The sequence below is a fragment of the Heterodontus francisci genome, chromosome 20 (genome assembly GCF_036365525.1).
Source record: "Heterodontus francisci isolate sHetFra1 chromosome 20, sHetFra1.hap1, whole genome shotgun sequence".
Taxonomy (NCBI): domain Eukaryota; kingdom Metazoa; phylum Chordata; class Chondrichthyes; order Heterodontiformes; family Heterodontidae; genus Heterodontus; species Heterodontus francisci.
This window is the reverse complement of record NC_090390.1, coordinates 89,145,186-89,289,022: the sequence shown is the minus strand read 5'-3', so window position 1 is coordinate 89,289,022 and position 143,837 is coordinate 89,145,186. Positions and strand designations below refer to the sequence as shown.

Sequence of the window (143,837 nt, the reverse complement as noted above, 5' to 3'; positions counted from 1 at the left end):
GCTGCACTGTCAGAGGGTCAGTACTGAGGGAGTGCTGCACTGTCAGAGGGTCAGTACTGAGGGAGTGCTGCACTGTCAGAGGGTCAGTAGTGAGGGAGTGCTACACTGTCAGAAAGTCAGTACTAAGTGAGTGCCGCACTTTCGGACGGTCAATATTAAGGGAGTGCTGCACTGTGAGAGGGGCAGCACTGATGGAGTGCTGCATTGTCGGAGGGTCAGTACTGAGGGAGTGCTGCACTGTCAGAGGGCCAGTACTGAAGGAGTGCTGCACTTTCGGAGGGTCAGCCCTGAGGGAGTGCTGCACTGTCGGAGGGTCAGTACTGAGGGAATGCTGCACTGTCGGGGGGTCAATACTGATGGAATGCTGCACTGTTGGAGTTTCAGTACTGAGGGAGTGCTGCACCGTCTGATGATCAGCAGTGAAGGAGTGCTGCACTGTCGGACGGTCAGTACTGTGGGAGTGCTGCGCTGAGGGAGGGTCAGTCCCGAGGGACTGCCAACTGTCGGAGGGTCAGTAGTGAGGGAGTGCTGCACAGTCAGACGGTCAGTAGTGAGGGAGCGCTGCACTGTCAGAGGGTCAGTACTGAGGGAGTGCTGCAGGGTCAGAGGGTCAGTTCTGAGGGAGTGCTGCACTGTCGGACGGTCAGTACTGTGGGAGTGCTGCGCTGAGGGAGGGTCAGTCCTGAGGGACTGCCAACTGTCGGAGGGTCAGTAGTGAGGGAGTGCTGCACAGTCAGACGGTCAGTAGTGAGGGAGCGCTGCACTGTCAGAGGGTCAGTACTGAGGGAGTGCTGCAGGGTCAGAGGGTCAGTTCTGAGGGAGTGCTGCACATTCGGAGGATCAGTACTGAGACAGTGATGCACAGTTAGATTTTCAGTGATGAGGGAATGCTGCACTGTCAGAGGGTCAGTACTGAGGGAGTGCTGCATTTTCGGAGGGTCAGTACTGAGGGAGTGCTCCACTGTCAGAGAGTCAGTACTGAGGGAGTGCTGCATTTTCGGAGGGTCAGTCCTGAGGGTGTGCTGCACTGACAGACGTTCAGCACTGAGGTAGTGCTGCACTGTCGGAGGGTCAGTACTGTCGGAGTGCTGCACTGTCAGAGGGTCCATACTGAGGGAGCGCTGCACTGTCAGAGGGCCAGTACTGAGGGAGTGCCGTACTCTCAGAGTATCAGTACCGAGGCAGTGCTGCCCTGTCAGAGGGCCAGTACTGAGGGAGTGCGGCACTCTGAGTGTCAGTACTGAGGGAGTGCTGCAGTGTCAGAGGGTCAGTAGTGAGGGACCGCTGCTCTGTCGGAGGGTCATTATTGAGGGATTGCTGCACTGTCGGAGGGTAAGTACTGAGGGAAAGATGTTGTATATTTTGGAAAGATGTAAAGGTAACAGGGTTGGAGTGGTGGGTGATTTTAACTTCCCCAATATTGACTGGGACTCACTTAGTGCTAGGGTCTTGGATGGGGCAGAATTTGTAAAGATCATTCAGGAGGGCTTCTTGAAACAATATGTCGATAGTCCAACTAGGGAAGGGGCCGTACTGGACCTGGTATTGGGGAATGAGCCCGGTCAGGTGGTCGAAGTTTCAGTAGGGGAGCAATTCGGGAACAGTGACCATAATTCCATAAGTTTTAAGGTACTTGTGGATAAGGATAAGAGTAGTCCTCGGGTGAAGGTGCTCAATTGGGGGAAGGCTAATTATAACAATATTAGGCAGGAACTGAAGAATTTAGATTGGGGGCGGCTGTTTGAGGGTAAATCAACATCTGACATGTGGGAGTCTTTCAAACGTCAGCTGATTAGAATCCAGGACCAGTATCTTCCTGTGAGGAAGAAAGACAGTTTGGCAGGTTTCGGGAAGCTTGGATAACACGGGATATTGTGAGCCTCGTCAAAAAGAAAAAGGAAGCATTTGTAAGGACTGGAAGGCTAGGAACAGATGAAGCACTTGAGGAATATAAAGACAGTAGGAAGGAACTTAAGCAAGGAGTTAGGAGGGCTAAAAGGGGTCATGAAAAGTCATTGGCAAACAGGATTAAGGAAAATCCCAAGGCTTTTTATACATATATAAAGAGCAAGGAAAGGGTTGGCCCATTCAAGGACAGAGATGGGAATCTATGCGTGGAGCCAGAGGAAATGGGCGAGGTGCTAAATGAGTACTTTGCATCAGTATTCACCAAAGAGAAGGACTTGGTGGATGATGAGTCGAGGGAAGGGAGTGCAGATAGTCTCACTCATCTCATTATCAAAAAGGAGGAGGTGTTGGGTGTCTTGCAAAGCATTCAGGTAGATAAGTCCCCTGGGCCTGATGGGATCTACCCCAGAATACTGAGGGAGGCAAGGGAGGAAATTGCTGGGGCCTTGACAGAAATCTTTGCATCCTCATTGGCTACAGGTGAGGTCCCAGAGGACTGGAGAATAGCCAATGTTGTTCCTTTGTTTAAGAAGGGTGGCAAGGATAATCCCGGAAATTATAGGCCGGTGAGCCTTATGTCAGTGGTAGGGAAACTATTAGAGAGGATTCTTCGGGACAGGATTCACTCCCATTTGGAAACAAACGAACTTAGTGAGAGACAGCATGGTTTTGTGAAGGGGAGGTCGTGTCTTACTAATTTGATTGAGTTTTTTGAGGAAGTGACGAAGATGATTGATGAGGAAAGGGCGGTGGATGTTGTCTGCATGGACTTTAGTAAAGCCTTTGACAAGGTCCCTCATGGCAGACTGGTGCAAAAGGTGAAGTCACACGGGATCAGAGGTGAGCTGGCAAGATGGATACAGAACTGGCTCGGTCATAGAAGACAGAGGGTATCAGTGGATGGGTGTTTTTCTGAATGGAGGAATGTGACTAGTGGTGTTCCGCAGGGATCAGTGCTGGGACCTTTGCTCTTTGTAGTATATATAAATGATTTGGAGGAAAATGTAGCTGGTCTGATTAGTAAGTTTGCGGACGACACAAAGGTTGGTGGAGTTGCGGATAGTGATGAGGATTGTCAGAGGATACAGCAGGATATAGATTGGTTGGAGACTTGGGCAGAGAAATGGCAGATGGAGTTTAATCCGGACAAATGTGAGGTAATGCATTTTGGAAGGTCTAATGCAGGTGGGAGGTATACAGTAAATGGCAGAACCCTGAGGAGTATTGACAGGCAGAGAGATCTGGGCGTACAGGTCCACAGGTCACTGAAAGTGGTAACGCAGGTGGATAATGTAGTCAAGAAGGCATACGGCATGCTTGCCTTCATCGGTCGGGGCATAGAGTATAAAAATTGGCAAGTCATGTTGCAGCTGTACAGAACCTTAGTTAGGCCACACTTAGAATATTGCGTGCAATTCTGGTCGCCACACTACCAGGAGGACGTGGAGGCTTTGGAGAGGGTACAGAGGAGGTTTACCAGGATGTTGCCTGGTCTGGAGGGCATTAGCTATGAGGAGAGGTTGGATAAACTCGGATTGTTTTCACTGGAACGACGGAGGTGGAGGGGCGACCTGATAGAGGTTTACAAAGTTATGAGCGGCATGGACAGAGTGGATAGTCAGAAGCTTTTTCCCAGGGTGGAAGAGTCAGTTACTAGGGGACATAGGTTTAAGGTGCGAGGGGAAAAGTTTAGAGGGGATATGCGAGGCAAGTTTTTTACACAGAGGGTGGTGAGTGCCTGGAACTTGCTGCCAGGGGAGGTGGTGGAAGCAGATACGATAGCGACGTTTAAGAGGCATCTTGCAAATATATGAATAGGAAGGGAATAGAGGGGTATGGGCCCCGGAAGTGCAGAAGGTGTTAGTTTAGGCAGGCATCAAGATCGGCGCAGGCTTGGAGGGCCGAATGGCCTGTTCCTGTGCTGTACTGTTCTTTGTTCTTTGTTCTTTGAGTGCTGCACAGTCAGAGGGTCAGTACTGAGGGAGTGCTGAACTGTCGGAGGCTCAGTACTGAAGGAGTGCTGCACTGTCAGAGGTTCAGTACTGAGGGAGTGCTGCACTGTCAGAGGGTCAGTACTGAGGGAGTGCTGCACTGTCGCAGGATCAGTACTGAGAGAGTGCTGCACTGTCAGAGTGTCAGTACTGAGGGAGTGCTGCACTGTCGGAGGATCAGTACTGAGGGAGTGCTGCACTCTCGCAGGATCAGTACTGAGGAAGTGCTGCACTGTGGGAGGGTCAGTACTGAGAGAGTGCTGCACTGTCAGAGTGTCAGTACTGAGGAAGTGCTGCACTGTGGGAGGGTCAGTACTGAGAGAGTGCTGCACTGTCAGAGTGTCAGTACTGAGAGAGTGCTGCACTGTCAGAGTGTCAGTACTGAGGAAGTGCTGCACTGTGGGAGGGTCAGTACTGAGAGAGTGCTGCACTGTCAGAGTGTCAGTACTGAGGGAGTGCTGCACTGTCGGAGGGTCAGTACTGAGGGAGTGCTGCACTGTCGGAGGATCAGTACTGAGGGAGTGCTGCACTGTCGGAGGGTCAGTACTGAGGGAAACTGCACAATCAGATGTTCAGGACTGAGGGAGTGCTGAACTGTCAGAGGGTCAGTACTGAGGGAATGCTGCACTGTCAGAGGATCAGTATTGAGGGTGTGCTGCACTGTTTGATGGTCAGTAGTGAGGGAATGCTGAACTTTCAGAGGGTCAGTACTGAGGGAGTGCAGCAGGGTCAGAGGGTCAGTACTGAGGGAGTGCAGCAGGGTCAGAGGGTCAGTACTGAGGGAGTGCAGCAGGGTCAGAGGGTCAGTACTGAGGGAGTGCTGCACTGTCAGACAGTCAGTACTGAGGGAGTGCTGCACTGTCAGACAGTCAGTACTGAGGTAGTGCTGCACTGTCAGAGGGTCAGTACTGAGGGAGTGCTGCAGGGTCAGAGGGTCAGTTCTGAGGGAGTGCAGCAGGGTCAGAGGGTCAGTTCTGAGGGAGTGCTGCAATGTCAGATGTTCAATACTGAGGGAGTGCTGCACTGTCGGAGGATCAGTACTGAGGGAGTGCTGCACTGTTGGAGGGTCAATACTGAGGGAATGCTGCACTGTCGGAGGCTCAGTACTGAAGGAGTGCTGCACTGTCAGAGGTTCAGTACTGAGGGAGTGCTGCACTGTCAGAGGTTCAGTACTGAGGGAGTGCTGCACTGTTGCAAGATCAGTACTGAGGGAGTGCTGCACTGTGGGAGGGTCAGTACTGAGGGAGTGCTGAACTGTCAGAGTGTCAGTACTGAGGGAGTGCTGCACTGTCGGAGGATCAGTACTGAGGGAGTGCTGCACTGTCGGAGGGTCAGTACTGAGGGAGTGCTGAACTGTCAGAGGGTCAGTACTGAGGGAATGCTGCACTGTCAGAGGATCAGTATTGAGGGTGTGCTGCACTGTTTGATGGTCAGTAGTGAGGGAATGCTGAACTTTCAGAGGGTCAGTACTGAGGGAGTGCAGCAGGGTCAGAGGGTCAGTACTGAGGGAGTGCAGCAGGGTCAGAGGGTCAGTACTGAGGGAGTGCTGCACTGTCAGACAGTCAGTACTGAGGGAGTGCTGCACTGTCAGACAGTCAGTACTGAGGTAGTGCTGCACTGTCAGAGGGTCAGTACTGAGGGAGTGCTGCAGGGTCAGAGGGTCAGTTCTGAGGGAGTGCAGCAGGGTCAGAGGGTCAGTTCTGAGGGAGTGCTGCACTGTCAGATGTTCAGTACTGAGGGAGTGCTGCACTGTCGGAGGATCAGTACTGAGGGAGTGCTGCACTGCCGCAGGATCAGTACTGAGGGAGTGCTGCACTGTCGGAGGATCAGTACTGAGGGAGTGCTGCACTGCCGCAGGATCAGTACTGAGGGAGTGCTGCACTGTCGGAGGATCAGTACTGAGGGAGTGCTGCACTGTCAGAGGGTCAGTCCTGAGGGAATGCTGGACTGTCGGAGGGTCAGTACTGAGGGACTGCTGCACCTTCAGAGGGTCGTTACTGAGGGAGTGCTGCACTGTCAGAGGTTCGTTACTGAGGGAGTGCTGCGCTGTCAGAGGGTCATTACTGAGGGAGTGCTGCACTGTCAGAGGGTCATTACTGAGGGAGTGCTGCACTGTCAGAGGGTCAGTACTGAGGGAGTGCTGCACTGTCAGAGTTTCAGTACTGAGGGAGTGCTGCATTGTTAGAGGGTCGTTACTGAGGGAGTGCTGCACTGTCAGAGGGTCAGTACTGAGGGAGTGCTGCACTGTCAGAGTTTCAGTACTGAGGGAGTGCTGCAGTGTTAGAGGGTCGTTACTGAGAGAGTGCTGCACTTTCAGAAGGTCAGTACTGAGGGAGTGCTGCATTTTCAGAGGGTCAGTATTGAGGGAGTGCTGCACTTTCAGAGGGTATGTAGTGAGGGAGTGCTGCACTGTCAGACGGTCAGTCGTGAGGGAGAGCTGCACTGTCTGATGTTCATTACTGAGGGAGTGCTGCACAGTCAGAGGAGCAGTTCTGAGGGGATGCTGCACTTTCAGAGGGTCAGTACTGAGGGAATGCTGCACAGTTGGAGGATCAGTACTGAGGGAGTGCTGCACTGTCAGAGGATCAGTAGTGAGTGAGTGCTGCACTGTCGGATGTTCAGTACTGAGGGAATGCTGCACTGTTATGTGGTCAGTAGTGAGGGAGTGCTGCCCTGTCAGAGGGTCAGTATTGATTGAGTGCTGCACTGTCGGATGGTCAGTACTGAGGGAGTGCTGCACTGTCAGAGAGTCAGTATTGAGGGAGTGCTGCACTGTCAGAGGGTCAGTACTGAGGGAGTGCTGCACTGTCGGAGGGTCAGTCCTGAGGGAGTGCTGCACTGTCGGAGGGTCAGTAGTGAGGGAGTGCTGCACTGTCGGATGGTCAGTACTGAGGGAGTGCTGCACTGTTGGAGGATCAGTACTGAGGGAGTGCTGCACTGTCAGAGGGTCAGTACTGAGGGAGTGCTGCACTGTTGCAAGATCAGTACTGAGGGAGTGCTGCACTGTGGGAGGGTCAGTACTGAGGGAGTGCTGAACTGTCAGAGTGTCAGTACTGAGGGAGTGCTGCACTGTCGGAGGATCAGTACTGAGGGAGTGCTGCACTGTCGGAGGGTCAGTACTGAGGGAGTGCTGAACTGTCAGAGGGTCAGTACTGAGGGAATGCTGCACTGTCAGAGGATCAGTATTGAGGGTGTGCTGCACTGTTTGATGGTCAGTAGTGAGGGAATGCTGAACTTTCAGAGGGTCAGTACTGAGGGAGTGCAGCAGGGTCAGAGGGTCAGTACTGAGGGAGTGCTGCACTGTCAGACAGTCAGTACTGAGGGAGTGCTGCACTGTCAGACAGTCAGTACTGAGGTAGTGCTGCACTGTCAGAGGGTCAGTACTGAGGGAGTGCTGCAGGGTCAGAGGGTCAGTTCTGAGGGAGTGCAGCAGGGTCAGAGGGTCAGTTCTGAGGGAGTGCTGCACTGTCAGATGTTCAGTACTGAGGGAGTGCTGCACTGTCGGAGGATCAGTACTGAGGGAGTGCTGCACTGCCGCAGGATCAGTACTGAGGGAGTGCTGCACTGTCGGAGGATCAGTACTGAGGGAGTGCTGCACTGCCGCAGGATCAGTACTGAGGGAGTGCTGCACTGTCGGAGGATCAGTACTGAGGGAGTGCTGCACTGTTGGAGGATCAGTACTGAGGGAGTGCTGCACTGTCGGAGGGTCAGTACTGAGGGAGTGCTGCACTGTCAGAGGGTCAGTACTGAGGGAGTGCTGCACTGTCGGAGGGTCAGTCCTGAGGGAATGCTGGACTGTCGGAGGGTCAGTACTGAGGGACTGCTGCACTGTCAGAGGGTCGTTACTGAGGGAGTGCTGCACTGTCAGAGGTTCGTTACTGAGGGAGTGCTGCGCTGTCAGAGGGTCATTACTGAGGGAGTGCTGCACTGTCAGAGGGTCAGTACTGAGGGAGTGCTGCACTGTCAGAGTTTCAGTACTGAGGGAGTGCTGCACTGTCAGAGGGTCATTACTGAGGGAGTGCTGCACTGTCAGAGGGTCAGTACTGAGGGAGTGCTGCACTGTCAGAGTTTCAGTACTGACGGAGTGCTGCACTGTCAGAGGGTCAGTACTGAGGGAGTGCTGCACTGTCAGAGTTTCAGTACTGAGGGAGTGCTGCATTGTTAGAGGGTCGTTACTGAGGGAGTGCTGCACTGTCAGAGGGTCAGTACTGAGGGAGTGCTGCATTTTCAGAGGGTCAGTATTGAGGGAGTGCTGCACTTTCAGAGGGTATGTAGTGAGGGAGTGCTGCACTGTCAGACAGTCAGTCGTGAGGGAGAGCTGCACTGTCAGATGTTCATTACTGAGGGAGTGCTGCACAGTCAGAGGAGCAGTTCTGAGGGGATGCTGCACTTTCAGAGGGTCAGTACTGAGGGAATGCTGCACAGTTGGAGGATCAGTACTGAGGGAGTGCTGCACTGTCAGAGGATCAGTAGTGAGTGAGTGCTGCACTGTCGGATGTTCAGTACTGAGGGAATGCTGCACTGTTATGTGGTCAGTAGTGAGGGAGTGCTGCCCTGTCAGAGGGTCAGTATTGATTGAGTGCTGCACTGTCGGATGGTCAGTACTGAGGGAGTGCTGCACTGTCAGAGAGTCAGTATTGAGGGAGTGCTGCACTGTCAGAGGGTCAGTACTGAGGGAGCGCTGCACTGTCGGAGGGTCAGTCCTGAGGGAGTGCTGCACTGTCGGAGGATCAGTACTGAGGGAGTGCTGCACTGTCGGAGGGTCAGTAGTGAGGGAGTGCTGCACTGTCGGATGGTCAGTACTGAGGGAGTGCTGCACTGTTGGAGGATCAGTACTGAGGGAGTGCTGCACTGTCGGAGGGTCAGTACTGAGGGAGTGCTGAACTGTCAGAGGGTCAGTACTCAGGAAGTGCTGCACTGTGGGAGGGTCAGTACTGAGAGAGTGCTGCACTGTCAGAGTGTCAGTACTGAGGGAGTGCTGCACTGTCGGAGGATCAGTACTGAGGGAGTGCAGCACTGTCGGAGGGTCAGTACTGAGGGAGTGCTGAACTGTCAGAGGGTCAGTACTGAGGGAATGCTGCACTGTCAGAGTATCAGTATTGAGGGTGTGCTGCACTGTTTGATGGTCAGTAGTGAGGGAATGCTGAACTTTCAGAGGGTCAGTACTGAGGGAGTGCAGCAGGGTCAGAGGGTCAGTACTGAGGGAGTGCAGCAGGGTCAGAGGGTCAGTACTGAGGGAGTGCTGCACTGTCAGACAGTCAGTACTGAGGGAGTGCTGCACTGTCAGAGGGTCAGTACTGAGGGAGTGCTGCAGGGTCATATGGTCAGTTCTGAGGGAGTGCAGCAGGGTCAGAGGGTCAGTTCTGAGGGAGTGCTGCACTGTCAGATGTTCAGTACTGAGGGAGTGCTGCAGGGTCAGAGGGTCAGTTCTGAGGGAGTGCTGCAGGGTCAGAGGGTCAGTTCTGAGGGAGTGCAGCAGGGTCAGAGGGTCAGTTCTGAGGGAGTGCTGCACTGTCGGAGGATCAGTACTGAGGGAGTGCTGCACTGCCGCAGGATCAGTACTGAGGGAGTGCTGCACTGTCGGAGGATCAGTACTGAGGGAGTGCTGCACTGCCGCAGGATCAGTACTGAGGGAGTGCTGCACTGTCGGAGGATCAGTACTGAGGGAGTGCTGCACTGTCGGAGGATCAGTACTGAGGGAGTGCTGCACTATCAGAGGGTCAGTACTGAGGGAGTGCTGCATGGTCAGAGGATCAGTTCTGAGACGATGCTGCACTTTCAGAGGGTCAGTACTGAGGGAATGCTGCACAGTTGGAGGATCAGTACTGAGGGAGTGCTGCACTGTCAGAGGGTCAGTACTGAGGGAGTGCTGCATTGTTAGAGGGTCGTTACTGAGGGAGCGCTGCACTGTCAGAGGGTCAGTACTGAGGGAGTGCTGCATTGTTAGAGGGTCGTTACTGAGGGAGTGCTGCAGTGTTAGAGGGTCGTTACTGAGGGAGTGTTGCACTTTCAGAGGGTCAGTAATGATGGAATTCTGCACTTTCAGAGGGTCAGTATTGAGGGAGTGCTGCACTGTCAGACGGTCAGTCGTGAGGGAGAGCTGCACTGTCAGATGTTCATTACTGAGGGAGTGCTGCACAGTCAGAGGAGCAGTACTGAGGGAGTGCTGCATGGTCAGAGGATCAGTTCTGAGACGATGCTGCACTTTCAGAGGGTCAGTACTGAGGGAATGCTGCACAGTTGGAGGATCAGTACTGAGGGAGTGCTGCACTGTCAGAGGATCAGTAGTGAGTGAGTGCTGCACTGTCGGATGTTCAGTACTGAGGGAATGCTGCACTGTTATGTGGTCAGTAGTGAGGGAGTGCTGCCCTGTCAGAGGGTCAGTATTGATTGAGTGCTGCACTGTCGGATGGTCAGTACTGAGGGAGTGCTGCACTGTCAGAGAGTCAGTATTGAGGGAGTGCTGCACTGTCAGAGGGTCAGTACTGAGGGAGTGCTGCACTGTCGGAGGGTCAGTCCTGAGGGAGTGCTGCACTGTCGGAGGATCAGTACTGAGGGAGTGCTGCACTGTCGGAGGGTCAGTAGTGAGGGAGTGCTGCACTGTCGGATGGTCAGTACTGAGGGAATGCTGCACTGTTGGAGAATCAGTACTGAGGGAGTGCTGCACTGTCGGAGGGTCAGTACTGAGGGAGTGCTGAACTGTCAGAGGGTCAGTACTGAGGAAGTGCTGCACTGTGGGAGGGTAAGTACTGAGAGAGTGCTGCACTGTCAGAGTGTCAGTACTGAGGGAGTGCTGCACTGTCGGTGGATCAGTACTGAGGGAGTGCAGCACTGTCGGAGGGTCAGTACTGAGGGAGTGCTGAACTGTCAGAGGGTCAGTACTGAGGGAATGCTGCACTGTCAGAGTATCAGTATTGAGGGTGTGCTGCACTGTTTGATGGTCAGTAGTGAGGGAATGCTGAACTTTCAGAGGGTCAGTACTGAGGGAGTGCAGCAGGGTCAGAGGGTCAGTACTGAGGGAGTGCAGCAGGGTCAGAGGGTCAGTACTGAGGGAGTGCTGCACTGTCAGACAGTCAGTACTGAGGGAGTGCTGCACTGTCAGAGGGTCAGTACTGAGGGAGTGCTGCAGGGTCATATGGTCAGTTCTGAGGGAGTGCAGCAGGGTCAGAGGGTCAGTTCTGAGGGAGTGCTGCACTGTCAGATGTTCAGTACTGAGGGAGTGCTGCAGGGTCAGAGGGTCAGTTCTGAGGGAGTGCTGCAGGGTCAGAGGGTCAGTTCTGAGGGAGTGCAGCAGGGTCAGAGGGTCAGTTCTGAGGGAGTGCTGCACTGTCGGAGGATCAGTACTGAGGGAGTGCTGCACTGCCGCAGGATCAGTACTGAGGGAGTGCTGCACTGTCGGAGGATCAGTACTGAGGGAGTGCTGCACTGCCGCAGGATCAGTACTGAGGGAGTGCTGCACTGTCGGAGGATCAGTACTGAGGGAGTGCTGCACTGTCGGAGGATCAGTACTGAGGGAGTGCTGCACTGTCGGAGGGTCAGTACTGAGGGAGTGCTGCACTGTCGGAGGGTCAGTACTGAGGGAGTGCTGCACTGTCGGATGGTCAGTCCTGAGGGAGTGCTGCACTGTCGGAGGATCAGTACTGAGGGAGTGCTGCACTGTCGCAGGATCAGTACTGAGGGAGTGCTGCACTGTCGGAGGATCAGTACTGAGGGAGTGCTGCACTGTCGGAGGGTCAGTACTGAGGGAGTGCTGAACTGTCAGAGGGTCAGTACTGAGGGAATGCTGCACTGTCAGAGGATCGGTATTGAGGGTGTGCTGCACTGTTTGATGGTCAGTAGTGAGGGAATGCTGAACTTTCAGAGGGTCAGTACTGAGGGAGTGCAGCAGGGTCAGAGGGTCAGTACTGAGGGAGTGCAGCAGGGTCAGAGGGTCAGTACTGAGGGAGTGCTGCACTGTCAGACAGTCAGTACTGAGGGAGTGCTGCAGGGTCATATGGTCAGTTCTGAGGGAGTGCAGCAGGGTCAGAGGGTCAGTTCTGAGGGAGTGCTGCACTGTCAGATGTTCAGTACTGAGGGAGTGCTGCAGGGTCAGAGGGTCAGTTCTGAGGGAGTGCTGCAGGGTCAGAGGGTCAGTTCTGAGGGAGTGCAGCAGGGTCAGAGGGTCAGTTCTGAGGGAGTGCTGCACTGTCGGAGGATCAGTACTGAGGGAGTGCTGCACTGCCGCAGGATCAGTACTGAGGGAGTGCTGCACTGTCGGAGGATCAGTACTGAGGGAGTGCTGCACTGCCGCAGGATCAGTACTGAGGGAGTGCTGCACTGTCGGAGGATCAGTACTGAGGGAGTGCTGCACTGTCGGAGGATCAGTACTGAGGGAGTGCTGCACTGTCGGAGGGTCAGTACTGAGGGAGTGCTGCACTGTCGGAGGGTCAGTACTGAGGGAGTGCTGCACTGTCGGAGGGTCAGTCCTGAGGGAGTGCTGCACTGTCGCAGGATCAGTACTGAGGGAGTGCTGCACTGTCGGAGGATCAGTACTGAGGGAGTGCTGCACTGTCGGAGGGTCAGTACTGAGGGAGTGCTGAACTGTCAGAGGGTCAGTTCTGAGGGAATGCTGCACTGTCAGAGGATCAGTATTGAGGGTGTGCTGCACTGTTTGATGGTCAGTAGTGAGGGAATGCTGAACTTTCAGAGGGTCAGTACTGAGGGAGTGCAGCAGGGTCAGAGGGTCAGTACTGAGGGAGTGCAGCAGGGTCAGAGGGTCAGTACTGAGGGAGTGCTGCACTGTCAGACAGTCAGTACTGAGGGAGTGCTGCACTGTCAGACAGTCAGTACTGAGGTAGTGCTGCACTGTCAGAGGGTCAGTACTGAGGGAGTGCTGCAGGGTCAGAGGGTCAGTTCTGAGGGAGTGCAGCAGGGTCAGAGGGTCAGTTCTGAGGGAGTGCTGCACTGTCAGATGTTCAGTACTGAGGGAGTGCTGCACTGTCGGAGGATCAGTACTGAGGGAGTGCTGCACTGCCGCAGGATCAGTACTGAGGGAGTGCTGCACTGCCGGAGGATCAGTACTGAGGGAGTGCTGCACTGCCGCAGGATCAGTACTGAGGGAGTGCTGCACTGTCGGAGGATCAGTACTGAGGGAGTGCTGCACTGTCGGAGGATCAGTACTGAGGGAGTGCTGCACTGTCGGAGGGTCAGTACTGAGGGAGTGCTGCACTGTCAGAGGGTCAGTACTGAGGGAGTGCTGCACTGTCGGAGGGTCAGTCCTGAGGGAATGCTGGACTGTCGGAGGGTCAGTACTGAGGGACTGCTGCACTGTCAGAGGGTCGTTACTGAGGGAGTGCTGCACTGTCAGAGGTTCGTTACTGAGGGAGTGCTGCGCTGTCAGAGGGTCATTACTGAGGGAGTGCTGCACTGTCAGAGGGTCAGTACTGAGGGAGTGCTGCACTGTCAGAGTTTCAGTACTGAGGGAGTGCTGCACTGTCAGAGGGTCAGTACTGAGGGAGTGCTGCACTGTCAGAGTTTCAGTACTGAGGGAGTGCTGCATTGTTAGAGGGTCGTTACTGAGGGAGTGCTGCACAGTCAGAGGGTCAGTACTGAGGGAGTGCTGCACTGTCAGAGTTTCAGTACTGAGGGAGAGCTGCAGTGTTAGAGGGTCGTTACTGAGGGAGTGCTGCACTTTCAGAAGGTCAGTACTGAGGGAGTGCTGCATTTTCAGAGGGTCAGTATTGAGGGAGTGCTGCACTTTCAGAGGGTATGTAGTGAGGGAGTGCTGCACTGTCAGACGGTCAGTCGTGAGGGAGAGCTGCACTGTCAGATGTTCATTACTGAGGGAGTGCTGCACAGTCAGAGGAGCAGTTCTGAGGGGATGCTGCACTTTCAGAGGGTCAGTACTGAGGGAATGCTGCACAGTTGGAGGATCAGTACTGAGGGAGTGCTGCACTGTCAGAGGATCAGTAGTGAGTGAGTGCTGCACTGTCGGATGTTCAGTACTGAGGGAATGCTGCACTGTTATGTGGTCAGTAGTGAGGGAGTGCTGCCCTGTCAGAGGGTCAGTATTGATTGAGTGCTGCACTGTCGGATGGTCAGTACTGAGGGAGTGCTGCACTGTCAGAGAGTCAGTATTGAGGGAGTGCTGCACTGTCAGAGGGTCAGTACTGAGGGAGTGCTGCACTGTCGGAGGGTCAGTCCTGAGGGAGTGCTGCACTGTCGGAGGATCAGTACTGAGGGAGTGCTGCACTGTCGGAGGGTCAGTAGTGAGAGAGTGCTGCACTGTCGGATGGTCAGTACTGGGAGAGTGCTGCACTGTTGGAGGATCAGTACTGAGGGAGTGCTGCACTGTCGGAGGGTCAGTACTGAGGGAGTGCTGAACTGTCAGAGGGTCAGTACTGAGGAAGTGCTGCACTGTGGGAGGGTCAGTACTGAGAGAGTGCTGCACTGTCAGAGTGTCAGTACTGAGGGAGTGCTGCACTGTCGGAGGATCAGTACTGAGGGAGTGCTGCACTGTCGGAGGGTCAGTATTGAGGGAGTGCTGAACTGTCAGAGGGTCAGTACTGAGGGAATGCTGCACTGTCAGAGTATCAGTATTGAGGGTGTGCTGCACTGTTTGATGGTCAGTAGTGAGGGAATGCTGAACTTTCAGAGGGTCAGTACTGAGGGAGTGCAGCAGGGTCAGAGGGTCAGTACTGAGGGAGTGCAGCAGGGTCAGAGGGTCAGTACTGAGGGAGTGCTGCACTGTCAGACAGTCAGTACTGAGGGAGTGCTGCACTGTCAGAGGGTCAGTACTGAGGGAGTGCTGCAGGGTCATATGGTCAGTTCTGAGGGAGTGCAGCAGGGTCAGAGGGTCAGTTCTGAGGGAGTGCTGCACTGTCAGATGTTCAGTACTGAGGGAGTGCTGCAGGGTCAGAGGGTCAGTTCTGAGGGAGTGCAGCAGGGTCAGAGGGTCAGTTCTGAGGGAGTGCTGCACTGCCGCAGGATCAGTACTGAGGGAGTGCTGCACTGTCGGAGGATCAGTACTGAGGGAGTGCTGCACTGCCGCAGGATCAGTACTGAGGGAGTGCTGCACTGTCGGAGGATCAGTACTGAGGGAGTGCTGCACTGTCGGAGGATCAGTACTGAGGGAGTGCTGCAATGTCGGAGGGTCAGTACTGAGGGAGTGCTGCACTGTCAGAGGGTCAGTACTGAGGGAGTGCTGCACTGTCGGAGGGTCAGTCCTGAGGGAGTGCTGCACTGTCGCAGGATCAGAACTGAGGGAGTGCTGGACTGTCGGAGGGTCAGTACTGAGGGACTGCTGCACTGTCAGAGGGTCGTTACTGAGGGAGTGCTGCACTGTCAGAGGTTCGTTACTGAGGGAGTGCTGCGCTGTCAGAGGTTCAGTACTGAGGGAGTGCTGCACTGTCGGAGGATCAGTACTGAGGGAGTGCTGCACTGTCGGAGGGTCAGTACTGAGGGAGTGCTGCACTGTCAGAGGGTCAGTACTGAGGGAGTGCTGGACTGTCGGAGGGTCAGTCCTGAGGGAGTGCTGCACTGTGGCAGGATCAGTACTGAGGGAGTGCTGGACTGTCGGAGGGTCAGTACTGAGGGACTGCTGCACTGTCAGAGGGTCGTTACTGAGGGAGTGCTGCACTGTCAGAGGTTCGTTACTGAGGGAGTGCTGCGCTGTCAGAGGTTCAGTACTGAGGGAGTGCTGCACTGTCAGAGGGTCATTACTGAGGGAGTGCTGCACTGTCAGAGGGTCAGTACTGAGGGAGTGCTGCATTGTTAGAGGGTCGTTACTGAGGGAGCGCTGCACTGTCAGAGGTTCGTTACTGAGGGAGTGCTGCGCTGTCAGAGGTTCAGTACTGAGGGAGTGCTGCACTGTCAGAGGGTCATTACTGAGGGAGTGCTGCACTGTCAGAGGGTCAGTACTGAGGGAGTGCTGCATTGTTAGAGGGTCGTTACTGAGGGAGCGCTGCACTGTCAGAGGTTCAGTACTGAGGGAGTGCTGCACTGTCAGAGTTTCAGTTCTGAGGGAGTGCTGCAGTGTTAGACGGTCGTTACTGAGGGAGTGTTGCACTTTCAGAGGGTCAGTAATGAGGGAATTCTGCACTTTCAGAGGGTCAGTATTGAGGGAGTGCTGCACTGTCAGACGGTCAGTCGTGAGGGAGAGCTGCACTGTCAGATGTTCATTACTGAGGGAGTGCTGCACAGTCAGAGGAGCAGTACTGAGGGAGTGCTGCATGGTCAGAGGATCAGTTCTGAGACGATGCTGCACTTTCAGAGGGTCAGTACTAAGGGAATGCTGCACAGTTGGAGGATCAGTACTGAGGGAGTGCTGCACTGTCAGAGGATCAGTAGTGAGTGAGTGCTGCACTGTCGGATGATGAGTACTGAGGGAATGCTGCACTGTTATGTGGTCAGTAGTGAGGGAGAGCTGCCCTGTCAGAGGGTCAGTATTGATTGAGTGCTGCACTGTCGGATGGTCAGTACTGAGGGAGTGCTGCACTGTCAGAGAGTCAGTATTGAGGGAGTGCTGCACTGTCGGAGGATCAGTACTGAGGGAGTGCTGCACTGTCGGAGGGTCAGTAGTGAGGGAGTACTGCACTGTCGGATGGTCAGTACTGAGGGAGTGCTGCACTGTCAGAGGGTCAGTACTGAGGGAGTGCTGCACCGTCGGAGGGTCAGTCTTGAGGGAGTGCTGCACTGTCGGAGGGTCAGTACTGAGGGAGTGCTGCACTGTCAGAGGGTCGGTAGTGAAGGAGTGCTGCATTGTCAGAGGGTCAGTGTTGAGTGAGTGCTGCACTTTGGGAGGGTCAGTATTGAGGGAGTGCTGCACTGTCGGAGGATCAGTACTGAGGGAGTGCTGCACTGTCTGAGGATCAGTACTGAGGGAGTGCTGCACTGTCGGAGGGTCAGTCCTGAGGGAGTGCTGCACTGTCAGAGGGTCAGTACTGAGGGAGTGCTGCACTGTCGGATGGTCAGTACTGAGGGAGTGCTGCACTGTCAGAGGGTCAGTACTGAGGGAGTGCTGCACCGTCGGAGAGTTAGTACTGAGTTAGTGCTGCACAGCCAGATGGTCAGGAGTGAGGGAGTGCTGCACTGTCAGAGGGTCAGTCCTGAGGGTGTGCTGCACTGTCAGAGGGTCAGTAGTGAGGGAGTGCTGCACTGTCAGAAGGTCAGTAGTGAGGGAGTGCTGCACTGTCAGATGGTCAGTAGTGAGGGAATGCTGCACTGTCAGAGGGTCAGTAGTGAGGGAATGCTGCACTGTCAGAGGGTCAGTAGTGAGGGAATGCTGCACTGTCAGAGGGTCAGTAGTGAGGGAGTGCTGCACTGTCAGAAGGTCAGTAGTGAGGGAGTGCTGCACTGTCAGATGGTCAGTAGTGAGGGAGTGCTGCACTGTCAGAGTGTCAGTAGTGAGGGAGTGCTGCACTGTCAGAGGGTCAGTACTGAGGGAGTGCTGCATTGTTAGAGGGTCGTTACTGAGGGAGTGCTGCACTGTCAGAGTTTCAGTACTGAGGGAGTGCTGCAGTGTTAGAGGGTCGTTACTGAGGGAGTGCTGCACTTTCAGAGGGTCAGTAGTGAGGGAGTGCTGCACTGTCAGACGGTCAGTCGTGAGGGAATGCTGCACAGTCAGAGGAGCAGTTCTGAGGGGATGCTGCACTTTCAGAGGGTCAGTGCTCAGGGAATGCTGCACAGTTGGAGGATCAGTACTGAGGGAGTGCTGCACTGTCAGACGATCAGTAGTGAGTGAGTCATGCACTGTCGGATGTACAGTACTGAGGGAATGCTGCACTGTCGGATGTTCAGTACTGAGGGAATGCTGCACTGTTATGTGGTCAGTACTGAGGGAGTGCTGCACTGTCGGAGGGTCAGTCCTGAGGGAGTGCTGCACTGTCAGAGAGTCAGTATTGAGGGAGTGCTGCACTGTCGGAGGGTCAGTCCTGAGGGAGTGCTGCACTGTCAGAGAGTCAGTATTGAGGGAGTGCTGCACTGTCAGAGGGTCAGTACTGAGGGAGTGCTGCACTGTCGGAGGGTCAGTCCTGAGGGAGTGCTGCACTGTCGGAGGATCAGTACTGAGGGAGTGCTGCACTGTTATGTGGTCAGTACTGAGGGAGTGCTGCACTGTCGGAGGGTCAGTCCTGAGGGAGTGCTGCACTGTCAGAGAGTCAGTATTGAGGGAGTGCTGCACTGTCGGAGGGTCAGTCCTGAGGGAGTGCTGCACTGTCAGAGAGTCAGTATTGAGGGAGTGCTGCACTGTCAGAGGGTCAGTACTGAGGGAGTGCTGCACTGTCGGAGGGTCAGTCCTGAGGGAGTGCTGCACTGTCGGAGGGTCAGTAGTGAGGGAGTGCTGCAATGTCGGATGGTCAGTACTGAGGGAGTGCTGCACTGTTGGAGGATCAGTACTGAGGGAGTGCTGCACTGTCGGAGGGTCAGTACTGAGGGAGTGCTGAACTGTCAGAGGGTCAGTACTGATGAAGTGCTGCACTGTGGGAGGGTCAGTACTGAGAGAGTGCTGCACTGTCAGAGTGTCAGTACTGAGGGAGTGCTGCACTGTCGGAGGATCAGTACTGAGGGAGTGCAGCACTGTCGGAGGGTCAGTACTGAGGGAGTGCTGAACTGTCAGAGGGTCAGTACTGAGGGAATGCTGCACTGTCAGAGTATCAGTATTGAGGGTGTGCTGCACTGTTTGATGGTCAGTAGTGAGGGAATGCTGAACTTTCAGAGGGTCAGTACTGAGGGAGTGCAGCAGGGTCAGAGGGTCAGTACTGAGGGAGTGCAGCAGGGTCAGAGGGTCAGTACTGAGGGAGTGCTGCACGGTCAGACAGTCAGTACTGAGGGAGTGCTGCACTGTCAGACAGTCAGTACTGAGGGAGTGCTGCACTGTCAGACAGTCAGTACTGAGGTAGTGCTGCACTGTCAGAGGGTCAGTACTGAGGGAATGCTGCACAGTTGGAGGATCAGTACTGAGGGAGTGCTGCACTGTCAGACGATCAGTAGTGAGTGAGTCATGCACTGTCGGATGTACAGTACTGAGGGAATGCTGCACTGTCGGATGTTCAGTACTGAGGGAATGCTGCACTGTTATGTGGTCAGTACTGAGGGAGTGCTGCACTGTCGGAGGGTCAGTCCTGAGGGAGTGCTGCACTGTAGGAGGGTCAGTACTGAGGGAGTGCTGCACTGTCAGAGGGTCAGTACTGAGGGAGTGCTGCACTGTCAGAGGGTCAGTACTGAGGGAGTGCTGCACTGTAGGAGGGTCAGTACTGAGGGAGTGCTGCACTGTCAGAGGGTCAGTACTGAGGGAGTGCTGCACTGTCAGAGAGTCAGTATTGAGGGAGTGCTGCACTGTTAGAGGGTCAGTACTGAGGGAGTGCTGCACTGTCGGAGGGTCAGTCCTGAGGGAGTGCTGCACTGTCGGAGGATCAGTACTGAGGGAGTGCTGCACTGTTATGTGGTCAGTACTGAGGGAGTGCTGCACTGTCGGAGGGTCAGTCCTAAGGGAGTGCTGCACTGTCAGAGAGTCAGTATTGAGGGAGTGCTGCACTGTCGGAGGGTCAGTCCTGAGGGAGTGCTGCACTGTCAGAGAGTCAGTATTGAGGGAGTGCTGCACTGTCAGAGGGTCAGTCCTGAGGGAGTGCTGCACTGTCGGAGGGTCAGTCGTGAGGGAGTGCTGTACTGTCGGATGGTCAGTACTGAGGGAGTGCTGCACTGTTGGAGGATCAGTACTGAGGGAGTGCTGCACTGTCGGAGGGTCAGTACTGAGGGAGTGCTGAACTGTCAGAGGGTCAGTACTGAGGAAGTGCTGCACTGTAGGAGGGTCAGTACTGAGAGAGTGCTGCACTGTCAGAGTGTCAGTACTGAGGGAGTGCTGCACTGTCGGAGGATCAGTACTGAGGGAGTGCTGCACTGTCGGAGGGTCAGTACTGAGGGAGTGCTGAACTGTCAGAGGGTCAGTACTGAGGGAATGCTGCACTGTCAGAGTATCAGTATTGAGGGTGTGCTGCACTGTTTGATGGTCAGTAGTGAGGGAATGCTGAACTTTCAGAGGGTCAGTACTGAGGGAGTGCAGCAGGGTCAGAGGGTCAGTACTGAGGGAGTGCTGCACGGTCAGACAGTCAGTACTGAGGGAGTGCTGCACTGTCAGAGGGTCAGTACTGAGGGAGTGCTGCAGGGTCAGAGGATCAGTTCTGAGGGAGTGCTGCACTGTCAGATGTTCAGTACTGAGGGAGTGCTGCAGGGTCAGAGGGTCAGTACTGAGGGAGTGCTGCACTGTCGGAGGATTAGTACTGAGGGAGTGCTGCACTGTTTGAAGGGTCAGTACTGAGGGAGTGCTGCACTGTCAGAGGGTCAGTACTGAGGGAGTGCTGCACTGTCGGAGGGTCAGTCCTGAGGGAGTGCTGCACTGTCGCAGGATCAGTACTGATGGAGTGCTGGACTGTCGGAGGGTCAGTACTGAGGGACTGCTGCACTGTCAGAGGGTCGTTACTGAGGGAGTGCTGCACTGTCAGAGGTTCGTTACTGAGGGAGTGCTACGCTGTCAGAGGTTCAGTACTGAGGGAGTGCTGCATTGTTAGAGGGTCGTTACTGAGGGAGTGCTGCACTGTCAGAGGTTCAGTACTGAGGGAGTGCTGCACTGTCAGAGTTTCAGTTCTGAGGGAGTACTGCAGTGTTAGAGGGTCGTTACTGAGGGAGTGTTGCACTTTCAGAGGGTCAGTAATGAGGGAATTCTGCACTTTCAGAGGGTCAGTACTGAGGGAGTGCTGCAGGGTCATAGCGTCAGTTCTGAGGGAGTGCAGCAGGGTCAGAGGGTCAGTTCTGAGGGAGTGCTGCACTGTCAGATGTTCAGTACTGAGGGAGTGCTGCAGGGTCAGAGGGTCAGTTCTGAGGGAGTGCTGCAGGGTCAGAGGGTCAGTTCTGAGGGAGTGCAGCAGGGTCAGAGGGTCAGTTCTGAGGGAGTGCTGCACTGTCGGAGGATCAGTACTGAGGGAGTGCTGCACTGCCGCAGGATCAGTACTGAGGGAGTGCTGCACTGTCAGAGGATCAGTACTGAGGGAGTGCTGCACTGCCGCAGGATCAGTACTGAGGGAGTGCTGCACTGTCGGAGGATCAGTACTGAGGGAGTGCTGCACTGTCGGAGGATCAGTACTGAGGGAGTGCTGCACTGTCGGAGGGTCAGTACTGAGGGAGTGCTGCACTGTCAGAGGGTCAGTACTGAGGGAGTGCTGCACTGTCGGAGGGTCAGTCCTGAGGGAGTGCTGCACTGTCGCAGGATCAGTACTGAGGGAGTGCTGGACTGTCGGAGGGTCAGTACTGAGGGACTGCTGCACTGTCAGAGGGTCGTTACTGAGGGAGTGCTGCACTGTCAGAGGTTCGTTACTGAGGGAGTGCTGCGCTGTCAGAGGGTCAGTACTGAGGGAGTGCTGCACTGTCGGAGGGTCAGTCCTGAGGGAGTGCTGCACTGTCGCAGGATCAGTACTGAGGGAGTGCTGGACTGTCGGAGGGTCAGTACTGAGGGACTGCTGCACTGTCAGAGGGTCGTTACTGAGGGAGTGCTGCACTGTCAGAGGTTCGTTACTGAGGGAGTGCTGCGCTGTCAGAGGTTCAGTACTGAGGGAGTGCTGCACTGTCAGAGGGTCAGTACTGAGGGAGTGCTGCATTGTTCGAGGGTCGTTACTGAGGGAGCGCTGCACTGTCAGAGGTTCAGTACTGAGGGAGTGCTGCACTGTCAGAGTTTCAGTTCTGAGGGAGTGCTGCAGTGTTAGAGGGTCGTTACTGAGGGAGTGTTGCACTTTCAGAGGGTCAGTAATGAGGGAATTCTGCACTTTCAGAGGGTCAGTATTGAGGGAGTGCTGCACTTTCAGAGGGTCAGTAGTGAGGGAGTGCTGCACTGTCAGACGGTCAGTCGTGAGGGAGAGCTGCACTGTCAGATGTTCATTACTGAGGGAGTGCTGCACAGTCAGAGGAGCAGTACTGAGGGAGTGCTGCATGGTCAGAGGATCAGTTCTGAGACGATGCTGCACTTTCAGAGGGTCAGTACTGAGGGAATGCTGCACAGTTGGAGGATCAGTACTGAGGGTGTGCTGCACTGTCAGAGGATCAGCAGTGAGTGAGTGCTGCACTGTCGGATGTTCAGTACTGAGGGAATGCTGCACTGTTATGTGGTCAGTAGTGAGGGAGTGCTGCCCTGTCAGAGGGTCAGTATTGATTGAGTGCTGCACTGTCGGATGGTCAGTACTGAGGGAGTGCTGCACTGTCAGAGAGTCAGTATTGAGGGAGTGCTGCACTGTCGGAGGATCAGTACTGAGGGAGTGCTGCACTGTCGGAGGGTCAGTAGTGAGGGAGTGCTGCACTGTCGGATGGTCAGTACTGAGGGAGTGCTGCACTGTCAGAGGGTCAGTACTGAGGGAGTGCTGCACCGTCGGAGGGTCAGTCCTGAGGGAGTGCTGCACTGTCGGAGGGTCAGTACTGAGGGAGTGCTGCACTGTCAGAGGGTCGGTAGTGAAGGAGTGCTGCATTGTCAGAGGGTCAGTGTTGAGTGAGTGCTGCACTTTTGGAGGGTCAGTATTCAGGGAGTGCTGCACTGTCGGAGGATCAGTACTGAGGGAGTGCTGCACTGTCTGAGGATCAGTACTGAGGGAGTGCTGCACTGTCGGAGGGTCAGTCCTGAGGGAGTGCTGCACTGTCAGAGGGTCAGTACTGAGGGAGTGCTGCACTGTCGGATGGTCAGTACTGAGGGAGTGCTGCACTGTCAGAGGGTCAGTACTGAGGGAGTGCTGCACCGTCGGAGAGTTAGTACTGAGTTAGTGCTGCACAGCCAGATGGTCAGTAGTGAGGGAGTGCTGCACTGTCAGAGGGTCAGTCCTGAGGGGGTGCTGCACTGTCAGAGGGTCAGTAGTGAGGGAGTGCTGCACTGTCAGAAGGTCAGTAGTGAGGGAGTGCTGCACTGTCAGATGGTCAGTAGTGAGGGAATGCTGCACTGTCAGAGGGTCAGTAGTGAGGGAATGCTGCACTGTCAGAGGGTCAGTAGTGAGGGAATGCTGCACTGTCAGAGGGTCAGTAGTGAGGGAGTGCTGCACTGTCAGAAGGTCAGTAGTGAGGGAGTGCTGCACTGTCAGATGGTCAGTAGTGAGGGAGTGCTGCACTGTCAGAAGGTCAGTACTGAGGGAGTGCTGCACTGTCAGAGGGTCAGTACTGAGGGAGTGCTGCATTGTTAGAGGGTCGTTACTGAGGGAGTGCTGCACTGTCAGAGTTTCAGTACTGAGGGAGTGCTGCATTGTTAGAGGGTCGTTACTGAGGGAGTGCTGCAGTGTTAGAGGGTCGTTACTGAGGGAGTGCTGCACTTTCAGAAGGTCAGAACTGAGGGAGTGCTGCACTTTCAGAGGGTCAGTAGTGAGGGAGTGCTGCACTGTCAGACGGTCAGTCGTGAGGGAGAGCTGCACTGTCAGATGTTCATTACTGAGGGAGTGCGGCACAGTCAGAGGAGCAGTTCTGAGGGGATGCTGCACTTTCAGAGGGTCAGTACTGAGGGAATGCTGCACAGTTGGAGGATCAGTACTGAGGGAGTGCTGCACTCTCAGAGGATCAGTAGTGAGTGAGTCATGCACTGTCGGATGTACAGTACTGAGGGAATGCTGCACTGTCGGATGTTCAGTACTGAGGGAATGCTGCACTGTTATGTGGTCAGTACTGAGGGAGTGCTGCACTGTCGGAGGGTCAGTCCTGAGGGAGTGCTGCACTGTCAGTCAGTATTGAGGGAGTGCTGCACTGTCGGAGGGTCAGTCCTGAGGGAGTGCTGCACTGTCAGAGAGTCAGTATTGAGGGAGTGCTGCACTGTCAGAGGGTCAGTACTGAGGGAGTGCTGCACTGTCGGAGGGTCAGTCCTGAGGGAGTGCTGCACTGTCGGAGGATCAGTACTGAGGGAGTGCTGCACTGTTATGTGGTCAGTACTGAGGGAGTGCTGCACTGTCAGAGGATCAGTAGTGAGTGAGTGCTGCACTGTCGGATGTTCAGTACTGAGGGAATGCTGCACTGTTATGTGGTCAGTAGTGAGGGAGTGCTGCCCTGTCAGAGGGTCAGTATTGATTGAGTGCTGCACTGTCGGATGGTCAGTACTGAGGGAGTGCTGCACTGTCAGAGAGTCAGTATTGAGGGAGTGCTGCACTGTCGGAGGATCAGTACTGAGGGAGTGCTGCACTGTCGGAGGTTCAGTCCTGAGGGAGTGCTGCACTGTCGGAGGATCAGTACTGAGGGAGTGCTGCACTGTCGGAGGGTCAGTAGTGAGGGAGTGCTGCACTGTCGGATGGTCAGTACTGAGGGAGTGCTGCACTGTCAGAGGGTCAGTACTGAGGGAGTGCTGCACCGTCGGAGGGTCAGTCCTGAGGGAGTGCTGCACTGTCGGAGGGTCAGTACTGAGGGAGTGCTGCACTGTCAGAGGGTCGGTAGTGAAGGAGTGCTGCATTGTCAGAGGGTCAGTGTTGAGTGAGTGCTGCACTTTTGGGGGGTCAGTATTGAGGGAGTGCTGCACTGTCGGAGGATCAGTACTGAGGGAATGCTGCACTGTCAGAGGGTCAGTAGTGAGGGAATGCTGCACTGTCAGAGGGTCAGTAGTGAGGGAGTGCTGCACTGTCGGAGGGTCAGTAGTGAGGGAGTGCTGCACTGTCAGATGGTCAGTAGTGAGGGAATGCTGCACTGTCAGAGGGTCAGTAGTGAGGGAATGCTGCACTGTCAGAGGGTCAGTAGTGAGGGAATGCTGCACTGTCAGAGGGTCAGTAGTGAGGGAGTGCTGCACTGTCAGAAGGTCAGTAGTGAGGGAGTGCTGCACTGTCAGATGGTCAGTAGTGAGGGAGTGCTGCACTGTCAGAAGGTCAGTACTGAGGGAGTGCTGCACTGTCAGAGGGTCAGTACTGAGGGAGTGCTGCATTGTTTGAGGGTCGTTACTGAGGGAGTGCTGCACTGTCAGAGTTTCAGTACTGAGGGAGTGCTGCATTGTTAGAGGGTCGTTACTGAGGGAGTGCTGCAGTGTTAGAGGGTCGTTACTGAGGGAGTGCTGCACTTTCAGAAGGTCAGAACTGAGGGAGTGCTGCACTTTCAGAGGGTCAGTAGTGAGGGAGTGCTGCACTGTCAGACGGTCAGTCGTGAGGGAGAGCTGCACTGTCAGATGTTCATTACTGAGGGAGTGCTGCACAGTCAGAGGAGCAGTTCTGAGGGGATGCTGCACTTTCAGAGGGTCAGTACTGAGGGAATGCTGCACAGTTGGAGGATCAGTACTGAGGGAGTGCTGCACTCTCAGAGGATCAGTAGTGAGTGAGTCATGCACTGTCGGATGTACAGTACTGAGGGAATGCTGCACTGTCGGATGTTCAGTACTGAGGGAATGCTGCACTGTTATGTGGTCAGTACTGAGGGAGTGCTGCACTGTCGGAGGGTCAGTCCTGAGGGAGTGCTGCACTGTCAGAGAGTCAGTATTGAGGGAGTGCTGCACTGTCGGAGGGTCAGTCCTGAGGGAGTGCTGCACTGTCAGAGAGTCAGTATTGAGGGAGTGCTGCACTGTCAGAGGGTCAGTACTGAGGGAGTGCTGCACTGTCGGAGGGTCAGTCCTGAGGGAGTGCTGCACTGTCGGAGGATCAGTACTGAGGGAGTGCTGCACTGTTATGTGGTCAGTACTGAGGGAGTGCTGCACTGTCAGAGGATCAGTAGTGAGTGAGTGCTGCACTGTCGGATGTTCAGTACTGAGGGAATGCTGCACTGTTATGTGGTCAGTAGTGAGGGAGTGCTGCCCTGTCAGAGGGTCAGTATTGATTGAGTGCTGCACTGTCGGATGGTCAGTACTGAGGGAGTGCTGCACTGTCAGAGAGTCAGTATTGAGGGAGTGCTGCACTGTCGGAGGATCAGTACTGAGGGAGTGCTGCACTGTCGGAGGTTCAGTCCTGAGGGAGTGCTGCACTGTCGGAGGATCAGTACTGAGGGAGTGCTGCACTGTCGGAGGGTCAGTAGTGAGGGAGTGCTGCACTGTCGGATGGTCAGTACTGAGGGAGTGCTGCACTGTCAGAGGGTCAGTACTGAGGGAGTGCTGCACCGTCGGAGGGTCAGTCCTGAGGGAGTGCTGCACTGTCGGAGGGTCAGTACTGAGGGAGTGCTGCACTGTCAGAGGGTCGGTAGTGAAGGAGTGCTGCATTGTCAGAGGGTCAGTGTTGAGTGAGTGCTGCACTTTTGGAGGGTCAGTATTGAGGGAGTGCTGCACTGTCGGAGGATCAGTACTGAGGGAGTGCTGCACTGTCTGAGGATCAGTACTGAGGGAGTGCTGCACTGTCGGAGGGTCAGTCCTGAGGGAGTGCTGCACTGTCAGAGGGTCAGTGCTGAGGGAGTGCTGCACTGTCGGATGGTCAGTACTGAGGGAGTGCTGCACTGTCAGAGGGTCAGTACTGAGGAACGCTGTACTGTCAGACGGTCAGTACTGAGGGAGTGCTGCACCGTCGGAGAGTTAGTACTGAGTTAGTGCTGCACAGCCGGATGGTCAGTAGTGAGGGAGTGCTGCACTGTCAGAGGGTCAGTAGTGAGGGAATGCTGCACTGTCAGAGGGTCAGTAGTGAGGGAGTGCTGCACTGTTGCAAGATCAGTACTGAGGGAGTGCTGCACTGTCAGAGGGTCAGTAGTGAGGGAATGCTGCACTGTCAGAGGGTCAGTAGTGAGGGAATGCTGCACTGTCAGAGGGTCAGTACTGAGGGAGTGCTGCACTGTCAGATGGTCAGTATTGAGGGAATGCTGCACTGTCAGAGGGTCAGTCGTGAGGGAGTGCTGCACTGTCAGATGGTCAGTAGTGAGGGAATGCTGCACTGTCAGAGGGTCAGTAGTGAGGGAATGCTGCACTGTCAGAGGGTCAGTAGTGAGGGAATGCTGCACTGTCAGAGGGTCAGTACTGAGGGAGTGCTGCACTGTCAGATGGTCAGTATTGAGGGAATGCTGCACTGTCAGAGGGTCAGTAGTGAGGGAGTGCTGCACTGTCAGATGGTCAGTAGTGAGGGAATGCTGCACTGTCAGAGGGTCAGTAGTGAGGGAGTGCTGCACTGTCAGAAGGTCAGTAGTGAGGGAGTGCTGCACTGTCAGATGGTCAGTAGTGAGGGAATGCTGCACTGTCAGATGGTCAGTAGTGAGGGAGTGCTGCACTGTCAGAGGGTCAGTAGTGAGGGAATGCTGCACTGTCAGAGGGTCAGTAGTGAGGGAGTTCTGCACTGTCGGAGGGTCAATATTGAGGGAGTTCAGCACTGTCAGAGGGTCAGTAGTGAGGGAATGCTGCACTGTCAGAGGGTCAGTCGTGAGGGAGTTCTGCACTGTCGGAGGGTCAGTAGTGAGGGAGTTCAGCACTGTCAGAGGGTCAGTAGTGAGGGAATGCTGCACTGTCAGAGGGTCAGTCGTGAGGGAATTCTGCACTGTCAGAGGGTCAGTAGTGAGGGAATGCTGCACTTTCAGAGGGTCAGTAGTGAGGGAATGCTACACTTTCAGAGGGTCAGTACTGAGGGAGTGCTGCACTGTCAGAGGGTCAGTACTGAGGGTGTGCTGCACTGTCAGATGGTCAGTAGTGAGGGAATGCTGCACTGTCAGAGGTTCAGTAGTGAGGGAATGCTGCTCTTTCAGAGAGTCAGTAGTGAGGGAGTGCTGCACTGTCAGAGGGTCAGTAGTGAGGGAGTGCTGCACTGTCAGAGGGTCAGTACTGAGGCAGTGCTGCACTGTCAGAGGGTCAGTAGTGAGGGAGTGCTGCACTGTCTGATGTTCAGTAGTGAGGGAATGCTGCACTGTCAGATGGTTAGTAGTGAGGGAATGCTGCACTTTCAGAGGGTCAGTAGTGAGGGAGTGCTGCACTGTCGGAGGGTCAGTACTGAGGGAATGCTGCACTGTCAGCGGGTCAGTACTGAGGGAGTGCTGCACTGTCAGATGGTCAGTAATGAGGGAATGCTGCACTTTCAGAGGGTCAGTAGTGAGGGAGTGCTGCACTGTCAGAGGGTCAGTACTGAGGGAGTGCTGCACTGTCAGAGGGTCAATACTGAGTGAGTGCTGCGCTTTCGGAGGGTCAGTACTGAGGGAGTGCTGCACTGTCAGAGGGTTGTTAGTGAGGGAATGCTGCTCTTTCAGAGGGTCAGTAGTGAGGGAGTGCTGCACTGTCAGAGGGTCAGTACTGAGGGAGTGCTGCACTGTCAGAGGGTCAGTACTGAGGGAGTGCTGCACTGTCAGATGGTCAGTAGTGAGGGAGTGCTGCACTGTCAGAGGGTCAGTAGTGAGGGAATGCTGCACTGTCAGAGGGTCAGTAGTGAGGGAGTGCTGCACTGTCAGAGGGTCAGTAGTGAGTGAGTGCTGCGCTGTCGAAGGAGCTGTGCGGAGGGAGCTGATTGAACTGCAGTGCTGAGTGCAGTGTGTTTTTGCCGTGCAGTGCTGCACTGTCAGAGGGTCAGTAGTGAGGGAGTGCTGCACTGTCTGATGTTCAGTAGTGAGGGAATGCTGCACTTTCAGAGGGTCAGTAGTGAGGGAGTGTTGCACTGTCAGATGGTCAGTAGTGAGGGAGTGCTGCACTGTCAGAGGGTCTGTAGTGAGGGAGTGCTGCACTGTCTGATGTTCAGTAGTGAGGGAATGCTGCACTGTCAGATGGTCTGTAGTGAGGGAATGCTGCACTTTCAGAGGGTCAGTCGTGAGGGAGTGCTGCACTGTCGGAGGGTCAGTACTGAGGGAGTGCTGCACTGTCAGCGGGTCAGTACTGAGGGAGTGCTGCACTGTCAGATGGTCAGTAATGAGGGAATGCTGCACTTTCAGAGGGTCAGTAGTGAGGGAGTGCTGCACTGTCAGAGGGTCAGTACTTAGGGAGTGCTGCACTGTCAGAAAGTTGTTAGTGAGGGAATGCTGCTCTTTCAGAGGGTCAGTAGTGAGGGAGTGCTGCACTGTCAGAGGGTCAGTACTGAGGGAGTGCTGCACTGTCAGAGGGTCAATACTGAGTGAGCGCTGCGCTGTCGGAGGGTCAGTACTGAGGGAGTGCTGCACTGTCAGATGGTCAGTAGTGAGGGAATGCTGCACTTTCAGAGGGTCAGTACTGAGTGAGCGCTGCGCTGTCGGAGGGTCAGTACTGAGGGAGTGCTGCACTGTCAGATGGTCAGTAGTGAGGGAATGCTGCACTTTCAGAGGGTCAGTACTGAGTGAGCGCTGCGCTGTCGAAGGAGCTGTGTGGAGGGAGCTGATTGAACTGCAGTGCTGAGTGCAGTGTGTTTTTGCCGTGCAGTGTCTGCACTGTATGGGTGTTTGCTCACTGCTGCTGTTCTCTTACTAACTGCCAATAACCTGCTGGCTTCAATGAGTATCTTTTCTTGCTCTGAAAGAGCTTTTCAGTAACTGCTTTCCGTGACTGTTAACAGCAACATACAGAACCTCTTCCGGTTTCAGTGCTATTTCTGATCAGTTCTTTTTGAACAGCTCTGGTTTTGTGGTGATGTCACGTTAACGTCTGTCCTATTGCCTTTTATGGTGAAGTCAGATTGATGAAGCCAAACCCTGACACCTTCATACCTCCTCATTGCTTGCTCCCAGCTGAAGTGTGAGACGTGTTGCCTGTCACGGTCAGATTTACTGATGGGTGTTCTGCCTTTCTCTACACCACTGTTTCAATCAGCAGCTCACTAATTTTAGAGATGTGGGTGTCACTCACAATGCTGACATTTTTTGGCTATCCTAATTGGTCTGAGACACTGGTGGTGAGCAATCACCTTAATCTCCTATCACAAACTCAGTGTCTTGCTAGGACATTTCAGAGGGCATGTAAGAGTTAACCACATTGCTGTGGGTCTGGAGTCACATGTAGGCCAGACCAGGTAAGGACAGCAGATTTCCTTCCCTAAAGGACATTAATGAACCAGATGGGTTTGAAGACAATCCAGTAGTTTCATGGTACCATCATAGAAAGCAAACTCTCATTCCTTGATATTTAAAACCGAGTTCAAATTCACAAACTGCCGCACCGGGATTTGAACTCTCGTCCACTGGATTATTAGTCTAGAAACACAGAAAGACTCTGAAGGAATATTATAAAACCCTGCTTCCTCTGGCTGCCTGTGTTAAATCCTCAGTTACTCATCCTGCAGCTGATTTTTTCCGATATTTAAAATGTGACCGTTTCCTGAATGAAACTGCCTGTTTATACTCCCAGCTCGGCATTGAGTAACTAATAGTACAGGGAAACACAGTGACAGGGGCAGAGAAACACACCGACAGAGAAACACACCGACTAGGACTGAAAGATACACATCAGGGACTGAGAGACACACTGACAGGGACAGAGAGACACTGATCAGGGACTGAGAGTCACACCAACAGGGACTGAGAGACACACTGACAGGGACTGGGAGACACTGATCAGGGACTGAGAGTCACACCAACAGGGACTGAGAGACACACTGACAGGGACAGAGAGACACTGATCAGGGACTGAGAGTCACACCAACAGGGACTGAGAGACACACTGACAGGGACAGAGAGACACTGATCAGGGACTGAGAGTCACACCAACAGGGACTGAGAGACACACTGAAAGGGACTGAGAAACACATCGACAGGGACTTGGAGACTCACGGACAGGGACTGGGAGACTCACTGACAGGGCCTGAGAGAAACACTTCAGGCACTGAGAGAGACACTGACAGTGACCGAGTAACACACTGACCGGGACTGAGAAACACACTGACAGGTACTCAGAGATATACCGACAGGGAATTAGAGACACACTGACAGGGACCAAGAGAGACACCGATAGGGACTGAGAAACAGACCGACCGGGACTGAGAGGCATACTGACAGGGACTGAGAAACAAACATCATGGACTGAGAAACACACATCAGGGACTGAGAGGCACACATCAGGGACTGAGAGAGACAGATCAGGGACTGAGAGACACAGATCAGGGACTGAGAAACACACATCAGGGACTGAGAGACACAAATCAGGGACTGAGAAACAAACATCAGGGACGGAGAGACACAGATCAGGGACTGAGAAACACACATCAGGGACTGAGAAACACACATCAGGGACTGAGAAACAAACATCAGGGACTGAGAGACACAGATCAGGGACTGAGAGACACACATCAGGGACTGAGAGACACAGATCAGGGACTGAGAAACACACATCAGGGACTGAGAGACACACATTAGGGACTGAGAGACACAGATCAGGGACTGAGAGACACACATTAGGGACTGAGAGACACAGATCAGGGACTGAGAGACACACATCAGGGACTGAGAGACACAGATCAGGGACTGAGAAACACACATCAGGGACTGAGAGACACACATTAGGGACTGAGAGACACAGATCAGGGACTGAGAGACACACATCAGGGACTGAGAGACACAGATCAGGGACTGAGAAACACACATCAGGGACTGAGAAACACACATCAGGGACTGAGAGACACAGATCAGGGACTGAGAAACAAACATCAGGGACTGAGAGACACAGATCAGGGACTGAGAAACACATATCAGGGACTGAGAGACACAGATCAGAATCTGAGAAACACACATCAGGGACTGAGAAACAAACATCAGGGACTGAGAGACACAGATCAGGGACTGAGAGACACAGATCAGGGACTGAGAAACACACATCAGGGACTGAGAAACACACATCAGGGACTGAAAGGCACACATCAGGGACTGAGAAACACAGATCAGGGACGGAGAAACACACATCAGGGACTGAGAGACACACATCAGGGACTGAGAAACAGACATCAGGGACTGAGAGACACAGATCAGGGACTGAGAGACACAGATCAGGGACTGAGAAACACACATCAGGGACTGAGAAACACAGATCAGGGACGGAGAAACACACATCAGGGACTGAGAGACACACATCAGGGACTGAGAAACAGACATCAGGGACTGAGAGACACAGATCAGGGACTGAGAAACACACATCAGGGACTGAGAAACAAACATCAGGGACTGAGAGACACACATCAGGGACTGAGAGACACAGATCAGGGACTGAGAAACACACATCAGGGACTGAGAAACACACATCAGGGACTGAAAGACACACATCAGGGACTGAGAAACACAGATCAGGGACGGAGAAACACACATCAGGGACTGAGAGACACACATCAGGGACTGAGAAACAGACATCAGGGACTGAGAGACACAGATCAGGGACTGAGAAACATACATCAGGGACTGAGAAACAAACATCAGGGACTGAGACACACAGATCAGGGACTGAGAAACACACATCAGGGACTGAGAGACACACTGACAGGGACTGAGAGACACACTGACAGGTTCTGAGAGACACAATAACAGGGACTGTGAAACCCACTGACAGGAACTGTGAGACACACCAACTGGGACTGAGAGACACACTGACACGGAGTGAGAGATACACATCAGGGACTGTGAGACACACCAACAGGGACTGAGAGACACACTGACACGGAGTGAGAGATACACATCAGGGACTGTGAGACACACCGACAGGGACTGTGAGACACACCAACAGGGACTGAGAGACACATTGACAGGTACTGTGAGACACACCGACAGGGATTGAGAGACACACTGACAGGGACTGAGAGACACATCGACAGGGTCTGAGAGACACAATAACAGGGACTGAGAGACATACCGACTGGGACTGAGAGACACAATAACAGGGACTGAGAGACACTCCGATCGGGACTGAGAGAAACACCGGCGGACTGTGAGACACACCGATAGGGACTGAGAGACACACCGACAGGGACTGTGAGACACACCGACAGGGTCTGAGAGACACACTGACAGGGACTGAGAGACACACCGAGAGGGACTGAGAGACACAATAACAGGGTCTGAGAGACACACCGAGAAGGACTGAGAGACACAATAACAGGGACTGAGAGACACACCGATAGGGACTGAGAGACACACCGACTGGGACTGAGAGACACACCGACAGGGTCTGAGAGACACACTGACAGGGACTGAGAGACACACCGAGAGGGACTGAGAGACACAATAACTGGGACTGAGAGACACACCGAGAGGGACTGAGAGACACAATAACTGGGACTGAGAGACACACCGACAGGGACTGAGAGACACAATAACAGGGACTGAGAGACACACCGACAGGGACTGAGAGACACACATCAGGGACTGTGAGACACACCGATAGGGACTGAGAGACACACATCAGGGACTGTGAGACACACCGATAGGGACTGAGAGACACAATAACAGGGACTGAGAGACACACCGACAGGGTCTGAGAGACACAATAACAGGGACTGTGAGACACACCGATAGGGACTGAGAGACACACCGACAGGGTCTGAGAGACACACCGACAGGGACTGAGAGACACAATAACAGGGACTGAAAGACACACCGACAGGGACTGAGAGACACAATAACAGGGACTGAGAGACACACCGATAGGGACTGAGAGACACACCGACAGGGTCTGAGAGACACACCGACAGGGACTGAGAGACACAATAACAGGGACTGAAAGACACACTGACAGGGTCTGAGAGACACAATAACTGGGACTGAGAGACAGAATGACAGGGTCTGAGAGACACAATAACTGGGACTGAGAGACAGAATGACAGGGTCTGAGAGACACACTGACAGGGTCTGAGAGACACAATAACTGGGACTGAGAGACAGAATGACAGGGTCTGAGAGACACACTGACAGGGTCTGAGAGACATACCGACTGGGATTGAGAGACAGAATGACAGGGTCTGAGAGACACAATGACAGGGACTGAGAGACACACATCAGGGACTGAGAGACACACTGACAGGGTCTGAGAGACACAATAACTGGGACTGAGAGACAGAATGACAGGGTCTGAGAGACACACTGACAGGGTCTGAGAGACATACCGACTGGGATTGAGAGACAGAATGACAGGGTCTGAGAGACACAATAACTGGGACTGAGAGACAGAATGACAGGGACTGAGAGACACACTGACAGGTTCTGAGAGACATACCGACTGGGATTGAGAGACAGAATGACAGGGTCTGAGAGACACAATGACAGGGACTGAGAGACACACTGACAGGGTCTGAGAGACACAATAACTGGGACTGAGAGACAGAATGACAGGGTCTGAGAGACACACTGACAGGGTCTGAGAGACATACCGACTGGGATTGAGAGACAGAATGACAGGGTTTGAGAGACACAATAACTGGGACTGAGAGACAGAATGACAGGGACTGAGAGACACACTGACAGGTTCTGAGAGACATACCGACTGGGATTGAGAGACAGAATGACAGGGTCTGAGAGACACAATGACAGGGACTGAGAGACACACATCAGGGACTGAGAGACACAATAACTGGGATTGAGAGACAGAATGACAGGGTCTGAGAGACATACCGACTGGGATTGAGAGACAGAATGACAGGGTCTGAGAGACATACCGACTGGGATTGAGAGACAGAATGACAGGGTCTGAGAGACACAATGACAGGGACTGAGAGACATACCGACAGGGTCTGAGAGAAACACTGACAGGAACTGGGAATCCTGCTGAAAGCGACTGACAGACACACCGACAGGGACTGAGAGTCACATTGACAGGGATTGAGAGACTCACTGACAGGGACTGTGAGACCCACTGACAGGGACTGAGAGACACACATCAGGGACTGTGAGACCCACTGACAGGGACTGAGAGACACACATCAGGGACTGTGAGACACACTGACAGGGACTGAGAGACACACATCAGGGACTGTGAGACCCACTGACAGGGACTGAGAGACACACATCAGGGTCTGTGAGACACACTGACAGGGACTGAGAGAAACAATGACTGGGACTGAGAAACACACCGACAGGGTCTGGGAGACATACCGACAGGGACTGAGAGACACACCGAGAGGGACTGAGAGACACACCGATAGGGACTGAGATACATACCGAGAGGGACTGAGAGACACACCGATAGGGACTGAGAGACACACCGAGAGGGACTGAGAGACACACCGAGAGGGACTGAGAGACACACCGAGAGGGACTGAGAGACATACCAAGAGGGACTGAGAGACACACCGATAGGGACTGAGATACATACCGAGAGGGACTGAGAGACACACCGAGAGGGACTGAGAGACATACCAAGAGGGACTGAGAGACACACCGAGAGGGACTGAGAGACACACCGAGAGGGACTGAGAGACACACCGATAGGGACTGAGAGACACACCGAGAGGGACTGAGAGACACACCGATAGGGACTGAGAGACATACCGAGAGGGACTGAGAGACACACCGAGAGGGACTGAGAGACACACCGAGAAGGACTGAGAGACATACCGAGAGGGACTGAGAGACACACCGAGAGGGACTGAGAGACACACCGATAGGGACTGAGAGACATACCGAGAGGGACTGAGAGACACACCGAGAGGGACTGAGAGACACACCGATAGGGACTGAGAGACATACCGATAGGGACTGAGAGACAGACCGAGAGGGACTGAGAGACACATCGATAGGGACTGAGAGACAGACCGAGAGGGACTGAGAGACACACCGATAGGGACTGAGAGACATACCGAGAGGGACTGAGAGACACACCGAGAGGGACTGAGAGACACACCGATAGGGACTGAGAGACAGACCGAGAGGGACTGAGAGACACATCGATAGGGACTGAGAGACACACCGATAGGGACTGAGAGACAGACCGAGAGGGACTGAGAGACACATCGATAGGGACTGAGAGACACACCGAGAGGGACTGAGAGTCATACCGATAGGGACTGAGATACACACCGAGAGGGACTGAGAGACACATCGATAGGGACTGAGAGACACACCGATAGGGACTGAGAGACAGACCGAGAGGGACTGAGAGACACATCGATAGGGACTGAGAGACACACTGAGAGGGACTGAGAGACACACCGATAGGGACTGAGAGTCATACCGAGAGGGACTGAGAGACACACCGATAGGGACTGAGAGACCCACCGAGAGGGACTGAGAGACACACCGAGAGGGACTGAGAGACACACCGATAGGGACTGAGAGACACACCGATAGGGACTGAGAGTCATACCGAGAGGGACTGAGAGACACACCGAGAGGGACTGAGAGACACACCGAGAGGGACTGAGAGACACACCGATAGGGACTGAGAGACATACCGAGAGGGACTGAGAGACACACCGAGAGGGACTGAGAGACACACCGAGAGGGACTGAGAGACATACCGAGAGGGACTGAGAGACACACCGAGAGGGACTGAGAGACACACCGATAGGGACTGAGAGACATACCGAGAGGGACTGAGAGACACACCGAGAGGGACTGAGATACATACCGAGAGGGACTGAGAGACACACCGATAGGGACTGAGAGTCATACCGATAGGGACTGAGATACATACCGAGAGGGACTGAGAGACACACCGAGAGGGACTGAGAGACACACCGAGAGGGACTGAGAGACACACCGAGAGGGACTGAGAGACATACCGAGAGGGACTGAGAGACACACCGAGAGGGACTGAGAGACACACCGATAGGGACTGAGAGACATACCGAGAGGGACTGAGAGACACACCGAGAGGGACTGAGATACATACCGAGAGGGACTGAGAGACACACCGATAGGGACTGAGAGTCATACCGATAGGGACTGAGATACATACCGAGAGGGACTGAGAGACACACCGAGAGGGACTGAGAGACATACCGAGAGGGACTGAGAGACACACCGAGAGGGACTGAGAGACACACCGATAGGGACTGAGAGTCATACCGATAGGGACTGAGATACATACCGAGAGGGACTGAGAGACACACCGAGAGGGACTGAGAGACACACAGATAGGGACTGAGAGACACACCGAGAGGGACTGAGAGACATACCGATAGGGACTGAGAGACATACCGAGAGGGACTGAGAGACACACCGATAGGGACTGAGAGTCACACCGAGAGGGACTGAGAGACACACCGAGAGGGACTGAGAGACACACCGAGAGGGACTGAGAGACATACCGAGAGGGACTGAGAGACACACCGAGAGGGACTGAGAGACACACCGAGAGGGACTGAGAGACACACCGATAGGGACTGAGAGACATACCGAGAGGGACTGAGAGACACACCGAGAGGGACTGAGAGACACACCGAGAGGGACTGAGAGACACACCGATAGGGACTGAGAGACACACCGATAGGGACTGAGAGACATACCGAGAGGGACTGAGAGACACACCGAGAGGGACTGAGAGACACACCGAGAGGGACTGAGAGACATACCGAGAGGGACTGAGAGACACACCGAGAGGGACTGAGAGACACACCGATAGGGACTGAGAGACATACCGAGAGGGACTGAGAGACACACCGAGAGGGACTGAGAGACATACCGATAGGGACTGAGAGACACACAGATAGGGACTGAGAGACACACCGATAGGGACTGAGAGACACACCGATAGGGACTGAGAGACACACCGAGAGGGACTGAGAGACATACCGATAGGGACTGAGAGACACACCGAGAGGGACTGAGAGACACACCGAGAGGGACTGAGAGACACACCGATAGGGACTGAGAGACACACCGATAGGGACTGAGAGACATACCGAGAGGGACTGAGAGACACACCGAGAGGGACTGAGAGACACACCGATAGGGACTGAGAGACATACCGATAGGGACTGAGAGACATACCGAGAGGGACTGAGAGACACACCGAGAGGGACTGAGAGACATACCGATAGGGACTGAGAGACACACAGATAGGGACTGAGAGACACACCGAGAGGGACTGAGAGACACACCGAGAGGGACTGAGAGACACACCGATAGGGACTGAGAGACACACCGATAGGGACTGAGATACATACCGAGAGGGACTGAGAGACATACCGAGAGGGACTGAGAGACACACCGAGAGGGACTGAGAGACACACCGAGAGGGACTGAGATACATAGCGAGAGGGACTGAGAGACACACCGATAGGGACTGAGAGACACACCGATAGGGACTGAGAGACATAGCGAGAGGGACTGAGAGACACACAGATAGGGACTGAGAGACATAGCGAGAGGGACTGAGAGACATACCGAGAGGGACTGAGAGTCATACCGAGAGGGACTGAGAGACACACCGATAGGGACTGAGAGACACACCGATAGGGACTGAGAGACATAGCGAGAGGGACTGAGAGACACACCGATAGGGACTGAGAGACATAGCGAGAGGGACTGAGAGACACACAGATAGGGACTGAGAGACATACCGAGAGGGACTGAGAGACACACCGAGAGGGACTGAGAGACATACCGATAGGGACTGAGAGACATACCGAGAGGGACTGAGAGACACACCGAGAGGGACTGAGAGACATACCGATAGGGACTGAGAGACACACAGATAGGGACTGAGAGACACACCGAGAGGGACTGAGAGACACACCGAGAGGGACTGAGAGACACACCGAGAGGGACTGAGAGACATACCGAGAGGGACTGAGAGACACACCGAGAGGGACTGAGAGACACACCGAGAGGGACTGAGAGACATAGCGAGAGGGACTGAGAGACACACCGATAGGGACTGAGAGACACACCGATAGGGACTGAGAGACATAGCGAGAGGGACTGAGAGACACACAGAGAGGGACTGAGAGACATAGCGAGAGGGACTGAGAGACATACCGAGAGGGACTGAGAGTCATACCGATAGGGACTGAGATACATACCGAGAGGGACTGAGAGACACACCGATAGGGACTGAGAGACACACCGAGAGGGACTGAGATACATACCGATAGGGACTGAGAGACACACCGATAGGGACTGAGATACATACCGAGAGGGACTGAGAGACACACCGATAGGGACTGAGATACATACCGAGAGGGACTGAGAGACACACCGAGAGGGACTGAGAGACATACCGATAGGGACTGAGAGACACACCGATAGGGACTGAGATACATACCGAGAGGGACTGAGAGACACACCGAGAGGGACTGAGAGACATACCGAGAGGGACTGAGAGACATACCGAGAGGGACTGAGAGACATAGCGAGAGGGACTGAGAGACACACCGATAGGGACTGAGAGACATAGCGAGAGGGACTGAGAGACACACCGAGAGGGACTGAGAGACACACAGATAGGGACTGAGAGACACACCGATAGGGACTGAGAGACATACCGAGAGGGACTGAGAGACACACCGAGAGGGACTGAGAGACACACCGAGAGGGACTGAGAGACACACCGATAGGGACTGAGAGACATACCGAGAGGGACTGAGAGTCATACCGAGAGGGACTGAGAGACATACCGATAGGGACTGAGAGTCATACCGATAGGGACTGAGAGACATACCGATAGGGACTGAGAGACACACCGAGAGGGACTGAGAGACATACCGAGAGGGACTGAGAGTCATACCGATAGGGACTGAGAGACATACCGATAGGGACTGAGAGACATACCGATAGGGACTGAGAGACACACCGATAGGGACTGAGAGACACACCGATAGGGACTGAGATACACACCGAGAGGGACTGAGAGACATACCGAGAGGGACTGAGAGACCCACCGAGAGGGACTGAGAGACACACCGAGAGGGACTGAGAGACACACCGAGAGGGACTGAGAGACATACCGAGAGGGACTGAGAGTCATACCGATAGGGACTGAGAGACATACCGATAGGGACTGAGAGACATACCGATAGGGACTGAGAGACACACCGATAGGGACTGAGAGACACACCGATAGGGACTGAGATACACACCGAGAGGGACTGAGAGACATACCGAGAGGGACTGAGAGACCCACCGAGAGGGACTGAGAGACACACCGAGAGGGACTGAGAGACCCACCGAGAGGGACTGAGAGACACACCGAGAGGGACTGAGAGACACACCGATAGGGACTGAGAGACACACCGATAGGGACTGAGAGACATACCGAGAGGGACTGAGAGTCATACCGAGAGGGACTGAGAGACATACCGATAGGGACTGAGAGACATACCGATAGGGACTGAGAGACACACCGAGAGGGACTGAGAGACACACCGAGAGGGACTGAGAGACATACCGAGAGGGACTGAGAGTCATACCGATAGGGACTGAGAGACATACCGATAGGGACTGAGAGACATACCGATAGGGACTGAGAGACACACCGATAGGGACTGAGAGACATACCGATAGGGACTGAGAGACACACCGATAGGGACTGAGAGACACACCGATAGGGACTGAGATACACACCGAGAGGGACTGAGAGACATACCGAGAGGGACTGAGAGACCCACCGAGAGGGACTGAGAGACACACCGAGAGGGACTGAGAGACACACCGAGAGGGACTGAGAGACCCACCGAGAGGGACTGAGAGACACACCGATAGGGACTGAGAGACACACCGATAGGGACTGAGAGACACACCGATAGGGACTGAGATACATACCGAGAGGGACTGAGAGACACACCGAGAGGGACTGAGAGACACACCGATAAGGACTGTGCGACACACTGACAGGGACTGAGAGACACAATGACAGGGACTGAGAGACACACCGAGAGGGACTGAGAGACACACCGATAGGGACTGAGAGTCATACCGAGAGGGACTGAGAGACACACCGATAGGGACTGAGAGTCATACCGAGAGGGACTGAGAGACACACCGAGAGGGACTGAGATACATACCGAGAGGGACTGAGAGTCATACCGAGAGGGACTGAGAGACATACCGATAGGGACTGAGAGACACACCGATAGGGACTGAGAGACACACCGATAGGGACTGAGAGTCATACCGAGAGGGACTGAGAGACAACACCGATAGGGACTGAGAGACACACCGAGAGGGACTGAGAGTCACACCGATAGGGACTGAGAGACACTGCGACAGGGACTGAGAGACACACTGACATGGACTGAGAGACACACTGACAGGGACTGAGAGATACACGGATAGGGACTGAGAAACACACCGACCAGGACTGAGAGACATACCGATAGGGATTGAGAGACACACCGAGAGGGACTGAGAGACACACCGACAGGTACTTTGAGACTCACTGACAGGGAATGAGAAACTCACTGACAGAGGCTGAGAGTCTCACTGACAGGGAATGAAAGACACACCAACAGGGACCGAGAGACACACTGACAGGGTCTGAGAGACACACTGACTGTGACTGTGAGACACACTGACATGGACTGAGAAACACACTGACAGGGACTGAGAGCCAGACATCAGGGACTGCCACACACACCGACAGGGAGTGAGACAAAAATCGCCACATTTATCTCTCGGACATTGGCTGATGACGGGCGTGTTCAGAAACTCACCCGTCATCAATTCTAATCTGGAATCTCCCAAATGACCTCAGTATGTGTGGTTGGTGAGTCATCCAGTCCTGGGCGGTTCCTGATTGTCACTTTGTGCTCACACCCACAGTTGTGCAGGTACAGGTGTATGATGTCAGAATTTAGGAACAGGAAGAGGTTATTTAGCCCTTCGAGCTTATTCCTGTCATTAATTAGAGCACGGCTGACACATCTCTATTTACCCACCTTGGTTCAAAACCCTTAGAAAACAAAAAATTATCAATCTTAGTTTTGAAATTCTTAATTGACCCCCAGCCTCAGCAGCTTTTTGGTGGAGTGAGTTCTAGATTCCCCACCCCACCCCTCCCACTTTGTGTGACGATGTGCTTCCTGAACGGTGTGTCTCTAATTTGAAGTTTCTACCCCTTTGTTCTCCACCTCCCCACTAGAAGAAATAGGCTCTCTCTATTGACCCTATCAAATCCTTTAATCATTTTAAACATCTCGATTAGATCACCATTTAGTCCAGGAATAGGAACATTGGAGCAGGAGTAGGCCATTCAGCCCATCGAACCTGCCCCACCATTCAATATGATCACCATGGTTCATCCACTTCAATGCCTTTTTCCCACACTATCCCCATATTGGGGTAACTTATTGACATGGATAGAAGATTGGCTAGCTAACAGGAAACAGAGAGTAGGCATAAATGGGTCATTTTCTGGTTGGCAAGATGTAACGAGTGGTGTGTCACAGGAATCAGTGCTGGGGCCTCAACTTTATACAAGTTATATAAATGACTTAGATGAAGGGACGGAAGGTACGGTTGCAAAATTTGCTGATGACAAAGATAGGTAGGAAAGTAACTTGTGAAGAGGACATAAGGAGGCTACAAAGGGATATAGATAGATTAAGTGAGTGGGCAAAGACCTGGCAAGTGGAGTAGAATGTGGGAAAGTGGGAAATTGTCCACTTTGGCAGGAAGAATAAAAAAGATTATCTAAATGGAGAGAGATTGCAGAGCTCTGAGATGCAGAGGGATCTGGGTGTCCCAGTGCATGAATCACAAAAGGTTAGTATGCAGGTACAGCATGTAATTAGGAAAGCTAATAGAATGTTATTGTTTATCACGAGGGGAATTGAATACAAAAGTAGGGAGGTTATGCTTCAGCTATACAGGGCATTGGTGAGAACACATCTGGAGTACTGTGTACAGTATTGGTCTCCTTATTTAAAGAAGGATGTAAATGCATTGGAGGCAGTACAGAGAAGGTTTACTAGACTAGGCTGAGTTGGATGATCAGCCATGATCATAATGAATGGCGGAGCAAGCTCCAAGAGCCGAATGGCCAACTCCTGCTCCTATTTTCTATGTTTCTAATACCTGGAATGGGCGGGCTGTCTTATGAGGAAAGAGCCGCTGGAATTTAGAAGAGTAAGAGGCGACATGATTGAAACATATAGGATCCTGAGGGGTGTTGACAGGGTGGATGTGGAAAGGATGTTTCCCCTTGTGGGAGAATCTAGAACTAGGGGTCACTGTTTAAAAATAAGGGGTCACCCATTTAAGACAGAGATGAGGAGAATTTCTTTCTCTCAGAGAGTCGTGAGTCTTTGGAACTCTCTTCCTCAAAAGGCAGTGGAAGCAGAGTCTTTGAATATTTTTAAGGCAGAGGTAGATAGATTCTTGATAAACAAGGGGTTGGAAGGTTATCGGGGGTAGGTGGAAATGTGGAGTAATTAGTTCAGCCATGAACTTATTGAATGGCGGAGCAGGCTCAAAGGGCCGAGTGGCCTACTCCTGCTCCTAATTCATATGCTCGGATCCCTTTCTGTCACTGGTATTTAGAAATCTGTCAATCTCTGCTTTAAACATACTCAATGACTGAGCTTCCACAGCCCTCTGGGTAGAGAATTCCAAAGATTCACAACCCTCTGAGTAAAGACATTTCTCCTCATCTCGGTCCTAAGTGGCTTCCCCCTTATTTTGAAATTATGTCCCCGGGTTCTAGACTCCCCAACCAGGGAGAGTCAATCCCATTTCCTGCCTTTCTGCTCTCACCCCTTTCCCTCCCTCCTAGAACCATGATGGAATTCCCCATGTCCTCTATTTCCATCCCTACCAGACTCCACATTCAACAACTCATTCTCCTCCATTTCAGCCATTTTATAAGTATATTAAGGGCAAGAGGATAACCAGGGAAAGAGTAAGGCCCATTAGGGACCAAAGTGGCAATGTGTGTGTGGAGCCGGAGGACATAGGTGAGGTTTTAAATGATTACTTTTCATCTGTGTTCACTATGGAGAAGGACGATGTAGGTGTAGAGATCAGGGAGGGGGATTGTGATCTACCTGAACATATTAGCATTGAAAGGGAGGAAGTATTAGCTGTTTTAGTGGGCTTAAAAGTAGATAAATCCCCAGGCCCAGATGAGATGTATCCCAGGCTGTTATGTGAGGTAAGGGAGTAGATAGCAGGGGCTCTGACACAAATTTTCAAATCCTCTCTGGCCACAGGAGAGGTACCAGCGGACTGGAGGACAGCGAATGTGGTACCATTGTTCAAGAAGGGTAGCAGGGATAAACCAGATAATTACAGGCCGGTGAGTCTAACATCAGTGGTTGGGAAACTATTGGAAAAAATTCTGAGGGACAGGTTTAATCTCCACTTGGAGAGGCAGGGATTAATCAAGGATAGTCAGCATGGCTTTGTCAGGGGGAGATCATATCTAACTAACTTGATTGAATTTTTTGAGGCTGTGACGAAATGTGTGGAAGAGGGTAAAGCAGTTGATAGTCTACATGGACTTCAGTAAGGCTTTTGTTAAGAACCCGCATGGGAGATTGGTTAAGAAGGTAAGAGCCCATGGGATCCAGGGCAATTTGGCAAATTGGATCCAAAATTGGCTTAGTGGCAGGAGGCAGAGGGTGATGGTCGAGGGTTGTTTTGGCGAGTGGAAGTCTGTGACCAGTGGTGTACCGCAGGGATCGGTGCTGGGACCCTTGCTGTTTGTAGTGTACATTAATGATTTCGACGTGAATATAGGAGGTATGATCAGTAAGTTCACAGATGACACCAAAATTGGTGGTGTCGTAAATAGTGAGTAAATAGTAAATAACGCCTTAGATTACAGGATGATATAGATGGGGTGGTAAGATGGGCAGAGCAGTGGAAAATGGTATTTAATCCTGAGAAGTGTGAAGTGATGCATTTTGGGAGGACTAACAAGGCAAGGGAGTACACAATGAATGGATGGTAGGACCCTAGGAAGTACAGAGGGTCGGAGGGACCTTGGTGTACTTGTCCATAGATCACTGAAGGCAGCAGCACAGGTAGATAAGGTGGTTAGGAAGGCATATGGGATACCTGCCTTTATCAGCCGATACATAGAATATAAGAGCAGGGAGGTTATGATGGAGCTGTATAAAATGCTGGTTAGGCCACAGCTGGAGTACTGTAAACAGTTCTGGGCACCACACTATAGGAAGGATGTGATTGCACTGGAGAGGGTGCAGAGGAGATTCACCAGGATGTTGTCTGGGCTGGAGTATTTCAGCTATGAAGAGAGACTGAAAAGGCTAGGGTTGTTTTCCTTAGAGCAGAGAAGGCTGAGAGGAGACATGATTGAGGTATACATAATTATGAGGGGCATTGATAGGGTAGATAGGAAGAATCTTTTTCCCTGAGCAGAGGGGTCAATAATCAGTGGGCATTGATTTAAGGTAAGGGGCAGGAGGTTTCGAGGGGATTTGAGGAAAAAAAATTTCACCCAGAGGGTGGTTGGAATCTGGAACGCACTGCCTGAAGAGGTGGTAGAGGCAGGAATCCTCACAACATTTAAGAAGTATTTAGATGAGCACTTGAAACGCCATAGCACACAAGGCTACCGGCCAAGTGCAGGAAAATGGGATTAGACTAGGTAGCTGCTTGATGGCTGGCATGGACACGGTGGGCTGAAGGGCCTGTTTCTGTGCTGTATAACTCTATGACTATCTGACTCTAGGGTGATGCCACTACCAAACACATCTTCCACTTCCCCCACCAACTTTCAGCATTCTGAAGGGATCGTTCCCTCCACACTACCCTGGCCCACTCCTCAATTATCCTCATCACCCCCTCTCCTTCCCATGGTATCTTCCTATGCAAGTACAGGTGAGACAACACCTGCCCTTTTACCTCCTCCTCCCTCTCACCATCCAGGGTCCCAAACACTCCTTCCAGGTGAAACAGCTATTTACTTGCACTCCTTTCAATTTAGTGTACTGTATTCGCTGCTCACAATGTGGTCTCCTATCTGCTTTGCAGACCCTCTCCGTTCAGTCCATGAGAATGACTCTGAACTACCTGTCATTTTAATTCTCTGCCCCATTCCCACTCTGTTCTCAGCCTCCTACACTGTTCCAGTGAAGCTCAACGTAAGCTTGAGGAACAGCACCTCATTTTTCAATTAGACACTTTATAGACTTTAATACAGACATAGAGTTTTTGCAGCACAGAAGGAGGACATTCAGCCTATCGAATTCATGCTAGCTCTCCGTGAAGCAATCCAGGCAGTTCCATTCCCCGGCTCTATCCCTGCAAGTTTATTTTCCTCAAATGCTCATCGATTGTCTCCGCTTCCACCATCCTCCTGAGCAGTGAGTTCCAGGTCATTACCACTCGTTGTGTAAAACAATTCTTCCTCACATTCCTCCTGAATCTCTTGCCCAAAACCTTCAATCTGTATCCCCTAGTCCTTGTACCATTTGTTAATGGGAACAGTTTTTCTTTGTCTACCTTCTTTAAACCTGTCTTAATCTTATACACCTCGATCAGATCACCTGGACTCAACATTCTGGTGTATTTCCTCTGCTCTCCCTCCAAGGCTAATGTATCCTTCGTGAGGGGCAGTGTCCAAAACTCAACACAATGTCGGGTGAGATCCCAGAGGAGAATGCCAGTCTCCACGTCCTCCAGGAAACATATTCCAGTTGGAAAACTGCGGCGTGGGTCTCTCTGCTGTCTGGTGCACAGAGGTTCTTACAGCAGTGGGCAGTGACACTGAAGCTGAGTGCAGGGTTAAATAACACAAAATCGAGTGAAATACAAAACCTTGCTGGCTCTCTGCAGACTGAGTCACTGTTTTGCTGGTGTGGTGTGGTTTCCCACATTCCTGGTTACAGAGACTCACATTCCTGGCAAGTGTCAAGTATCAAATCCAGTCACAAAGCCTTGTAAATTCCAGGCTCAGAACGATCATAGCTCCTGGCCTGGAATAAACTGCTTGTGAGTCAGATTGACCAGGTAAACTGCCAGCAGATTGACCAGGTAAACAGGCAGCAGATTGACCAGGTAAACTGCCAGCAGATTGACCAGGTAAACAGGCAGCAGATTGACCAGGTAAACTGCCAGCAGATTGACCAGGTAAACAGGCAGCAGATTGACCAGGTAAACAGGCAGCAGATTGACCAGGTAAACTGCCAGCAGATTGACCAGGTAAACAGGCAGCAGATTGACCAGGTAAACTGCCAGCAGATTGACCAGGTAAACAGGCAGCAGATTGACCAGGTAAACTGCCAGCAGATTGACCAGGTAAACAGGCAGCAGATTGACCAGGTAAACTGCCAGCAGATTGACCAGGTAAACAGGCAGCAGATGACCAGGTAAACAGGCAGCAGATTGACCAGGTAAACTGCCAGCAGATTGACCAGGTAAACAGGCAGCAGATTGACCAGGTAAACAGGCAGCAGATGACCAGGTAAACAGGCAGCAGATTGACCAGGTAAACAGCCAGCAGATGACCAGGTAAACAGCCAGCAGATGACCAGGTAAACAGGCAGCAGATTGACCAGGTAAACTGCCAGCAGATTGACCAGGTAAACAGGCAGCAGATGACCAGGTAAACAGGCAGCAGATTGACCAGGTAAACTGCCAGCAGATTGACCAGGTAAACAGGCAGCAGATTGACCAGGTAAACAGGCAGCAGATGACCAGGTAAACAGGCAGCAGATTGACCAGGTAAACAGCCAGCAGATGACCAGGTAAACAGCCAGCAGATGACCAGGTAAACAGGCAGCAGATTGACCAGGTAAACTGCCAGCAGATTGACCAGGTAAACTGCCAGCAGATGACCAGGTAAACAGCCAGCAGATGACCAGGTAAACAGGCAGCAGATTGACCAGGTAAACAGGCAGCAGATTGACCAGGTAAATAGCCAGCAGATTGACCAGGTAAACAGGCAGCAGATTGACCAGGTAAACTGCCAGCAGATTGACCATTCCAATGAAGGTTGCTGTGTGCTGCTCAGTTTCTTGATCTCATTCATTTACACAACAGCTCTGGAGTTCCCTGCTCTCAGCTGACTTTCTGTCATTTATCAAATCATTAGTCAAAATGAAAAGTAAGACTTGCATTTCTACAGCACTTCCCGGACCAGCAGACATCTCAAAGTGCTTACACAGTCAGTGAAATACTTTTGAAGTGTAGTCACTGTTGTTATGTAGGAAACACAGCAACCAATTTGCACAGCAAGCTCCCACAAACAGCAATGTGATAATGACCCAGATAATCTGTTTTTGTGATGTTGTTTGAGGGATAAATATTGCCCGGGACACTGGGGAGAACTCCCCTGCTCGTCTTTGAAATTGTGCCATGGGATCTTTTACATCCACCAGAGCAGGCCGACAGGAGCTCAGTTTAATCGCTCATCTGACAGACGGCACCTCCTGCTGATTACTGATACATTTTTATAGAATAGAAAATTTCCTCCCTGCTCCCTCCATCCCTGATCCCTCCTGTCCAACTGATTTTCACTTAGAATCAGGAATATTCACCACTCCCTTGGAGGGGTGCAGCTGTAAGAACACTCAAGAGGGTTGATACCATCCAGGACAGAGACCATCCCTTGATTGATGCCCCTACCTCTGGGCTCACTATCCCTCACCGGTGTCCCGTGACTGCAGTATGTACAGTCTGCAAGTGGCACTGGAGCAACTCACCAAGGTTACTTCAGCAGCACCTCTCAAATTCTGAAACCTCTGAGAGTACAGTGGTCTAACGGTTATGTTACTAATAATCCCAGAACTTGAGTTCAACTCCCACTTATTTAACTTTGAGAATTGGAAGACAGTTTTTAGAATCCGGAATACGCTGCCTGTTCGGACAGTGGGAGCAGATTCTATAGTGATTATTAAATGGAAAAGTTTGCAGGGCTTTGGGGAAGGAGGGATTAATTGGATAGCACTTACAAAGAGCCAACCTTGCAACATTGGGCCCAATGGCCTCTTTTATCAAACTGTAGGACTTAGAGCAAACATGGAAACTTTGTAAGTGTAATTAACAGCTGGGACTCCAGTGATACCCCCATCGCAGGATCCCAGAGCATGATTGATGGGGACTGGGATGTTATTTATTTATTTTTTATTTAGAGATACAGCACTGAAACAGGCCCTTCGGCCCACCGAGTCCATGCCGACCATCAACCACCCATTTATACTAATCCTACACTAATTCCATATTCCTACCACATCCCCACATTTCCCTACCACCTACCTATACTAGGGGCAATTTATAATGGCCAATTTACCTATCAACCTGCAAGTCTTTGGCATGTGGGAGGAAACCGGAGCACCCGGAGGAAACCCACGCAGACACAGGGAGAAGTTGCAAACTCCACACAGGCAGTACCCAGAATTGAACCCGGGTCGCTGGAGCTGTGAGGCTGCGGTGCTAACCACTGCGCCACTGTGCCGCCCAGGCACTCAGGCCCTTGTTTTACTTCTGAAGAAGGGTCACTGACCCGAAACGTTAACTCTGCTTCTCTCTCCACAGATGCTGCCAGACCTGCTGAGTGTTTCCAGCATTTCTTGTTTTTATTTCAGATTTCCAGCATCCGCAGTATTTTGCTTTTAATTGTTTTACTCTGCTGAGTAAATTTGAATTGTGGGTCAGAATTCGGTGAAATGTTTGAAATGGGCGTGGGGGTCGGGCTCACACATTTCCATCTCCACCAGCTGCAGGATAATCTGGGGGAGTGGATCATAGAACCATCGATATTTACAGCACAGGAGGCCGCCATTCGGCCCATCGTGTCTATGCTGGCTGACAAGTAGCCATCTAACCCAATCCCACTTTCCAGTTTTTGGTCCGTAGCCTTGTAGGCTATGGCACCTCAAGTGCAAATCTACATACTTTTTAAATGTTATGAGGGTTTCTGCCTCTACCATTGTTATGACCAGGTGAGAAAGGGACCTAGGGTTCCCTCTCAGCCTTCACCTGGTCATACCATAACAGGGTTTAATTTTTTAATACACCGTTTTTTTTTAGCTCTCCCTTAGTGAATCCTCGTTCACTAACTTCCAATTATTAGGCAAAGAAACTAGCCAAACAGGTTTTCTTAGGTTTAAAGAAAAAAGGTTGAACTTCATTAATCCTAAACTCTAATTTGGTTAATGCCTAATGATACACGACACACCCACACTGGCATACATACGTGATACACACATACTTCACATGCATACGTGATACACACACGTAGATAGAGACAGAAAAGAGCAGAGGAAATAAAGTGCTAAAGTTTGAGGCAATATCTGAAGTTGGTTTTGGTTACTGTTCTTCGAGTTCGCTGTAAAGTCCTTTTCTTTTTAAATCTTGTTCGATGTTGGAGACTTTTCTCTCTTGGGGTTCATGTGTCTTCAGTGGGTCCAGAGGCTTGTGAGAAAGGATGGGAGCAGACAGGAGAGATCTTCTCACACCAGGACCAAGCAGTCTTTGAGAGTTCAAACTCTTTGTGCAATTCAGGAAAAACCCAGGTTGCCAAGCAGGTTAGTCATGTGACCAACTGGTTTCCCCACTTCTGTGTTTGTGGGCTCTCTTGTCCTTATTGGTATGCAACTGTCCTCCAGCTAAATGTCTGGCAGTCCTTGCATCAGGCCTTCTCTTGTTCCCAGCAACAGTTAGAAATTTAGTGTCCATATGGTGAAATGACAGGTGGGAATCCAGCACAACAACTACCCTTTCAGGCAGTGAGTTCCAGATCCCCACCACCCTCTGGGTGAAACATTTCTCTTTGAATCCCCTCTAAACCTCCTACCTCTCACCCAATATCTATGCCCCCTGGTTATGGACCCCTCAACCAAGGGGGATAGGGCCTCCCTCTGCACTCTATCTAGACTCCTCAATTTTATACACTTCAATAAATCTCCCTTCAGCCTCCTCTGTTCCAAAGAAAACAACCCTAACCTATCCAATCTTACCTCATAACTAAAATTCTCCAGCCCTGGCAACATCCTGATAAATCTCCTTTGCACCCTCTCTAGTGCAATCACATCTTTCTTATAGTGCAGTGAACAGAACTGTACACAGTACTCCAGTTATGGCCTAACCAGTGTTTTATGCAGTTCCAGCATAACCTCCCTGCTCTTATATTCGGAAAATAAAGGCTGTATTCTGTACACCTTCTTGACCTTCTTATCTACCTGTCCTGCTACCTTCAGGAATCTGTGCACATGCACTCCAAGGACCCTCTGTTCCCCTACACTTTGCCCATCTGTCTCGTCCATTGATATCTTCCTGCAGTCCACAGCTTGCTTCTTCATTATCAACCACTTCTCTATCGTCTGCAAACTTCTTAATCATACCCGCTACATTCAAGTCCAAATCATTGATGTATACCACTATAAGCAAAGGACCAAGTACTGAGCCCTGCAAACCCCCACTGGAAACAGTCCTAGAGTCTCAAAAACACCCATCAACACTTTGCTTCCTGCATCTAAGCCAATTTTGGATCCAACTCGTCATTTTGCCTTGGATCCCATGGGCTTTTACTTTCGTGACCAGTCTGCCATGTGGGACAAAAACAAGAAATGCTGGATTCACTCAGCAGGTCTGGCAGCATCTGTGGAAAGAAAAGCAGAGTTAACGTTTCGGGTCAGTGACCCTTCTTCGGAACCCATGTGGGACCTTGGCTCAAGCCTTGCTAAAATCTATATAGACTACAGCAAATGCACTACCTTCATCGACCCTAAAATTCAATCCGCGCTGACTGTCTTTGATTAATCTGTGTCTTTCTCAGTGAAGATTTATCCTTTCATTTAGAATTTTTTCCAATAAATTTCCCACCACTGAAGTTAGGCTGATTGGCCTATAATTACTCGGTCTATCCCTTTCTCCCACTTTAAACAATGGTACAATGTTAGCTGTCCTCTAGTTCTTTGGCACCGCACCAGTAGCCAGACAGGATTGGAAAATGGTGGTCAGAGCCTCCACTATTTCTTCTCTTGCTTCCCTTAACAGCCCAGGATACATTTCGTCTGAGCCTGGGGATTTGTCCACTTACAAAGATGTCAAAACTCTCACTGTATTAATTTCATCGAACATTTCTCACTCCTCCCTGAGTGCAATGTCTGTATCATCCCTCTCTTTTGTGAAAACTGACGCAGAGTATTCATTGAAAAGCATACCCACATTCTGTACCTCCACACACAGGTTACCCTTATGGTCCCGAAGAGGACCTACTCTTTCTCTAGTTATCCTCTTAATCTTTATGTATTTATAAAAAATCTTTGCGTTTTCCTTGATTTTGCTTGCCAATATTTTTTCGTGTCCTCTCTTTGCTTTCCTAATTTTCTTATAAATTTCACCCCTACACTTTTTATGCTCCTCTAGGTTTTCTGTAGTATTGAGCCCTCAGTATCTGTCACAAGTGGAATGTGCCCCCTGCAGTATGTGGGAAGTCATGGATGCACCATGTATCCTTGACAAACACATCTGCAGGAAGTGCCACCGGCTTCAGAAGCTTGAGCTCCGGGTTTCGGAACTCGAGCAGCGGCCGGAATCACTGTTGTGCATCTGCGAGGCAGAGGATTACGTGAATAGCACGTTTCAGGAGGTAGTCACCCCAGAGCTTAAGAGAGCACAGGCAGAGAGGGACTGGGTGGCTGCCAGACAGACAAGAAGGTCAAGGCAGGTAGTGCAGGAGATCCCAGCGGGCATCCCACTTTCTAACCGGTATTCAGTTCTGAGTACCGATGGGAGAGAGGGTTCCTCTGGAGAGTGCAGTGTGAGTCATGACCAGAGCACCATGGGTGACTCAGCTGTGCAGGGAGGGAGGAGAAAGGACAAGAGAGCAATAGTGGTTGGGGAGTCTAGAGTTAGGGGAACAGATAGGCGTTTCTGTGGTCACAGAGGTGATTCCAGGATGGTATGTTGCCTCCCTGGTGCAAGGGTCATGGATATCACCGAGCGGCTACAGAGCATTCTAGAGGGTGAGGGTGCACAGCCGGAGGTCATGGTCCACGTTGGTACCAATGATATAGGAAGAAAGAGGAATGAGGTCCTGCAGGCTGAGTTGAAGGAGTTAGGAACAAGATTAGCGAGCAGGACCTCAAAGGTAGTAATCTCTGGATTACTCCAAGGCCACATACTAGTGAGTATAGAAATAGGGGAATACACCAGATGAATGTGTGGCTAGAGAAATGGTACAGGAGGGAGGGCTTCAGATTTCTGGGGCGTTGGGATTGGTTCTGGGGAAGGTGGGACCTGTACAAGCCGGACAGTCTGCACCTGAACAGGACTGGGACAAATATCCTTGCAGGAAGGTTTGCTAATGCTGTTGGGGATGGTTTAAACTAGATTGGCGGGGGGATGGGAACCTGTGTGCAGTTTCAGATCGGACAATTTCAGGACAGGGAACAGGACACAGAAAATTAGCAAGTGATTCTGAAAGGCAGAAGAAGCAAAGGTTAAAAAGTGTGCAGCACAGGAATTTGGCAGTGTTAAAAGGTATTTATTTCAATGCAAGGAGGATAGTAAATAAAGCCGATGAGCTGAGGGCACAGATAAACACATGGCAACACGATATCGTTACTATAACGGAAACTTGGCTTAAAGAGGGGCAAGAATGGCAACTCAACATCACTGGATATAGAGTTTTCAGGCGGGATAGAGAGGGAGATAAAAAAGGAGGGTGTGTAGTATTATTAGTTAAGGAATCAATAACAGCTTTGAGGAGGATGATATGCTAAATGAATCATCAAATGAGGCCATATGGGTGGAGCTCAGAAATAAAAAAGGGGCAGCCACACTACTAGGAGTGTACTATAGACCCCCAAATAGTGAGAGGGAGGTCGAGGAACAAATAGGTAGGCAAATTTCTGAGTGCAAAAACTATAGGGCAATAATAGTTGGAGATTTCAACTACCCCAATATCAACTGGGATACAAACAGTGTGAAGGGCACAGAGGGGACAAAATTCTTGAACTGCGTTCAAGAGAACTTTTTTACCCAGCACGTAACAAGCCCAACGAGAGGGGGCGCAATTCTAGATTTAGTCTTCGGTAATGAAGCTGGGCAAGTGGAGGAAGTAACAGTGAGTGACCATTTTGGAGATAGTAATCATAATACAGTTAGATTTAGCATGGAAAAGGACAAAGATAAAACAGGAGTAAAAGTTCTAAATTGGGGGAAGACAAATTTTAAGAAACTGAGAGGTAACCTGGCAAAAGTGGACAGGATACAGCTACTTGAAGGAAAATCAGTGGCAAACCAGTGAGAGGCATTCAAAAGTGAGATACTACAGGCACAGTGTAGGCATGTCCCCACGTAGATAAAGGGTGGTACTGTCACAGCTAGAGCCCCCTGGTATCTAGAAGCTCACAAGGAAAGTTAAAGCAGAAAAAGAAAGCTTATGACGATGACAAAAATCTTAATACTTTAGAAAGCCTAGAGGAGTATAGAAAGTGCAGGGGGTGAAGTAAAAAAGGAAATTAGAAAAGCAAAGAGGACATGAAAAATTATTGGCAGGTAAAATCAAGGAAAACCGGAAGATGTTTTATCAGTACATTAAGAGCAAGAGGATAACTAAGGAAAGGGTAGGGCCTATCAGAGATGTACAAGGAAACTTATGCGTGGACGCAGAAGATGTGGACAGGGTTCTTAATGAGTTTTTTGTCTCTGTCTTCACAAAGGAGAGGGTTGATTTAGACATTGAAGTTAAAGAGGAGGAGTGTGAAATATTAGATAGGATAAACATAAAGAGAGAGGAAGTACTAGAGGGTCTGACATCCTTGAAAGTGGATAAATCACCAGGGGTGGATGAATTGCACCCCAGGTTGCTAAAGGAAGCCAGGGAGGAAATAGAGGATGAGCTGAGGATCATCTTCAAATCCTCACTAGATACAGGCGAGGCACCAGAGGATTTGAGGTCTGCGAACGTTATACAATTGTTTAAAAAGGGTGTGAGGGATGGGCCAAATAATTATAGGCCAGTCAGTCTGACCTCGGTGGTGGATAAATTGTTAGAATCTATTCTGAGGGACGGGATTAACTGCCACTTAGAAAGGCATGGAATAATTAGGGATAGTCAGCATGTATTTCTGAAGGGAAGGTCATGTCTTACCACATTTGCCAGTTCTGATGAAGGGTCACTGACCTGAAACGTTAACTCTGCTTCTCTCTCCTCAGATGTTGCCAGACCTGCTGAGTATTTGCAGCATTTCTTGTTTTTATTTCAGATTTCCAGCATCTGCAGCATTTGGCTTTTATTATAGTCATGTCTTACTAACTTAATTGAATTCTTTGAGGAAGTAACAAGGAGGATTGATGAGGGTAGTGCAGTGGATATGGTCAATATGGATTTTAGTAAGGCATTTGACAAGGTCCCACATGTCAGACTGGTCAGTAAAATGAAAGCCCATGGGATATGGGGGAATGAGGCAGGTTGGATCCAGAATTGGCTCAGTGACAGGAAACAAAGGGTAGTAGTCGATGGATGTTTTTGTGAATGGAAAGCGGTTTCCAGTGGCGTTCCACAAGGCTCAGTGTTGGGTCCCTTGCTGTTTGTGGTATATATTAATGATTTGGACTTAAATGTGGGAGGTATGATTGGGAAATTTGCTGATGACACAATAATTGGCCATGTAGTTGACAGTGAAGAGGAAAGCTGTAGACACCAGAATTATATCAATGGTTTGGTTGAGTGGGCGGAAAAGTGGCAAATGGAATTCAATCTGGAGAAGTGTGAGGTAATGCATTTGGGGAGGGCAAATAAAGCGAGGGAATACACAATAAACAGGAGGATATTGAGAGGGGTAGAAGAAGTGAGAGACCTTGGAGTGCATGTTCACAGGTCCCTAAAGGTGGCAGGACAGGTAGATAGAGTGGTGAAGAAGGCATATGGAATGCTTTCCTTTATTGGTCGAGGTATAGAATACAAAAGCAGGGATGTGATGCTGGAACTGTATAAAATGCTGGTTAGGCCACAGCTGGACTTTGCGTACAGTTCTGGTCACCACACTATAGGAAGGATGTGATTGCACTGGAGAGGGTGGAGAGGAGATTCACCAGGATGTTGCCTGGGCTGGAGCATTTCAGCTATGAAGAGAGACTGAAAAGGCTAGGGTTGTTTTCCTTACAGCAGAGAAGGCTGAGGGGGGACATGATTGAGGTATACAAAATTGAGGGGCATAGATAGGATAGATAGGAAGAATCTTTTTCCCTTAGCAGAGGGGTCAATAACCAGGGGGCATAGATTTAAGGTAAGGGGCAGGAGGTTTAGAGGGGATTTGAGGAAAATTCTTTTCACCCCGACAGTAGTTGGAATCTGGAACGCACTGCCTGAAGGGCTGGTAGAGGCAGGAACCCTCAACATTTAAGAAGTATTTAGATGAGCACTTGAAACGGCATAGCATACAAGTGCAGGAATATGGGATTAGAATAGTTGGGTGCTGGATGGCTGGCACAGACACGATGGGCCGAAGGGCCTGTTTCTGTGCTGTATAACTCTATGACACTATGACCTGTTTCCCCTAGCGGAGAGGTCCATTACCAGGGGGCACAGATTTAAGGTGATTGATAGAAGGATTAGAGGGGACATGAGGAAAAACTTTTCACCCAGAGGCTGGTGGGTGTCTGGAATTCACTGCCAGGATCGGTGGTGGAGGCAGAAACCCTCAACTCCTTTAAAAGGTACCTGGACATGCACCTGAAGTGTTGTAACCTGTAAGGCTATGGACCAGGTGCTGGAAGGTGGGATTAGATTGAGCAGCTCGTTTTTTCAGCCAGCAGGGACACAATGGGCCGAATGGCCTCCTTCTGTGCCATAATTTATCTATGGTTCTAAGCTTCTCTTTTTTTCTTTATCCTCTCCTTTAAGCCCATTGACATCCAGGAGGCTCTGGATTCGTTGGTTCCGCTCCTTTTCTTTAAGGGAACATACTTGCTCTGAATCCTCACCATCTCTTTCTTGAATTCCTCCCACTGATCTGGCACTGATTTACCTTCTAGTAGCTGTTTCCAGTCCACTTTAGCTAAATCACATCTCAGCTTAATAAAGTTAGCTTTTCTTCAATTGAGAACTTTTATTCCTGGTCTGCCTTTGTCCTTTTGCATAACTACTCTAAATCCAGTCTTCCGCCCTATCACAGACCTTCCCTTTTGTTCTTTTTCCACCATCCCCTTGCTCAAAACGTATTACAATTTTAACTTTTTTTAATTCATTCCTGGGATGTGGTTGTCACTGGCTAGGCCAGCATTTATTGCCCTTGAGAAGGTGCCTTCTTGAACCGCTGCAGTCCATGTGGGGTAGGTACACCCACAGTGCAGTTAGGGAGGGAGTTCCAGGATTTTGACCCTGCGACAGTGAAGGAACGGCGATATAGTTCCAAGTCAGGATGGTGTGTGGCTTGGAGGGGAACTTGCAGGTGGTGGTGTTCCCATGTATTTGCTGCCCTTGTCCTTCTAGTTGGTAGAGGTCGCGGGTTTGGAAGGTGCTGTCTGAGGAGCCTTGGTGTGTTGCTGCAGTGCATCTTGTAGATGGTACACACTGCTGCCACTGTGCGTCGGTGGTGGATGGAGTGAATGTTTGTAGATGGGGCGCCAATCAAGCGGGCTGCTTTATCCTGGATGGTGTTGAGCTTTTCTTAGATCTGATGAAAGGTCACCAAGACCTGAAATGTTAATTCTGTTTCTCTTTCCACAGATACTCCCTGGCACGCTGAGTATTTAAGGTATTTTATGCTTTTGTTTCAGATTTCCAGCTTCCTCGGTACTTTGCTTTTATTTTAGTGTTTAATTCACTGGCACTTCTCTTCCAGGAATGCCTACCTTGAATAAGTTCTGCTCTTCTCTCCAACGGGATTTTCATTTGTCTCTTTTACCTTGTTCACCTTCATTTCTTTCTGTTTCGCTTCTCGAGTTTGATCAGGCATCTACCAGAACCTGCTATCACAGCCACATCTCCATCCTCCATCGCTGACTAATTCCACATGGATTCCAACTCAAATTGCAACCTTCATGTTTCAGATCCATCTACGATTACAGGTATCTCCGAGACATTCAGAATTTATCAACCTGCTGTAGGCCACATCCTGAGATCCGCTCTCAATGCCACGTGTACACTCTCAACCTCGTTCTTCAGCAGCACCGACTCACTCTATCTCAAAGCTGTCCTGCTCCGCAGTTTCATTTCATCCTTCATCTCATCTGATGTCTTAACAAAAACGTTTTCTCTTCCTTGCAGGTGTGAAAAATCGCGAGCTCCATCAACTCATGGGTACCAACACCCCTCTGGATCCATCTTCCCCTTCCCTTCCCTCTGACCCCCATCCCTTCTTCCAATCACACCCCTGGCTGTGTATTCATAATGCCCTCTGACCTTCCTCTCTCTGACCCTGTATGATCTGTCCTCAGCATATACCTCAGCTTCATTCCCCTCCGCCCCCCCCCCGACTCCCACCTCCCACATCTCTCTACACCTCCAATTTTGACCAGGACAGTCTGAGAGCTCTCTGCTTCTTCTTTGAATCAAGGCCCAGCCAGCCTCCATTCACTACCCTTCTCTACCTAGCTGAACTTGTTCTCACATGAACAACTTCTCCTTCAACTCAACTCACTTCCTCCAAATAAAAGGTGTTGCTATGGGTACCCACATGGGTCATTGCTATGTCTGTCTTTTTGTGGGATCTGCAGAACATTCCTTGTTCCAGTTCTACTCGGGCCCCCACCCTCACCTCTTTTACCGGTACTTTGATGACTGTATTGGTGCCATTGCTCTTGCCTGAATGGGAAAATATCAACTTTGCTTCCAGTTTCTACCCTTCCCTTACCTTCATGTGGTCCATCGCTAACTCTTCTCTTCTCTTCCTCGATCTCTCTGAGGTCAGCAATTTCAGCCGGCGATCTCTACTCCCATTCTGTTTCCTTTGCAGATTTCGGTTTTACTCTTGTTTTTCCTTTGTTTCTGCTTTCGACAGCAGCTGTTCATCATTCTGCCATTCACACCTCCTCTCGACACATCTTTTGTTTCTTTACTTGTCCCATTACCACTCCCTTTGGGCCTGTACCACAAACTCTTGTCATTTAATCTTTCCTGTCTTCCACCCTATCACAGACCTTCCCCTTTGTTCTTTTTCCACCATCCCCCCAAAACCTATTACATTCCTAACTTCTCCTAGTTCTGATGAAAAGTCATCACCTGAAACATTCACTCTGTTTCTCTCTCCTCAGATGCTGCCTGACCTGTTAAGTATTCCAGCATTTTCTGTTTTTATTTCAGATTTCCAGCATCTGCAGTATTTTGCTCTTGTCTTACCCTAAATCTAACTAAATTATGATCACTTCCACCAAAGTGCTTCCCAACTGATTCCCCTTCCACCTGCCCAGCTTCATTCTCTAAAACTAAGTCTGGAATCGCCCCCTCTCTTGTTGGATTTACTACGTACTGGCTAAAAAATTCTCCTGAATGTTTTTGAAGAATTCTGCTCCCTCTCTGCTTTTCACACTAATTCTATCCCAGTTAATATTAGGGTAGTTGAAATCCCCCACTATTACTGCCCTGTTGTTTTTGCACTTCTCAGAGATTTATCTACATATTTGCTCTTCTATCTCTCTCTGACTGTTTGGGGGTCTATAGTACACTCCCAGTGGTGTGATTGCTGCCTTTTTGTTCTTCATTCCAACCCATATGGCCTCATTTGATGATCCTTGCACCATATTATCCCTTCTCACAGCTTTAGTTATTTTGTTAATCAATATTGCAACCACCCCCTCCATTTTTATCCCTTTCTCTATCTGATCTGAAATCCCTGTAGCCAGGAATGTTGAGCTGCCATTCCTGCCCTACTTTCAGTCATGTCTCAGTAATAGCTACATCATAGTCCCATGTCCCACGTGTCAATCTGTGCTCTCAGCTCATCTGCCCTATTCCTTAGACTTCTTGCATTGAGGTCTATACCATTTAGCATTGCCAAACTCCCTTCTTGTCTAGTCTCTCGCTTTTGTTTCCTCTGCCCTCCAAACACACTTACTAGTTTTCTGCCTTCCATTTCCTACTTTTCTTCTCTCCCTTCTCCTGCTTCATCTACTCTCAGGTTCCCATCCCCCTGCCAAGTAGTTAAAACCCTTCCCAACAGCACTAGCAAAACCCCCTGCGAGGACCCGCACCTCAGGAAGGAGATATTGGCCAGCACAGAATGATGTCAGGGTCTAACCCCACTACAAATCCCCATCTGAACCACACTGCCAATTACACCCTAACCCTGAGAATACCCTCCACCCAAACCCCAATACCAGCCTACACATAGAACATAGAACATAGAACATTACAGCGCAGTACAGGCCCTTCGGCCTTCGATGTTGTGCCGACCTGTGAAACCATCTGACCTACACTATTCCATTTTCATCCATATGTTTATCCAATGACCACTTAAATGCCCTTAAAGTTGGCGAGTCTCCTACTGTTGCAGGCAGGGCGTTCCACGCCCCTACTACTCTCTGAGTAAAGAAACTACCTCTGACATCTGTCCTATATCTATCACCCCTCAACTTAAAGCTACGGCCCCTCGTGTTTGCCATCACCATCCGAGGAAAAAGACTCTCACTATCCACCCTATCTAACCCTCTGATTATCTTATATGTCTCTATTAAGTCACCTCTCCTCCTCCTTCTCTCTAACGAAAACAACCTCAAGTCCCTCAGCCTTTCCTCGTAAGACCTTCCCTCCATACCAGGCAATATCCTAGTAAATCTCCTCTGCACCCTTTCCAAAGCTTCCACATCCTTCCTATAATGCGGTGACCAGAACTGCACGCAATACTCCAGGTGCTGCCGCACCAGAGTTTTGTACAGCTGCAGCATGACCTCGTGGCTCCGAAACTCGATCCCCCTACTAATAAAAGCTAACACACCATATGCCTTCTTAACAGCCCTATTAACCTGGGTGGCAACTTTCAGGGATTTATGTACCTGGACACCAAGATCTCTCTGCTCATCTACACTACCAAGAATCCCAATACCAGCCTTCACTCGAACCCCAATATCAGCCTACACCCAAACCCCAATACCAGCCTTCACACGAACCCAATACCAGCCTTCACTCGAACCCCAATACCAGCCTACACCCGAAACCCAATACCAGCCTACACCCGAATCCCAATACCAGCCTACACCCGAATCCCAATACCAGCCTACACTCGAACTCCAATACCAGCCTACACCCGAATCCCAATACCAGCCTTCACCCAAACCCCAATACCAGCCGACACCCAAACCGCAATACCAGCCTTCACCCGAACACCAGCCTACACCTTAACCCCAATACCAGCCTTCACCTGAACCCCAATAACAGCCCACACCCGAACCCCAATACCAGCCTTCACCCGAAACCCAATACCAGCCTACACCTTAACCCCAATACCAGCCTTCACTCAAACCCCAATAACAGCCTACACCCGAACCCCAATACCAGACTTCACCCGAACCCCAATACCAGTCGACAGCCGAACCCCAATACCAGCCTTCACCCGAACCCCAATACCAGCCTTCACTTAAACCCCAATACCAGCCTTCACTCGAACCCCAATACTAGCCACACCTGAACCCCAATACCATCCTTCACGCAAACCCCAATATCAGCCTTCACCCAAAACACAATACCAGCCTTCACCCAAACCCCAATACCAGCCTTCACTTAAGCCCCAATACCAGCCTTCACCCGAACCCCAATACCAGCCTTCACTTAAACCCCAATATCAGCCTTCACCCGAACTCCAATACCAGTCCACAATCGAACCCCAATACCAGCCTTCACCCAAACCCCAATACCAGACTACACCTGAACCCCAATACCAGCCATCACCCAAACCCCAAGACCAGTCTACACCTGAACCTCAATACCAGCCTCCACCCAAACCTCAATACCAAATTTCACCCAAACCCCAATACCAGTCTACACCTGAACCTCAATACCAGCCTTCCCCCAAACCCCAATACCAGACTTCACTCAACACCCAATACCAGCCTACACCCGAACCCCAATACCAGCCTTCACCCGAACCCTAATACCAGTCTACACCCGAACCCCAATACCAGTCTACACCCAAACCCCAATACCAGCCTTCACCCGAACCCTAATACCAGTCTACACCCGAACCCCAATACCAGTCTACACCCGAACCCCAATACCAGTCTACACCCGAACCCCAATACCAGCCTTCACCCAAAACACAATACCAGCCTTCACCCAAACCCCAATACCAGCCTTCACTTAAACCCCAATACCAGCCTTCACTCAAACCCTAATACCAGCCTACACTCGAACCCCAAAAGCAGCCTTCACCCGAACCCCAATACCAGCCTACACCCAAACCCCAATACCAGCCTTCACCCAAACCCCAATACCAGTCTACACCTGAACCTCAATACCAGCCTTCACCCAAACCCCAATACCAGCCTTCACCCAAACCCCAATACCAGCCTTCACTTAAACCCCAATACCAGCCTTCACTCAAACCTTAATACCAGCCTACACCCGAACCCCAAAACCAGCCTTCACCCGAACCCCAATACCAGCCATCACCCAAACCCCAATACCAGCCTACACCTGAACCCCAATACCAGCCGTCACCCAAACCCCAATACCAGTCTACACCTGAACCTCAATACCAGCCTTCACCCAAACCCCAATACCAGCCTTCACCCAAGCCCCAATACCAGCCTACACCTGAACCCCAATACCAGCCTTCACCCAAACCCCAATACCAGCCTTCACCCTAACCCCAATACCAGTCTACTCCTGAACCCCAATATCAGCCTTCACCCGAACCCCAATACCAGTCTAGACTCGAACCCCAATACCACCCTTCACCCAAACCGCAATACCAGCCTTCACCCAAACCCCAATACTAGCCTTCATCCGAACCCCAATACCAGCCTTCACCCGAACCCCAATACCAGCCTTCACCCAAATACCAATACCAGCCTTCACCCAAACCCCAATACCAGCCTACACCCGAACCCCAATACCAGCCTTCACCCGAACCCCCAATACCAGCCTTCACCCATATCTCAATACCAGCCTTCACCCGAACCCCAATACCAGCCTTCACCCAAACCCCAATACCAGCCTACACCCAAACCCCAATACCAGCCTTCACCCAAACCCCAATACCAGTCTACACCTGAACCTCAATACCAGCCTTCACCCAAACCCCAATACCAGCCTTCACCCAAACCCCAATACCAGCCTTCACTTAAACCCCAATACCAGCCTTCACTCAAACCTTAATACCAGCCTATACCCGAACCCCAAAACCAGCCTTCACCCGAACCCCAATACCAGCCTTCACCCAAACCCCAATACCAGCCTACACCTGAACCCCAATACCAGCCGTCACCCAAACCCCAATACCAGTCTACACCTGAACCTCAATACCAGCCTTCACCCAAACCCCAATACCAGCCTTCACCCGAACCCCAATACCAGCCTACACACAAACCCCAATACCAGCCTTCACACGAACCCAATACCAGCCTTCACTCGAACCCCAATACCAGCCTACACCCGAAACCCAATACCAGCCTACACCCGAATCCCAATACCAGCCTACACCCGAATCCCAATACCAGCCTACACTCGAACTCCAATACCAGCCTACACCCAAACCCCAATACCAGTCTACACCTGAACCTCAATACCAGCCTTCACCCAAACCCCAATACCAGCCTTCACCCAAACCCCAATACCAGCCTTCACTTAAACCCCAATACCAGCCTTCACTCAAACCTTAATACCAGCCTACACCCGAACCCCAAAACCAGCCTTCACCCGAACCCCAATACCAGCCTTCACCCAAACCCCAATACCAGCCTACACCTGAACCCCAATACCAGCCGTCACCCAAACCCCAATACCAGTCTACACCTGAACCTCAATACCAGCCTTCACCCAAACCCCAATACCAGCCTTCACCCGAACCCCAATACCAGCCTACACCCAAACCCCAATACCAGCCTTCACACGAACCCAATACCAGCCTTCACTCGAACCCCAATACCAGCCTACACCCGAAACCCAATACCAGCCTACACCCGAATCCCAATACCAGCCTACACCCGAATCCCAATACCAGCCTACACTCGAACTCCAATACCAGCCTACACCCAAACCCCAATACCAGTCTACACCTGAACCTCAATACCAGCCTTCACCCAAACCCCAATACCAGCCTTCACCCAAACCCCAATACCAGCCTTCACTTAAACCCCAATACCAGCCTTCACTCAAACCTTAATACCAGCCTACACCCGAACCCCAAAACCAGCCTTCACCCGAACCCCAATACCAGCCTTCACCCAAACCCCAATACCAGCCTACACCTGAACCCCAATACCAGCCGTCACCCAAACCCCAATACCAGTCTACACCTGAACCTCAATACCAGCCTTCACCCAAACCCCAATACCAGCCTTCACCCGAACCCCAATACCAGCCTACACCTGAACCCCAATACCAGCCTTCACCCAAACCCCAATACCAGCCTTCACCCTAACCCCAATACCAGTCTACTCTCGAACCCCAATATCAGCCTTCACCCGAACCCCAATACCAGTCTAGACTTGAACCCCAATACCACCCTTCACCCAAACCGCAATACCAGCCTTTACCCAAACCCCAATACCAGCCTTCATCCGAACCCCAATACCAGCCTTCACCCAAATACCAATACCAGCCTTCACCCAAACCCCAATACCAGCCTACACCCGAACCCCAATACCAGCCTTCACCCGAACCCCCAATACCAGCCTTCACCCATATCCCAATACCAGCCTTCACCCAAACCCCAATACCAGCCTTCACCCAAACCCCAATACCAGCCTTCACCCGAACCCCCAATACCAGCCTTCACCCATATCCCAATACCAGCCTTCACCCAAACCCCCAATACCAGCCTTCACCCATATCCCAATACCAGCCTTCACCCAAACCCCAATACCAGCCTTCACCCAAACCCCAATACCAGCGTACACCCAAACCCCAATACCAGCCTACACCTAAATCCCAATACCAGCCCTCACCAAAACCCCAATACCAGCCTTCACCCAAATCCCAATACCAGCCTTCACCCAAACCCCAATACCAGCCTACACCCAAATCCCAATACCAGCCTTCACCCAAATCCCAATACCAGCCTTCACCCAAACCCCAATACCAGCCTACACCCAAATCCCAATACCAGCCTACACCGAAATCCCAATACCAGCCCTCACCCAAATCCCAATACCAGCCTTCACCCAAATCCCAATACCAGCCTACACCCGAACCTCAATAGCAGCCTTCACCCGAACCCCCAATACTAGCCTACACCCAAATCCCAATACCAGCCTTCACCCAAATCCCAATACCAGCCTTCACCCAAACCCCAATACCAGCCTACACCCAAATCCCAATACCAGCCTTCACCCAAATCCCAATACCAGCCTTCACCCAAACCCCAATACCAGCCTTCACCCGAACCCCCAATACTAGCCTACACCCAAATAACAATACCAGCCTTCACCCAAATCCCAATACCAGCCTTCACCCAAACCCCAATACCAGCCTTCACCCGAACCCCCAATACTAGCCTACACCCAAACCCCAATACCAGCCTTCACCCGAACCCCCAATACTAGCTACACCCAAATCCCAATACCAGCCTTCACCCAAATCCCAATACCAGCCTTCACCCGAACCCCCAATACTAGCCTACACCCAAATCCCACTGCCCCTCAGCTCCACCACCCGTGACAGCCCAGGATGAAATGCCTGATAAAAGGGAGGTCCCACCTGAATCTATGTTAATTCATGTGTGTGCGTCAGACAATCATTCACAATTTTTCGATGTATTTTAGCCTAATGTCTCGTTTCTTTATTAAGGATGAATGCTGTCGCATGAGATTGTGGCTGAGTTATTTTCACATCATGCCATGGGACATCAATGTTATTTCCAAAAACGTGAAGGAACTGAATAAATGAATGACTCACACAAACAGCTGCAGACAAACCAGAAACTATCACTAAAGCAAAAGGTCACCAGCCAAACACCATAACTCAGTTCCTGTCTTGACAGAGGCTGCCAGACCTGCTGAGTAATTTCCAGCATTCTCTGTTTTTATTTCAGATTTCCAGCATCTGCAGTATTTTGCTTTTGTAATCAATGATGATCCTCCCCATTGATTTAGTAACACTTCCCAACCCTTCAAGGAGTGGGTGACCAGGCATTGCTGGCATGCAAGCAGATGTCTCACTTGGTAGCATATTCATGAGGGCCATCAGCAGGGGACTGCGAGGAGGAGGGAGTCTCAACAGACGGTCAGTAACAGTGATGACTGTCACAACACAGTAATAGTGCGCTGGGAACGAAACAACACAGGAATAGTGCGCTGAGACCATCACAACACAATAATAGTGTGCTGGGATTGACACAACACAGTAATAGTGTGCTGGGGTTGACACAACACAGTAATAGTGTGCTGGGGTTGACACAACACAGTAACAGTGTGCTGCGATTGACACAACACAGTAATAGTGTGCTGGGGTTGACACAACACAGTAACAGTGTGCTGGGATTGACACAACACAGTAACAGTGTGCTGGGAACGAAACAACACAGGAATAGTGCGCTGAGACCATCACAACACAATAATAGTGTGCTGGGATTGACACAGCACAGTAATAGTGTGCTGGGGTTGACACAACACAGTAACAGTGTGCTGGGGTTGACACAACACAGTAACAGTGTGCTGGGATTGACACAACACAGTAATAGTGTGCTGGGAACGAACAACACAGGAATAGTGCGCTGAGACCATCACAACACAATAATAGTGTGCTGGGATTGACACAACACAGTAATAGTGTGCTGGGGTTGACACAACACAGTAACAGTGTGCTGGGATTAACACAACACAGTAATAGTGTGCTGGGAACGAAACAACACAGGAATAGTGCGCTGAGACCATCACAACACAATAATAGTGTGCTGGGATTGACACAACACAGTAATAGAGTGCTGGGATTGACACAACACAGTAATAGTGTGCTGGGAATGAAACAACACAGGAATAGTGCGCTGAGACCATCACAACACAATAATAGTGTGCTGGGATTGACACAACACAGTAACAGTGTGCTGGGATTGACACAACACAGTAATAGTGTGCTGGGAACAAAACAACACAGGAATAGTGCGCTGAGACCATCACAACACAATAATAGTGTGCTGGGATTGACACAACACAGTAATAGTGTGCTGGGGTTGACACAACACAGTAACAGCGTGCTGGGATTGACACAACACAGTAATAGTGCGCTGAGAACGAAACAACACAGGAATAGTGCGCTGAGACCATCACAACACAATAATAGTGTGCTGGGATTGACACAACACAGTAACAGTGTGCTGGGATTGACACAACACAGTAATAGTGTGCTGGGAACGAAACAACACAGGAATAGTGTGCTGAGACCATCACAACACAATAATAGTGTGCTGGGATTGACACAACACAGTAACAGTGTGCTGGGATTGACACAACACAGTAATAGTGTGCTGGGAACGAAACAACACAGGAATAGTGTGCTGAGACCATCACAACACAATAATAGTGTGCTGGGATTGACACAACCCAGTAATAGTGTGCTGGGGTTGACACAACACAGTAACAGCGTGCTGGGATTGACACAACACAGTAATAGTGCGCTGAGAACGAAACAACACAGGAATAGTGCGCTGAGACCATCACAACACAATAATAGTGTGCTGGGATTGACACAACACAGTAACAGTGTGCTGGGATTGACACAACACAGTAATAGTGTGCTGGGAACGAAACAACACAGGAATAGTGTGCTGAGACCATCACAACACAATAATAGTGTGCTGGGATTGACACAACACAGTAACAGTGTGCTGGGATTGACACAACACAGTAATAGTGTGCTGGGAATGAAACAACACAGGAATAGTGTGCTGAGACCATCACAACACAATAATAGTGTGCTGGGATTGACGCAACACAGTAATAGTGTGCTGGGGTTGACACAACACAGTAACAGCGTGCTGGGATTGACACAACACAGGAATAGTGCGCTGAGACTATCACAACACAATAGTAGTGTGCTGGGACTGATAAAACACAGTAATAGTGTGCTGGGATTGACACAACACAGTAACAGTGTGCTGGGATTGACACAACACAGTAATAGTGTGCTGGGGTTGACACAACACAGTAACAGTGTGCTGGGATTGACACAACACAGTAACAGTGTGCTGGGAACGAAACAACACAGGAATAGTGCGCTGAGACCATCACAACACAATAATAGTGTGCTGGGATTGACACAACACAGTAATAGTGTGCTGGGGTTGACACAACACAGTAATAGTGTGCTGGGATTGACACAACACAGTAATAGAGTGCTGGGATTGACACAACACAGTAATAGTGTGCTGGGAATGAAACAACACAGGAATAGTGCGCTGAGACCATCACAACACAATAATAGTGTGCTGGGATTGACACAACACAGTAACAGTGTGCTGGGATTGACACAACACAGTAATAGTGTGCTGGGAACGAAACAACACAGGAATAGTGTGCTGAGACCATCACAACACAATAATAGTGTGCTGGGATTGACACAACACAGTAACAGTGTGCTGGGATTGACACAACACAGTAATAGTGTGCTGGGAACGAAACAACACAGGAATAGTGTGCTGAGACCATCACAACACAATAATAGTGTGCTGGGATTGACACAACACAGTAATAGTGTGCTGGGGTTGACACAACACAGTAACAGCGTGCTGGGATTGACACAACACAGTAATAGTGCGCTGAGAACGAAACAACACAGGAATAGTGTGCTGAGACCATCACAACACAATAATAGTGTGCTGGGATTGACACAACACAGTAACAGTGTGCTGGGATTGACACAACACAGTAATAGTGTGCTGGGAATGAAACAACACAGGAATAGTGTGCTGAGACCATCACAACACAATAATAGTGTGCTGGGATTGACACAACACAGTAATAGTGTGCTGGGGTTTGACACAACACAGTAACAGCGTGCTGGGATTGACACAACACAGGAATAGTGCGCTGAGACTATCACAACACAATAATAGTGTGCTGGGACTGATAAAACACAGTAACAGTGTGCTGGGATTGACACAACACAGTAATAGTGTGCTGGGATTGACACAACACAGTAACAGTGTGCTGGGCCTGTCACAAGTTGCAATTGCTTTTCACAGTAACGCCAGTCTCTCCAAGACATTCTGAAAGGTCCCTGTGGAGATCAGTGTGACTTGTGTGGAGTTTACAGACGAAGCAGGTGGGAGGCAGTGGGGAGGGGTGGAGTCGGTGGAGTCGGTGGGGCCGGTGGTTGCTGGTTGATGGCATAGGTGGTTGAGGGGTTTGGGGGGCGGTAGGGTCGGAGGGGAGGGGGTTGGGGAGGGGGTTGGGAAGGGGATGGGGGAGGGGTGGAGTAGGTGGGGAGGGGTTGGGGGAGGGGTTGATGAGGAGGGGGTTGGGGAGGGGGTGGGAGAGGGGGTGGGTGGTGATGGGGGAGGGGTGGAGTAGGTGGGGAGGGGGTGGGGGTGATGAGGAGGGGGTTGGGGAGGGGGTGGGAGAGGGGGTGATGGGGAGGGGGTGATGGGGAGGGAGGTGGTGGGCGAGGGGGTGAAGAATTGATGGGAAGGTGGTGGGGAGGGGGTGATGGGGAGGGGGTGATGGGGAGGGGGTGATGGGGAGTGTTGGGGAGGGGGTGACGGGGAGGGGGTGATGGGGAGTGTTGGGGAGGGGGTGATGGGGAGGGGGTGATGGGGAGGGGATGATGGGGAGTGTTGGGGAGGGGGTGATGGGGAGGGGGTGATGAGGAGGGAGTGTTGGGGAGGGGGTGATGGGGAGGGGGTGATGGGGAGGGGGTGATGGGGAGTGTTGGGGAGGGGGTGATGAGGAGGGGGTGATGGGGAGGGGGTGATGGGGAGGGGGTGATGAGGAGGGAGTGATGGGGAGGGGGTGATGGGGGGGGGTGATGGAGAGTGTTGGGGAGGGGGTGATGGGGAGGGGGTGATGGGGAGTGTTGGGTAGGGGGTGATGGGGAGGGGGTGATGGGGAGGGGGTGATGAGGAGGGGGTGATGAGGAGGGGGTGATGGGGAGGGGGTGATGGGGAGGGGGTGATGGGGGGGGGTGATGGAGAGTGTTGGGTAGGGGGTGATGGGGAGGGGGTGATGGGGAGGGGGTGATGGGGAGGGGGTGATGGGGAGTGTTGGGGAGGGGGTGATGGGGAGGGGGATTTGGGGAGTGTTGGGGAGGGGGTGATGAGGAGGGGGTGATGGGGAAATGTTTTAAGCAGCCAGTTGTTGTGATCTGGAAGGTGATGGAATCAGACTGAATAGTAACTTTGATAATGATGGATTTGCAGGGGCTATCGGAGCAGACCGGGGGGAGTGGAACTGATTCTAAGCAACAGATGGCACAGACGTGATGGGCTGAATGGAATTCTTCGATGCTGTTTTATTCTGTGATATTGTTAACAAGCTGTCATCTGCATTTTTTTTGCTGACTCTCTCTTTTCTGCCATTTGGAAAATATACAAGTTACGTTAACTGCAGACATTTCACTCCACTTTCATAACAAGGCTGTGTTTGTCCCTGTCTGTTAAATGCTGAGATAAAGTTTGCATTAACCTCAGCAGCAGCAGCTTTGACGAACCTGTCGAACATGTTCCAAAGTTCTCTGGTGAAGGAAAGTGTTAAAAGATTTTCTCTGTGATTTCCCAGGCTCTGACACAATAAGGAATTCCCGTGCACTGTAACTGATATAAGGAACTTCCTGTCACTGACACAGGCACTCAATGCTTTAACAACCGAAGGAGATCATCCAACAGAAAATACACAGCCATGAACGGACTGACAAAGTGAGTGATTCTGTTTAACACTGGGGCTTTATCGGGGAGGCTATGCTGGGATTTGGGGGGATTTATTGTATCTGTGTGTTAGCTGCAATGTTTCTGTCTCTGTTTACAGCCCAGGGTGCTGCTGAAGCAGGACAGCTGAACAGGAAAACAGCAAATAAACTGCCCAGGTTTCTCAGCTAAAGCTTGCATGTGTTGGAGCTCCTGTAGACTCGGAGCTGAACAGATGCTGAAATTCAGGGGAAACCATGAGTGGATTTTGGAGTTGGGTTACTCTCCTTTTGTTCTGGCAGAATTTAATACGCAGCGTGACTGGTGAGAGGAAGGTGTAAAGGCTTGGAGGAGGGTCCCACAAAGCGTGCTGGATTGGGGTCAGAGGGTAGGTTGGCGTCAGAGGGTGGGATGGGGTCAGAGGGTGAGATGGGGTCAGAGGGTGGGATGGGGTCAGAGGGTGGGTTAGCATTAGAGGGTGGGATGGAATCAGAGGGTGGGACGGGGTCAGAGGGTGGGATGGGGTCAGAGGGTGCGATGGGGTCAGAGGGTGGGATGGGGTCAGAGGGTGGGTTGGCATCAGAGGGTGGGACGGGGTCAGAGGGTGGGATGGGATCAGAGGGTGCGATTGGGTCAGAGGGTGGGACGGGGTCAGAGGTTGGGATGGGGTCAGAGAGTATGATGGGGTCAGAAGGTGCAATGGGGTCGGAGGGTGGGATGGGGTCAGAGGGTGGGTTGGTGTCAGAGGGTGGGTTAGCATTAGAGGGTGGGATGGAATCAGAGGGTGGGATGGGGTCAGAGGGTGGGTTGGCATCAGAGGGTGGGATGGGGTCAGAGGGTGCGATGGGGTCAGAGGTTGAGATGGGGTTGGAGGGTGGGATGGGGTCAGAGCGTGGGATGGGGTCAGAGGTTGGGATGGGGACAGAGGGTGGGATGGGGTCAGAGGGTGCGATGGGGTCAGAGGGTGGGATGGGGTCAGAGGTTGGGATGGGGACAGAGGGTAGGTTGGCGTCGGAGGGTGGGATGAGGTCAGAGGGTGAGATGGGGTCAGAGGGTGGGATGGGGTCAGAGGGTGGGATGGAGTCAGAGTGTGGGTTGGCATCAGAGGGTGGGTTAACATTAGAGGGTGGGATGGAATCAGAGGGTGGGATGGGGTCAGAGGGTGCGATGGGGTCAGAGGTTGAGATGGGGTTGGAGGGTGGGATGGGGTCAGAGCGTGGGATGGGGTCAGAGGTTGGGATGGGGTCAGAGGATGGGATGGGGTCAGAGGGTGTGATGGGGTCAGAGGTTGAGATGGGGTTGGAGGGTGGGATGGGGTCAGAGGTTGGGATGGGGTCAGAGGTTGGGATGGGGGTCAGAGGGTGGGATGGGGTCAGAGGATGGGATAGGGTGAAGGGGTGGGTTGGCGTTAGAGAGTGGGAAGGGGTCAGATGGTGGGATGGGGTCAGAGGGTGCGATGGGGTCAGAGGTTCAGATGGGGTTGGAGGGTGTGATGGGGTCAGAGGGTGTGATGGGGTCAGAGGGTGCGATGGGGTCAGAGGGTGGGATGGAGTCAGAGAGTATGATGGGATCAGAGGGTGCAATGGGGTCAGAGGGTGGGATGAGGTCAGAGGGTGCGATGGGATCAGACGGTGGGCTGGGCTCAGAGGGTACGATGGGGTCAGAGGGTGGGATGGGGTCAGAGTGTACAATGGGGTCAGAGGGTGGGATGGGGTTAGAGTGTGCAATGGGATCAGAGGGTGGGATGGGGTCAGAGTGTACAATGGGGCCAGAAGGTGGGATGGGGTTAGAGTGTACAATGGGGTCAGAGGGTGGGATGGGGTCAGAGTGTGCGATGGGGTCAGAGGGTGGGATGGAGTCAGAGAGTATGATGGGATCAGAGGGTGCAATGGGGTCAGAGGGTGGGATGGTCAGAGGGTGCGATGGGGACAGAGGATGGGATGGGGTCAGCGGGTACGATGGGGACAGAGGGTGGGATGGGGTCAGAGTGTACAATGGGGCCAGAAGGTGGGATGGGGTTAGAGTGTACAATGGGGTCAGAGGGTGGGATGGGGTCAGAGTGTGCGATGGGGTCAGAGGGTGGGATGGAGTCAGAGAGTATGATGGGATCAGAGGGTGCAATGGGGTCAGAGGGTGGGATGAAGTCAGAGGGTGCGATGGGATCAGACGGTGGACTGGGGTCAGCGGGTACGATGGGGACAGAGGGTGGGATGGGGTCAGAGTGTACAATGGGGTCAGAGGGTGGGATGGGGTTAGAGTGTGCAATGGGATCAGAGGGTGGGATGGGGTCAGAGTGTACAATGGGGTGAGAGGGTGAGATGGGGTTAGAGTGTACAATGGGGTCAGAGGGTGGGATGGGGTCAGAGTGTACAATGGGGTCAGAGGGTGGGATGGGGTTAGAGTGTACAATGGGGTCAGAGGGTGGGATGAGCGATTTGTGAGATTGTCGAGCTGTTGTCTATCTCGGGTATTGAGATCAGTGTGATTGGTCTGTCGCTGGGAAAGGCGAGGTTGGGCTGGTGATGAGTCATGGATGGTCTCATTAGTGATTGGGGGTTTAATGGGGGAAGAATGTGCAGGTCAATCATTGGGAGAGGTCACTAAAGGGTCTGGAAGATTGTGTTTGTCCTGGATTTGGATCATTTGGTACATTCTGGAACTTGTCAGAACTCCCAGATTCCTTGTGGACTCCTGAGAACAAAGTGATGAAATCTAACCATGTGACACAGGGAATTTTTCCACCTATTTCAAAAAGTGAAAGGAGAAGGAATCAGCCGATATTCCCTGTGACTCTCTGAATCTCAGTGTCAGATTGATTAACAATATTCGTACCATCACTAAGATCTCCTATTTCCACCTCTGTAACATCCCCTGACTTCGCCCCTGTCTGAGTTCATTTGCTACTGAAACCCTCATTCATGCTTTTGTTACCTCTAGACTTGAGTATTCCAACGCACTCCTGGCTGGTCTCCCACATTCTACCCTCTATAAACTGGAGATCAGCCAAAACTCTGCTGCCTGTGTCTTAACTGGCACCAAGTCCTGTTCACCTATCACCCCTGTGCTCGCTGACCTACATTGGCTCCTGGTCAAACAACATTTTAATGTTTAAAATTCTCATCCTTGTTTTCAAATCCCTCCATGGCCTCACCCTCCCTATCTCTGTAACCTCCTCCATGGCCTCACCCTCCCTATCTCTGTAACCTCCTCCATGGCCTCACCCTCCCTATCTCTGTAATCTCCTCCATGGCCCCACCCTCCCTATCTCTGTCATCTCCTCCATGGCCTCACCCTCCCTATCTCTGTAATCTCCTCCATGGCCTCACCCTCCCTATCTCTGTAATCTCCTCCATGGCCTCACCCTCCCTATCTCTGTAATCTCCTCCATGGCCTCACCCTCCCTATCTCTGTAATCTCCTCCAGCCCCCACAACCCTCCAGGATATCTGTGCTCCTCTAATTCTGGCCTCTTGTGCATCCCTGATTTTAATCGCTCCACCATTGGTGGCTGTGCCTTCAGCTGCCTGGGCCCCAAGCTCTGGAATTCCCTCCCTACACCTCTTCCTCTCCACCTCACTTACCTCAGTTCAGACTCTCCTTAAAACCGACCTTTTTGACCAATCTTTTGGTCATCTGACCTGATATCTCCTTATGCAGCTCGGTGTCATTTTTAAAAATAATGCTCATGTGAAGTGTCTGGTGACGTTTCATTATGTTAAAGGTGCTAAGCAAATATAAGTTGTTGTTGTGAGACTCACTTTCTTCTCTTCAATTTCCCCAGCACTGAAACCCTGAATGACAGACCAGTGATCGGTGAGTGATGGCAACATTTAAACCGTCTTCACACTCAGTAAGAAGTTGCTACAGACACTAGGTCATAGAGTTCATTTACAGCACAGAAGGAGGCCATTCGGCCCATCAAGTCCATGCCGGCTCTCCAGGGAGCTATGCTGTCAGTCCCACTCCCCATCTCGATCCCCGTAGCCCTGCAAGTCTATTTCTCTCAGGTGTCAGTGATTGTCTCCCCTTTCCAACACCTTGTGAGCAGTGAGTTCCAGGTCATCATCACTCACTGCTTCCTCATATTCCCCCTGCATCTCTTGCCCAAAACGTTCAATCTGTGTCACCTAGTCCTTGTTCCATCAGTTAATGGGAACAGTTTTTCTTTGTCTACCTTATCCAAGCCTGTCATAATCTTGTACACCTCTATTAAATCTCCCCTCTATCTCCTTTGCTCTCAGGAGAACAATCTCAGCTTCTCCAACCTAACTTGTAACTAAAATCCCCCATCCCTGCAACGATTCTGATAAATCTCCTCTGCACCCTCTCAATGACCCGAACATTTAGTCATGAATATAAGAGGTATGATCAGTAAGTTCGCAGATGACACGAAAATTGGTGGTGTCGTAAATAGTGAAGAGGAAAGCCTTAGATTACAGGACGATATAGATGGGCTGGGAAGATGGGCGAAGCAGTGGCAAATGGAATTTAATCCTGAGAAGTGTGAGGTGATGCATTTTGGGAGGACTAACAAGGCAAGGGAATATACAATGGATGGTAGGACCCTAGGAAGTACAGAGGGTCAGAGGGACCTTGGTGTACTTGTCCATAGATCACTGAAGGCAGCAGCACAGGTAGATAATGTTAGGAAGGCATATGGGATACTTGCCTTTATTAGCTGAGGCAGAGAATAGAAGATCAGGGAGGTTATGATGGAGCTGTATAAAATGCTAGTTAGGCCACAGCTGGAGTACTGTGTACAGTTCTGGGCACCACACTATAGGAAGGATGTGATTGCACTGGAGAGGGTGCAGAGGAGATTCACCAGGATGTTGCCTGGGCTGGAGCATTTCAGCTATAAAGAGAGACTGAAAAGGCTAGGGTTGTTTTCCTTAGAGCAGAGAAGGCTGAGGGAGATATGATTGAGGTATACAAAATTATGAGGGGCTTTGATAGGTTAGATAGGAAGAAACTTTTTCCCTTAGCGGAGGAGTCAATAACCAGGGGACATTGATTTAAGGTAAGGGGCAGGAGGTTTATCAGTATTAGTATTAGTATTAATACTAATCAGTAATGCTAAATCAGTATTAGTAGAGAAATGGTGTTGGGGAAATTGATGGGATTGAAGGCCGATAAATCCCCAGGGCCTGTTGGTATGCATCCCAGAGTACTTAAGGAAGTGGCCCTAGAAATAGTGGATGCATTGGTGGTCATCTTCCAAGATTCTATAGACTCTGGAACAGTTCCTACAGATTGGAGGGTAGCTAATGAAACCCCACTATTTAAAAAGGGAGGTAGAGAGAAAGCAGGGAATTATAGACCAGTCAGCCTGATGTCAGTAGTGGGGAAAATTCTAGAGTCCATTATCAAAGATTTTATAGCAGAGCATTTGGAGAACAGTGGTAGAATCGGACCGAGTCAGCATGGATTTATGAAAGGGAAATCATGCTTGACAAATCTACTAGAATTCTTCGAGGATGTAACTAGTAGAGTTGATGAGGGGGAGCCAGTGGATGTGGTTTATTTGGACTTTCAGAAGGCTTTCGACAAAGTCCCACATAAGAGATTAGCGTGTAAAATTAAAGTGCATGGGATTGGGGGTAGTGTATTGCGATGGATAGAAAATTGGTTGGCAGACAGGAAACAAAGAGTAGGAATAAACAGGTCTTTTTCCGAATGGCAGGCAGTGACTAGTGGGGTACCGCAGGGATCGGTGCTAGGACCCCAGCTATTCACAATATATATTAATGATTTAGATGAGGGAACTAAATGTAATATCTCCAAATTTGCAGATGACACAAAACTGGGTGGGAGGGTGAGTTGTGAGGAGGATGCAGAGAGGCTTCAGGGTGATTTGGACAAGTTGAGTGAGTGGGTAAATGCATGGCAGATGCAGTATAATGTGGATAAATGTGAGGTTATCCACTTTGGTAGCAAAACAGGAAGGTAGATTATTATCTGAACGGCTATAAACTGAGAGAGGGGAATATGCAGCGAGACCTGGGTGTTCTCGTACACCAGTCACTGAAGGTAAGCATGCAGGTGCAACAGGTGGTAAAAAAGGCAAATGGTATGTTGGCCTTCATAGTGAGAGGATTCGAGTACAGGAGCAGGGATGTCTTGCTGCAATTATACAGGGTCCTGGTGAGGCCACACCTGGAATATTGTGTGCAGTTTTGGTCTCCTTATCTGAGGAAGGATGTTCTTGCTATAGAGGGAGTGCAGCGAAGGTTTACCAGACTGATTCCTGGGATGGCAGGACTGACGTATGAGGAGAGATTGAGTCGGTTAGGATTATATTCGCTGGAGTTCAGAAGATTGAGGGGGAATCTCATAGAAACCTATAAAATTCTAACAGGACTTGACAGGGTAGATGCAGGAAGGATGTTCCCGATGGTGGGGGAGTCCAGAACCAGGGGTCATAGTCTAAGAATACGGGGTAAACCTTTCAGGACTGAGATGAGGAGAAATTTCTTCACCCAGAGAGTGATGAGCCTGTGGAATTCGCTACCACAGAAAGTAGTTGAGGCCAAAACATTGTATGTTTTCAAGAAGGAGTTAGATATAGCTCATGGGGTGAAAGGGGTCAAAGGATATGGGGGAAAGCGGGAACAGGTTACTGAGTTGGATGATCAGCCATGATCATAATGAATGGCGGAGTGGGCTCGGAGGGCCGAATGGCCTACTCCTGCTCCTATTTTCTATGTTTAGAGGGAATTTGAGGAAAAAATTTTTCACTCAGAGGGTGGTTGGAATCTGGAACACACTGCCTGAAGAGGTGGTAGAGGCAGGAACCCTCACAACATTTAAGAAGTATTTAGATGAGCACTTGAAATGCCATAGCATACAAGGCTACGGGCCAAGTGCTGGAAAATGGGATTAGAATAGTTGGATGTTTGATGGCCGGCACAGACACGATGGGCTGAAGGGCCTGTTTCTGTGCTGTATAACTCTATTCTTGCTAAGGTGTGGTGACCAGAACTGGACACAATACTCCAGTTGGGGCCTAACCAGAGATTTATAAAGTTTCAGCATAACTTCCCTACTTTAGTGAAAATGTGCCTGACATCCAGCAGTCCAGAGTCAACAATTACACTCAGGTTTCCCAATCACAGAGAAGCAGAGGGAGACGGGGAGGGAGTAAGGGAAGATTAGATGAGTACAGTTGAGAGATGGAAGGAGTCAGAAGGCCAGCAAGAGACAGTGTGGCTGTTTGGAGTGGGAATGATGGTGTGTTGTGGGGGGGCAGAGAATCACATCGGAAGCATCCACCTAGAAAACTGGTGGCATGACGTCAGTTTTGGATTTAGTCAGTGGTGGGAAAGCACCGCTCTGATGCCACGGGAATGTATTTTAAATTGCTGAGCAGTAAATTTCATTGCCATTGCATATAATTTGTGGTGATTCAATGGGGGGTTTGGGACTAAGTGGACGGCTGGTGGCCCTCATTTTCCTTCAGGTTTAGATAGAGGATCTGGATCGGTGCAGGCTTGGAGGGCCGAAGGGCCTGTTCCTGTGCTGTAATTTTCTTTGTTCTTTGTTCTTCAGATTCCAGACTGTTAAAAGCTGGTGGTGCTGAGGTGAGGCTTCAATGCTGTGATGGGGAGGCAGCCATGACCAGCACTGTGTAGGGGGAGAGGACAGAGTGGAGGCCATTGATGGACTGCAGGGCTGTGCTTTCCACAAGGGGTAGGGGATGGGGGTCTTGGTAGCTCTGCAAGTGGGGGGGGGCGGGCAGGCGGGCTTTCGGTTTGGGTGTCTGTATCAGGTGATCAAACTGCTAGGTGAGATGTAATATTACTTGTTCCTTTTCTGTGTGAACTATTGTAGGATTCACAGGAATTTTTAAAAATTCATTCATGGGATGTGGGCGTCACTGCCCAGGTCAGCATTTATTGCCCATCCCTAATTGCCCTTGAGAAGGTGGTGGTGAGCTGCCTTCTTGAACCGCTGCAGTCCATGTGGGGTAGGTACACCCACAGTGCTGTTAGGAAGGAAGTTCCAGGATTTTGACCCAGTGACAGTGAAGGAACGGCGATATAGTTCCAAGTCAGGATGGTGTGTGACTTGGAGGGGAACTTGCAGGTGGTGATGTTCCCATGTATTTGCTGCCCTTGTCCTTCTAGTTGGTAGAGGTCGCAGGTTTGGAAGGTGCTGTCTAAGGAGCCTTGGTGAGTTGCTGCAGTGCATCTTGTAGATGGTACACACTGCTGCCACTGTGTGTCGGTGGTGGAGGGAGTGAATGTTTGCGGATGGGATGCCAATCAAGCGGGCTGCTTTATCCTGGATGGTGTCAAGCTTCTTGAGTGTTGTTGGAGCTGCACCCATCCAGGCAAGTGGAAAGTATTCCATCACACTCCTGACTTGTGCCTTGTAGATGGTGGACAGGCTTTGGGGAGTCAGGAGGTGAGTTACTCACCACAGGATTCCTAGCCTCTGTCCTGCTCTTGTAGCCACTGTATTTATATGGCTACTCCAGTTCAGTTTCTGGTCAATAGTAACCTCCCCCCCACTAGGATGTTGATAGTGGGGGATTCAGTGATGGTAATGCCATTGAATGTCAAGGGGAGATGGTTAGATTCTCTCTTATTGGAGATGGTCATTGCCTTGTGTGGCGCGAATGTTACTTGCCACTTATCAGCCCAAGCCTGGATATTGTCCAGGTCTTGCTGCATTTCTACACGGACTGCTTCAGTATCTGAGGAGTCACGAATGGTGCTGGTATCATTATCAAATTTTGAAATTTTACTCTCTGTTGCAATATCCAAGTCATTTATATATATCACAAAAGCAGTGATCCTAACACTGACACTTGGGCAACACCACCATTTATTACAACGCACTGTTTTCTGTTTCTTAAGCCATTTTTAAAATCCAAGCTGAGACTGACTCTCCTATTCCATGAGCCTCAATTTTATTAACCAGCGTTTTATGTTGTACTTTGTCAAACACTTTCTCATCCTTGTTTTAAATCCCTACATGGCCTCATCCCCTCCCTATCTCTGTAATCTCCTCCAGCCCTACAACCCTCCAAGATCTCTGTGCTCCTCCCATTCCGGCCTCTTGAACATCCCTGATTTTAATCGCTCCATCATTGGCGGCCGTGCCTTCAGCTGCCTGGGCCCTAAGCTCTGGAATTCCCTCCCTGAACCTCTCCATCTCTCTCTCCTCCTTTAAGATGCTCTTTAAAACTGACTTCTTTGACCGAGCTTTAGGTTGCCTGTCCCGAATGTCTTCTTATGTGGCTCAGAGTCAAATATAATTTGACCTATTTAAAACCTATGACATTTCTACCCTCTCCCAGTTCTGATGAAGGGTCACTGACCTGAAACATTAACTCTGCTTCTCTCTCCACAGATGCTGACAGACCTGCTGAGTATTTCCAGCACTTTCTTGTTTTTATTTCAGATTTCCAGCATCTGCAGTATTTTGCTTTTGTGTTTTTTGACAGTCATTCCTATGAAGCACGTTGGGATGTTTTACTATGTGAAAGGTGCTATATAAATGCAAGCTGTTATTGTTGCCCGCAGGGATCTTAGCGCAGCACACATTGGATGAACTGGCCGAGGTGGCAAAGACATATGTAGCTGCTCCCTACGTGAAATACCTGGAGTCAGCTGGCAGCAGAGTGGCAGTGATCAGGTAACACAGTCATCATTGTGTTCACCCACAGAATGGGTTTAATTTTACTGAGAAGTCAGGGCAAGGGTCAGAGGCCAAAGTTTGAAAAGATTATGGGGGAAGATGAAATGAATGGAAAGGCAATGGCCAGGAGACATCAACCTTGGATTTACATGTCTGCACACTGTAGGAGGGAGGTACAACTGAGGGAGGTAGGAGGGAGAGGAGGTATGAGGAGGGTAAAGATAGATGAGGCAAGATGAGGAGTGGTGAGAAGGGGGGGAGGAAGGGACAAGGACGGGTGAGGAATCCCTCAGCATTGAAACCCTGGGAAAGGATGAGTTCTAGAATGAGATAATGTAACAGATCTTCATTTTAATCCAGTGAAGAGGCGGTGATGGTGATGGTTTGGAATCGGGTTAGGTTTGGGGTTAGGGTTAGGGTTAGGTTTGGGGTTAGGGATGAGGTTGGCTCTATGAGGGTGATGGAGTGGGTTAGGGTTAGGTTTGGGGTTAGGGTTAGTATTAGGGTTAGGTTTGGTGTTAGGGTTGAGGTTGGCTCTGTGAGGGTGGTGGGCTGGGTTAGGGTGAGGATTGGGGTTAGGGTTAGGGTTAGGGTTAGGGTTAGGTTTGGGGTTAGGATTACAGTTAGGATTAGGTTTGGGGTTAGGGTTAGGTTTGGGGTTAGGGATGAGGTTGGCTCTGTGAGGGTGATGGGTTAGGGTTAGGGTTAGGTTTGGGGTTAGGGTTAGTATTAGGGGTGAGGTTGGCTCTGTGAGGGTGATGGGTTTGGGTTAGGGTTAGAGTTAGGGTTAGTATTAGGGTTGAGGTTGGCTCTGAGGGTGATGGGCTGGGTTAGGGTTAGGGTTAGGTTTGGGGTTCGGATTGAGGTTGGCTCTGTGAGGGTGATGGGCTGGGTTAGGGTTAGGGTTAAGGTTAGGGTTAGGTTTGGGGTTAAGGTTAGTATTAGGGTTGAGGTTGGCTCTGTGAGGGTGATGGACTGGGTTAGGGTTAGGGTTAGGGTTAGGGTTAGGTTTGGGGTTAAGGTTAGTATTAGGGTTGAGGTTGGCTCTGTGAGGGTGATGGACTGGGTTAGGGTTAGGGTTAGGGTTAGGGTTAGGTTTGGGGTTAAGGTTAGTATTAGGGTTGAGGTTGGCTCTGTGAGGGTGATGGACTGGGTTAGGGTTAGGGTTAGGGTTAGGGTTAGGTTTGGGGTTAGGGTTAGTATTAGGGGTGAGGTTGGCTCTGTGAGGGTGATGGGTTTGGGTTAGGGTTAGAGTTAGGGTTAGTATTAGGGTTGAGGTTGGCTCTGAGGGTGATGGGCTGGGTTGGGTTAGGGTTAGGGTTAGGTTTGGGGTTCGGATTGAGGTTGGCTCTGTGAGGGTGATGGGCTGGGTTAGGGTTAGGGTTAAGGTTAGGGTTAGGTTTGGGGTTAAGGTTAGTATTAGGGTTGAGGTTGGCTCTGTGAGGGTGATGGACTGGGTTAGGGTTAGGGTTAGGGTTAGGGTTAGGTTTGGGGTTAAGGTTAGTATTAGGGTTGAGGTTGGCTCTGTGAGGGTGATGGACTGGGTTAGGGTTAGGGTTAGGGTTAGGGTTAGGTTTGGGGTTAAGGTTAGTATTAGGGTTGAGGTTGGCTCTGTGAGGGTGATGGACTGGGTTAGGGTTAGGGTTAGGGTTAGGGTTAGGTTTGGGGTTAAGGTTAGTATTAGGGTTGAGGTTGGCTCTGTGAGGGTGATGGACTGGGTTAGGGTTAATGGATAAAAAGGGTTGGGATTAATAGGCTGTGAATAATAGTTATGCTTTGTTTTCTGCAGGTTATATCTCAATGAGTCTGAGTATGAAAAGATATTTTATTCAATAAATGGGTAGGTAATTAATTTGCAGTTCTAGTTGTTCCATTTATTCTCTGCACCTGGCAAAGTCTGCTTCCTAGTTCTTCATTTTCTGCTTTCTCAGACAGTTTAATTCCACTTTTCTACCTGTTATTTTATTGTTTTCAGATGTGTTTCTGGGGAAAGTATGATCTCCTCAATCTGTTTCATGTGTTGTCCTTCTTCATGTATATCAGACTCTTTCCTCCAGGTTTTGATGTGTCTTGTACAGAATAGTGACACAGAATGAGCTCTGTAGAACACACAAGAACATCAGGAATTAAGAAAGGTCTTTGAGTCCAGGAATTACATTCCATTCACAATCCTTGCACTTCCAACACAGCCTTAGAATCCCCCTGAAGAGGGGATTATCCTCAGTGGAGCGATTGAGCAGGACGCAGCCTATATTCCCTAGTGTTTAGAAGAATGAAAATGGTTCTCATTGAATTATATCAAATTCTGAAGGGGTTTGACAGGGTAGGTGGTGAGAGCATGTTTGCCCTGGTTGGAGAGTCTAGAACACAGGGTCACAAACTCAGAATAAGGGTTCGGCTATTTAGGACTGAGATGAGGAGGAATTTCTTCATTCAGAGGGTTGGGAATCTTTGGAAATCTCTACCCCAGAGCTGTGTATGATCCATTGTTGATCAATAGAATTTTGGACATTCAAGGATACAAGGGTGGGAAGCGGGAGTTGAGGTAGAAAATCAACCATGATCTTATTGAATGGGGGAGTAGGCTCGAGGGGTTGAATGGCCTACTCCTGCTTTATTTCTTATGTTAATCAACCTGATCCATTAAGATCACTATGATCCCCTTTTCTTGAGGGGAATTGATCTGGTTCCTTATTAAGGGTAACAGTAGACACAGAATGAACTCCTCTTTCCAAATGTCTATCCTCGGAATGAACTCCTCTTTCTGAACATCAATCCTCGGAATGAACTCTTCTTTCTGAACGTCTATCCTCGGAATGAACTCTTCTTTCTGAACGTCTATCCTCAGAATGAACTCCTCTTTCTGAACGTCTATCCTCGGAATGAACTCCTCTTTCCAAATGTCTATCCTCGGAATGAACTCCTCTTTCTGAACATCTATCCTCGGAATGAACTCCTCTTTCCAAATGTCTATCCTCGGAATGAACTCCTCTTTCTGAACGTCTATCCTCGGAATGAACTCCTCTTTCCAAATGTCTATCCTCGGATTGAACTCCTCTTTCTGAACGTCTATCCTCGGAATGAACTCCTCTTTCCAAATGTCTATCCTCGGAATGAACTCCTCTTTCTGAACGTCTATCCTCGGATTGAACTCCTCTTTCTGAACGTCTATCCTCGGAATGAACTCCTCTTTCTGAACGTCTATCCTCAGAATGAACTCCTCTTTCTGAACGTCTATCCTCGGAATGAACTCCTCTTTCTGAACGTCTATCCTCGGATTGAACTCCTCTTTCTGAACGTCTATCCTCGGAATGAACTCCTCTTTCTGAACGTCTATCCTCAGAATGAACTCCTCTTTCTGAACGTCTATCCTCGGAATGAACTCCTCTTTCTGAACGTCTATCCTCAGAATGAACTCCTCTTTCCAAATGTCTATCCTCGGAATGAACTCCTCTTTCTGAACATCTATCCTCGGAATGAACTCCTCTTTCCGAACATCTATCCTCGGAATGAACTCCGCTTTCTGAACGTCTATCCTCGGAATGAACTCCTCTTTCCAAATGTCTATCCTCGGATTGAACTCCTCTTTCTGAACGTCTATCCTCGGAATGAACTCCTCTTTCCAAATGTCTATCCTCGGAATGAACTCCTCTTTCTGAACGTCTATCCTCGGATTGAACTCCTCTTTCTGAACGTCTATCCTCGGAATGAACTCCTCTTTCCAAATGTCTATCCTCGGAATGAACTCCTCTTTCTGAACATCTATCCCCAGCCGAGTCTCCAGATACAACTTTTTCACATTTTTCCAGCTGCCTCTCCTGATCTGGAATGCAGAGCAAATCATCATTTGATTGACGAGCAGCTCATTGCTGAACTAGCATCTTGCACCACCTGAAACACTGATCAATGTACAATGGCTGCCAATCAATATTCTTTCTTCACCCAGGCTCTTGCTGCCAGGAGGAGCTGTGGACTTAGAGACGTCAGAATTTGCCCGAGTCGCTGGCATCTTCTACCGGCTCGCACTAAAGGTCTGTAAATGTTCCAACTTCTTTTAGTTACTTGCTAGCAGACAGTTTCTGTATGTTTGTGGAGGTGGATGTGATGGACTGGGTGACACTGGTTCGAATCACAGGATAACGGGTAACGGTGTAAGTGAACACCGGGGATTGAACCTGTGGCGAAGAGGCTGAGTTCCAATCGTCACTGAGAGAGGGTCTGGAATCGGAATCCTTGTAGTGAGTGAGACGGCACTCGAGTGAGACTCACACTCAGTGAGGGAGACAGCACTCGAGTGAGACTCACACTCAGTGAGGGAGACAGCACTCGAGTGAAACTCACACTCAGTGAGGGAGACAGCACTCGAGTGAAACTCACACTCAGTGAGGGAGACAGCACTCGAGTGAAACTCACACTCAGTGAGGGAGACAGCACTCGAGTGAAACTCACACTCAGTGAGGGAGACAGCACTCGAGTGAAACTCACACTCAGTGAGGGAGACAGCACTCGAGTGAAACTCACACTCAGTGAGGGAGACAGCACTCGAGTGAAACTCACACTCAGTGAGGGAGACAGCACTCGAGTGAAACTCACACTCAGTGAGGGAGACAGCACTCGAGTGAAACTCACACTCAGTGAGGGAGACAGCACTCGAGTGAAACTCACACTCAGTGAGGGAGACAGCACTCGAGTGAAACTCACACTCAGTGAGGGAGACAGCACTCGAGTGAAACTCACACTCAGTGAGGGAGACAGCACTCGAGTGAAACTCACACTCAGTGAGGGAGACAGCACTCGAGTGAAACTCACACTCAGTGAGAAGACGGCACACTGGAGTGAGACTCACTCAGTGAGGGAAACTGCACTCGAGTGAGACTCACACTCAGTGAGGGAGACGGCACACTGGAGTGAGACACTCAGTGAGGGAGACGGCACACTGGAGTGAGACTCACACTCAGTGAGGGAGACAGCACTCGAGTGAGACTCACACTCAGTGAGGGAGACAGCACTCGAGTGAGACACATACTTAGTGAGGGAAACTGCACACTGGAGTGAGACTCACACTCAGTGAGGGAGACGGCACACTGGAGTGAGACTCACACTCAGTGAGGGAGACGGCACACTGGAGTGAGACTCACACTCAGTGAGGGAGACGGCACACTGGAGTGAGACTCACACTCAGTGAGGGAGACGGCACACTGGAGTGAGACTCACACTCAGTGAGGGAGACGGCACACTGGAGTGAGACACTCAGTGAGGGAGACGGCACACTGGAGTGAGACTCACACTCAGTGAGGGAGACAGCACTCGAGTGAGACTCACACTCAGTGAGGGAGACAGCACTCGAGTGAGACACATACTTAGTGAGGGAAACTGCACACTGGAGTGAGACTCACACTCAGTGAGGGAGACGGCACACTGGAGTGAGACTCACACTCAGTGAGGGAGACGGCACACTGGAGTGAGACTCACACTCAGTGAGGGAGACGGCACACTGGAGTGAGACTCACACTCAGTGAGGGAGACGGCACACTGGAGTGAGACTCACACTCAGTGAGGGAGACGGCACACTGGAGTGAGACTCACACTCAGTGAGGGAGACAGCACTCGAGTGAGACTCACACTCAGTGAGGGAGACAGCACTCGAGTGAGACTCACACTCAGTGAGGGAGACAGCACTCGAGTGAGACTCACACTCAATGAGGGAAACTGCACACTGGAGTGAGACTCACACTCAGTGAGGGAAACTGCACTCTGGAGTGAGACTCACACTCAGTGAGGGAAACTGCACTCTGGAGTGAGACTCACACTCAGTGAGGGAGACAGCACTCGAGTGAGACTCACACTCAATGAGGGAAACTGCACACTGGAGTGAGACTCACACTCAGTGAGGGAAACTGCACTCTGGAGTGAGACTCACACTCAGTGAGGGAAACTCATACTCAATGAGGGAAACTGCACACTGGAGTGAGACTCACACTCAATGAGGGAAACTGCACTCTGGAGTGAGACTCACACTCAATGAGGGAAACTGCACTCTGGAGTGAGACTCATACTCAGTGAGGGAAACTGCACACTGGAGTGAGACTCACACTCAATGAGGGAAACTGCACTCTGGAGTGAGACTCACACTCATTGAGGGAAACTGCACACTGGAGTGAGACTCACACCCAGTGAGGGAGACAGCACTCGAGTGAAACTCACACTCAGTGAGGGAGACAGCACTCGAGTGAGACTCATACTCAGTGAGGGAGATGGTACTCTGGAGTGAGACTCACACTCAGTGAGGGAGACAGCACTCGAGTGAGACTCATACTCAGTGAGGGAAACTGCACACTGGAGTGAGACTCACACTCAGTGAGGGAGACAGCACTCGAGTGAGACTCGCACTCAGTGAGGGAGACAGCACTCGAGTGAGACTCACACTCAGTGAGGGAGACAGCACTCGAGTGAGACTCACACTCAGTGAGGGAGACAGCACTCGAGTGAAACTCACACTCAGTGAGGGAGACAGCACTCGAGTGAAACTCACACTCAGTGAGGGAGACAGCACTCGAGTGAAACTCACACTCAGTGAGGGAGACAGCACTCGAGTGAAACTCACACTCAGTGAGGGAGACAGCACTCGAGTGAAACTCACACTCAGTGAGGGAGACAGCACTCGAGTGAAACTCACACTCAGTGAGGGAGACAGCACTCGAGTGAAACTCACACTCAGTGAGGGAGACAGCACTCGAGTGAAACTCACACTCAGTGAGGGAGACAGCACTCGAGTGAAACTCACACTCAGTGAGGGAGACAGCACTCGAGTGAAACTCACACTCAGTGAGGGAGACAGCACTCGAGTGAAACTCACACTCAGTGAGGGAGACAGCACTCGAGTGAAACTCACACTCAGTGAGGGAGACAGCACTCGAGTGAAACTCACACTCAGTGAGGGAGACAGCACTCGAGTGAGACTCACACTCAGTGAGGGAGACAGCACTCGAGTGAGACTCACACTCAGTGAGGGAGACAGCACTCGAGTGAGACTCACACTCAGTGAGGGAGACAGCACTCGAGTGAGACTCACACTCAGTGAGGGAGACAGCACTCGAGTGAGACTCACACTCAGTGAGGGAGACAGCACTCGAGTGAGACTCACACTCAGTGAGGGAGACAGCACTCGAGTGAGACTCACACTCAGTGAGGGAGACAGCACTCGAGTGAGACTCACACTCAGTGAGGGAGACAGCACTCGAGTGAGACTCACACTCAGTGAGGGAGACAGCACTCGAGTGAGACTCACACTCAGTGAGGGAGACAGCACTCGAGTGAGACTCACACTCAGTGAGGGAGACAGCACTCGAGTGAGACTCACACTCAGTGAGGGAGACAGCACTCGAGTGAGACTCACACTCAGTGAGGGAGACAGCACTCGAGTGAGACTCACACTCAGTGAGGGAGACAGCACTCGAGTGAGACTCACACTCAGTGAGGGAGACAGCACTCGAGTGAGACTCACACTCAGTGAGGGAGACAGCACTCGAGTGAGACTCACACTCAGTGAGGGAGACAGCACTCGAGTGAGACTCACACTCAGTGAGGGAGACAGCACTCGAGTGAGACTCACACTCAGTGAGGGAGACAGCACTCGAGTGAGACTCACACTCAGTGAGGGAGACAGCACTCGAGTGAGACTCACACTCAGTGAGGGAGACAGCACTCGAGTGAGACTCACACTCAGTGAGGGAGACAGCACTCGAGTGAGACTCACACTCAGTGAGGGAGACAGCACTCGAGTGAGACTCACACTCAGTGAGGGAGACAGCACTCGAGTGAGACTCACACTCAGTGAGGGAGACAGCACTCGAGTGAGACTCACACTCAGTGAGGGAGACAGCACTCGAGTGAGACTCACACTCAGTGAGGGAGACAGCACTCGAGTGAGACTCACACTCAGTGAGGGAGACAGCACTCGAGTGAGACTCACACTCAGTGAGGGAGACAGCACTCGAGTGAGACTCACACTCAGTGAGGGAGACAGCACTCGAGTGAGACTCACACTCAGTGAGGGAGACAGCACTCGAGTGAGACTCACACTCAGTGAGGGAGACAGCACTCGAGTGAGACTCACACTCAGTGAGGGAGACAGCACTCGAGTGAGACTCACACTCAGTGAGGGAGACAGCACTCGAGTGAGACTCACACTCAGTGAGGGAGACAGCACTCGAGTGAGACTCACACTCAGTGAGGGAGACAGCACTCGAGTGAGACTCACACTCAGTGAGGGAGACAGCACTCGAGTGAGACTCACACTCAGTGAGGGAGACAGCACTCGAGTGAGACTCACACTCAGTGAGGGAGACAGCACTCGAGTGAGACTCACACTCAGTGAGGGAGACAGCACTCGAGTGAGACTCACACTCAGTGAGGGAGACAGCACTCGAGTGAGACTCACACTCAGTGAGGGAGACAGCACTCGAGTGAGACTCACACTCAGTGAGGGAGACAGCACTCGAGTGAGACTCACACTCAGTGAGGGAGACAGCACTCGAGTGAGACTCACACTCAGTGAGGGAGACAGCACTCGAGTGAGACTCACACTCAGTGAGGGAGACAGCACTCGAGTGAGACTCACACTCAGTGAGGGAGACAGCACTCGAGTGAGACTCACACTCAGTGAGGGAGACAGCACTCGAGTGAGACTCACACTCAGTGAGGGAGACAGCACTCGAGTGAGACTCACACTCAGTGAGGGAGACAGCACTCGAGTGAGACTCACACTCAGTGAGGGAGACAGCACTCGAGTGAGACTCACACTCAGTGAGGGAGACAGCACTCGAGTGAGACTCACACTCAGTGAGGGAGACAGCACTCGAGTGAGACTCACACTCAGTGAGGGAGACAGCACTCGAGTGAGACTCACACTCAGTGAGGGAGACGGCACTCGAGTGAGACTCACACTCAGTGAGGGAGACGGCACTCGAGTGAGACTCACACTCAGTGAGGGAGACGGCACTCGAGTGAGACTCACACTCAGTGAGGGAGACAGCACTCGAGTGAGACTCACACTCAGTGAGGGAGACGGCACACTGGAGTGAGACTCACACTCAGTGAGGGAGACAGCACTCGAGTGAGACTCACACTCAGTGAGTGAGACGGCACACTGGAGTGAGACTCACACTCAGTGAGGGATACTGCACTCTGGAGTGAGACTCACACTCAGTGAGGGAGACAACACTCGAGTGAGACTCATACTCAATGAGGGAAACTGCACACTGGAGTGAGACTAACACTCAATGAGGGAAACTGCACTCTGGAGTGAGACTAACACTCAATGAGGGAAACTGCACTCTGGAGTGAGACTCACACTCAGTGAGGGAGACAGCACTCGAGTGAGACTCATACTCAGTGAGGGAAACTGCACACTGGAGTGAGACACACTCAATGAGGGAAACTGCACACTGGAGTGAGACTCACATTCAGTGAGGGAGACGGCACTGGAGTGAGACTCACACTCAGTGAGGGAGACGGCACTGGAGTGAGACTCACACTCAGTGAGGGAGACGGCACTGGAGTGAGACTCACACTCAGTGAGGGAGACGGCACTGGAGTGAGACTCACACTCAGTGAGGGAGACGGCACTGGAGTGAGACTCACATTCAGTGAGGGAGACAGCACTGGAGTGAGACTCACACTCAGTGAGGGGGACGGCACTGGATGAGACTCACACTCAGTGAGGGAGACGGCACTGGAGTGAGACTCACACTCAGTGAGGGAGACAGCACTCTGGAGTGAGACTCACACTCAGTGAGGGAGACTGCACTCTGGAGTGAGACTCACACTCAGTGAGGGAGACTGCACTCTGGAGTGAGACTCACACTCAGTGAGGGAGACGGCACTCGAGTGAGACTCACACTCAGTGAGGGAGACGGCACTCGAGTGAGACTCACACTCAGTGAGGGAGACGGCACTCGAGTGAGACTTGCACTCAGTGAGGGAGACAAGACTCGAGTGAGACTCACATTCAGTGAGGGAGACAGCACTCTGGGAGCTTCACATTTGAAATCCAGCCTCAAGTTCAGAACAGTGAAAGAGGCAAAGGAAAGATATGGTGTTATTAAACAGCCCGTCATGACCAGCGAATCTGTTTCTGTAGTGATGTTGGCTGTGGGATAAATATTGGCCACAAGACACCAGGGAGAATTCCCCAGCAATCCATCAGTACTGCCATGATCTTTTACATTCACCTGAGGGGCCCTCAATTTAACAGCTGATCTAAAAGTGAGCATCTCTGACAGTGCAGCACTCCCTCAGTACTGAAATTTTGACAGTGCAGCACTCCCTCAGTACTGGCTCTCCAACAGTGCAGCACTCCCTCAGTACTGACCCTCTGACAGTGCAGCATTCCCTCAGTACTGACCCTCCGACAGTGCAGCACTCCCTCAGTACTGACCCTCTGACAGTGCAGCACTCCCTCAGTACTGACCCTCTGACAGTGCAGCACTCCCTCAGTACTGAAATTTTGACAGTGCAGCACTCCCTCAGTACTGGCTCTCCAACAGTGCAGCACTCCCTCAGTACTGACCCTCTGACAGTGCAGCATTCCCTCAGTACTGACCCTCCGACAGTGCAGCACTCCCTCAGTACTGACCCTCTGACAGTGTAGCACTCCCTCAGTACTGACCCTCTGACAGTGCAGCACTCCCTCAGTACTGACCCTCTGACAGTGCAGCATTCCCTCAGTACTGACCCTCTGACAGTGTAGCACTCCCTCAGTACTGACCCTCCGACAGTGCAGCACTCCCTCAGTACTGACCCTCCGACAGTGCAGCTTTCCCTCAGGATTGACCCTCCGACAGTGCAGCACTCCCTCAGTACTGACCCTCCGCAAGTGCAGCATTCCCTCAGTACTGATCCTCTGACAGTGCAGCACTCCCTCAGTACTGACCCTCCAACAGTGCAGCACTCCCTCAGTACTGACCCTCCGACAGTGCAGTGCTCCCTCAGTACTGACCCTCTGACAGTGCAGCGCTCCCTCAGTACTGACCCTGTGACAGTGTAGTCCTCAGTCCCCACCCCTGGCCCATTTCCCGCTGTTCCCTCTCCCTGGCAGGCACAATTTTGTAATGGGAACATTCCTGGTCGGAATGGGATCGTCAGTGTGTTTCCAGCTGTGAATTGCTGTGATATTATTTCTGTTAATGCAGGCATGTGACCGGGGTGATCATTTCCCCATCTGGGGAACGTGTATGGGGCAGCAACTCCTGACGGCACTGACCTCCGGAGAGAATCTACTGAGCAGGACGGACAGTTCCAACGTGGCACTGACCCTGGAGTTTACCGAGGGTAAGGGAATGGTGGGAGCCTGTGTGTGTGTGTCCAGGCCAGAACGGAGTGACTCTGGAACTCTCCTCCCTCATTGTAATTGGTCTCGACATGATGGTCTGTGCCTTGGCTGAAGAGGGCATTGTGAGGGCATCTCCAATTGGTGCCACATTCGGACCCCTCCAGCAGCAGCATCTACCCCTATCCAATGCTGATCAGCAATCCACACAATCCATTCCAATGGAGAAGGCCATTTGGCCCATTTAACCCTGTCCTTCCAGAAACCCAACCCGACTGCCTCACCATCACATGATCCGTGCTTCCTATAATGGCTCCATTGGCAGTCGGGTGGATTCATGAGGTCCATGTCACTCTCCCACCCTCCTCCGCTCTGGCCCCCCACACACAGTCCGATCCCACACACTGAGGTCTCTGCTGCTCACCCAGCTGAAACATGTACATCTATTTTTCAGAAGCAAAATCGAGTCAAATGTTCAAAGACTTTTCGCCAGAGATGATTAGAGTTTTATCTGATAAACCATTGACTGGGAATTTCCACAAATACAGCGTCACAGTGCAGGTAAATGAGAGAGTCCGAAAACTGTAGAGGGGGGAGTGTGGGGGAGGGGAGAGAGGGAATGTGCGGGAGGGGGAGAGGGAACGTTGGGGGGGGGGGGAGAGAGAGGGAATGTGCGGGAGGGGGAGAGAGGGAACGTGGGGGGGGTGGGGAGAGAGGGAATGTGCGGGAGGGGGAGAGAGGGAACGTGGGGGGGGGGGTGGGGAGAGAGGGAATGTGCGGGAGGGGGAGAGAGGGAATGTGCAGGAGGGGGAGAGAGGGAACGTGGGGGGGGGGTGGGGAGAGAGGGAATGTGCGGGAGGGGGAGAGAGGGAACGTGGGGGGGGGGTGGGGAGAGAGGGAATGTGGGGGAGGGGGAGAGGGAACGTTGGGGGGGGGAGAGAGGGAATGTGGGGGAGGGGGAGAGAGGGAACGTGGAGGAGGGGGGAGAGAGGGAATGTGGGGGAGGGGGAGAGAGGGAATGTGGAGGAGGGGGGAGAGAGGGAATGTGCGGGAGGGGGAGAGAGGGAACGTGGGGGGGGTGGGGAGAGAGGGAATGTGGGGGAGGGGGAGAGAGGGAATGTGCGGGAGGGGGAGAGAGGGAACGTGGGGGGGGGTGGGGAGAGAGGGAATGTGGGGGAGGGGGAGAGAGGGAATGTGCGGGAGGGGGAGAGGGAACGTTGGGGGGGGGAGAGAGAGGGAATGTGCGGGAGGGGGAGAGAGGGAACGTGGGGGGGGGTGGGGAGAGAGGGAATGTGGGGGAGGGGGAGAGAGGGAATGTGCGGGAGGGGGAGAGAGGGAACGTGGGGGGGGGGTGGGGAGAGAGGGAATGTGGGGGAGGTGGGAGAGAGGGAATGTGGGGGAGGTGGGAGAGAGGGAATGTGCGGGAGGGGGAGAGGGAACGTTGGGGGGGGGGAGAGAGAGGGAATATGCGGGAGGGGGAGAGGGAATGTGCGGGAGGGGGAGAGAGGGAATGTGCGGGAGGGGGAGAGAGGGAATGTGGGGGAGGGGGAGAGAGGGAATGTGCGGGAGGGGGAGAGGGAACGTTGGGGGGGGAGAGAGGGAACGTTGGGGGGGGAGAGAGGGAATGTGCGGGAGGGGGAGAGGGAACGTTGGGGGGGGGAGAGAGAGGGAATGCGCGGGAGGGGGAGAGAGGGAATGTGCGGGAGGGGGAGAGAGGGAACGTGGGGGGGGTGGGGAGAGAGGGAACATGGGGGAGGGAGAGAGAGGGAATGTGGGGGAGGGGGAGAGAGGGAATGTGGGGGAGGGGGAGAGAGGGAATGTGGGGGAGGGGGGAGAGAGGGAATGTGGGGGAGGGGGGAGAGAGGGAATGTGGGGGAGGGAGAGAGAGTGAATGTGGGGGAGAGAGAGAGGGAATGTTGGAGGGGAGAGAGAGGGAATGTGGGGGAGGGGGAGGGGGAGAGAGGGAATGTAGGGGGGGGGGGAGAGAGGGAATGTGGGGGAGGGGGAGAGAGGGAATGTGCGGGAGGGGGAGAGAGGGAACGTGGGGGAGGGAGAGAGAGTGAATGTGGGGGAGGTGGGAGAGAGGGAATGTGCGGGAGGGGGAGAGAGGGAATGTGCGGGAGGGGGAGAGAGGGAACGTTGGGGGGGGGGGAAGAGAGAGGGAATGAGGGGGAGGGGGAGAGAGGGAATGTGGAGGAGGGGGAGAGAGGGAATGTGGGGGAGGGGGAGAGAGGGAATGTGGGGGAGGGGGAGAGAGGGAATGTGGGGGAGGGAGAGAGGGAATGTTGTGGGGGGGGGGAGAGAGAGGGAATGTGGAAGAGGGAGAGAGGGAATGTGGGGGAGGGAGAGAGGGAATGTGTGGGGGGGAGAGAGAGGGAATGTGGGGGAGGGGGAGAGAGGGAATGTGGGGGAGGGGGAGAGAGGGAATGTGGGGGAGGGGGAGAGAGGGAATGTGGGGGAGGGGGAGAGAGGGAATGTGGGGGAGGGAGAGAGGGAATGTGGGGGAGGGGGAGAGAGGGAATGTGGGGGAGGGGGAGAGAGGGAATGTGGGGGAGGGGGAGAGAGGGAATGTGGGGGAGGGGGAGAGAGGGAATGTGGAAGAGGGAGAGAGGGAATGTGGGGGAGGGAGAGAGGGAATGTCGTGGGGGGGAGAGAGAGGGAATGTGGGGGAGGGGGAGAGAGGGAATGTGGGGGAGGGAGAGAGGGAATGTGGAAGAGGGAGAGAGGGAATGTGGGGGAGGGAGAGAGGGAATGTAGTGGGGGGGAGAGAGAGGGAATGGGGGGGAGGGGGAGAGAGGGAATGTGGAAGAGGGAGAGAAGGAATGTGGGGGAGGGAGAGAGGGAATGTAGTGGGGGGGAGAGAGAGGGAATGTGGGGGAGGGGGAGAGAGGGAATGTGGGGGAGGGAGAGAGGGAATGTTGGGGGGGGGGGATATATTTCCCCGGACACTGGGGAGAATGCTCCTGCTCTTTGAAATAGTGACACGGGATCTTTGACATGCACCTGAGAGAGCAGACAGGGCCTCGGTTTCATGTCTCATCCTTAAGGCAGCTCCCCCTCCCCCCCCCCCCCCCCCCCCCCACCTCCACTGCACACCCTGACAGTGCAGCACTCCCTCAGTACTGCAATCGGGTGTCAGTCTGGATTTTGTGCTCACACCCTTTCGGACTCCGAGACGAGACTGTTAGCACCACTGACTCAGGGTGAGTGGTTTCCAAATCTAACCAAATCACAAATAACATCCAACATGACTGTGAAGTGAGTGGGAGGGGATTGAAGGAGAGAAAGTGAGGGGAGAGAACGTGAGTGAAGGGGAGTGGGCTGATGGGGAGGGAGTAGAAGGGGACGAGGAGTAGTGGGAGTGTGAGGGTAGATTGGGAGTGAGGGAGGAAAGGGGGGAGTGAGGGGTGTGTGGGGGGGGAGGTGAGGGGCAGTGAGGGTGAGAGTGAGAGTAGAGTGAGGGGAAAGGGGGGGAAGAGGGGGTGTGAGGGGGAGTGAGGGAGCATGAGTGTAGAGTGGGAGTGAGTTTCTCTCAAATACCCCGAGGGTGATTTGAGGTTCTGTCGTGGAATGGGATCAGACTTTACTCTGTCGAACGTTTATATTTTTTCTTACTTTTAGGCCTTTGAATCCAATGAGAAATTGCGGTCATTCTACAGACTGGTCTCCAGCAGTACAGACAGACAGCGCGTCTCATTCGTCTCTACAATGGAAGGTATAAGAGGGCCTGAGTGGGGGGATGGGTGACCCAGTGTCATGGGCAACCAGCCAGGGATCCTCCTGACCCTGTCCAGTGACTCTGCTTGTGGATGGTGGGTGACGATAGGATTGGACTGAGCTGGGATGCCTTCCACAGTCAAATATCTTGATGACACTCACTGAGCTCTTGGTTTGGGGTGAGGTTCTGGGGATTGGTCGGTGCCTGTGGATTCGCAACCCAGTGAGAGACAGAGGGAGGATAAAGTTTTGGGAACATGTTTGTGGAATAGGAAATGCCAGCTGTGAGGGCGGGGCCTCAGGGAATTCCGGCCATGAGGGCGGGGCCTCAGGGAATTCTGGCCGTGAGGGCGGGGCCTCAGGGAGTTCTGGCTGTGAGGGCGGGACCTCAGGGAGTTCTGGCTGTGAGGGCGGGGCCTCAGGGAATTCTGGCTGTGAGGGCAGGGCCTCAGGGAATTCTGGCCGTGAGGGCGGGGCCTCAGGGAATTCCAGCCGTGAGGGCGGGGCCTCAGGGAATTCCAGCCGTGAGGGCGGGGGCTTGGGGAATTCCAGCCGTGAGGGCGGGGCCTCAGGGAGTTCTGGCTGTGAGGGCGGGGCCTCAGGGAGTTCTGGCTGTGAGGGCGGGGCCTCGGGGAATTCCGGCCGTGAGGGCGGGGCCTCGGGGAATTCTGGCTGTGAGGGCGGGGCCTCAGGGAGTTCTGGCTGTGAGGGCGGGGCCTCGGAGTTCTGGCCGTGAGGGCGGGGCCTCGGAGTTCTGGCCGTGAGGGCGGGGCCTCGGAGTTCTGGCCGTGAGGGCGGGGCCTCGGAGTTCTGGCCGTGAGGGCGGGGCCTCAGGGAGTTCTGGCTGTGAGGGCGGGGCCTCAGGGAGGTCTGGCTGTGAGGGCGGGGCCTCAGGGAGGTCTGGCTGTGAGGGCGGGGCCTCAGGGAGGTCTGGCTGTGAGGGCGGGGCCTCAGGGAGGTCTGGCTGTGAGGCCATGGCACAGCCTCTGGGAACTGGGCCGAGGTGGTCTTGGGTCGCGGTTGTCCTGCAGGTTACACAGTCGACCTGCTTCTCAATACTGGGCCAAGGAGCGAGGTGTGGGGATGGGCTGATCTACAATCGAGTGACACACTGGTGTAGGGGGTAACATATTAGCATGGATAAAGGACTGGTTAGCTAACAGGAAGCTGTAACTAGTAGAGTGTCACAGGGATCGGTGATGGGGCCTCAACTATTTACAATTTATATCAATGACTTGGATGAAGGGACTGAATGTATGGTGGCTAAATTTGCCAATGACACCAAGATAGGAAGGAAAGTAAGTTGTCAAGAGAAGGTAATGAGTCTACCAAAGGATAGAGAGAGGTTAAGTGAGTGGACAGATGGAGTATAATGTGGGAAAATGTGAACTTGTCCACTTTGGCAGGAAGAATAGAAAAGCTGTATATTATTTAAATGGAGAGAGATTGCAGAACTCAGTGGTACAGAGGGATCAGAGTGTCCTGGTTAATGAATCACAAAGGGTTAGTCTGCAGGTACAGCAAGTGATTAGGAAGGCAAATGGAATGTTGGTGTTTATTGCAAGGGAAATCGAGTATAAAAGTAGGGAAATTCTACTGCAGCTGTACAGGATCTTGGTGAGACCACATCTGGAGTACTGTGTACAGTTCTGGTCTCCTTATTTGGAAAAGGATATAATTGTGTTAGAAGCAGTTCAGAGAAGGTTCACTCGACTAATTTTAGGATGAAGGGCTTATCTTATGAAGAAAGTTTGAGCAGGTTGGGCCTGTACGTATTACAGTTTAAAATAATGAGAGGTGACCTTATTGAAAAATAAAAGATCCCGAGGGGACTTGATAGAGTGGATACCGAGAGGATGTTTCTTCTTGTGGGGGAGACTAGAACCAGGGGACACAGTTTAGGAATAAGAGGTCTCCCTTTTAAGACGAAGATGAGGAGAAATTTTTTTTCTCAAAGGGTCGTTCGTCTGTGGAATTCTTTTCCCAAGAAAGCACCGGAGACTGTGTCATTGAATTTATTCTAGGCTGAGTTCGATAAATTTTTGATCAACAAGGGAGTCAAGGATTATGGGGGACAGACAGGAAAGTGGAGTTGAGACCACAACCAGATCAGCCCTGATCTTATCGAATGGTAGAGCAGGCTCGAAGAGCTGAATGGTTTACTCCTGCTCCTAAGTCCTACTCGCCCCGCGACACACTCACCCAGCGACACACTCGCCCCGCGACACACTCGTCCCGCGACACACTCGTCCCGCGACACACTCACTCCACGACACACTCCTCCTGTTACACATTTATCCCATGACACACTTGCTGTAGTCGAAGTATTGCTGATATTTTAAAACTGACCTCTAGTCACCTCTCTTGCAGCTTTTAAATATCCGTTCTATGGCACCCAGTGGCATCCTGAAGCAAACCGCTTTTTGTGGAAGGAGAGTTTGGCAGCTCCTCACTGTGCACACGGAGTCAGGATGTCGTACCTGTTGGCCGAGTTCTTCGTAAATGAAGGTAAAGCAGCAGCAAATTCAGCTGATTCCATTTAAGATAATGGGAGAAGAAATGCAGAGATATCAACATGTCATTATCTTCACTATACTTTCCACTCTGCTCCTCCCAACACTCTGCTCCTCCCAACAACACTCTGCTCCTCCCAACAACACTCTGCTCCTCCCAACAACACTCTGCTCCTCCCAACAACACTCTGCTCCTCCCAACAACACTCTGCTCCTCCCAAAACACTCTGCTCCTCCCAAAACACTCTGCTCCTCCCAAAACACTCTGCTCCTCCCAAAACACTCTGCTCCTCCCAAAAACACTCTGCTCCTCCCAAAAACACTCTGCTCCTCCCAAAAACACTCTGCTCCTCCCAAAAACACTCTGCTCCTCCCAACAACACTCTGCTCCTCCCAACAACACTCTGCTCCTCCCAACAACACTCTGCTCCTCCCAACAACACTCTGCTCCTCCCAACAACACTCTGCTCCTCCCAACAACACTCTGCTCCTCCCAACAACACTCTGCTCCTCCCAACAACACTCTGCTCCTCCCAACAACACTCTGCTCCTCCCAACAACACTCTGCTCCTCCCAACAACACTCTGCTCCTCCCAACAACACTCTGCTCCTCCCAACAACACTCTGCTCCTCCCAACAACACTCTGCTCCTCCCAACAACACTCTGCTCCTCCCAACAACACTCTGCTCCTCCCAACAACACTCTGCTCCTCCCAAAACACTCTGCTCCTCCCAACAACACTCTGCTCCTCCCAACAACACTCTGCTCCTCCCAACAACACTCTGCTCCTCCCAACAACACTCTGCTCCTCCCAAAACACTCTGCTCCTCCCAAAACACTCTGCTCCTCCCAAAACACTCTGCTCCTCCCAAAACACTCTGCTCCTCCCAAAACACTCTGCTCCTCCCAAAACACTCTGCTCCTCCCAAAAACACTCTGCTCCTCCCAAAAACACAACACTCTGCTCCTCCCAAAAACACTCTGCTCCTCCCAAAAACACTCTGCTCCTCCCAAAAACACAACACTCTGCTCCTCCCAACAACACTCTGCTCCTCCCAACAACACAACACTCTGCTCCTCCCAAAACACTCTGCTCCTCCCAAAACACTCTGCTCCTCCCAACAACACTCTGCTCCTCCCAACAACACAACACTCTGCTCCTCCCAACAACACAACACTCTGCTCCTCCCAACAACACAACACTCTGCTCCTCCCAACAACACAACACTCTGCTCCTCCCAAAACACTCTGCTCCTCCCAAAAACACTCTGCTCCTCCCAAAAACACTCTGCTCCTCCCAAAAACACTCTGCTCCTCCCAACAACACTCTGCTCCTCCCAACAACACTCTGCTCCTCCCAACAACACTCTGCTCCTCCCAACAACACTCTGCTCCTCCCAACAACACTCTGCTCCTCCCAACAACACTCTGCTCCTCCCAACAACACTCTGCTCCTCCCAACACTCTGCTCCTCCCAACACTCTGCTCCTCCCAACACTCTGCTCCTCCCAACACTCTGCTCCTCCCAACACTCTGCTCCTCCCAACAACACTCTGCTCCTCCCAAAAACACTCTGCTCCTCCCAACAACACTCTGCTCCTCCCAACAACACTCTGCTCCTCCCAACAACACTCTGCTCCTCCCAAAAACACTCTGCTCCTCCCAACAACACAACACTCTGCTCCTCCCAAAACAAACACTCTGCTCCTCCCAACAACACTCTGCTCCTCCCAACAACACTCTGCTCCTCCCAACAACACTCTGCTCCTCCCAACAACACTCTGCTCCTCCCAACAACACTCTGCTCCTCCCAACAACACTCTGCTCCTCCCAAAAACACTCTGCTCCTCCCAACAACACAACACTCTGCTCCTCCCAAAACAAACACTCTGCTCCTCCCAACAACACACTGCTCCTCCCAACAACACTCTGCTCCTCCCAACAACACTCTGCTCCTCCCAACAACACTCTGCTCCTCCCAACAACACTCTGCTCCTCCCAACAACACTCTGCTCCTCCCAACAACACTCTGCTCCTCCCAACAACACTCTGCTCCTCCCAACACTCTGCTCCTCCCAAAACAAACACTCTGCTCCTCCCAACAACACTCTGCTCCTCCCAAAACAAACACTCTGCTCCTCCCAACAACACTCTGCTCCTCCCAACAACACTCTGCTCCTCCCAAAAACACTCTGCTCCTCCCAACAACACAACACTCTGCTCCTCCCAAAACAAACACTCTGCTCCTCCCAACAACACTCTGCTCCTCCCAACAACACTCTGCTCCTCCCAACAACACTCTGCTCCTCCCAACAACACTCTGCTCCTCCCAACACTCTGCTCCTCCCAACAACACTCTGCTCCTCCCAAAAACACGCTGCTCCTCCCAACAACACTCTGCTCCTCCCAAAAACACTCTGCTCCTCCCAACAACACAACACTCTGCTCCTCCCAAAACAAACACTCTGCTCCTCCCAACAACACTCTGCTCCTCCCAACAACACTCTGCTCCTCCCAACAACACTCTGCTCCTCCCAACAACACTCTGCTCCTCCCAACACTCTGCTCCTCCCAACAACACTCTGCTCCTCCCAACAACACTCTGCTCCTCCCAACAACACTCTGCTCCTCCCAACACTCTGCTCCTCCCAACAACACTCTGCTCCTCCCAAAAACACGCTGCTCCTCCCAACAACACTCTGCTCCTCCCAAAAACACTCTGCTCCTCCCAACAACACAACACTCTGCTCCTCCCAAAACAAACACTCTGCTCCTCCCAACAACACTCTGCTCCTCCCAAAACAAACACTCTGCTCCTCCCAACAACACTCTGCTCCTCCCAACAACACTCTGCTCCTCCCAACACTCTGCTCCTCCCAACACTCTGCTCATCCCAAAAACACTCTGCTCCTCCCAAAAACACTCTGCTCCTCCCAAAAACACTCTGCTCCTCCCAACACTCTGCTCCTCCCAACAACACTCTGCTCCTCCCAACAACACTCTGCTCCTCCCAACAACACTCTGCTCCTCCCAAAAACACTCTGCTCCTCCCAAAAACACTCTGCTCCTCCCAAAAACACTCTGCTCCTCCCAACACTCTGCTCCTCCCAACACTCTGCTCCTCCCAACAACACTCTGCTCCTCCCAACAACACTCTGCTCCTCCCAACAACACTCTGCTCCTCCCAAAAACACTCTGCTCCTCCCAACAACACTCTGCTCCTCCCAACAACACTCTGCTCCTCCCAACAACACTCTGCTCCTTCCAAAAACACTCTGCTCCTCCCAACACTCTGCTCCTCCCAAAAACACTCTGCTCCTCCCAAAAACACTCTGCTCCTCCCAAAAACACTCTGCTCCTCCCAACAACACTCTGCTCCTCCCAACAACACTCTGCTCCTCCCAAAAACACTCTGCTCCTCCCAACACTCTGCTCCTCCCAACAACACTCTGCTCCTCCCAACACTCTGCTCCTCCCAAAAACACTCTGCTCCTCCCAACAACACAACACTCTGCTCCTCCCAAAAACACTCTGCTCCTCCCAACAACACTCTGCTCCTCCCAACAACACTCTGCTCCTCCCAAAAACACTCTGCTCCTCCCAACAACACTCTGCTCCTCCCAACAACACTCTGCTCCTCCCAACAACACTCTGCTCCTCCCAAAAACATTCTGCTCCCAGGAGCTGAAATCAAAAACCTACCATTTGGTCTTTCTGTGCTTCCTCTTGCGTGTTTCTGATGGTGTGTTTTGGAGTGCATGTTTTGCCTTATGTGTTTTAGTGTGTGTGTTTTGGCTTGCGTGTTTTAATGTGCGTGTTTTTGTGTGTTTTAGCGTGCATGTTTTAGCGTGAGTGATTTGGTGTGTTTGTTTTAGTGTGCGTGTTTTTTTTCCCACTATTTATTGGGAATGGGAGAAAGAAACAAATTCACAGGTTTACAACAGAAAGATGTAAAAACTGCAAAGTGGCGATAATGGGGGCTTCAGTTATCCTGAAGACTGACTGGAATAGTAATAGTGCAAAGGGCCAGGAAGTGCATATGATCAGTGTGGTTCTAGCCCAGTGAAGCAATGCTGCAGCTAGTTCTGGGTAATGAAGAGGGGCAAGTAGAGCTTGTTTCAGTGGGGGAGCATTTGGGAAACAGTGATCATAATATCATTAAGTTTAGAATAGTTCTGGAAAAGGACAAGGAAAAGTCAATAATGGAAATACTCAGCTGGCAGACAGCTAATTTCAGTGAGTTGAAAAGGGATCTGGCCCTGGTGGATTTGAATCAAAGGCCAGCAGGTAAAATGGTCATTAGGAGAGAGTTTGAATACAGAATAGGCACATTCCCACAAAGGGAAAAGGAAGGGTATCCAAAGCTAGAGCCACCTGGATGATTCTTTTTATTTTCATTCATGGGATGTGGGCGTCGCTGGTCAGGCCAGCAGTATTTCTCATCCCTAATTTCCCTTGAGAAGGTGGTGGTGAGCCTCCTTCTTAAACCACTGTAGGCCTTGGGGTGTAGGTACACCCACAGTGCTGTTTGGAAGCGATTTTGACCCGGCGACAGTGAAGGAACGGCAATATAGTTCCAAGTCAGGATGGTGTGTGACTCAGGGGGGAACTTGCAAGTGGTGGTGTTCCTAAAGATATATAAATGTTCCTATAGATGTTAAAATGAATCAGAGAAAGGAAGCTCATTATAAATGTTAGATTCTGAAATCAGCAGAGAATCAAGCTGAATACAAAAAGTACAGGGGAGAACTGAAAAAGGAAGCAAGAGGGACAAAGTATGAGAATAGATTCGTGGCTAACCTTACAGGAAACCCAAAATTCTTGTAAAAATCTAAAAATAGTAAAAGGATAGTCAAAGGAAGGGGGCAATTAGGGACCAAAGAGGAGATCTTCTTATGGAGGTAGAGGGTGTGGCTGAGATACTTTGAGTACTTTACATTGTCTTCACTAGAGAAGAGGATGCTGCCAATGTAGCAGTGAAGGAGGAGAGAATTTGGATCGAATTAAAAACAGATAAAGATGATGTACTTAAAGGTTGGCAGTATTCAGAGTAGAAAAGTCACCCGCCCAGGTGAGATCCATCCTAGGATACTGAGGGAAGTAAGGGTGGAAATTGCGGAGGCTCTGGTTACAATCTTCCGACCCTCCTTAGATATGGAGGTAGTGCCGGATGATTGGAGGCTGAAATCCCGGTTCAAAAAAGGGAAGAAGGATGATTCCAGACCAGAAAGCCTAACATCAGTAACGGGAAAACTTTTAGATACAATAATTAGATACAAAATCAATTGGCACATCAAAAAATACAGGTTAATAAATGACATCCAGCATGGATTTATAAAGGAAAATTGTATTTGACTAATCTTATTGAGTTCTTTGATGAAGTCATTGAGAGTGAACAAGGTTAATGCAGTTGATGTTGGGTATCAGGATTATCAAAAGACGTTTAATAAAGCTCCATGTAATAGTCTCATTAGCAAAGTTCAAGCCCATGGGGATTAAAGGGATGGTGGGAGCCTGGCTACAAAGATGGCTAAAGGATAGAAAAGAGAGTAGCAGTGAATAGTTCTTTTGAACACTGGAGAGAAGTATAGCGTGCTGTTCCCCAGGGGTAGGTAATAAGACCGCTGCTCTCTTTGATATAGATCAATGACCTGGACTTAACTTGGTTAAAATGGCACAAAACTCAGAAATGTAGTAAACAATGAAAATGAACAGGGTGGGAGGAGGGATCAGGTGAAGGGAGATTTAGAAATCTAAAGAGAAAAGTCAAGGCAGTAGAGTAGTATAGCGATTTGAGTAAAGACGAGCTGTGTGGGACAGGAAGGGACTGAGAGTTTAACAGTAACAGTGCAGCAGCCAATTAGTATTAAAATAAAAATTAAAGGCTCTTTATCTGAATGCATGAAACATTCGTAACAAGATAGATGAACTAGTGGCACAAATAGAGATAAATGTTTCAGATCTAATCGCCATTACAGAGACATGGTTACAAGGTGACAAAAGTTGGGAAATAAATATTCCAGGGTACACAATATTTCAAAAAGACAGAATGGAAAAGGAGGAGGAATAGGCCTGATAGTAAAGAATTACATAAGGACATTGGTGAGAAAGGATCTTGATTCAGAAGAAGAGGAAGTAGAATCAGAATGGGTGGAGATTAGGAACAGCAAGAATCAATAAACGCTGGTGGGAGTAGCTTATAGGCCCCCTAACAGTAGTGATACTGATGGATAGAGCATTAAGTAGGAAATTATTGGAGCTTGTAACAAATTTAATGTAACAATTATGGGCGACTTTAATCTTCATATAGACTGGACAAATCAAATTGGCAAAACGAAGTCTGGAAGATGAGTTTGTAGAATGCTTTCACAACAGTTTCCTGGAGCAATATGTTGTGGAACCAACTAGGGATAAAGCTATTTTAGATCTAGTATTGTGCAATGAGGCAGGGTTAATTAGTAATCTCATAGTAAAAGATCTGCTGGGAAAAAGTGATCATAATAAAATTGAATTCCATATTAAGTTTGAAGGCGACATACTCCAGTTCCAAACACGAATCTTAAACTTAAACAAAGTCAATTCCTTAGGTAGCTGGGAGAGCTGGCTAGGGTTGATTGGGTAAGTAGACTAAAAGGTATGGTGATAAGTAAACAGTGGGAAACCTTTAAAGAAACAATTCAAAATGTTCAACAAAAATACATTCCATTAAAAAACAAAAACTGAGCAAGAAAGATCCATCTGTGGCTTTCTTGGGAAGTTAAGGATAGTGTTAGAATAATAGCAGAGACTTATAATGTTTCAAAGAACAGTAGCAAGTCTGAGGATTGGGAGTGTTTTAGAAATCAGCAAAGGGTAACCAAAAAGTTGATAAAAAGGGGAAAAAAAATAGAATGAGAGTAAACTAGCAGGGAATATAAAAATAGATTGCAAGAGCTTTTACGAGTATATAAAAAGGAAGAGAGTAGCTAAAGTAAACCTTGCTCCCTTAGAAGCAGAGACAGGAGAAATTTATCATGGGGAATGAGGAAATGCAGAGACATTGAATATTTTGTGTCTGTCTTCACAGTAGAAGACACAAGTTACATACCAGAAATAGAGGATAATCAAGGGACTATCAAGAGTGAGGAACTTAAGGTAATTAATATCAGCAGAGAAAAAGTATTGGAGAAACTTAAGGGACTAAAATCCGACAAATCCCCGGGACCTGATGGCCTACGCCCTAGGGTTCTAAAAGGGGTAGTTGCAGAGATAGTGGATGCGGTGGTTATGATTTTACAAAATTCCCTGGATTCTGGAATGGTCCCAGCAGATTGGAAGTTAGCAAATGTAACACCACTATTCAAGAAAGGATTGAGAGAAAAAACAGAGAACTTACACCAGTTAGCTTGATATCGTTGTTGGGAAAGTGCTGGAATCTATAATTAAGGAATCTTAACAATGCACTTAGAAAATCACAGTATGGTCAGACAAAGCCAACATGGTTTTTGCAAAAGGGAAATTGTGTTTGACAAATTTATTAGTTTTTTTGAGGATGTAACTGGTTGGGTTATATAGTTGGATATAGACAGTTTAAACGATTAGGCAACAAGGCTGCAGATGGAGTATAATATGCGGAAGTATGAAGTTATTCAGAGAAACAAAGTTAATGTTGCAGATTGATGACCTTTCATCAAAACCCGTTCTGTTTCCTTCCAACAGCCAGAAAGAATCTTCACTGCTTTGAGACAAAAGAAGAAGAAGAATCTGCTTTGATTGACAGTCACAAGCCGGTGTTCCTGGGTGACAAGAGCTCCTTTGGAACACTCTACTTCTTTGATTAATGTTCTTTGACCTTTGCCTTGGGTAACAGATAGTGTTCCATTTCCTGAAGTTTTCACTGTGCAGGAGAGGCGGATGTAGTGCGCTGGTTACTGAGGCACTGAGGGTGATGCTGCAAGTTTGTGTCCTGTCCAAGAAGAATCTTATTTCTCCCCCCCCCCCTCCAACCAGGGGACATTATCTCCTTAACCCCTGCACTGTGGTACCGCGCCTGAGTGACCATTCCTCACAGTGACCGTCAACAGGATATTTGACTGCGCAGGGCATCACAGCTGAGTCCGATCCCTGGTATTAGATGGTATTGGACCCTGTATCGATACGGGTGGTGTCAGTGACCAGGAACTGGAACTCATTCTAGAAGCTGGTTTGAGTGATATGTACAAGAACCTGGTCATTGGCTCATTTCTGGGAGCTCCCCAGGCATGTGGGAATCGACACACTCAGGGAATAAATTCGAGTACTCGGTCATTGCTCTCCAGTCCACACTCTCCCTGTGTCAGAGAAGCCATGTAATAAAACCTGATTTGGAGACACTTGTGTTTATAAAGCGTTTTTCCACATCACTCAGAACCCTCTTCCAGCACTTAACACACACTAAAAGACTTTGATATACAGTGCCTTACTGTACCCATTTTAGCACAGCAAGATCCCACAAACAACAGCGAATGACCATTTAGTTTTCAGTGGTGTTGGTTGAGGGTTTAATGTTGTCCAGGACGTTTCCTGCTCTCCTATCAACATGGAAAAGTCACTTTAATCAGGCCTAGACGGAGTCACAGCCTGAGGGGACTGAGAGGGAGAGAGCGAATGCACTGCTTGTAATTTTCATTGAAATTGAGGATTGAGTTGGAGGATTAGAGAATGCATTTTTGTTCAAAATTGAGATCGGATTTAAGGCAGACAGTCCGACATGTGTGATGAGCAAACCTCTGGAGTTTGTTATACAGCTTAATCAGAGTGAGAGTCAGGGAGATTTACACATTAAGGGCTAGATTTCTCTAGCAGCAGAATTTACTGTTAGGATACCAAGTGTCTGCAAATGACCTGCCAGCGTTAGTCTGCAGAGAATCATCCCATTTTCTTCAGTATCTCCATTATGTAGCAGCAGTGGGACCAAGACGGGGAAATCCCAGGATCTGCTGCAGCTCCTGAAAGGGCCAAAATAGCAATTGGGTTCCTGTAACAATGGGGCTCAGGGCCGGGTGCGAGACTGGGGTTACTTCAGGGCAAATAGGCCACGTGTTTACAGAGCCTTGGTCAGACTCTGTCTGGAGTAACTGTGTTCAGTTCTGGACCCCACACCTCAGGAGGATACACTGGCCATGAGAGGGTGCAGTGAAGATTCACCAGAATGATACCAGGGTTAAAAGGGTTAAATTATGAGGACAGGTTACATAGACTGGGCTGTATTCCCTTGAGTTTAGGTCTAATTGAGGTGTTTAAAATGATCAAAGGATTTGTTCGGGTACAGAGAAACTATTTCCTCTGTTGGGGGGGGGGGGGGGGTGGTGGGGGGAGTCCAGAACAAGGGGGCAGAACCCTAAACTCAGAGCCAGGCTGTTCAGGGGTGATGTCAGGAAACACTTCTTTACACCGAGGGGAGTGGGAACCTGGAACTCTCTCCCAAAAAGCTGCTGAGACTGGGGGTCAAATTGGAAATTTCAATAGATTTTTTGATGGTGTCAGGAATATGGAGCAAAGACAAATAAACAGAGTTGAGTTGCAGATCAACCATGATATAACTGAATGACAGAACAGGCTTGAAGGGCTGAATGGCCTCTTATCACTCCAGTTGAGTTGGTCCTGCCTGTAATATGTAAAAGGAGGCCCAGACACTGGGCCACGAGGAGAGTGGGACAATGAGGGGGATGATCCGGCTGGTGAGGATGTCTCCAAATGTATAATTAAAAATCCTGCCCGGATCAAATAAGCAGGGAATGAAGCTTTGACTAATTCACTCAGGGCTGGAGATTAACTGACTACAAACTGCACATTAATGAGACCAGCCCTCATTGTGTTTGAAATTCTGACGACAGTTTGGGAGAACATCACGGAACAAGACTGTGTTGGTCAAACAAGGCAGGAAAGAAAATCCAATGAACACGATCTTTAAATGGTCATAAATAAAAACAGAAAATGCTGGAAATACTCCGCAGGTCTGGCAGCATCTGTGGAGAGAGAGAAACAGAGTTAACGTTTCAGTTAGAAGCTAGCATCAACAAAAACAGGTTTTTTGAGTCAGGTCCTGCTAGCATAAAGGAGTCATTTCCAGCTGCCGATTGGTGCTGCAAAGTTACATTTTCGATGTGGGCCAAATACTTTTAGAAATATTTTGATGACAGATGTTGCTCCAGCCCTACAACCCTCTGCGATCTCTGCTCTCCTCCAGTTCTGGTTTCTGGAGCATTCCCCAAATTTAATCGCTCCACCATCTGCAGCCGAGCCTTCAGCTGCCTGGACCCTAAGCTCTGGAATTCCCTCCCTAAACCTCTCCGCCTCGCTCTCCTCCTTTAAGATGCTCCTTAAAACCCAACTCTTTGGTCACCTGTCCTGATATGTATTTATGTGGCTCAGTGTTAAATTGATTTACACTCCTACAAAATGCCTTGGGATGTTTTACTATGGTAAAGGTGCTATATCAATGCAAATTGTTATTGGTTGGACCTCTTCCTCACCTATGAACAAAGAACAAAGAACAGTACAGCACAGAAACAGGCCATTCGGCCCTCCAAGACTGCGCCGATCTTGATACCTGCCTAAACTAAAACCTTCTGCACTTCCGGGGACCATATCCCTCTATTCCCTTCCTATTCATGTATTTGTCAAGATGCCTCTTAAACGTCGCTATCGTATCTGCTTCCACCACCTCCCCCGGCAGCAAGTTCCAGTCACTCACCACCCTCTGTGTGAAGAACTTGCCTCGCACATCCCCTCTAAACTTTGCCCCTCTCACCTTAAACCTATGTCCCCTAGTAACTGACTCTTCCACCCTGGGAAAAAGCTTCTGACTATCCACTCTGTCCATGCCGCTCATAACTTTGTAAACCTCTATCATGTCGCCCCTCCACCTCCGTCGTTCCAGTGAAAACAATCCGAGTTTTTCCAACCTCTCCTCATAGCTAATGCCCTCCAGACCAGGCAACATCCTGGTAAACCTCCTCTGTACCCTCTCCAAAGCCTCCACGTTCTTCTGGTAGTGTGGCGACCAGAATTGCACGCAATATTCTAAGTGTGATGATGTTATGCAGAAGTGATGAGCTGGTGCGTTACATTGTGACGATGTGTGGTGTGTTTGCTCACAGATTAAAATGGTTAATTCAGACAGTGTCCCTTTAATGTAAATCCCCGTTCAGCAGCCACACTTGGTGAGCAGGTGTGTCATTGCTCTGTGCTGTTACACTGCCCCATTGCTGAGTGACAGCTCTTCTCCCAATTAGATGGCAGATTTAAACCTGTGGGCTCAGCAAATCCGAGGCCAAGAGGGCGGGAGTTCTGCACAAGCAGCTGAATTCTCTGTGCAGAAACCTTGGCGAATGGTTTGCTTCTCTTCAGGCTCTGCTCTCACAAACACTCTCAATAGTGAGCATCATGGACCGTTTCATCACCATCTTCCGCCACTTCCAATCCAACTCAGAGTCAATGATGAATGGGATTTGTGGAATCCTGGCCTTGGCGAGTATTCGGATCTACAGCTCCTTTCACTTCACCTGTCCGTGTTTACCCATCTACAACACAGTCTATGGGATTGGGGTCATGTTGCTGCCACCAGGTATCCTGTTCTTCTGTGGCATCATTGTGAACAAACACTCGGTGTTGATGCTGGAGGAATGGCTGCGTCCTGAGGGCAGGAGAACCAAGGATGCCTCATTGCTGCGCTACATGTTCTTTGCCGTGGTCCAGAGAGCTGTCATTGCTCCCGTTGTCTGGCTCGTCGTTGCCCTGTTGGACGGCAAGTGCGTCGTCTGTGCCTTCAGCACCTCAGTGGATCCCGCCCACTTCAGCAACACAAGCGGTGTTCCAGGAGAGGACCTACTGAGCCTCCTGTCCAAGGTGCCATGCATGGATCTCACACCCGTACACCTGTATCACAATCTCCCCTTCCCCACGAAAGCAGTCTACAGGTATCTCCGCTCTGTCTCCCAGGTAACCAACCCCCTCCCCAACTCAGTCTTTACTCACTTTAGGAAGAATGGCAAGGCCTTGGAGAGGGTGCGGAGGAGATTTACTGGAACGGTCCGAGGGATGAGGAGTTTCAGTTAATGTGGAGAGACTGAAGAAGCTGCGATTGTTCTCCTTAGAACAGAGGAGGTTAAGAGGGAGATTTAATAGAGGTGTTCAAAATCAAGAGGGGTTTTGATAGAGTAAATAAGGGGAAACTGTTATTAGCAAACAGGTCAGTAACCAGAGGATGCAGAATTAAGGTAAATGACAAAAGAACCAGAGGGATCTGTTTTGACACAGTGAGTTGTTGTGATCTGGAACGCGCTGCCTGAAAGGGCGGTGGAAGCAGATTCAATAGGAATTTTCAAAAGGGAATTCGATAAATACTTGAAAGGGAAAAATTTGCAGGGCTGTTGGGAAAGAGCAGGGGGGAGTGAGTCTCATTGGATAGCTCCTTCAGAGAGCCAGCACAGGCACAATGGGCTGAATGGCCTCCTTTCATGCTGTGCGATTCTACTACTTTTTTACACTCCTCCCTCGCTGGTGTCTGAGCTCCCCACGAGTACCCGGTCAAAGTTCACACCTTGGGTCAGCCCAGGCTGCAATTGTCAGCAGTCCATTCAACCAGAGCCCATCCTAACTCCAGCCAACGCACACACGCTGGATAGTGATCAGGAGCAGAAACCTGGCTAATTACAATCCCTCGCCTCCCCCTCAAACCCCCAACCCCAATCCAGGGAAACTGAGGCCAACTTTAGCACCTGTACCTCAGTCGTGGCTCAGTGGGCAGCACTTCCACCTGAGTCAGCAGGTCATGGGTTAAAGTCCCATTTTGGATACTTCAGCAAATAATACAGGCTGACACTCGCAGTGTAGTACCGAGGGAGTGCTACAGAGTCAGAGGGTCAGTACTGAGGGAGGGCTGCACTGTCGGAGGGTCAGTACTGAGGGAGGGCTGCACTGTCGGAGGGTCAGTACTGAGGGAGGGCTGCACTGTCGGAGGGTCAGTACTGAGGGAGGGCTGCACTGTCGGAGGGTCAGTACTGAGGGAGGGCTGCACTGTCGGAGGGTCAGTACTGAGGGAGGGCTGCACTGTCGGAGGGTCAGTACTGAGGGAGGGCTGCACTGTCGGAGGGTCAGTACTGAGGGAGGGCTGCACTGTCGGAGGGTCAGTACTGAGGGAGGGCTGCACTGTCGGAGGATCAGTACTGAGGGAGGGCTGCACTGTCGGAGGGTCAGTACTGAGGGAGGGCTGCACTGTCGGAGGGTCAGTACTGAGGGAGTGCTGCACTGTCGGAGGGTCAGTACTGAGGGAGGGCTGCACTGTCGGAGGGTCAGTACTGAGGGAGTGCTGCACTGTCGGAGGGTCAGTACTGAGGGAGTGCTGCACTGTCGGAGGGTCAGTACTGAGGGAGTGCTGCACTGTCGGAGGGTCAGTACTGAGGGAGGGCTGCACTGTCGGAGGGTCAGTACTGAGGGAGGGCTGCACTGTCGGAGGGTCAGTACTGAGGGAGGGCTGCACTGTCGGAGGGTCAGTACTGAGGGAGTGCTGCACTGTCGGAGGGTCAGTACTGAGGGAGGGCTGCACTGTCGGAGGGTCAGTACTGAGGGAGGGCTGCACTGTCGGAGGGTCAGTACTGAGGGAGGGCTGCACTGTCGGAGGGTCAGTACTGAGGGAGTGCTGCACTGTCGGAAGGTCAGTACTGAGGGAGTGCTGCACTGTCGGAGGGTCAGTACTGAGGGAGGGCTGCACTGTCGGAGGGTCAGTACTGAGGGAGGGCTGCACTGTCGGAGGGTCAGTACTGGGGGAGGGCTGCACTGTCGGAGGGTCAGTACTGAGGGAGGGCTGCACTGTCGGAGGGTCAGTACTGAGGGAGGGCTGCACTGTCGGAGGGTCAGTACTGACGGGGGCTGCACTGTCGGAGGGTCAGTACTGAGGGAGGGCTGCACTGTCGGAGGGTCAGTACTGAGGGAGGGCTGCACTGTCGGAGGGTCAGTACTGAGGGAGGGCTGCACTGTCGGAGGGTCAGTACTGAGGGAGGGCTGCACTGTCGGAGGGTCAGTACTGAGGGAGTGCTGCACTGTCGGAGGGTCAGTACTGAGGGAGTGCTGCACTGTCGGAGGGTCAGTACTGAGGGAGTGCTGCACTGTCGGAGGGTCAGTACTGAGGGAGTGCTGCACTGTCGGAGGGTCAGTACTGAGGGAGTGCTGCACTGTCGGAGGGTCAGTACTGAGGGAGTGCTGCACTGTCGGAGGGTCAGTACTGAGGGAGTGCTGCACTGTCGGAGGGTCAGTACTGAGGGAGTGCTGCACTGTCGGAGGGTCAGTACTGAGGGAGTGCTGCACTGTCGGAGGGTCAGTACTGAGGGAGTGCTGCACTGTCGGAGGGTCAGTACTGAGGGAGTGCTGCACTGTCGGAGGGTCAGTACTGAGGGAGTGCTGCACTGTCGGAGGGTCAGTACTGAGGGAGTGCTGCACTGTCGGAGGGTCAGTACTGAGGGAGGGCTGCACTGTCGGAGGGTCTGTACTGAGGGAGGGCTGCACTGTCGGAGGGTCAGTACTGAGGGAGGGCTGCACTGTCGGAGGGTCAGTACTGAGGGAGGGCTGCACTGTCGGAGGGTCAGTACTGAGGGAGGGCTGCACTGTCGGAGGGTCAGTACTGAGGGAGGGCTGCACTGTCGGAGGGTCAGTACTGAGGGAGGGCTGCACTGTCGGAGGGTCAGTACTGAGGGAGTGCTGCACTGTCGGAGGGTCAGTACTGAGGGAGGGCTGCACTGTCGGAGGGTCAGTACTGAGGGAGTGCTGCACTGTCGGAGGGTCAGTACTGAGGGAGGGCTGCACTGTCGGAGGGTCAGTACTGAGGGAGTGCTGCACTGTCGGAGGGTCAGTACTGAGGGAGTGCTGCACTGTCGGAGGGTCAGTACTGAGGGAGTGCTGCACTGTCGGAGGGTCAGTACTGAGGGAGTGCTGCACTGTCGGAGGGTCAGTACTGAGGGAGGGCTGCACTGTCGGAGGGTCAGTACTGAGGGAGGGCTGCACTGTCGGAGGGTCAGTACTGAGGGAGGGCTGCACTGTCGGAGGGTCAGTACTGAGGGAGGGCTGCACTGTCGGAGGGTCAGTACTGAGGGAGGGCTGCACTGTCGGAGGGTCAGTACTGAGGGAGGGCTGCACTGTCGGAGGGTCAGTACTGAGGGAGGGCTGCACTGTCGGAGGGTCAGTACTGAGGGAGTGCTGCACTGTCGGAGGGTCAGTACTGAGGGAGTGCTGCACTGTCGGAGGGTCAGTACTGAGGGAGGGCTGCACTGTCGGAGGGTCAGTACTGAGGGAGGGCTGCACTGTCGGAGGGTCAGTACTGAGGGAGGGCTGCACTGTCGGAGGGTCAGTACTGAGGGAGGGCTGCACTGTCGGAGGGTCAGTACTGAGGGAGGGCTGCACTGTCGGAGGGTCAGTACTGAGGGAGTGCTGCACTGTCGGAGGGTCAGTACTGAGGGAGTGCTGCACTGTCGGAGGGTCAGTACTGAGGGAGGGCTGCACTGTCGGAGGGTCAGTACTGAGGGAGGGCTGCACTGTCGGAGGGTCAGTACTGAGGGAGTGCTGCACTGTCGGAGGGTCAGTACTGAGGGAGTGCTGCACTGTCGGAGGGTCAGTACTGAGGGAGTGCTGCACTGTCGGAGGGTCAGTACTGAGGGAGTGCTGCACTGTCGGAGGGTCAGTACTGAGGGAGGGCTGCACTGTCGGAGGGTCAGTACTGAGGGAGGGCTGCACTGTCGGAGGGTCAGTACTGAGGGAGGGCTGCACTGTCGGAGGGTCAGTACTGAGGGAGGGCTGCACTGTCGGAGGGTCAGTACTGAGGGAGGGCTGCACTGTCGGAGGGTCAGTACTGAGGGAGTGCTGCACTGTCGGAGGGTCAGTACTGAGGGAGGGCTGCACTGTCGGAGGGTCAGTACTGAGGGAGTGCTGCACTGTCGGAGGGTCAGTACTGAGGGAGGGCTGCACTGTCGGAGGGTCAGTACTGAGGGAGTGCTGCACTGTCGGAGGGTCAGTACTGAGGGAGTGCTGCACTGTCGGAGGGTCAGTACTGAGGGAGTGCTGCACTGTCGGAGGGTCAGTACTGAGGGAGGGCTGCACTGTCGGAGGGTCAGTACTGAGGGAGGGCTGCACTGTCGGAGGGTCAGTACTGAGGGAGTGCTGCACTGTCGGAGGGTCAGTACTGAGGGAGGGCTGCACTGTCGGAGGGTCAGTACTGAGGGAGGGCTGCACTGTCGGAGGGTCAGTACTGAGGGAGTGCTGCACTGTCGGAGGGTCAGTACTGAGGGAGTGCTGCACTGTCGGAAGGTCAGTACTGAGGGAGTGCTGCACTGTCGGAGGGTCAGTACTGAGGGAGGGCTGCACTGTCGGAGGGTCAGTACTGAGGGAGGGCTGCACTGTCGGAGGGTCAGTACTGAGGGAGGGCTGCACTGTCGGAGGGTCAGTACTGAGGGAGGGCTGCACTGTCGGAGGGTCAGTACTGAGGGAGGGCTGCACTGTCGGAGGGTCAGTACTGAGGGAGGGCTGCACTGTCGGAGGGTCAGTACTGAGGGAGGGCTGCACTGTCGGAGGGTCAGTACTGAGGGAGGGCTGCACTGTCGGAGGGTCAGTACTGAGGGAGGGCTGCACTGTCGGAGGGTCAGTACTGAGGGAGTGCTGCACTGTCGGAGGGTCAGTACTGAGGGAGTGCTGCACTGTCGGAGGGTCAGTACTGAGGGAGTGCTGCACTGTCGGAGGGTCAGTACTGAGGGAGTGCTGCACTGTCGGAGGGTCAGTACTGAGGGAGTGCTGCACTGTCGGAGGGTCAGTACTGAGGGAGTGCTGCACTGTCGGAGGGTCAGTACTGAGGGAGTGCTGCACTGTCGGAGGGTCAGTACTGAGGGAGTGCTGCACTGTCGGAGGGTCAGTACTGAGGGAGTGCTGCACTGTCGGAGGGTCAGTACTGAGGGAGTGCTGCACTGTCGGAGGGTCAGTACTGAGGGAATGCTGCACTGTCGGAGGGTCAGTACTGAGGGAGTGCTGCACTGTCGGAGGGTCAGTACTGAGGGAATGCTGCACTGTTGGAGGTGCTGTCATTTGTTAAATTGAGGACCCATCTGCCCTCTCAGGTGGTTGTAAACAATCCTATGACACTATGTTGAAGAACAGTAGGGAGAGTTTTCCCCAGTGGCCTGGGCTAATATTTAATCCTCAACTATGATCTGAAATAGAATATCGTGGTCATTATGACATTGCTACTTGTGAAATCGTGGTGTGTGCAAATTGTTTTCTATATCAGAACAGTGACTCCACCATGAAGCATAAAAACATTAGAAATAGGAGCAGGAGTTGACCATTCGGCCCCTTGAGCCTGCTCCTGTTCAATACGATCATGGCTGATCTTCTCCCTCAACTCCACCTTACAACCATCGAAAAATTACAGCACAGAAGGAGACCATTCAGCCCATCGTGTCTGTACCAGCAGAAAAAAAACAAGCTGCCCAATCTAATCCCACCTTCCAGCACCTGGTCCATAGCCTTGCAGGTTACAGCACTTCAGGTGCATGTCCAGGTACCTTTCGAATGAGTTGAGGGTTTCTGCCTCCACCACCGATCCTGGCAGTGAATTCCAGACACCCATCACCCTCTGGGTGAAAAGGTTTTTCCTCATGTCCCCTCTAATCCTTCTACCAATCACCTTAAATCTGTGACCCCTGGTAATTGACCTCTGCGCTAGGGGAAACAGGTCCTTCCTGTTTACTGTCTCCAGATTGAAGATTGTTGCAAATGTTTCAGCCTTATCTTTCGCACTGATGTGCTGGGCTGCCCCATCATTGAGGATTGGGATTGTTTGTGGAGCCTCCTCCTCCTGTTAGTTGTTTAACTGTCCACCACTGGATGTGGCAGGACTGCATTGATATCGAGCCGTCCTGCTCTACCCCTCGATTCCCTCAGTGCCCAAAGATCTATCGATTTGTGTCTTGAATAAACTCACGACTGACCATTAACTGAATTCCAGAGATTCACAACCCTCCGAGTGAATAAGTATTTCCTCATCTGAGTCTGAAATGTCCCACCCTGACCCTGAGACACTCTCCATGGTTCTCGATTCTCCAGCCAGAGAAACAGCATCTCAGCATCTAGCAGTGAGGTCACCTCTCATTCTTCTAAACTCAAGACAGTATAATCGAATTATAATTAATAATATCAAAGTACTTAATTCATTCTAAAATGCTTTGAGATTCTCGGAGGTTGTGAAAGGCTCGATATAAATGCAGTCCTGCCACATCCAGTCATGAACGGTGTTAAACAACTAACAGGAGGAGTTCCTTCACTGTCACTGGGTCAAAATCCTGGAACTCCCTTCCTAACAGCACTGTGGGTGTACCTACCTCAAATGGACTGCAGTGGTTCAAGAAGACAGCTCACCACCACCTTCTCAAGGGCAATTAGGGATGGACAATAAATGCTGGCCTGGCCAGCGACGCCCACATCCCATGAAAGAATAAAAAATTCTTTCTTTTCACCTGGCAGGAAAATCACAAGTACTTCCCCTTATAGGCCAGAGACAAACCAGCAATAACGACCCAATCATACATCAAACTCCCAGCAGAATATTGGAAGAGGGAGCTGGCAGTGTCAGGGAGGTGCCCTGCTGCCTGCCCAACAGTTCAGGTTTAAACGGAGGGTGGTGGGAGTGGAGTGGAGAGTCAGTGGGTAATTCACAGGGTTCATAGGGTTAAAATTAGCCATGAGCTTCAATCACAGGAAATGCGTCACCCGATGCACAAAGTTGTGCAAAGGCAAGGAATTCACTTCTCTGTAACCAGTTAAATCAGATACCTGCAACTCATTCATTATTTCATTCTAGCACTCCCAGGACAGGTACAGCACGGGGTTAGATACAGAGTAAAGCTCCCTCTACACTGTCCCCATCAAACACTCCCAGGACAGGTACAGTACGGGGGGTTAGATACAGAGTAAAGCTCCCTCTACACTGTCCCCATCAAACACTCCCCAGGACAGGTACAGCACAGGGTTAGATACAGAGTACCCTGTACACTGTACTATCGAGCTGATAAGTTCACAAGTATTCCTCTATAGTACCCATTGTGACATCTCCATTTCCTGCAGCCTTGAATCTGATCTCTAATTTCATGTCTCTAATGCCTGAGACAGCTAAAGATACAAATATGGAATCAGGCCATTTGGCCCAACCAGTCCATGTCGGGATTTACCCCCCACATGATCAAATAGTTGTATTCACATTTGCCTTTTCCATTATCCCTTTATCCCTATTTATTTCATCCACCTAGGAAATATAATCTTCAATGTTCGTGTAGTTTCTGCATCAACTATTACTCTGGGAGTGAATCCCACAGCTTCACAACTCTCTGTATGAAGAAGTTTCTCCTCTCTTCTGGTCTAAATCTCTTATGTTTAATCTTATATCAATGGCCTCTCATTCCAGAGTCTCAACTGCTGGAAATAATCTGCTTCTATCAACCCTGTCCCATCATTTCTGTCATTTTAAACACTTCATTATATCGCCCTGTAATCTGCTTTGTTAGAATAAAAAAGGGACTAATTTCTGAGTGTTTCTTCATATTTGTATTTTTGCACTTTCCAGTTGTCACCTGACCATCTGATTGGTCATGTTCCTGGGGAAAAGGCCAGCTGTTTTGGTGCCACTATAACACACCGAGTGATAGAACATTGCCAAGTCTCGTTTCTGTGCCGGTCTCGCTGTTCTGAGCTCTGAGCCATGTTCCAGGCTTCTGTCAGGATGCTACCTGCCAGGCTGATTAATGCACCCAGAGTAGTAGAGCTGCCACTACAGACCAGGGTTCTCCCACACAGCTATTGCAAACCCTGCTGAATATGGAGCACAGAGCTGACCTAAGCTCTGACCTAGGCTGTGCTGTTTTAGTTACACATTTAGAGTCATAGACAGAGACATAGAACATTACAGCGCAGTACAGGCCCTTCGGCCCTCGATGTTGTGCCAACCTGTGAAACCATCTGACCTACACTATTCCATTTTCATCCATATGTCTATCCAATTACCACTTAAATGCCCTTAAAGTTGGCAAGTCTACTACTGTTGCAGGCAGGGCGTTCCACGCCCCTACTACTCTCTGAGTAAAGAAACTACCTCTAACATCTGTCCTATATCTATCACCCCTCAACTTAAAGCTATGTCCCCTCATGTTTGCCATCACCATCCGAGGAAAAAGACTCTCACTATCCACCCTATCTAACCCTCTGATTATCTTATATGTCTCTATTAAGTCACCTCTCCTCCTCCATCTCTCTAACGCAAACAACCTCAAGTCCCTCAGCCTTTCCTCGTAAGACCTTCCCTCCATACCAGGCAACTTCCTAGTAAATCTCCTCTGCACCCTTTCCAAAGCTTCCACATCCTTCCTATAATGCGGTGACCAGAACTGCATGCAATACTCCAGGTGCGGTCTCACCAGAGTTTTGTACAGCTGCAGCATGACCTCGTGGCTCCGAAACTTGATCTCCCTACTAATAAAAGCTAACACACCATATGCCTTCTTAACAGCCCTATTCACCTGGGTAGCAACTTTCAGGGATTTATGTACCTGGACACCAAGATCTCTCTGCTCATCTACACTACCAAGAATCTTCCCATTAGCCCAGTACTCTGCATTCCTGTTACTCCTTCCAAAGTGAATCACCTCACACTTTTCCGCATTAAACTCCATTTGCCATCTCTCAGCCCAGCTCTGCAGCCTATCTCTGTCCCTCTGTACCCTACAACATCCTTCGGCACTATCCACAACTCCACCGACCTTCGTGTCATCCGCAAATTTACTAACCCACTCTTCTACACCCTCATCCAGGTCATTTATAAAAATGACAAACAGCAGTGGCCCCAAAACAGAACCTTGCGGTACACCACTAGTAACTAAACTCCAGGATGAACATTTGCCATCAACCACCACCCTCTGTCTTCTTTCAGCTAGCCAATTTCTGATCCAAAGCTCTAAATCACCTTCAACCCCATACTTCCGTATTTTCTGCAATAGCCTACCATGGGGAACCTTATCAAACGCCTTACTGAAATCCATATACACCACATCCACGGCTTTACCCTCATCCACCTGTTTGGTCACCTTCTCAAAAAACTCAATAAGGTTTGTGAGGCACGACCTACCCTTCACAAAACCGTGCTGACTATCGCTAATGAACTTATTCTTTTCAAGATGATTATAAATCTTATCTCTTATAACCTTTTCCAACATTTTACCCACAACCGAAGTAAGGCTCTTTCTTTTTCTTTTTTTCTTTTGGGCCTCCTTATCTCGAGAGACAATGGATATGCGCCTGGAGGTGGTCAGTGGTTTGTGAAGCAGCGCCTGGAGTGGCTATAAAGGCCAATTCTGGAGTGACAGGCTCTTCCACAGGTGCTGCAGAGAAATTTGTTTGTTGGGGCTGTTGCACAGTTGGCTCTCCCCTTGCGCCTCTGTCTTTTTTCCTGCCAACTACTAAGTCTTTTCGACTCGCCACAATTTAGCCCTGTCTTTATGGCTGCCCGCCAGCTCTGGCGAATGCTGGCAACTGACTCCCACGACTTGTGATCAATGTCACACGATTTCATGTCGCGTTTGCAGACGTCTTTATAACGGAGACATGGACGGCCGGTGGGTCTGATACCAGTGGCGAGCTCGCTGTACAATGTGTCTTTGGGGATCCTGCCATCTTCCATGCGGCTCACATGGCCAAGCCATCTCAAGCGCCGCTGACTCAGTAGTGTGTATAAGCTGGGGGTGTTGGCCGCTTCAAGGACTTCTGTGTTGGAGATATAGTCCTGCCACCTGATGCCAAGTATTCTCCGAAGGCAGCGAAGATGGAATGAATTGAGACGTCGCTCTTGGCTGGCATACGTTGTCCAGGCCTCGCTGCCGTAGAGCAAGGTACTGAGGACACAGGCCTGATACACTCGGACTTTTGTGTTCCGTGTCAGTGCGCCATTTTCCCACACTCTCTTGGCCAGTCTGGACATAGCAGTGGAAGCCTTACCCATGCGCTTGTTGATTTCTGCATCTAGAGACAGGTTACTGGTGATAGTTGAGCCTAGGTAGGTGAACTCTTGAACCACTTCCAGAGCGTGGTCGCCAATATTGATGGATGGAGCATTTCTGACATCCTGCCCCATGATGTTCGTTTTCTTGAGGCTGATGGTTAGGCCAAATTCATTGCAGGCAGCCGCAAACCTGTCGATGAGACTCTGCAGGCATTCTTCAGTGTGAGATGTTAAAGCAGCATCGTCAGCAAAGAGGAGTTCTCTGATGAGGACTTTCCGTACTTTGGACTTCGCTCTTAGACGGGCAAGGTTGAACAACCTGCCCCCTGATCTTGTGTGGAGGAAAATTCCTTCTTCAGAGGATTTGAACGCACGTGAAAGCAGCAGGGAGAAGAAAATCCCAAAAAGTGTGGGTGCGAGAACACAGCCCTGTTTCACACCACTCAGGATAGGAAAGGGCTCTGATGAGGAGCCACCATGTTGAATTGTGCCTTTCATATTGTCATGGAATGAGGTGATGATACTTAGTAGCTTTGGTGGACATCCGATCTTTTCTAGTAGTCTGAAGAGACCACGTCTGCTGACGAGGTCAAAGGCTTTGGTGAGATCAATGAAAGCAATGTAGAGGGGCATCTGTTGTTCACGGCATTTCTCCTGTATCTGACGAAGGGAGAACAGCATGTCAATAGTCGATCTCTCTGCACGAAAGCCACACTGTGCCTCAGGGTAGACGCGCTCGGCCAGCTTCTGGAGCCTGTTCAGAGCGACTCGAGCAAAGACTTTCCCCACTATACTGAGCAGGGAGATTCCACGGTAGTTGTTGCAGTCACCGCGGTCACCTTTGTTTTTATAGAGGGTGATGATGTTGGCATCGCGCATGTCCTGGGGTACTGCTCCCTCGTCCCAGCACAGGCATAGCAGTTCATGTAGTGCTGAGAGTATAGCAGGCTTGGCACTCTTGATTATTTCAGGGGTAATGCTGTCCTTCCCAGGGGCTTTTCCGCTGGCTAGGGAATCAATGGCATCACTGAGTTCCGATTTGGTTGGCTGTATGTCCAGCTCATCCATGACTGGTAGAGGCTGGGCTGCATTGAGGGCAGTCTCAGTGACAGCATTCTCCCTGGAGTACAGTTCTAGGTAGTGCTCAACCCAGCGGTCCATCTGTTTGCGTTGGTCAGTGATTATGTCCCCCGATTTAGATTTGAGGGGGGTGATCTTCTTGATGGTTGGCCCAAGAGCTCTCTTCATGCCATCATACATTCCTCTGATGTTTCCGGTGTCTGAGGCCAGCTGAATATGACTGCATAGGTGTTGCCAGTAGTCGTTTGCGCAACGCCTAGCTGTTCTTTGTGCAGTACTTCTGGCTGCTTTAAGTGCTGCGGATGTTAAATCGCTGGGGGCTTTCTTGTAGTTCAAAAGTGCAATGCGCTTAGCGGCTATGACAGGTTCCAGCTCTTCATTGTGAGATTGAAACCAGTCTGCATTTCTCTTCGCACTTTTGCCGTAGGTGGTCAAAGCTGACTCATAGATGGCGTCTCTGATGTGGGCCCACTTGGTCTCAGCATCCCCTGTGGGAGTGTTTTGAAGGGCTGTTACAAGTGAATTTAGAAATTTTTGTAACAGCTGTGGGTGAGAAATTCTGCTCGTGTTGATGCGCGGGTGGCCCTTCTGCTTGGAATGATGCAACTTCTTTGGTCTGAGTCTAACCTTGCTGCACACCAGGGAGTGGTCGGTGTCGCAGTCCGCACTGTGGAAGCTGCGTGTGATTTGAACACTGTTTAAGGCGGCTCGCCTTGTGACAATGAGGTCTAGCTGGTGCCAACGACGTGATCTTGGGTGCCTCCATGAAACCTGGTGACAGGGTTTAGTGTGAAAGAACAAGTTGGTGATGCAGAGGTTATGATAGGTACACAACTCAAGCAGTCTCTGCCCATTCTCATTCATCCTTCCAACGCCTCACAGGTCTATAATTACCAGGGCTGTCTGTACTCCCCTTCTTGAACAAGGGGACAACATTTGCTATCCTCCAGTTTTCCGGCACTATTCCTGTCGACAATGACGACATAAAAATCAAGGACAAAGGCTCTGCAATCTCCTCCCTGGCTTCCCAGAGAATCCTAGGATAAATCCCATCTGGCCCAGGGGACTTATCTATTTTCACACTTTCCAAAATTGCTAACACCTCCTCCTTGTGAACCTCAATCCCATCTAGCCTAGTAGTCTGTATCTCAGTATTCTCCTCGACATTTTCTTTCTCTACTGTAAATACTGACGCAAAATATTCATTTAATGCTTCCCCTATCTCCTCTGATTCCACACACAACCTCCCACTACTATCCTTGATTGGCCCTAATCTAACTCTTATCATTCGTTTATTCCTGATATACCTATAGAAAGCCTTAGGGTTTTCTTTGATCCTATCCGCCAATGACTTCTCGTGTCCTCTCCTTGCTCTTCTTAGCTCTCCCTTTAGATCCTTCCTGGCAAGCTTGTAACTCTCAAGCGCCCTAACTGAGCCTTCACGTCTCATCCTAACATAAGCCTTCTTCTTCCTCTTGACAAGCGCTTCAACTTCTTTAGCAAACCACGGCTCCCTCGCTCGACAACTTCCTCCCTGCCTGACAGGTACATACTTATCAAGGACACGCAGTAGCTGCTCCTTGAATAAGCTCCACATTTCGATTGTGCCCATCCCCTGCAGTTTCCTTCCCCATCCTACACATCCTAAATCTTGCCTAATCGCATCATAATTTCCTTTCCCCCAGCTATAATTCTTGCCCTGCGGTATATACCTGTCCCTGCCCATCGCTAAGGTAAACCTAACCGAATTGTGATCACTATCACCAAAGTGCTCACCTACATCTAAATCTAACACCTGGCCGGGTTCGTTACCCAGTACCAAATCCAATGTGGCATCGCCCCTGGTTGGCCTGTCTACATACTGTGTCAGAAAACCCTCCTGCACACACTGGACAAAAACTGACCCATCTAAAGTACTCGAACTATAGTATTTCCAGTCAATATTTGGAAAGTTAAAGTCCCCCATAACAATTACCCTGTTACTCTCGCCCCTGTCCAGAATCATCTTCGCTATCCTTTCCTCTACATCTCTGGAACTATTCGGAGGTCTATAGAAAACTCCCAACAGGGTGACCTCTCCTCTCCTGTTTCTAACCTCGGCCCATACTACCTCAGTAGACGAGTCCTCAAACGTCCTTTCTGCCGCTGTAATACTTTCCTTGATTAACAATGCCACCCCCCCCTCCACTCTTTTACCATCTTCTCTGTTCTTACTGAAACATCTAAATCCCGGAACCTGCAACATCCATTCCTGCCCCTGCTCTACCCATGTCTCTGAAATGGCCACTACATCGAGATCCCAGGTACCAACCCATGCTGCAAGCTCACCCACCTTATTCCGGATGCTCCTGGCGTTGAAGTAGACACACTTTAAACCAGGTTCTTGCTTGCCAGTGCCCTCTTGCGTCCTTGTAACCTTATCCCTGACCTCACTACTCTCAACATCCTGTACACTGGCACTACAATTTAGGTTCCCATTCCCCTGCTGAATTAGTTTAAACCCCCCCGAAGAGCACTAGCAAACCTCCCCCCCAGGATATTGGTACCCCTCTGGTTCAGGTGAAGACCATCCTGTTTGTAGAGGTCCCACCTACCCCAGAAAGAGCCCCAATTATCCAGGAAACCAAAACCCTCCCTCCTACACCATCCCTGCAGCCACGTGTTCAACTCCTCTCTCTCCCTATTCCTCGCTTCGCTAGCACATGGCACAGGCAACAACCCAGAGATAACAACTCTGTTTGTTCTCGCTCTAAGCTTCCACCCTAGCTCCCTGAATTTCTGCCTTAAATCCCCATCTCTCTTCCTACCTATGTCGTTGGTGCCTATGTGGACCACGACTTGGGGCTGCTCCCCCTCCCCCTTAAGGATCCCAAAAACACGATCCGAGACATCATGAACCCTGGCACCTGGGAGGCAACACACCAACCGTGAGTCTCTCTCGTTCCCACAGAACCTCCTATCTGTTCCCCTAACTATGGAGTCCCCAATGACTAATGCTCTGCTCCTCTTCCCCCTTCCCTTCTGAGCAACAGGGACAGACTCTGTGCCAGAGACCTGCACCCCATTGCTTACCCCTGGTAAGTCGTCCCCCCCAACAGTATCCAAAACGGTATACCTGTTGTTGAGGGAAACGGCCACAGGGGATCCCTGCACTGCCTGCTGGTTCCCTTTCCTTCCCCTGACGGTAACCCATCTACCTACTTCTTTTACCTGAGGTGTGACTACCTCCCTATAACTCCTCTCAATAACCCCCTCCGCCTCCCGAATGATCCGAAGTTCATCCAGCTCCAATTCCCTAACGCGGTTCTCGAGGAGCTGGAACTGGGTGCACTTCCCGCAGATGCAGTCAGCAGGGACACTCTTGGCGACCCCTACCTCCCACATTCTGCAGGAGGAACATACAACTGCCTTAACCTCCATTCCCATTATTCTAAATTCCCAACAAATCTACTGAAAAACCAAAAAAAAAAAGTCAAAACTTGTTAGCTTAGCAATCCGACGGACAGAACTTTTTTTTTTGGTTAGAGGAGGAGAATGGGTGGGAGACACTACCCGAGTAGTGTTTCGGGTAAAGCAACCGCCCAAATATGTAACCTCACTTACCCATGTGGTAAAAGCTGTAAATGGGAATTTTATTCTGACTGGGTTATGTCTGGCGTGACTGGGTAACCAGCTTGGCAAGTAAATTATCCCTGGCTAACTACCCTCCTCCCTCAATCTCCCTTCCTTCACTCTCTCTTCCCTCAGTCTTCTCTCCCTCAGACTCTTCTCCCTCGGTCTCCCCTCCCTCCTACAATCTACAATCTTTTAAACTCCAAAGTAAAGTCGCTCAATCCGTGACCTGTTGTTTACTCTCCTGGCTGGTGGGTCCTCGATGACGTCAGGCAATGAAAACCACAGCCCTTTAGCCTTGGAAAAGCTAACTCAGAGCGGGCAAGGGGGCAGAACCTCAAAATCAGAGCCAGGCTGTTCAGGGGTGATGTCAGGAAGCATTTCTTCACACCAAGTGGAGTGGAAATCTGGAACTCTCTCCCCAAAAAACTGCTGAGTCTGGGGGTGAACTGAAAATTTCAAAACTGAGATTGATAGATTTTTGTTGGGTAAGGATTGAAAGTTACAGAACCAAAGTGGGTAGATGGAGTTAAGATGGTCTAATTGAATGGTGGAACAGGCTTGAAGGGTTCAATGGTCTCTTCCTGTTCCTGGAACAATATATAGTGGTTTGATAGGACAGGGATAGGAAACATGTTTATCCCAGGCCCTCAGGGCAGCAATCAGAGTGCACAGAGTCAGAGTTCAAAGATCAACCTTGGAGCAGGATTTATTTCTTCACAGAGGGGATGCAAAGCTGGAGCAAATCCCCAGGAAGGGATCAGGACACTGGGATCATTCAGCAAACAGCTGATGGGGTCATGGTGGGATATTGGGGTTGGGGACAGGAGGGTCTCAGATTCCAATAGATCCAATGAGATTGGCTCTTCACTAATCTTCCAATAGCTCTTTGTTGACTGTTGTCCTCAGGCTCTGGGATGGACCCTACTCCTCGTGTTGATATTGGCTGCCTTCCTTGCTCGTTGCCTCAAGCCGTGCTCCAAGCATGTCACCTTCCTCCAGAGCAGGTACTGGAGCAACTACATTGACATTGAGCAGAAGATCTTTGAAGAGACATGCTGTGAGCACGCACGAGGGTTTGCTCGTCACTGTGTCTTCCAGTTTTTCGACAGCATGCAGAGTGAGTTCAAGACGTATCGCCCAGGGGTGGCTGGTTTGATGGGAGAGGAGGGTGAGCAGCTGCATGGCATCACAGACAAGGAGCAACTCAACAACCTCCTGATGAAGTGGTACAATGCAAAGCCTTCACTGAATATCAGCCCTGTCGGCCAGCAGAGAGTGAGTGATCACCCTCACACAGCCTGGTGTAACCCACACACCCAGCAGCAACCCACACTGCCAACAGCCAGTGTCAAACAGACCATGCTGTAGGAGGGTGTGTGTGTTCACCCCTTCATCACTGCCCCTCTGCTCATCTTCCTAAACAAGGCCAACGCCAGCCGCAAGGATTGGTTGCCAGGGCACCAAACGCCAATGACCTCCCTCCCATAACCCCTGTAGGTCACTGTCCTGTGCCAGCCATTCTCCACTGCTGGACATTCGTCTGTCCTGATCACTGTCCATTACTGGTCACTCTCCTGTACCGGTCACTCTCCTGTATCAGAAACACGGAGCAATAAACGGGAATGATCTCAGAGAGAAAGAGGGAAATCGAGGACAGAAACAGAGAGAAGTGAAAGGAGAATGAAAGAGTGAGAAAGACAAGGGAAAGCAGGAGAGAAATAGCAAGAGTGTTCTGACTTTCTCTCTGTTTCTCTGCTTCAATCTCATGGTCTAAAATCCCAGTGCAACAATGAAACCATACATTAGGATGATTTATGTTCAGGTTTAACACGAGGTAAACTACACTCTGCTACTGGGAATGAGAGACACAGTCAGAGAGAGGGAGAGAGAGAGAGACATGAGGGAGAGGGGAGGGAGGGAGGAGAGACTGAGGGAGAGGGTAAGGGAGAGAGAGTAAAGGAAGGAGAGAGGGAAAGAGAAGGAGAGAGAATGAGGATGAGAGTGAGCAAGGGAGAGGGAGAAAAGCAGGGAAAGAGCAAGAGAGATAGAGGGAGTGGGTAAGGGATGGTGAGAGAGGAAGGGAGGGATACGGAAGGAGGGAGGGAGGCAAGAGGGAGAGAGGTACACATAGAGAGATAGAGAAAGAGTGAGTGGGATCCTCCTGGAAACAACAGGGTAGTTTGAGCCTCGTGACATGGACTCTCTGCAGCTTTAATACAATCAGACCTTTACTGAAAAGCCACATTCCTCAGGCTGATACTGCCAGGTAATGGTAAACAGGCAGCAGTGAATGAGGACAACATCACATTCCATTTCTGAATTCTAACAAACTCCAGATTCTTTGTTTTCTGTACAAAACATTGCAATAAAAACTATCTTGTAATAAAGTTTTCTCAATGAAAGACAAGCAGCTGATGTTATCAACTGTAATTTAATCAAATCATAATCATGTCCGGGGAATGTTTGATGGGGACAGTTTACTCTTACAGATTACTCTGTATCTAACCCCGATTTTTTTTCTTTTTTTACCCCAGGCCCCTTTTATATATTTTATGTCGAGGGGGCCTTTATTCCTCAGGCCCCCTTTATATACATTTTTTAAAAATAACTTTATTAAAAACAGATAAATAAACCAAAAACTCAAATTAAAATGCCATTCTCGACCAGTGGTCGAGGGCCAGCTGAACTTTATTGCGGCAGCCCCTGCAAACCCGCGAGGAAATCCCGGTGTTCCGCCGTGGGTATGAGAGGAGATTCGGTGGGAGGCACGAGGGACTCCACCACCTCACTGGCGATGGAATCAAGATCATCCTCCGTGCCCCACAGCGAATCCCCATCCTCCTCCGGGTCGTCACCGCCAGCGGCCGACACATCCACCACACACTGTGGGGCGGACGTCCCGGCCGCGCCAGCTGGTCCCGCCTCCGTCACGATCCCACCCCCAGGATCGATGGCGGAGGAGTCCTCTCTGGGTTCTATTGTAAAACTGGAGCCTGTGGGCGCCAGCAGCCCAGGACCCCCCTCCACCTCCGTCCCCAGGCCAACGAGTGGTCCAGGGGAAACATAAGATCCCGACTCCGGAAATCCAGCCGGAGCCGAGACCGGAGGCGGAGAGAGGAGGCCATCTCCCGCTCCGCCAGCACCCACAGGCCCAGCAGATGGGGCAGCATTCTCAGTTTTCACCAGGTCGGGTGTCTCCTGGTTGGTGGTGGACTCCGGCTGGGAGGGCTGACCCTCTGGGGCGTCGCCCTCCCCTTCATTCAGGGCACCCGACCCAGTAGCAGTGGCGGAATGGGCGGCGTCCCCAGGCTCCCCCACCACAAGCAGGGCCCCACTTACTCCTTCAGGAGGGGCCTCATGTACCGGGGCCTTCCCCTCCCCTCCATCCTGAGGAATAGGGAGCTCCTGCCCGGACTTTGCAGCCTTGGTGGTGGCGGTAGGGGGCACCTGAGGACCAGAAACAGGAGGCAGCTCCCCTCCAACAGATGGGCCCTGCACCTCAGGGCCCTGTGTTATTTCTGTGGAGGGGTGCCTTCTCCTCTTTTTCCCACTAGGGCGAGGAGGCTCAGAGACCTCCATGTCATCAGAGGCCTCCGCCTCCGCACCCTTTTTTTCCTTTTTAGTCACCCTGGGCCTGAGCCCAGCCCTGGGACAGGTGGATTCCATGGGAATGGGCTTTGGGCTGAGCTCAGGCTCGGGTTGAGTCAGAGTGCCCAGGGGACGCGCCTCATGATGTTTCTTTTTTCCCCGCGTCTTCCTTCTGCTCGGACGGACGCTCCCCTCCCCGCCGGAGGCTGTGAAAACCACAGCCTCCAGAACCGACTGAGCGGCGTCTATTGGATGTGTGGGGGGAGTGGGAGGAGGTGCTGTGGAACCACTCTGGGCCGCCGAGGTGGAGCTGGCGGCCGGGAGGTTGGGGCAGTTCTTACGAACATGCCCCACCCCCTTGCAGACGTGGCACCGCGCCCCGTCCGCGGTCCAGAAGACACGGTAGGCCGTCCCCTGGAACTCCACATTAAATTGGCCCTCCGTGTCCTCCTCCCGCGCCAGCTGCATAAATACCTGGCGGCGGAAGGAGTAGACATGTTGGAGGCTGTGCTCCCAAAGACCAAGCCGGACTGGGGTGATCCCCGACCTCACCTCCCCCATGTGGTGCAGGTGGGGAAGGAGCAGCTCACTGGGAATAAAGGGCGGGACGTTTGATAACATTATCCGCTGTGCAGTGGCCCCTAGAGGGTCCACCGGCAGGAAAGTCCCACCCACAGTGAGCCCTTTACTCAGGGCCAGGGACACCGCCCGCTCGGTCTTCAGGAAGAACACAGCCTTCCCGTACATTTTTGAGGCTGCCACAGTGGCCGAGGGGCCGACAACCTCAGCCATTGCCTTTACACAGGCCTCTATAGACATATTGGGGTGGGGATAGCTCTTTACCCCATGGCTTGAAGTAATTAATTTAAAAGGTGACGGGGTCACACGGGTGGCCACAGAGGCTACAGCCGCATAGGTATGAGAAGGCCCAGCCACCGGTGATGATGGGTTTGCCATGGCTCAAGAGCCAAACCCACCCCCAATTTGCAGGTAAGCAAACAAACAAACAAACCAACTAGGAGGTTTGGGGAGAGGCTGAGGGTATACAGGAGATGGGAAAGACAGGCTGCAAGCAATGACTTTGCTTTTTTTCCCCTTAAAGGGTGGTACTCTGAGCACTCTAAACACTCCTGGTCTTCCAGTCTTCTGGTTGTGGGAGGGGTCTTCACCTGGGTCAGCCGAAAGCTACCCAGGCTTTAGTTCGATCCTTATGTCTCGATTAGCCAGGCAGCTTCAGCTGACTCAGGCTGGGCAATTGGGGTGGGGAGGGAGCTTCCCTACAACTTTAGTGCAACTACAGAATTGTATAGCCCCCACCCCTTGTTCTTCTGTCCTCTTTCACCTCCCACAACAGTCCAAATGAAATGAAAGTTTGGTGCTCGACACCCACCTCGAAATACAGCCTTTTTCAAGGTCTTTCCTCCTCTGCAGCAAAAGTTGTTGAAAGGTTTTTTGCAGTTCCCTCCTCAGCTCTCCCTCTCCAGCAGCACCTCCAGCAACTGACTGCAGCACTGTCAGCTGCACCTCATTGAGGCACTCAGTATTCCCAATCAGAGAACAGCCAATCCCTGTGCTGTCCCTGTCCTGGGAGTGTTTGATGGGGACAGTGTGGAGGGAGCTTTACTCTGTATCTAACCTTGTGCTGTATCTGTCGTGGGAGTGTTTGATGGGACAGTGTAGAGGGATCTTTACTCTGTATCTAACCCCGTACTGTACTTGTCCTGGGAGTGTTTGATGGGGATAGTGCAGAGGGAGCTTTACTCTGTATTGTTCATTTTAAATACAGATCACTGTGCGCTGCCCTCTCATCTCATCCTGTATTTTTGCCTCCTTTGATCTTTGCACCATCAGTGGAGATTCTTAATCTGGTCTGCTTCCTCCAAAAGGCTGCGGATCCTCTGGGTCAATTGGGGCTTTCAAGACTGAGATTTCGGTTTTTTGTAGGGTTGGGGTATCGAGGGATTTGGAGCAAAGGGGGTAAATGGGGTTGAGGTAGAGATCAGCCGTCCTGTAACTGAATGCTGGAACAGGCTCGATGGAATAAATATTGGAGTTGATTTCAGTCTGCTCTTTGCCGCTGTAGTGACTGCAGGTGGCACTGGTTTGTTTGCATATTAACTCTTGTTCATTCAGCAATTATTGAAAGTTCATCAAGGTCAACAATATGAAAACAGTGAAGGTCACATCTCCTACTTCATTACTCTGATGCAATCCAATCACTCAGACAATACCCATCCTTGGGCTCACGCACAGCTCCAGATGGCATTGCCCTCAGTACCGGTACGGCAGGCTCCAGATGGCACTGCCCTCAGTACAGGTACGGCAGGCTCCAGATGGCACTGCCCTCAGTACCGGTACGGCAGGCTCCAGATGGCACTGCCCTCAGTACCGGTACGGCAGGCTCCAGATGGCATTGCCCTCAGTACAGGTATGGCAGGCTCCAGATGGCACTGCCCTCAGTACAGGTACGGCAGGCTCCAGATGGCACTGCCCTCAGTACCGGTACGGCAGGCTCCAGATGGCATTGCCTTCAGTACAGGTAAGTCGGACTCCAGATGGCATTGCCCTCAGTACCGGTACGGCAGGCTCCAGATGGCACTGCCCTCAGTACAGGTACGGCAGGCTCCAGATGGCACTGCCCTCAGTACAGGTACGGCAGGCTCCAGATGGCATTGCCCTCAGTACCGGTACGGCAGGCTCCAGATGGCACTGCCCTCAGTACCGGTACGGCAGGCTCCAGATGGCACTGCCCTCAGTACCGGTACGGCAGGCTCCAGATGGCATTGCCCTCAGTACAGGTATGGCAGGCTCCAGATGGCACTGCCCTCAGTACAGGTACGGCAGGCTCCAGATGGCACTGCCCTCAGTACCGGTACGGCAGGCTCCAGATGGCATTGCCTTCAGTACAGGTAAGTCGGACTCCAGATGGCATTGCCCTCAGTACCGGTACGGCAGGCTCCAGATGGCACTGCCCTCAGTACAGGTACGGCAGGCTCCAGATGGCACTGCCCTCAGTACAGGTACGGCAGGCTCCAGATGGCATTGCCCTCAGTACCGGTACGGCAGGCTCCAGATGGCACTGCCCTCAGTACAGGTACGGCAGGCTCCAGATGGCACTGCCCTCAGTACCGGTACGGCAGGCTCCAGATGGCATTGTCCTCAGTCCCAGTACGGCAGGCTCCAGATGGCATTGCCTTCAGTACAGGTAAGTCGGACTCCAGATGGCATTGCCCTCAGTACCGGTACGGCAGGCTCCAGATGGCATTGCCCTCAGTAGAGGTACGGCAGGCTCCAGATGGCACTGCCCTCAGTACAGGTACGGCAGGCTCCAGATGGCACTGCCCTCAGTACAGGTACGGCAGGCTCCAGATGGCATTGCCCTCAGTACAGGTACGGCAGGCTCCAGATGGCACTGCCCTCAGTACAGGTACGGCAGGCTCCAGATGGCATTGCCCTCAGTACAGGTATGGCAGGCTCCAGATGGCATTGCCCTCAGTACAGGTACGACAGGCTCCAGATGGCACTGCCCTCAGTACAGGTACGGCAGGCTCCAGATGGCATTGCCCTCAGTAGAGGTACGGCAGGCTCCAGATGGCACTGCCCTCAGTACAGGTACGGCAGGCTCCAGATGGCACTGCCCTCAGTACAGGTACGGCAGGCTCCAGATGGCATTGCCCTCAGTACCGGTACGGCAGGCTCCAGATGGCATTGCCCTCAGTTCCAGTACGGCAGGCTCCAGATGGCACTGCCCTCAGTACAGGTACGGCAGGCTCCAGATGGCACTGCCCTCAGTACAGGTACGGCAGGCTCCAGATGGCATTGCCCTCAGTTCCAGTACGGCAGGCTCCAGATGGCACTGCCCTCAGTACCGGTACGGCAGGCTCCAGATGGCACTGCCCTCAGTACCGGTACGGCAGGCTCCAGATGGCATTGCCCTCAGTACAGGTACGGCAGGCTCCAGATGGCACTGCCCTCAGTACCGGTACGGCAGGCTCCAGATGGCATTGCCCTCAGTACAGGTACGGCAGGCTCCAGATGGCACTGCCCTCAGTACCGGTACGGCAGGCTCCAGATGGCATTGCCCTCAGTACAGGTACGGCAGGCTCCAGATGGCACTGCCCTCAGTACCGGTACGGCAGGCTCCAGATGGCACTGCCCTCAGTACAGGTACGGCAGGCTCCAGATGGCATTGCCCTCAGTACCGGTACGGCAGGCTCCAGATGGCATTGCCCTCAGTAGAGGTACGGCAGGCTCCAGATGGCACTGCCCTCAGTACAGGTACGGCAGGCTCCAGATGGCACTGCCCTCAGTACAGGTACGGCAGGCTCCAGATGGCACTGCCCTCAGTACAGGTACGGCAGGCTCCAGATGGCATTGCCCTCAGTACAGGTAAGTCGGACTCCAGATGGCATTGCCCTCAGTACCGGTACGGCAGGCTCCAGATGGCATTGCCCTCAGTACAGGTAAGTCGGACTCCAGATGGCATTGCCCTCAGTACAGGTACGGCAGGCTCCAGATGGCATTGCCCTCAGTACCGGTACGGCAGGCTCCAGATGGCATTGCCCTCAGTACCGGTAGGGCAGGCTCCAGATGGCATTGCCCTCAGTACCGGTACGGCAGGCTCCAGATGGCATTGCCCTCAGTACAGGTACGGCAGGCTCCAGATGGCACTGCCCTCAGTACAGGTATGGCAGGCTCCAGATGGCACTGCCCTCAGTACAGGTACGGCAGGCTCCAGATGGCACTGCCCTCAGTACAGGTACGGCAGGCTCCAGATGGCACTGCCCTCAGTACAGGTACGGCAGGCTCCAGATGGCATTGCCCTCAGTACCGGTACGGCAGGCTCCAGATGGCATTGCCCTCAGTACCGGTAGGGCAGGCTCCAGATGGCATTGCCCTCAGTACCGGTACGGCAGGCTCCAGATGGCATTGCCCTCAGTACAGGTACGGCAGGCTCCAGATGGCACTGCCCTCAGTACAGGTAGGTCGGACTCCAGATGGCATTGCCCTCAGTACAGGTACGGCAGGCTCCAGATGGCACTGCCCTCAGTACCGGTACGGCAGGCTCCAGATGGCATTGCCCTCAGTACCGGTAGGGCAGGCTCCAGATGGCATTGCCCTCAGTACCGGTACGGCAGGCTCCAGATGGCATTGCCCTCAGTACAGGTACGGCAGGCTCCAGATGGCACTGCCCTCAGTACAGGTAGGTCGGACTCCAGATGGCATTGCCCTCAGTAAAGGTACGGCAGGCTCCAGATGGCACTGCCCTCAGTACAGGTATGGCAGGCTCCAGATGGCACTGCCCTCAGTACAGGTACGGCAGGCTCCAGATGGCACTGCCCTCAGTACAGGTACGGCAGGCTCCAGATGGCATTGCCCTCAGTACCAGTACGGCAGGCTCCAGATGGCACTGCCCTCAGTACAGGTACGGCAGGCTCCAGATGGCATTGCCCTCAGTACAGGTACGGCAGGCTCCAGATGGCACTGCCCTCAGTACAGGTACGGCAGGCTCCAGATGGCATTGCCCTCAGTACCGGTACGGCAGGATCCAGGTGTTTATAGAGAGTGCGGAGACTCACCAGCCACAGCACCTGGGTGGAGACTGATCACACTGACTGAGGAGTTAAAGTGGGGGAGAGACCCTCCAGCGAAATCTCCAACAACTGCAAAAACCCCCTGAAAAACAGCTCTAGTAACATCACAACCAGGGAAGGAGCCGATGGGTGAGTTGCTGTAAGTGTTTCGAGTTAATTGTCTAAAAAGCAAAGGCCTGGCAGGGCACCTCAGCCCCGTGGAATACACATCCTGTGAGAAATCCTGGACACTTCACATAGCCTGGCAAACTGCATGTGCAGGAAGGGTCGCAAGCTGGAGCAGCTCGAGCTCCATATACTGAAAGAGTACTGCCCTGTAGGAAGGTCAGTACTGAGGGAGTGCTGCTCTGCTGGAGAGTCAGTACTGAGGGAGTGCTGCACTGCTGGAGAGTCAGTACTGAGGGAGTGCTGCTCTGCTGGAGAGTCAGTACTGACGGAGTGCTACACTGCTGGAGAGTCAGTACTGAGGGAGTGCTGCTCTGCTGGAGAGTCAGTACTGAGGGAGTGCTACACTGCTGGAGAGTCAGTACTGAGGGAGTGCTGCACTGTCAGAGGGTCAGTACAGATGGAGTGCTGCACTGTTGGAGGGTCATTTCTTGATATCATGCAGAGTGAATCGAATTGGCTGAAGTCTGGCATCTGTGATGCTGGGGACTTCAGGAGGAGGCCGAAATGGATCATCAACTCGGTACTTCTGGCTGAAGATTGTTGCAAGTGCTTCAGCCTTATCTTTCGCACTGATGTGCTGGGCTCCCCCATCATTGAGGATGGGGATATTTGTGAAGCCCCCTCCTCCAGTTAGTTGTTTAATTGTCCGCCACCATTCACAGCTGGATGTGGCAGGACTGCAGAGCTTAGATCTGATCTGTTGGTTATGGGATCGCTTAGCTCTGCCTATTGCATGCTGCTTACGCAGTTTGGCACGCAAGTATTCCTGTGTTGTAGCTTCACCAGATTGACACCTCATTTTGAGGTATGCCTGGTGCTGCTCCTGGCATGCCCTCCTGCACTCTTCATTGAACCAGGGTTGGTCTCCTGGTTTGATGGTAATGGTAGAGTGGGGGATATGCCGGGCCATGAGGTTACAAATTGTGGTTGAGTACAATTCTGCTGCTGCTGATGGTCCACAGCGCCTCATGGATGCCCAGTTTTGCATTGCTAGATCTGTTCAAAATCTATCCCATTTCGCATGGTGGTAGTGCCACACAACACGATGGAGGGTATCCTCAATGTGAAGGCGGGACTTCGTCTCCACAAGGACTGTGCAGTGGTCACTCCTACCAATACAGTCATGGACAGATACATATGCGGCAGGCAGATTGGTGAGGATGAGGTCAAGTCTGTTTTTCCCTCTTGTTGGTTCCCACACCACCTGCCGCAGACTCAGTCTAGCAGCTATGTCCTTTAGGACTCGGCCAGCTCGGTCAGTCGTGGTGCTACCGAGCCACTCTTGGTGATGGACATTGAAGTCCCCCACCCAGAGTACATTCTGTACCCTTGCCACCCTCAGTGCTTCCTCCAAGTGGTGTTCAACATGGAGGAGTACTGACTCATCAGCTGAGGGAGGGCGGTAGGTGGTAATCAGCAGGAGGTTACCTTGTCCATGTTTGACCTGATGCCATGAGACTTCATGGGGTCCAGAGTCGATGTTGAGGACTCCCAGGGCAACTCCCTCCCGACTGTATACCACTGTGCCACCACCTCTGGTGGTTCTGTCCTGCCGGCGGGACAGGACATACCCAGGGATAGTGATTGCAGTGTCTGGGACATTGTCTGTAAGGTATGATTCTGTGAGTATGACTGTCAGGCTGTTGCTTGACTAGTCTGTGGGACAGCTCTCACAACTTTGGCACAAGCCCCCAGATGTTAGTAAGGAGGACTTTGCAGGGTCGACAGGGCTGGGTTTGCCCTTGTCATTTCCAGTGCCTAGGTCGATGCCGGGTGGTCCGTCCGGTTTCATTCTTTTTTTTTTCCAAAATATACTTTATTCATAAAAATCTTTAAAAATTACATTGCCAAACAGTTTCCAAACAGCACCAAAAAATACAAACATTGCAAGGGAGATCAGTTTCCTTCAATACTGTCATCTGTTTCTTCCCAACCCTTCCGTTTCACAATTGTCATGTCAATTACAGTTTTACATTTACAGCAATTGAGAATATTAACGATACAGTTCGAGGGGTTTCCCATTGATCCAGCCCCTCAGTCCAGCTTGGTGGGGGAACCTTACACAGTGGTCTTTTCCCACTGAGCCTTTGCTGCGGCTGCCCCAAGCTTTAGTGCGTCCCTCAGCACGTAGTCCTGGACCTTGGAATGTGCCAGTCTGCAACATTCGGTGGTGGACAACTCTTTGCGCTGGAAGACCAGCAAGTTTCGGGCAGACCAAAGGGCGTCTTTCACCGAATTGATAGTCCTCCAGCAGCAGTTGATGTTTGTCTCGGTGTGCGTCCCTGGGAACAGCCCGTAGAGCACAGACTCCTGTGTTACAGAGCTGCTTGGGATGAACCTTGACAAAAACCACTGCATCTCTTTCCACACCTGCTTTGCAAAGGCACATTCCAGGAGGAGGTGGGCGACCGTCTCTTCCCCACCACAGCCAACGTGGGGGCACTGTGCGGAGGGGGCGAGACTTCGGGTGTGCATGAAGGATCTGACGGGGAGGGCCCTTCTCACCACCAGCCAAGCTATATCTTGGTGCTTGTTTGAAAGTTCTGGTGATGAGGCATTCCGCCAAATGACTTTGACGGTCTGCTCGGGGAACCATCCGACAGGATCCACCGTTTCCTTTTCCCGTAGGGCCTTGAGGACATTCCGTGCAGACCACTGCCTGATGGACCGGTGGTCAAAGGTGTTTTTCCACAGAAACTGCTCCACGAAGGATAGGTGGTACGGCGCCGCCCAACTGCATGGTGCGTTCCGCGGCAATGTGACCAGGCCCATCCTTCGCAACACCGGGGACAGATAGAACCTCAGCACGTAGTGACACTTGGAGTTTGCGTACTGGGGATCTACACATAGCTTGATGCAGCTGCACACGAAGGTGGTCATCAGGATGAGGGCCACGTTGGGTACATTTTTCCCGCCCATGTCCAGAGATTTGAACATCGTGTCCCTCCGGACCCGGTCCATTTTAGATCCCCAGACGAAGCGGAAAATGGCTCGGGTGACTGCCACAGCGCAGGAGTGGGGTATGGGCCAGACCTGCGCCACGTAGAGCAACAACGTGAGCGCCTCGCACCTGATGACCAGGTTCTTACCCACAATGGAGAGAGATCGCTGCCCCCACATGCCCAACTTTTGTCGTACCTTGGCTACTCGCTCCTCCCATGTTTTGGTGCACGCCCCGGCCCTTCCGAACCATATTCCCAGCACCTTCAGGTAATCTGACCCGACGGTGAAGGGGACAAAGGATCGGTCAGCCCAGTTCCCAAAGAACATGGCCTCGCTCTTGCCGTGGTTAACTTTGGCTCCCGAGGCCAGTTCGAACTGGTCGCAGATGCTCATCAGTCTGCGCACGGACAGCGGATCCGAGCAGAAGACGGCGACGTCATCCATGTACAGGGAGGTTTTGACCTGAGTGCCTCCACTGCCTGGGATTGTCACCCCTCTTATGCTCGCATCCTTCCTAATAGACTCAGCAAAGGGTTCAATACAGCAAACAAACAAGACCGGGGACAGAGGATTCTTTTTTTATCGACTTCGTAGCGGTTAGATACAACTGAATGGCTTGCTAGGCCATTTCAGGGGGCATGTAAGAGTCAATCACATTCCTGTGATATCGACTGGGAGGAGAGGGTATCCACTGGGAGGAAAGGGTATTTAAGGGGAGGAGAGAATATTTAAGAGGAGGAGAGCATATTTAATGACAGGAGAGGGTATTTAATGGGAGGAGAGAATATTTAAGAGGAGGAGAGGATATTTAAGGGGTTGAGCAGATATTCAATACAAACATCCTGGAATACGTCCAAGCAGAATTGGTAGCTGATCTGTGTCTGTCCCTTAGGATGATGTTTCTTTAAGGGATGAAACAGAAAAGAATCAATAACGAGTGACAGACAGCAGGAAAGATTATTTTAAATCGTATGGAAATTTGGAGTCAGGAGCTTGACTTTGTCATTCAAATACGTTCAAATTTAAATAGCATTTAGTCAATAAATGAAAGAACACCCCCCCCCCATCTTCCCACATTTACCTCTCTTGGCCCCACGTGGTGTCAATTCAAAACCTTCCTCCCTAAAACGGTCTCCAGGAAACTATGGGATAGGAATTAGTTGTGGGAAACAAGGTAAAGAGCCAACCAGACGCCCCTTTTACACCCGAGTTTGACAAGTTTCAATCCCTGTGTTCCCTCTTTAATAACAAACACTTCAATTCCCTTTGAACTTTTAACGTGCTAGAAAATTCCAGGATGTCCAACATTTGAAGTTTTGAACATCCTCTCTCCCCCCTGCTCCACTCCGCACCAACAGCAGAGTGTGAGTCTGAGGGACCCATTTCCCTCTTGTTTGTATTCAGAGAATGGGACAGTAAATAAGGTCGGGTAAGACGTTCCAAACTCATCTGAACTCTTCTTCTGACCCTCTCCTCACTCCAATATTGCCAGCCGTGCCTTCACCCACTCAATCCCACTCTCTGGAATTCTCTCCCTAAGCCCCTTACCCTCTCCACCTCAAAAACTCACCTCGTTCACCAGGCTTTGGTGCTGCCCTCCGAAAATCTCCTCTTTTCAGCTCCACGTCCATTTATGCTTCTGTGACGAGCCTTGGGATCGTTCTCTATGTTAAAAGGGGTGGGGGTTGATGGAGTCATAGAGTTATACAGCACAGAAACAGGCCCCTCGTGTCTGTGCCGGCCATCAAGCACCTATCTATTCTAATACCATTTTCCAGCACTTGGCCCATAGCCTTGTGTGCTATGGCATTTCAAGTGCTCATCTAAATACGTCTTAAATGTTGTGAGGCTTCCTGCCTCTACCTCCCCTTCAGGCAGTGTGTTCCAGATTCCAACCACCCTCTGGGTGAAAGGTTTTTCCTCAAATCCCCTCTAAACCTCCTGCTCCTTACCTTAAATCTATGCCCCCGGACTAATCTCCACTTGGAGAGGCAGGGATTAATCAAGGATAGTCAGCAGGGCTTTGTCAAGGGGAGATCATGTCGAACTAATTTGATTGAATTTTTCGAGGAGGTGACTAGATGTGTAGATGAGGGTAAAGCAGTTGATGTAGTTTACATGCAATTCAGTAAGGCTTTTGATAAGGTCCCGCATAGGAGATTGGTTAAGAAGGTCAGAGCCCATGGGATCCAAAATTGGCTTAGTGGCAGGAGGCAGAGGGTGATGGTCGAGGGTTGTTTTTGCGAGTGGAAGTTTATGACCAGTGGTGTACCACAGGGATCAGTGCTGGGACCCTTACTGTTTGTAGTGTACATTAATGATTTAGATGTGAATATAGGAGGTATGATCAGTAAGTTCGCAGATGACACGAAAATTGGTGGTGTCATAAATAGTGAGGAGGAAAGCCTTAGATTACAGGACGATATAGATGGGCTGGTAAGATGGGCGGAGCAGTGGCAAATGGAATTTAATCCTGAGAAGTGTGAGGTGATGCATTTTGGGAGGACTTACAAGGCAAGGGAATATACAATGGATGGTAGGACCCTAGGAAGTACAGAGGGTCAGAGGGACCTTGGTGTACTTGTCCATAGATCACTGAAGGCAGCAACACAGGTAGTGTGAGGGTGAGGGTTGATATAGGAGTGTGGATCGATTTATGGGTCAATGTGGGGGTTGATTTGAGGGTTGTTGTGAGAGTCGATATGGGGGTTGAGTGAGGGTGGGGGTCGATTTATGGGTCGATGTAGGGATTGATGTAGGGGTGGGGTTGATGTGGGGGATGATGTGGGGGATGGTGTGAGGGTTGATGTGGGGGTGGACGTGGTGGATGGTGTGGGGGTCGATAACTGAGAATGTCAGAGAAACAGGAGGTGAGAAAGAGCCAGAAACTGTGTCATGAATACGGAACTGAGTGAAACAGTGATATCCATCAGTGATACCTCTCTCTATTGATGATAATCCAGCTCCCTCACACTGTTGCTCAGTAACCCCTCTCCCCCAGCGCCCTGTGTTACTGACTGTATCTCTACTGATGTACTACTGTATTGCAGCACTCCCTCAGTACTGACCCTCCAACAGTGCGGCACTCCCTCAGTACTGACCCTCCGACAGTGCAGAACTCCCTCAGTACTGACCCTCCGGCAGTGCAGAACTCCCTCAGTACTGACCCTGACAGTGCAGCACTCCCTCAGTAATGACCCTCTGGCAGTGCAGAACTCCCTCAGTACTGACCCTCTGACAGTGCTGCACTCCCTCAGTACTGACCCTCCGACAGTGCAGAACTCCCTCAGTACTGACCCTCCGACAGTGCAGCACTCCCTCAGTACTGACCCTCCGACAGTGCAGAACTCCCTCAGTACTGACCCTCCGACAGTGCAGCACTCCCTCAGTAATGACCCTCTGGCAGTGCAGAACTCCCTCAGTACTGACCCTCTGGCAGTGCAGAACTCCCTCAGTACTGACCCTCTGACAGTGCTGCACTTCCTCAGTACTGACCCTCCGACAGTGCAGCACTCCCTCAGTACTGACCCTCTGGCAGTGCAGCACTCCCTCAGTAATGACCCTCTGGCAGTGCTGCACTCCCTCAGTACTGTAATTGTATCTGCTCAGATCCTGGACTCGGGCTTGAATTCACAATCCTCTGATTCAGAGGCAATGTGGATCTTAGAATTGTTTTAAATAAATCTGCCATAAACTCCCAGCACACGCCCTCCCCTGAAAAGTAATGCCATGGGAAGTCAGAGGACAGAGCCATTGTGTCACATGAGGGTGTGGCGATGGGAGGAGACTGGATTGCAGAACATTGAGAGAAACAGAGGGAGAGATAGAGACAGAGAGAGAGGGAGAGATAAACAGAGACAAAGAAAGAGAGAGAGACAGAGAGTGAGAGAGAGGGATAGAGTCAGAGAGAGAGAGAGATAAAAACAAGGAGAGATAGAGACGGAGAGAATCAGAGAAACTCAGAGATATAAAGAGACAGAGTTACAGGGTAAGTGAATTATATAGCAGAGAGAGAGTGATAGGGATTGAGAGAGATATATAGAGAGAGAGAGATTGAGAGAGAGGGGGACAGCAGGTGGGAAGTGTCTCTCAATATTCTGGACGGGTGGGAAAAATAAAGTTGCAGGAAATGGATAAATTCCGCATGATTTTTCAGTTTCTGCAATCTAACCAGGAGTCCTTTATGAATGGAATGTGTGGGATTCTAGCTCTGGCCAGTGCTCAGATATATTCGGCTTTCGAGTTTAACTGTCCGTGTCTGCCCAGGTATAACCTGCTGTACGGGCTGGGGATTATGTCGGTCCCTCCTCTGGTTCTGTTCCTCTTGGGTTTTGTGTTAAATAACAACGTGTCGGTGCTGGCTGAGGAGTGGCAGCGCCCAGAGGGTCTCCGGGGGAAGGACCAGGGGGTTCTCCGCTACATGTTCTGTTCCATGGCACAGCGAGCACTCATCGCCCCAGTCATCTGGATCAGTGTCACCCTCCTGGATGGAAAATGCTTCATCTGTGCCTTCAGTGAGGGGCTGGAACCCCTCACCCTGGGCAGGAACATGTCGGGGCTGCTCCCGGGGCAGCCTGAACTCCGCCGCCTCCTCGCCACCATCCCCTGTCCCGACATCTTCCAGCAACAGGCGGGATTTTCCCGAGAGGCGGCTGCCCGGTACCTGCGGTGCCTGTCCCAGGTGAGTGCTGCACTGGGGCAAATAGAGAGAGAGGGTAAGGGGGAAACTGGACAGAAAACAGCAAAGGGTAGCTAGCAGATGGGATTGAGGGTTAGAATGGGGCTGTGTGTGTTTGATGGAACAGTGTAAAGGGAGCATCACTCTGTATCTATCCCCATTTTTTATTTTTTTTTTGGCAGCAGCCAATCCACTGCTGTATCTGTCCTGGGAGTGTTTGATGGGGACAGTGTAGAGGGAGTTTTACTCTGTATCTAACCCCCCGTACTGTACCTGTCCTGGGAGTGTTTGATGGGGACAGTGTAGAGGGAGTTTTACTCTGTATCTAACCCCGTACTGTACCTGTCCTGGGAGTGTTTGATGGGGACAGTGTAGAGGGAGTTTTACTCTGTATCTAACCCCGTACTGTCCCTGTCCTGGGGAGTGTTTGATGGAGGACAGTGTAGAGGGAGCTTTACTCTGTATCTAACCCCCCGTACTGTACCTGTCCTGGGAGTGTTTGATGGGGACAGTGTAGAGGGAGTTTTACTCTGTATCTAACCCCGTACTGTCCCTGTCCTGGGGAGTGTTTGATGGAGGACAGTGTAGAGGGAGCTTTACTCTGTATCTAACCCCCCGTACTGTACCTGTCCTGGGAGTGTTTGATGGGGACAGTGTAGAGGGAGCTTTACTCTGTATCTAACCCCCCGTATTGTACCTGTCCTGGGAGTGTTTGATGGGGACAGTGTAGAGGGAGCTTTACTCTGTATCTAACCCCAGTGCTGTACCTGTCCTGGGAGTGTTTGATGGGGACAGTGTAGAGGGAGCTTTACTCTGTATCTAACCCCCCGTACTGTACCTGTCCTGGGGGTGTTTGATGGGGACAGTGTAGAGGGTTCTTTACTCCGTGTCACTGCTGCCTCGGGCTGACTGGAGTAAGCGATTGCTGTATTTCTCCGGATTGAAGAGGGAGGTGGTGTGACTTGTAGCTGAGGCTGTGAATGAGCTTATTTCTGCTGTTACCTCACAGGCTCTGGGTTGGTGCTTCATTTTGATAATGACCTTCTTGGCTTTCCTGGTGAGAGCTATGCGACCTTGCTTCACCCAAGTTGCCTTCCTCAAGACAAAATATTGGTCTCATTACATTGACATTGAACGCAAGATGTTTGAGGAGACATGCACTGAACATGCCAAGAGTTTTGCCAAGGTCTGCATCCAGCAGTTTTTTGAGGGTATGCAGGATGAGATGGTCAGAGGTTATAGCCACTACCAGCCACCAAGGTCCCATGACACAGAGGCTGGTGAAGAGCAGGAGAAGCTCTTTGGGATCACAGACAGTGAGAATATGAACAAACTGCTGAAGAACTGGCACAAGTGCAAACCGCCATTAAACGTGAACACTGGTGCCAAGGAGGGCACTCACCAGAACGGCTGCGCTGATCCAGCGGCCAATAACTGGACCCAACCACGCAGGGAGAACATCGCCTTCTACAGCAAAGTGTGAACCATTTTCTGCCTCACAATGAGTTTCATCAAGGTCCCTGTTTGGTATCAAGACTGCCGATTTGGTACAACCATTGGTCTGATTGGAAATAGCTTCATTTAGGTACCAGCACAGGAGGAGGTTGCTAATGATATGCCTGCAACCTCCATTACCATGGTAACATTTAGGTTGCTAGGTTACTGTAACCTGGGGCAGGGCACTGAAAGCTGCAATTGAGTGTGGTAACACTTCCATGTGGACTTCTTATGAATTTACAAGTCCACTTTCAACATGCCGACCAGCATGGACTCAATAGACCAAATGGTCTCTTTCTGTTACGTAATGACTCTCTCAGTTCAAGACCCATTGTAATCTCCCCTGAGTGTTTAAGTAATGTTTACAATAAGGTGCCTGTACAGGAGATGGGACTGAGCTCACTGCGAGAATATTGACTGATGGGAAGAACCCTTCAATCATTGATACTGGAAAGATCGAATGCTAGAAGGTTGGAATAGCAAAAGGCCATTTTGGTGAGGATGTTGTCAGCACAGACTATCACAGACCTATTTGTTTTTGGACTCTGCCTGTTCCATGTCCTGGCACTAGCCCTAGAGAACAAAGCTCTTTGAAATCTCTCACTGACTCCTGATGTAATTCTGCAAGATTCCAGAATATGATTTTAACATGAATTTATAGTATATAGTTTAAGCTGGAGCAAAGGAGATTGAGGGGAGATTTAATAGAAGTGTACAAGATTATGACAGGCATAGATAAGTTAGACAAAGAAAAACTGTTTCCATTAACAAATGGTACAAGGACTGTGAGACACGGATATAAGGTTTTGGGAAAGAGATGCGGGGAATGTGAGGAAGACCTTTTTTACACAGCGGGTGGTAATGACCTGGAACTCTCTGCCCACAAAGGTGGTAGAAGCAGAGACAATCACTGACTGCAAAAGGAAACTGGATGGGCTACAGGGATTAAGTGAGTGAGTGGGACTGACTGGA

At 51.3% G+C, this 143,837-nt stretch overlaps 3 protein-coding genes across 4 annotated transcripts in view; all 3 read left to right on the top strand.

The window, feature by feature from the left end:
* Nucleotides 1–65,754: 65,754 nt before the first annotated feature.
* LOC137380988 (gamma-glutamyl hydrolase-like) lies at nucleotides 65,755–106,006 on the top strand. 2 transcript variants are annotated; one of them, XM_068053409.1, is made up of 12 exons: nucleotides 65,755–65,847; nucleotides 70,335–70,471; nucleotides 74,240–74,271; nucleotides 79,989–80,100; nucleotides 81,893–81,943; nucleotides 84,050–84,134; nucleotides 91,296–91,434; nucleotides 91,887–91,993; nucleotides 95,054–95,147; nucleotides 97,520–97,657; nucleotides 104,730–104,797; nucleotides 105,362–105,500. In XM_068053409.1, exons 2-12 carry the CDS (start codon nucleotides 70,455–70,457, stop codon nucleotides 105,413–105,415), a joined length of 897 nt encoding a protein of 298 aa, XP_067909510.1. In that variant the 5' UTR covers nucleotides 65,755–65,847; nucleotides 70,335–70,454; the 3' UTR covers nucleotides 105,416–105,500. The 2 variants fall into 2 exon arrangements, with proteins under 2 accessions (XP_067909510.1, XP_067909509.1); XM_068053408.1 differs by lacking the exon at nucleotides 104,730–104,797 and having other exon boundaries at nucleotides 65,758–65,847; nucleotides 105,362–106,006.
* Nucleotides 106,007–109,069: 3,063 nt separating this feature from the next.
* Nucleotides 109,070–130,898, top strand: LOC137380890 (calcium homeostasis modulator protein 3-like). The gene is made up of 3 exons (XM_068053295.1): nucleotides 109,070–109,624; nucleotides 125,304–125,672; nucleotides 130,119–130,898. Exons 1-3 carry the CDS (start codon nucleotides 109,070–109,072, stop codon nucleotides 130,896–130,898), a joined length of 1,704 nt encoding a protein of 567 aa, XP_067909396.1.
* A 9,571-nt stretch (nucleotides 130,899–140,469) lies between these two features.
* Nucleotides 140,470–143,837, top strand: part of LOC137380817 (calcium homeostasis modulator protein 1) — a 4,475-nt gene continuing 1,107 nt past the window's right edge. The window contains exons 1-2 of the mRNA XM_068053201.1: nucleotides 140,470–141,371; nucleotides 142,378–143,837. The exon at nucleotides 142,378–143,837 is cut by the window's right edge and continues 1,107 nt beyond it. Coding sequence (XP_067909302.1) covers nucleotides 140,820–141,371; nucleotides 142,378–142,851 — 1,026 coding nt within the window. The 5' untranslated portion in view covers nucleotides 140,470–140,819 and the 3' untranslated portion in view covers nucleotides 142,852–143,837. The remainder of the gene's footprint in view (nucleotides 141,372–142,377) is intronic.

What these genes read in the sequence shown, in the direction of transcription:
- LOC137380988 (XM_068053408.1), top strand. An exon ending in AGCAGAGTGGCAGTGATCAG is followed by an intron (nt 80,101 to 81,892) that starts GTAACACAGTCA and finishes TGTTTTCTGCAG; the next exon opens with GTTATATCTCAATGAGTCTG. An exon ending in ATTCGTCTCTACAATGGAAG is followed by an intron (nt 95,148 to 97,519) that starts GTATAAGAGGGC and finishes CCTCTCTTGCAG; the next exon opens with CTTTTAAATATCCGTTCTAT.
- LOC137380890 (XM_068053295.1), top strand. Translation starts at nt 109,070, where the DNA reads ATGGACCGTTTCATCACCATCTTCCGCCACTTCCAATCCAACTCAGAG. An exon ending in ATCTCCGCTCTGTCTCCCAG is followed by an intron (nt 109,625 to 125,303) that starts GTAACCAACCCC and finishes TGTTGTCCTCAG; the next exon opens with GCTCTGGGATGGACCCTACT. An exon ending in GCCCTGTCGGCCAGCAGAGA is followed by an intron (nt 125,673 to 130,118) that starts GTGAGTGATCAC and finishes TTGTTCATTCAG; the next exon opens with CAATTATTGAAAGTTCATCA.